The sequence below is a fragment of the Eublepharis macularius genome, chromosome 18, assembly GCF_028583425.1.
Source record: "Eublepharis macularius isolate TG4126 chromosome 18, MPM_Emac_v1.0, whole genome shotgun sequence".
NCBI lineage: Eukaryota > Metazoa > Chordata > Lepidosauria > Squamata > Eublepharidae > Eublepharis > Eublepharis macularius.
The window spans coordinates 4,378,387-4,522,565 of record NC_072807.1 but is presented as its reverse complement, the minus strand read 5'-3'; the positions used below and the strand labels follow the sequence as shown (position 1 = coordinate 4,522,565).

The window sequence follows — 144,179 nt, the reverse complement described above, 5'->3', positions numbered from 1 at the left end:
CTAGCACTAACCTTGGAGCGTCCAGATGCCAGCTCTTGCTACTTCGATGTATTGTCGAAGGCTTTCACGGCCGGAGAACGATGGTTGTTGGGGGTTTTCCGGGCTGTATTGCCGTGGTCTTGGCATTGTAGTTCCTGACGTTTCGCCAGCAGCTGTGGCTGGCATCTTCAGAGGTGTAGCACCAAAAGACAGAGATCTCTCAGTGTCACAGTGTGGAAAAGATGTAGGTCATTTGTATCTACTCAGGAGGGGTGGGGTTGAGCTGAGTCATTCTGTAAGAGTTTCCCAGGGTGTGGAATGCTAATGGCGGGAGGCTTCACTGTATCCTGAGGAGGTTCTTTTGCATATAGATTGGTGTTTGATGTGCTAATCTTCTCTGCAGGGCTATTGCCGGGTGTGGAGTGTTTTGTTGGCCTGGTGTTTTTCAGAACTGGAGCCCATGCTCTGTTCATTCTTAAGGTTTCTTCTTTCCTGTTGAAGTTTTGCTTATGCTTGTGAATTTCAATGGCTTCCCTGTGCAGTCTGACAAAGTAGTTGGAAGTGTTGTCCAGTATTTTGGTGTCCTGGAATAAGATAATTCCAGGACAAATTGAAATTCACAAGCATAAGCAAAACTTCAACAGGAAAGAAGAAACCTTAAGAATGAACAGAGCATGGGCTCCAGTTCTGAAAAACACCAGGCCAACAAAACACTCCACACCCGACAATAGCCCTGCAGAGAAGATTAGCACATCAAACACCAATCCATATGCAAAAGAACCTCCTCAGGATACAGTGAAGCCTCCCGCCATTAGCATTCCACACCCTGGGAAACTCTTACAGAATGACTCAGCTCAACCCCACCCCTCCTGAGTAGATACAAATGACCTACATCTTTTCCACACTGTGACACTGAGAGATCTCTGTCTTTTGGTGCTACACCTCTGAAGATGCCAGCCACAGCTGCTGGCGAAACGTCAGGAACTACAATGCCAAGACCACGGCAATACAGCCCGGAAAACCCCCAACAACCATCTTGCTACTTCGCCCAGATACTGGGAATGTATGATTGCATACTGAATGTATGATTGTATACTGTATACTGGGAATGTATGATTGTATACTGATTGTATATAGCCGTAACTAAAAAGGATTCTCACAGGACCTGTGTATACTGCGCGCCAAAACCTTAACAGTTATTTGGGCGTGGGAAAATCAAGTATAATATAGAACTGCTTGCCTTGCCTTATCACTTCTACCGAGCTCTGTGATGGAGTGCAGACCTGAACTGTCAAATCCTAAATAAAGCTTTTCTATTGGAACCGATGTGTGTTCACTGGAGAGGGGCTGAGGGATCTACCTGCCAGGAACTGACATAGATATTTCTTTATCTTATGGTGCTAGGGTATTATTTGCTTTAGTTGTATTGATATTTCGTAGTCCTTGGAGTTTATGGAGTTGATACCAACTGCATATTTTATTTGTTAATTGTAAATTTGCTATGGCCAATGGCTAATTGCAATGGAGAATGTAGAGAACTGGAATGAGTATTATAGGCCATCTTGTCCACCCTTCTAAGTACAGGAAATCAAGAGCAGGCACATCTGCAACAGATCCAGGAACCTCACACTAACAGTAGTAAGAAGAATATCAAAAAGCTTTAATCACAGTAACAGACTCATTCTATAAATATAAATTCCATAAAGATCATAATATTCTATTCTATTATGATCTTTATGGAATTTATATTTATAGAATGAGTCTGTTACTGTGATTAAAGCTTTTTGATATTCTTCTTACTACAGTTAGTGTGAGGTTCCTGGGTTTTCCCTTGGAGAGTAGTTCGATTTGGAACCTGTCCCGTTATTTGTGTGACATCTGCAACAGATGGCTGCCCAAACTCTCCCTGAAGACTGCCACCGAGGGAAATTGCATCACCCACTCTGGATACTTGGTTCCATTGTCAAACTGCTCTTACTGTTTGGAGGTGCCTCCACGTTCAAGTGAAACTTCCTGTCCTTCAGCTTGAGCCCGTTCCATCTGGTCCAGCCCTCTGGAGCTGCAGGAAACAAATCTTCGCCCTCACCCAAGGAACAGCACCGAGGGCCAGGCTAGAAGTGACGAATTACACTTGAATGGCAAGTGAACAGACTCACAGGTATTCCTCCCTGTTCACTTGCGCTCCACTTGATGACCGGCCCTAGCTTGGCCCTCAGATAGCGGAAAAGTGTGATCACAGCTCCCCTCAGTCTTCCATTCTCAAAGTTAAACACTCCCAGCACATCCCTGAACCCATTCCAGTCTGTCAACATCTTTCACCAAATTGGGCACAAGACTCCAAATGAGCTCTGACTGAAACGGGGTAGAGTAGAACTATTGATTTAGATCCAGGTAAAATTTCCCCATCTCCTCTCTTCTGCTACAACCCACTGACCTGCACAAAATGCTGCTCTAAGATGGAGAGCGAGATCCTGAAGAACTACACGAGCGAATCTTCAATGGGAAGGGAGAAATCAAGGGAAATTTCCAGTTTAATCTGGATCCAACCCATTACTTCTTGTATCTTGGATATTATGCCTCTGTTAATATAGCCGAAAATTTCATTCATCTTTTTGGAAGATGTGTCACATTGCTGACAACTTCATTTATACCCCAATAGGGATCCAAAGAGGCTTACATTGTTCTCCTCTCCTCCATTTTATCCTCACAACAACCCTGAGAGGTAGGTTAGACTGAGTGTGTGTAACTGGCCCAAGGTCACCCAGCCAGTTTCCATGGCAGAATGGGGATTTGAACCTGGGGCTGCCAGATCCTAGTCTGACACCCTAACCACTACACTACACTGGCTCTGCACTTAACTGAACTGATGTTCAGCTTGCGATCATCTGCAACCCCATAGGCCAAGTAGCCTCATCCAGTAATTATGTATTTAATTCTTTTTTGCCTAAGGGCAGGATTTAACAAGAAAAAGAGAGTTGCAGAATATTGGATAGAGAAACGCCCAGCAACTATCTAACTAGAAACGTAAACAGCAATAATTCAATAAACCAAATCCTTAAGAAAGACAAATTGAAATTTTAATTTCACAAGTTTTAAGTCAAAGTGTTCAAGTGCAGAAATTATAAAAATTCTTCTTTATTTGCAGGAAATAAAAAGCCAATAAGCGATGCTGCAGATGTTCTCGTAGCTAACGAGGAGCCGGTTTGCTCACTGCCTCATTTCAAAGTTCTTTCTCGAGAGGCTCCTGCATGAAGTAAAATTCTTCAAACATTTCAGAATTCTTCATTCCAGAATTCTAGGTTCCAGAATCCTAGTAAATACTGCAAATTGTTCTTCACAAGGACTTCTCTATATGACTTTTGAAATTAGGAACTAGAATGTTTGTTTATTATATGTATCCTGATTGTTGCACGTGTCACTTTATGAAATATCAATAGGATCATGCGGTTTGGACTTGACAGATTACATACTTCAGATGATACAACATTTCCTATCTATTCTGTATTATATTTTCATTAATGTGCATGTCACTTTATTAAATATTGGTAGGATGATGCTGTATAACACTTATATGAGACCTGAACTTGTGAAATTAAAATTTCAAATTGTCTTTCTTAAAGATTTGGTTTATTGAATTATTGCTGTTTATGTTTCTAGTTAGAATAGTTGCTGGGGGTTTCTCAATCCAATATTAAGTGCAGAACTTGACATTTGACTCGAATTTCATTTGGTTGGTTTCAGGCAGCTTTCCAACCTATCAATATCATTCTGGATTTTATTTCTCTCTTCTGGGGTTATCCCTTGTAGCTGCTCAACTGGGTGGTTGCCAGCTCTCTTGTTTGAGCCTGACCCCTGTACCAATGCAAATAGCTCAACATATAGTTCTTTGACCCTCAGAGCTGTACCTCTCATAGGCATGCAGTGAATGATGGCTCTGCCAGGGACTCCACTGTGTGTCAGTGCAGCTTTCCAAGGTACACGAGACTTGCTAGACTGAAAAAGCGGCCAATCCCATTAATTTCCCTGGCTTTCAGAACTCCAGTCATCATGCTGTTCAATAAATGCGTGGACCTTTTCAGAGCTGTAACTTTGTTTTAATGGGGTTTAGTAGACAGACGGGGATCGGATCCTACCCTCTGCTTATGACTACTCTCAGCCATATTCACTGGGGGGCTCACATAGGCTAGGATCTGACAGGGTCCCCCACTGCCTGCCCAATTATACTCTAGCAAGGGGGGAGGTCAGACTCCTTCTCCTCTGGATTCAACCCCCCCTCTCATATCACTGTTGGGATGTGATTAACAATGCAGGCTACCTGAACAGGGGAGATGTAGAGCAACATTGCTGGGATGCCTGCTTTCATTAACTTAGAATCATAGAATCATAGGGTTGGAAGGGACCTCCAGCGTCATCTACTTAACCCCCCTGCACAATGCAGGAAATTCACAACTACCCCCCCCCCGACTGCCCCAGTGACCCCGGCTCCATTCCCAGAAGGTGGCAAAACACCTCCAGGATCCCTAGCCAAACTGGCCTGGGGGAAATTGCTACATGACCCCAAGGTGGCGATCGGAATTACCCTGGGCATGTAAGAAGGGCCAGGAGAAATAAGCACTGATGTATCCCATTCTGCTCTCCCCCTCATGATCTGCCCATGTTCTCAGAATCAGCATTGCTGTCCGGGGGGCATCTAGCCTCTGCTTTAAAACCTCCAAAGGAGGAGTGCCCACCACCTCCTGTGGAAGCCTGTTCCACTGAGAGATTTCTCTGTCAGGAAGTTCTTCCTAATGTTTAGCTGAAAACTCTTTTGATTTAATTTCAAGCCATTGATTCTGGTCTGATCTTCTAGGGCAGCGGAAAAAAACTCTGTGCCATCCTCTATATGAGTACTTTCAAGTACTTGAAGATGGTTATCATATCACCTCTCAGTCATCTCCTCTCCAGGCTAAACATTCCAAGCTCCTTCAACCTTTCCTCATAGGACTTGGTCTCCAGATCCCCTCACCATCTTCATTGCCCTCCTCTGGACACGTTCCAGCTTGTCTATATCCTTCTTAAATTGTGGTGTCCAAAACTGAACACAATACTCTAGCTGAGGTCTAACTAGAGCAGAGTAGAGCGATACCATCACTTCTCGTGATCTGGACACTATGCTTCTGTTGATACAGCCCCAAAACCACATTTGCCTTTTTAGCTACCATATCATATTGTTGACTCATGTTCAGTGTATGGTCTACTAAGACTCCTAGATCCTTTTTGCACATATTACTGCCAAGACAAGTTTCCTTTCTAAACGCAGAACTTTTCTCTGTTGAAATTAGTTTTGTTTGCTTTAGCCCAGTTTTCCAGCCTGTCAAGATCATCCTGTATCCTTACTTTGTCTTTTACCATATTTGCCACCCATCCCATCATCTGCAAATTTAATAAGCATTCCCTGTACTCCTTCATCCAAATCATTTATAAAAATGTTGAACAGAACGGGTCCCAGGACTGATCCCTGAGGAACTCCACTTGTCACTCTTCTCCAAGAGGATGAGGAACCATTAACTAGCACTCTCTGGGTGCGATCTGTCAACCAGTTACAGATCCACCTAATAGTAATAAGGATCCAAACCTCATTTTACCAACTTTATGACAAGAGTATTATGTGGAACCTTATCAAAAGCTTTACTGAAATCAAGATAAACTATGTCTACAGCATTCCCTCAATCCAGCAATGTAGTAACTTTCTCCAAAAAAGAGATAAGGTTAGGCTGACATGACTCGTTCTTGAGAAACCCATGCTGGCTCTTAGTAATCACAGCCTTCCTTTCTAAATGCTCAAGGACATGCTCAAGGACAACTTTATGAATGCCGCAGAGGGGTGGCTACGTAAAAAGACACAAAGCAAAATGGTGCAGCCAGTTAGCATGAGCAGCGTATCTTCAGTGATTGCCGCTGTGCCTAAGATTTCTCCTAGGGACATCTGATAGTTAGCTTCATATGGGGCTTGAACCAGAGACATCATGCATGCTAATTCTGTGTCATTCCTCAAATATATGCAGAGCTGTTGCAGCATAGGGGTCAAGTGGTTGCGTTGCAAATCAGCACTCTGCTGGTCCGAATCCCTCTGCTGCTATGAGCTCAGTAGGGGGCCTTGGAGAAGCCACTCCTCTCAGCTCGAATGCACTGTAAGTGGGACACTAATTTGTCTAGAAGAGTAGAAATCTAAGCATTGTTGTTGCTGTTGCTGTTATTATTTCTCTGAAGTTTCCAGCCTTGGTAAAAGTTTCTGAGTATGATACCAGGGCCGATAAAGGATTCCAAATACCCCATGAGAAGTCTTTGCCTTGAAAGTTTGCGGAGATTGAAGAAAGCTAACCTCACACTAGCTAGTTACTTAATTAAGTGCATCAATCTTGACCAGTTTGCTTCCCATGCCACAGAAGATGTGGGGAAATCAGGGAGGTTGAAGAGTTGCCCATGCCTATAGTATTCAGGATTTGCAGTCACCAAATACTGTTGGTTGTCCTTTTAGGGTTGCCAAGTCCCCTTACACTCCCAGTGAGCGGGGGGGGGGGACACCCCGGGACTCACTGGTTAGATGATTTCCATGCATGCATGCCCTCCATATTGACGCGATGATGTCACTCCTGGAAGTAATATCATCACAGTCTGCCAGGAAAAAGCATGTTGCAGGTTTGCCCGGGAGGTATTTGCCTCCTGGGCCCATTCCCTGGGCCTTTCCCCCTCTCCGCTGGCTAGGCGATTGGTGGCAGGGGGTGGAGGCTGGGAGCAGGGGATCCCCACACCCGCCAGGGGGCTGGCAGCCATACGTCCTATGCAGCAAGCAATTGGAGGGAGTAAATGCAGCTAAAGCAATATTTTAAAACATTGCCTTAAAAAGAACTCTGTTCATTATTCTACCTCTTCCCCGATTTCCAATTTTTTTACTGAAAAAACGGGAGCGGGAACCACAGAGGAGGGAATATCCCCCACCAGTTTGTTTTATTTGGGCCTTCACATCTCTGATGTAGTAACTCTGTGAAAGTGCAAAACACGATACAGGATACAGAACCCAATCCTACCCACCCACCCCGACTTTTATTTGCAACTTGTTATGATTGTTGTTTAACACAGAATACATACCGTCTTGTTATAACTTGGCAGAGACTTTGATTTTCAAATGAAAAAAAAAACTCTGCAGGCTAAAGTAACCAAAGTGTTCTCCTCAGTGACACTGGGAGATCTCTGTCTTTTGGTGCTACACCTCTGAAGATGCCAGCCACAGCTGCTGGCGAAACGTCAGGAACTACAATGCCAAGACCACGGCAATACAGCCCGGAAAACCCACAACAACCATCGTTCTCCTCATTATTTGCTGCAACTCTAAAGATACCCAAAGTACCATGGCAGGAAGAAGTTCTTGCTAGCATCCCCAGGAACTAGAGCACATGATAGTTTGGTCTTTGAAATTATATTTTTACTAGTCTCTAGACATGGATCTGCCTCCTACGCATGAAGCTGTACTTTTAAAAATGCAATATGAAAGGCAACCCTTGCATTCAACAACATTTAAAAGCTCCCAACTATTGACAACCTTTCTGAACTACTAGGGTTGCCAGCTGAAGGCTGGGAAATTCCTGGAGCTATGAGAGTGGAGCCTGAGGAGAGAAGGAGCTCAGGAGAGTAAAGCCATAGTGTCTACCCCCCACCCCAGGAGAACTGATCTCTGTTGTCTGGAGGTCAATTGTAATTTTGGGAAGTTGCCAGGCCCCACCCAGAGGTTGACAACCACATGCACTACTGGCATTATTTTTTAATCAGTCTTGGAATAGAGAGTACATTGGGAAGCCAGTGAGACGAGGGGAAGAAGGATGACCCGGGAAACTACAGGCCGGTCAGTCTGACTTCTGTTGCTCGGAAGATATTAGAGCAGATTTTAACAGGATCGATCTATAAGCATCTGAAGGACCACTCAGTGATCCGGGGAAGTCAACATGGTTTGGCCCTAACAGATCTTGCCAGACCAACCTGGTTTCCTTCTTTGATCGAATGACCAGCTTACTGGATGGGGGGAACTCTGTTGACGTGATTTATCTGGATTTCAGTAAAGCTTTTGATAAGGTCTCCCGTGACATTCTGATGGGCAAACTGGAAGACTGTGGACTGGACTATAGGACAGTTCGGTGGATAGGGAACTGGTTAGAGGACCACACCCAAAGAGTGGTGGTCAACGGTGTTTCATCAGATTGGAGGGAGGTGTCCAGTGGGGTGCCGCAGGGCTTGGTTTTGGGCCTGGTACTTTTCAATATTTTTATCACACACACAACCTTTATTGGCATATTTTTATCAATGATCTGGATGAAGAGGTAAACGGAATACTCATTAAATTTGCTGATGATATCAAATTGGGAGGTGTGGGAAACACCCAAGAAGGTAAGAGTTGAAATTCAACAAGACCTGAATACTCTGGAGAAGAGGGCGGTTGTGAACAGGATGCAATTCAACATAGATAAGTGCACAGAATTACATCTGGGCCACAAAAATGTGAAGCACAAATACAGGATGGGGGATACACTTCTGGGTAGTAGTGTATGCAAAAGAGAACCTGGAGTGGACTGTAAACTAAATATGAGCGGTCAGTGTGATACAGTGGCAAAAAAAGGCAAACTCAGTCTTGGGTTGTATCAAAAGGGCCACGGCATCGAAATCGCAGGAGGTCATAGTCCCTCTCTATACTGCCTTGGTCAGGCTGCACCTGGAGTACTGTGTGCAGTTCTGGAGGCCTCACTTCAAAAAGGATGTGGACAAAATTGAGAGTGTGCAGAAGAGAGCAAAGAGGGTGATCAGGGGTCTGGAGACTGAGCCCTACGAGGAAAGGCTGAGGGCCTTGAGAATGTTTAGTTTGGAGAAGAGTAGATTGAGGGGGGACATGATTGCTCTTTAAATATTGGAAAAGCTGTCATTTGGAGGAGAGCAAGGAGCTGTTCCAGTTGGCAGTAGAGGATAGGACTCGAAGCAATGGGCTTAAATTACATGGAGAAAGGTACCAGCCGGATATTAGGAAAAACTTTTTCACAGTCAGAGTAGTTCAAAGGTGGAATCAGCTGCCTAGGGGGGTGGTGAGCTCCCCTTCACTGGCAGTTTTCAAGAAGAGGCTGGATTAATATTTGTCAGGGATGCTTTAGGCTCATCCTGCCTTGGGCGGGGGGTTGGACTAGAAGGTCTGTATGGCCCCTTCCAACTCTGTGATTCTCTGATTCTGAGAATCTTTCAGATTATTCCAGAATATTATGTCACAGATAAGTTAGAAGCACCTTGTTATTTTCAACCTGAAATATTGAAGTCTAATAATTAGGCATAATATAAACAGTGTTTCACTTACCTATTACTGTTGTTCATCTAGGTCTTTCGTGCAGGCACACATGGGACTGCGCATGCGCAGGCCTACCGATTTCGGAGATTTCCATAGCTCAGAACTACCAGGGGCGCCCTGTGCAGCAGTCTCCTGCCAAAAACGGCTTCTAAGAGGCAGGGCGCCCCCGACATACCCTCAGGTCCTCTTTCACCACCATACTGCAAGGTAAGTTCCAAGAGCGTTAGCGGGGAAGAAGGGAGGGCATGTGTGCCTGCACAGAAGACCTAGATGAACAACTTTTACAGGTAAGTGAAACACTGATTTTCATCGACGATCTTCCTGTGCAGTCCCACACGGGAGATTACAAAGCTTAAATACCTGGGTAGAGGTCATGACAAGTTGTCATATGAAGATCAACTGCAAGACTGCTGTGCCCACTGCCGTCTCCTTTCTGTCTAGGATGTCCAATGCATGGTGCTTGACAAACATGTCTGCAGAAGCCGACATTGCCACCTTACAGATGTCCTGGAGAGGGACGCCCTTCAGAAGAGCCGCTGATGATGCCTGGGATCTAGTGGAATGGGCACGAACTTCCAGAGGATAAGGTAAGTTAGCAGTCTTATAACACAATAGTATAGTACGTACCACCCAACGAGCCAAAGTCTGAGAGGTTGCCTTCCTACCCTTATTCTGGCCCAAAAAATACAAAAACAGGTGAGAGTCTATCCTAAAGGATTTTACTCTATCTAAATAGAAAAGAAGCGCCCAGTGCACATCAAGGAGCCAGTTTGGTGTAGTGGTTAAGACCGTGGGACTCTAATCTGGAGAGCCGGGTTTGATTCCCCACTCCTCCACCTGAAGCCAGCTGGGCGACCTTGGGGCAGTCACAGCTCTCTCAGAGCTCTCTCAGCCCCACCCACCTCACGGAGTGTTTTGTTGTGGGGATAATAATGGCATACTTTGTAAACTGCTCTGAGTGGGCATTAAGTTTTCCTGAAGGGAGGTATATAAATTGAATGTTGTTATCATCATCATCATCATCATCATCATCATCATCATCATCATCATCATCATCATCATCATCATCATCATCATACGAGTGAAGGGCTTTTTCTGCCTCCAAATTCTGGGTGAGGAAAAAAACTGGTAGGGATATCTCCTGGGACAGGTGAAATCTAGAGACTACTTTCAGTAGAAAATCAATTTTTGTCCTAAGGACTACTTTCTCCGCATGAATCTTCAGATAAGGAGGGTCACAAGACAAGGCAGCTAACTCCCAACCCTCCTGGCTGAGGTGACAGCCACTAAAAAGGCCACCTTGATAGACAGAAAACGTAATGGGCACGTGGCCAAGGGTTCAAAAGGCTTAGACATAAGTCGGGTCAAAACCAAAAGTAAGGACCATTGGGGAACAATCGCCCTGGCTGGAGGAAACAAATTATTTAACCCCCTTAAAAATAATTTAGACATGCAGTGAGAAAAAAAAGTTTTACGGTCTATCGGAGGGTGAAAAGTGGAAATGGCTGCTAAGTATACTTTTATCAAAGAGTTCGACAATCCATTTTGCTTAAGTTCCCAAAGGAAGTCCAGAATTTAGGGTAGGGGGGAAAGGAAAGGACCTGAACCTTTCCTTTGACACCAAACAGTAAACCTTTCCCATTTGAGCACATAAGACTGGAGAGTGGACAGTCGTTTAGCATTTTGCAACACATGAGTCACTCCTGTGGAGAAAATGTATCCTGATGGATTAACCAGGCTGTCCGTTTGAGTTTTTATATCTTGTGGTGGAACACCCCCCTCCAGGACAGGAGGTCCGGTTCCATCGGGAGACTGAGCATTTGAGTCTGCAACCTCAGGAGAGCACGGAACCAAGGTTGACGTGGCCAGAATGGTGCTATCGGGATGATTGACATTCCGTCCGCCTGAATCTTACTGAGAACCCTGGCTAGAAGTGGAAATGGGGAAAATGCGTAAAAAAGGCGACCCAACCACGTGAGTTGAAACGCATCCCCAGGAGACCCATGGCCTAAACCACCTCTGGAGCAAAAGTTTAGAGCCTTGTGATTCTCCTCCAAGGCAAAGAGGTCTACATCGGGAAAACCCCATTGGAGAAGACTGGATGTAAATAAGCGTCTTAGAGGGACCACTCATGATTGTCCCCTTGTAATCTGCTTAGGTGATCCATTACTGTGTTGTCTACACCAGGGACATGTACTGCCTGCAGCCATACCGAGTGCTCTATGGCCCATGTCCAGATTCTCACTGCTTCGTTGCACAGTCACAGATGCCTTGCCCCTTTGCTTGTTTATATAAAACATAGTAGTTGTATTGTCGGTGAGAATCTGGACAGTCTTGGTCCTTACGGTATCTGAAAAGGAGATTAATGCATAAAACACAGCCCTCAGTTCTAAAAATTAATGTGTCCCTGATTCTCAGAGATGTCTCACACACCATGGGCATAAGACCCTTTACAATGGGCTCCTCAACCTAGATGAGATGCATCTGTAGTAACAGACACCTGTGGTTGTATGCAGCCAAAGTGGACCCCCTTAAAGAGGTTCGAGTTAATCAACCACCAATCCAAGGAGCTAAGAATTTTCCTAGGGACGTTGAATCTCCTAAATTGGGAGTCTCTTTCTGGGGAGAAGACAGAACCAAACCAGAGTTGTAACGGGCACATGTGTAGTCTAGCCAAAAGTACTACCGCAGTGGTAGCTGCCATGCAACCCAACAAGGTGTGCAGGAATTGGGCAGACTGAAAACGATGCTTGAAAAGTTTCCTAATAAGAGACTTAATCCTTAAGGCCCTCTCTGGGGGTAAGAAACCTGCGTTCCTGGAGCCATCCAGAACAGTACCTATGAACTGAATAGTTCTGGAGGGAGTAAGTTTAGATTACTTTTGGTTAATAAACAAGCCCAAATGTAGACAAACTGCTAAAGTGACAGAGACCTGCCTGGTGACATCCTCAGCTGAATGCCCAACAATCAGCCAGTCATCCAGATAGGGAAAAATACGACATCCCTGGATTCTCAGGTGGGCCACTACTACTGCTGTGCACTTAGTGAAAATCCTCGGGGCAGTAGACAACCCAAACGGCAAAACTCTGAAAAATACGGGTGCCGTAAGAAAAACGGAGGAATTTTTTATGCTCCAGAAAAATAGAAATATGAAAGTAGGCATCTTTCAGGTCCATGACTGCGAACCAGGAATTGGAAGGTAACAGGGTCAGGACTGCCTGCAAGGTAATCATCTTAAACTTACGAATTCTAATGAATTTATTCAGGTTCCGAAGGTCCAGAATGGGCCAAAGGCCTCCATCCTTCTTTTCTATCACAAACAATTTTGAGATTGGTCAGTAACCTCCTCAATGGCTCCCTTTTCCAAGAGAGCTGAAAGCTCAGCTAACACTCCTGGTTGAGATGTCTCAGAAGAAGAAACAGGGAGTCGTAAATAAGGTAACTGTAAAAATCAACTTTTTAACCAACTTTAACTATTTGTTGAACCCAAAAATCAGATGTTATGTTACACCATTCAGAAAAGTAGGCCTGACCCCAAAAAGCGGGTCAGGGGCCTGTAATTGTCAGAATTGTTTATACACTTGTGGCTGCTTTGGCATGCTGCTGGTGCATGCCTTGCTTGCCCATTTGATTTTGCCTCTGTCTGGAAAACGAGGACTGCGGGCTCCGGTAAGACCTTTGGGCCTAGTAAGCATACCCCTCGTATGGTTGATAACGTTGTTGGCGGCCCCTCTGGAAGGATCGGTAATGAGATCTAGATGGGGCCTGCTGCTGGTGATGTGGAAGGACATCATACGAGTGAGCAGTGAGTCGGTCTGTTCGCTTCTTCAACGGATAGTCATCTGTTTTTTCAGAAAAGAGGGTGTGCCCTTCAAAAGGGAGATCCTCCACCTTGCTCCTGGTGTCTGTAGGTAACGCTGTTGTTCATAGCCATGCATAGCGGCGAGTACCACAGCTGACAGCAGTGACCTAGCAGAAGTATCCACCATATTTCTGCTAGCATTGATCTGGTGGTGGGATAAACAGACCGCTTCCTCCTGTATGACTCTCATGAAAATCTTCTGATCTTTAGGTAATTTCGGAATGAAGCTAGCCACCTTATTCCATAACAGGAGCTGATATGCGGCCATCATTGCTGCATAATTTGCAATCTTCACCCCAAAGGTGGCTGAGGTGTAAAACTTGCACCCCATCACATCCAACCTTCTGCTCTCTTTATCAGAAGGGACTGACAGTGAACCTTGTTTAGGCTTCGATTGCATTTTCTTGGTCACCAACGACAATGGAGGAGGGTGAACAGAAAGGAAAGGACAAAGATCATCCTTCGTTCTATATAGGTTCTCAACCTTCCTGTTAGTAGCCGGGGTGGACACTGGTTTCTGGTTCAGACCCTTGAATAACTCTACAAAGCCTTCTATCACGGGGAAGTAGGGGTGGACCCAGAGTAAATGTGCTGCAAGATTTTATCCGTGAATTTCGGCTCAGTAGACGTTACGTCAATGTCCAGGGCTTTGGCCATGCATTGGAGCAGTTCATTATAAGCCCTGTAGTCGTCCGTAGGAGATGCTTCGTCAGCAGGACCAATCTCCCTTTCAGGTGAATCAGACAGTGGTGAGATGCTAGCTCTAAGGTGTTCTGCGCTTCTCACAAGTTCCACTTCAGAGGGTTGTGGGGTCCGTCTCGAGCCTGCATAGGAGTAAGCCCACAAGGAAGGGGACCTGGAATCCCTCCTATAATGGGGTTCAAAATAACAAGAAGCTTCCCTATGGTGGCTATAAGGGATCGGTTCCTCCATCAGCCGATCATTCCTCAAATAACTTGTGCAAGAGCAAGGGCTCTATCTGTGTCTGGAATAACCACTCCATTCCTGGGATCATCTAGAGGACCAGGAGCTACGAGAGGTAGATCTAGGTCTCCCTGAAGGGGTGGGGGTTTATCAATCAAGATCACCTCTTCATCTTGTGTAGCCTTGGAGCGGGGAGTACTACAAGACAATGAATGGTCTCCTGAGCCCCTGTGTTTCTTTCCCAAGGGTTCTGAACCATCTTCTCTTGAATGCTCTGGTAATGGTTCCGAAAGCACACTCTCTAGGATCGCTTTATCTTGTTTAGAAGAATGCTTATGCTTCTTCTTTTTCTCCAGGATAGATCCTGTTGATTCCGGACCCGGTGTCGGATCCAAAGTCTTCGGATCCGAAAAAGGAGAGGTAATTGTCGGCGCTGAAGACGCTCGACTCCGAGGAGCCTTCGGATTCGGAGTCCTCCGCGTAGACACCGCCATCGACGTCGAAGGTGTCTGACTCCAAGGAGTCTTTGAAGCAGAAGGTTTCGGATCCGCAGGGGGAGGAACCAGTTCTGAGAAGCTTTGGACCGAGGCAGTGGTCGACTCTAGTGGTGGCCTAGGTTCCAAATGGCTCGGTGATGGGTGAAAGTAGGGTGTTTTCGAGCTGGATGATCCAGGGCTGGTGGATCTGTCGCTTCCATCACCCGTTTCCACAGGGAAGCTTGCAGCCTGCCCGCCCGCTCTGCCCTGGCCTTCGAGGTGAAGGCACGGTAATGTTTACATGTGTGCGTGTTGTGGGTTTCCCCCAAGCAATACAGACAACACGAATGGCCATCCAACTTTGTCATCTTTCTGTCGCAGGACACACAGTGCTAGAAAAGCGAAGTATCCAACATCGTTAATAGAACTCGGATGAAGAGAAGAGCTGGAAACCTTTACCATCGGCGGCAAAAGAGGAACTGAGGGTATGTTGAGGGTGCCGTGCCTCTTAGAAACCATTTTTGGCGGGAGACAGCCGCACATGCGCGTAGAGAGGCGAGGGCACCCCCTGGTGGTTCTGAGCTATGGAAATCTCCGAAATCAGCAGGCCTGTGCGTGCGCAGTCCCATGTGGGACTGCACAGGAAGACCGTCAATGAACCTCTCTTTCTTCCATCATGGACATTAAGGTGGTAGATAGAAAGCCTCTGACCCTAACCCAGACAAGATCAACTTTGTTGAGCCTGTAACAACAACAACAACAACAACAACAACAACAACAACAACAACAACAACAACAACAACGAGTCCAACTGAACTTAAATCATTGCTTAATACAGTGAAAATGTATAGTGATGATATTCAAATGACATTTGGCTTAGACAAATGTGTAGTACTCGCCATGCAGTGGGGAAAAGTAAAAAATATTGAAAGAATAGAACTTGAAAATGGTGACATTATGAAATCCTTATCAAACAATGAAAATTATAAATATCTTGGAATATTAGAATTAGATAACATCTTGCATGTGAAAGGAAAAGAACTGACTCAGAAAGAATATATCAAGAGAGTACGAAAAATTCTAAAGTCAAAATTAAATGGTGGAAATACAATCAAGGCTGTAAATACATGGGCAATTCCAGTGATCAGATATGCAGCTGGAATAACAGACTGGACACAAAGCATTTTAGAAAAATTGGATCAAAAACCGTGAAGACTAACGAACATGCATCACTCTTTACACCCAAAAAGTGATGGTGACAGGCTGGATTTACCAAGAAAAATTGGTGGAAGAGGATTGTTACAAGTACATCAGGTAGTGGAAGAAGGAAAGAGAGGCCTGAATGATTACATCAGTAGAAGTACAGAAAAAATACTTCAGGCTGTGAAAACAGAGAACATATTAAAAACAACCGAAACAAAGGCTGAATACAAGAAGGAACAGTTCGAGAATAGATTAAATGGCTGGAAGAACAAACCCTTACACAGGCAACATCTAAAAAATATTGTAGGAAAAAGTGACAACAGCCTAACTTGGGCATGGCTGAAGATGGGTACAATCAAGCAAGAAACTGAAGGTTTGATCTTCGCAGCACAAGAACAAGCTTTGCAAATGAATGTTATGAAAGCCAAAATTCAGAAAATCAGTGAAAGTCCAAAATGTCGACTTTGCTAGGAAAAAGATGAAACTGTGTCCTACCTTATCTCTGAATGCAGCAAAATTGCACAGATGGACTACAAAGCTAGACATGACAGGGTCGCAAAGCTGATTCATTGGTCATTGTGTAAAAAGTATAAAAAGAATTCATGGGATAAAAGTATAAAAAGAATTCATGGGAACATCAGGTGGAAAAGGTACTAGAAAATGAACAAGTCAAGATCTTGTGGGATTTCAGAATTCAAACTGATCGGCACCTTGAACATAATACACCAGACATAACAGTTGTGGAAAATCAAATTGAAAAGTCTGGATAATCAGCATTGCAATTCCTGGGGATGCCAGAGTCAAAGAAAAAGAACAAGAAAAAACAATTAAATATATAGATCTGACAACAGAAACCACCCGACTATGGAAGAAGAAAGCAACAGTACTCGCCATTGTCACTGGGGCACTTGGAACCATCTCGAAAAACTTTGCAATTCATATGGAAAAACTGCATCTTTCTGACATAACACCTACAGAACTGCAAAAGACGGCGCTACTTGGAACAGCGTACATATTACACCGATATCTGGTTGATACTTAGGTCTCTGGTGGAAACTTGTATCAGCTTAGCAAGGCCAATCAATAATAACATGTGACCTCTGCTTATTGTTGATTGTGTTTCGGATAATTCAAACAACAACAACAACAACAACAACTGTGCTTATAAAATGCTCTTCTAGACAGATTAGGGCTTCACCCAGAGCAGTGAACAAGTTATTGTTATTATTATCCCCACAATGCAGCTGGGGAGCTGGGGCTGAGAGGAGTGGCTTTCCCAAGGCCGCCTACTGAGCTCATGGCAGTAGTGGGATTCAAACCAGGAGAGTGCTGATTCACAGGCGAACCACTTAACCACTGTACTACAGCAGCTCTCGCTTCTTGGATTTTCAGAACAGAATGCCACAACAAAATGGCTGCCATGGAGTAGAGGCATGGCCAACCATCAAATGGCTGCTATGGAAACTGAGGCCAATCACAAAATGTTGGGAAGTTTCAAGCCAAATATCCTCCTATGATGCCAGCAACTGCTTCCAAATGAGTGCTTGCAGCATATACAAAGGCAGGGCCTTAGGAAGCACCTCCTTTCCTGATAAGATATAGGAAAGCCAGGATTGGCCCTTCCTTTTAGAAAAAGGGAGAAAGGGTCAGGAAACGTACTGATGGCGCCACACTGAAGATCACTGAGCTTTAGAGCATGCTCTGAACGTATGCTTTTGGAAACAATAGATCTTGCTGTATACTTGCCATAATTCCAGACTGTGATTTCCAGCTCACAGCATGAGGAGGAGAATGAAGAGGGGAAAGTATTTATTATTTCAAACATTTATTCTAATTGGGTTCCACCAATCAATATAACTGCAACACAATAAAGCACACATTAGAGAACAACACAAGTGTTTTGGCCAAGAAATCAGCATCAACAGCCATCTGGAAAATTCACTGCACTCCTATCGCAATTTAGAGGGGATCAATGAGCTGTAATTTCCATTTTGCTGTAATTTTCTCAGTGCACTCTTTAGTGAAAGTGCACGAGCATAACGTAAAACCAGTAACACAAAGACACTGTGAGAACACATACCCAGCTAGGGAGGTGAGGGATCTAGGCGCACAACATCAAAAAGTTATTTACCAAATTGGGATGCCCTTCCCTTGCTGGGGGCAGGGGATCCCATGCTCCCACCCCCTGTCCCCCACCTCTACTCACCTGGCCAGCAGGGAAGGAAAGGTGGGAGAACACCGCCTTGGCAGGCTCCTGGGGCGGAGCAACCACATCACCTCCGGGAGTGACATCATCACGCCCCCCTCCCGACAGTACTCCTCCGCTTCTCAGTGGGCTGATTTTTGCCCTGGTTTTGGCTGCTGTGTAACGTGGGAGTGCACACACACTATGTGCACATGCAAGGGGTACCCGGAAGCGCTGAAATAGCAAGCGCTGGGTCCCCCCACTCCCTCCAGGAGGTTTTGGGGACCTGGGATTTCTATTACCAAAAGCTCTAACAAAGACAGCAAACAGTCTTTGCCTGGTGTCTAAAAGATGGCAGAGACAGCACCAGATAAACATCACTCAAGAGGGAGTTCCACAAACAGGGTGCAACCACAGAAAAGGCCTTCTTTCTGATACAACCATTGCAGAATACAGCCATTGCATTTCATTCTCATTAGATGTATCTATTTTCAGTGTCTGTGTATTCTTTGATAAAGATGTGATTTGAAACGGGATTAATAATGCTCTAGACAACCCGTCAGAATCGGAATTAAGAAAATGATTCTTCATATAGGACTTTTCACAGCCACTTGAAATTACCTTCACCTGAGAGAGCTTTGCGGACTCTCCCTCACTGCCTGGATGCTGAGTGCTTTTGACCCTCGTATACTGTGTTCAATGTATACTGTTGTATATTTGCCTTGATAGTGCTAATTGATGCACTTGCACTTTAATATGAATGTTTATGTAATATGGTTGTTTCTTAAATTATTGCATTGATACATTTCACTTTTGATAAATTGGTTTATTAGTAAGTTTACGCAGGATTTTCTTTGCCGCTCCTGCTCCTGGCTGGGTGAAGGGGGGAGTGGGCATTGCCTCCTGCTCCGTGGCTGATCCTGGCCATTTGAAGGCGGGGGCTGGGCATTGCCACCTGCTCCGTTCCTGATCTCAGCTGGGTGAAGGGGAGGCATTGCCACCTGCTCCCCTCCTGATCCCAGCTGGGTGAAGTGGGGATGGGCACTGCCAGCTGCTCTACGCCTGATCCCAGCTGGGTGAAGGCGGTGGGCAGGCATTGCCACCTGCTCCCCTGCTGATTCCAGCAAGGTGAAGGCGGGTGTGGGTGGGCATTGCCACTTGCTCTGCTCCTGATCTAGCTGGGTGAAGGCAGGGGCAGGCATTGTCACCTGCTCTGCTTCTGAACCAGCTGGGTGAAGGCGGGGGTGGGCATTGCCACCTGCTCTGCTTCTGAACCAGCTGGGTGAAGGCGGAGGTGGGCATTGTCACCTGCTCTGCTCCTGATCCAGCTGAGTTAAGGCAGGGGTGGGCATTGTCACCTGCTCTGCTCCTGATCCAGCTGGGTGAAGGCGGGGGTGGGCATTGTCACCTGCTCTGCTTCTGAACCAGCTGGGTGAAGGCGGGGGTGGGCATTGCCACCTGCTCTGCTCCTGATCCAGCTGGGTGAAGGCGGGGGTGGGCATTGTCACCTGCTCTGCTTCTGAACCAGCTGGGTGAAGGCGGGGGTGGGCATTGCCACCTGCTCTGCTCCTGATCCAGCTGAGTTAAGGCGGGGGTGGGCATTGTCACCTTCTCTGCTTCTGAACCAGCTGGGTGAAGGCGGGGGTGGGCATTGTCACCTGCTCTGCTCCTGATCCAGCTGAGTTAAGGCGGGGGTGGGCATTGTCACCTGCTCTGCTCCTGATCCAGCTGGGTGAAGGCGGGGGTGGGCATTGTCACCTGCTCTGCTCCTGATCCAGCTGGGTGAAGGCGGGGGTGGGCATTGTCACCTGCTCTGCTCCTGATCCAGCTGGGTGAAGGCGGGGGTGGGCATTGTCACCTGCTCTGCTCCTGATCCAGCTGGGTGAAGGCGGGGGGCAGGCATTGCTGCCTGCTTTGCACCTGATCCCAGCCTGGGCTTCCCACCACAGCACGCTTTCTGGAGGGACAGGCTGCCTCACCTGGGCTTCCCTCCATGGCAGCACCCTCTGGAAGCGCACCAGGGGAGGAGGTGAGATGTCAGGAATACAGTTTGCCTTTTACATAGTAGGATTTTTATTTCATTATTTTAATTTAATTTTATTACTTATTTTATTTTAATTTATAACGCACTTTCCTCCCCAATGGGGATGCAAAGGGGCTTTAACATAACATCCTTCTCTATTTTTATCCTTAAAAGCCAACCAGGAGGTAGGTTAGGCTGAAAGTGAGAATGAGCGGCCCAAGATCGCCTAGCAAGTTTCCACAGCAGCGTGGGGATCTGAACCTGTGTCTCCAAGATCCCAGAGAGCATCCACACTCTAACAACTATACCACACAGGCTCATCTAGTATTCGTTCTCTCCCTTTTCACGCTACCTGGGGCAGGGGAAGGAGACTGCGATACTACCTCTTGCTACATGCATTTATACTCTCAAAATGGGCCTCGGGGAAGCAGGGATGATGTCAGTGTTGGGCAAAGTGCTATTTTCACCCCTTGCATTCACAGCAGTAACTTTCAACCAGGTGAACAACCCCTCCCTTTTATTTTGCTTCTTCTATAAGTTCTAGTGATCTCTGAATGTTTTTAAAAGGCTGCCAAATCTCTCTTCTCACTCGTGCCCATATTGGGTTCCTGTGTTTTCTTGATACAACTTCACTAAAGCCAGTTTTTCCCCTTCTGTCAGCATGAGGAGGGCTGCACCTGTGTTTGTATCAAAAGGCCCCGATGAGTTCAAATGCTCATTTTGTCATACCGTGGGAGAGACTGTAGCGAAGCAGAACAAATCCAGATAAGAAAGTTTGATGTTGCCGTGTCAGCAAAGAGGAAATCTTGTTTTGACTCAAACACAGGGGCCCACTTTCGGAATTGCTGTTCGAATAACAACTATATTGCAAATACTGAACACACAGGTTCAGTTCAGCCATCTCACAAAACCACAGCTTAATTAAATGAAGGCTAAAATTATTGTGGGCACCACAATTTCAGAAGGATATAGACAAGCTGGAACGTGTCCAAAGGAGGGCAATGAAGATTTTGAGGGGTCTGGAGACCAAGTCCTTTGAGGAAAGGTTGAAGGAGCTCAGATTGTTTAGCCTGGAGAGGAGACGACTGAGAGGTGATATGATAACCATGTTCAAGTACTTGAAGGATGGCGTGGAGTTGTTTTCCGCTGCCTCAGAAGTTTGGACCAGAACCAATCGGTTGAAATTAAATCAAAAGAATATTTGGCTAAACATTAGAAAGAACTTCCCGACAGTTAGGGCAGTCCCTCAGTGGAACATGCTTCCTCAGGAGGTGGTAAGCTCTCCTTCTTTGGAGTTTTTTAAGCAGAGGCTAGATGCCCATGTGACAGCAATGTTGATTCTGAGAACATGGGCAGATCACGAGAGGAAGGGCAGGAAGAGTCACATCCAGGGTTCCCGCTAACGTGAGCTCGTGTGCAATTGTGCATGAATTTTAACCCCCCAGCGCACAGCTGAGAAGCCCAGCGCACAGAGAGGTGCCCTGGGCCTCGCCTTCCCTGTTTTCTGCCCCGAGGGCCTGCCTGGTGACACCCTGGCCCTGGCCTCGCCTTGGTGTGGCCCTGGCCTGGTATGCCTGGTGCAGCCCCGGCCCCAGCCTCAGCCACGGCTTCTCTGTTTCCTGACGGAAGGGCCTGGTGCAGCCCCAGCCATGGCGCAGAGCAAGGGGGAGCTGGAGGCGGCAGTGGCATATTATTCTACCAACACTGATGTGAATTGAGTGTATATGATGGATATGTCTTGTGGGTAGGGTTCCTAGGTGCCTGCCCCCTCGTCTGCCAATTGCTGGGCAATTGGCAGGAAGGGGGAAGCTCCCAGAGCTTGCCCGCCACCACCAGCAGGTACCTCAGGAGTGCACACTGCGGGCACTCCCACCTGGCACAGTGATGTCACTTCCGTAAGTGATGTTGTTACACTGGCCATGGGAGCGTTCCAGCACTTTGTTTGGGGCCAATTTGGGCTCCAAAAGGGCTGGATCCTCCCTGTGCAAAGCATGGGAGCACTCTTGCCTCCAGCACAACTATGTCACTTATTAAAGTGACGTTGCCATGCACCCGGCATGGTGACATCATTTCCGTGAGTGATGTCATCATACCGGCTCTGCAGTGTGTACATGTGCGCGCAAAGCACGCATGCGGGGAGAAACTGAGAGTCAACAGACAATAAGCACCAGGTCCCAACTCTCTCGCTGGGAAGATTTTATTTATTTTATTTATTTATTCAATTTATATACCGCCCATCCCAGGGGCTCTGGGCGGTGAACAGTTAAAATGGATAAAAACAAAAACTAAAATCAATATACAAATAATAAAACAAATTAACAAGGTGCAGTGGTGGGGAGAACCTTCCCCACCCCAAAGGTGGGAGGCCGACATGGCACCGCCCCCTTCAATCACAAAACGCCTGGCGGAACAGCTCTGTCTTACAGGCCCGGCGGAACGATAATATGTCCCGCTGGGCCCGGGTTTCCATTGACAGAGCGTTCCACCAGGCTGGGGCCAGGACTGAAAAAGCCCTGGCCCTGGTTGAAGCGAGGCGGGCTTCCTTAGGGCCGGGGACCACAAGTAAATATTTATTCGCTGATCGGAGCGATCTCCGGGGAACGTACAGGGAGAGGCGGTCCTGAAGATATGCCGGTCCCAACCCACTCAGGGCTTTAAAGGTAAGAACCAACACTTTGAACCTGATTCGGAATTCAACTGGAAGCCAGTGCAGCTGGCGCAGGACAGGTGTGATGTGTGACTGGTAAGGTATACCAGTCAGGACCCGTGCCGCCGCATTCTGGACCAGTTGTAGTTTCCGGATCAGGCCCAGGGGTAGCCCAGCGTAGAGTGAGTTACAGTAATCTAGCCTGGAGGTGACCGTTGCATGGATCACTGTAGCCAGGTCCTGGGGCGTCAGGTAGGGGGCAAGTTGCCTGATCTGACGAAGATGGAAAAATGCAGACTTGGCAACCGCCGTGACCTGGGCCTCCATCGATAGGGAGGCATCCAGGAACACACCCAGACTCTTTACCACTGGCAAAGTTGCCAGTGGTGTCCCATCCAGGGCAGGGAGCTGGATCCCAACATCTGGCAGCCCCCGTCCCAGCTGCAGGACCTCCGTCTTCACTGGGTTCAATTTCAGCCTGCTCTGTTTCAACCATGCCGTCACAGCCTCCAAAGCTCTGGCCAGATTGTCTGGGGCCGTGTCTGGCCGGCCGTCCATCAACAGAAAAAGTTGGGTGGGATAGAGGGACCTGGCCACTCTAATTAGGGCCCCAAACTGGCTGGATCGCCCCCACACAGAGCACGGGAGCACTCTTGCCTCTGGTGCAATGATGTCACTCACAGAAGTGACGTTGCCACGCACTCGGCGTGGTGACATCACTTCCATGACATCATCGTGCCAGCTCCAGAGCATGCACACATGCGCAAAGTGTGCATGTGAGGAGAAACTGAGATTCAGCAAAAAGTAAGCACCAGGTCCCAACCCTCCCACCGGGAGGATAGAAGGACTTGGCAACCTTAACTGTGGGTGCCCATGTGGTAATTCCAAAACAGGGACGGAAGACCATATTACACCAGGATCACTCTGGAATCACAAAGATGAAAGATTTAGCTAGAGGTTTCCTGTGGGGGCTGGGAATGGACCAAGAAATTGAGCATATAGTACAGGCGTATGAATTGTGCCAAAAGCCATAAAATGCCTGCTGTGGCTTTCCTCTATCCCTGGGAGTGGTCAGATCTACCTTAGAGGAGATTACATCTGGGCTATGCTGGTCCCATTTATGGTAAGCTGTTTGTTGTATTGGTGGGTGCGTCTTCGAAATGGTGGCGATTTATCCTACATATACTTCAACTAGTGAAGCTATCACTGGGCAGTTAAGGATGTGTTTCAGTATACACGGACTGCCTGAAATGCTTGTGATGGATAATGAATGTTCCTTTACTAGTCAACAATTCAAAATATTTATGGAACAAAATGGCATTCAGCATGTTACATCTGCACCATATCACCCAGCATCAAACAGACTAGCAGAATGTGCTGTGCAGTCCTTTAAGGAAGGCATTTCCAGAATATTGGGTGAATACAAAGCTTGCTTCTTATTTGTTCAGTTATAGAATTACACTGCATTCTACTATGAATCTCCAGCTGAAATGCTGACGGACAGAAATTGGGGTCCAGATATTATTTGTTACACCCAGGGCTTTTTTTCAGCTGGAACGCAGTGAAACGGAGTTCCGGAACCTCTTGAAAATGGTCACATGGCTGGTGGCCCCGCCCCCAATCTCCAGACAGAGTGGGAATCTCAACTCCCCTCTGTCTGGAGATCAGGGGGCGGGGCCACCAGCCATGTGACCATTTTCTCCGAGGGCAACCCACTGAGTTCCACCACCTCTTTTCCCAGAAAAAAAGCCCTGGTTACACCCATACCTAACAGAACGTAATGCATCACAAAAAAACAGCAACAGAAACAACAACATGACAGGCGAGCGAAGGGCCTTTTTTCTGATAAGAGATGCAGTTTATATTAAGAACTTGGGCTCAGGCCCATTGTGGAGACCAGCTACAGTATGAACAGCAACAAGCCATCTAGCGTTCCTACTGGCTTGCAAGACTGTTGTCAGGTCAGAACTTCTGCATCAGTGTCACAAGCAGGAAGAGGGAGGGGGGATGCCAGCAACAAGTGGCACGGAGACAGGGTGCCATCACCACACATTTCAGCCCCACTGGCTGCCGTAACGTTTCTAACCCTGAGCTGAGAAATTCCTGGGAGGCTGTGGTTGGGGAAGGGAGAGAGATCACCAGGGATGTGATGCCGTAGATTCTACCCCCCAAAGTGGCCATTTCCTCTAGGGGAGCTGCTCTCAGATCAGCTGTAATTCTGAGACATCTCCAGGGAGCACCATAGGCTGCTGCTTACACAAGAGGAGGCATCTTTCCCCATCTCTGTGTGAAAGCAGTCCTGGTTTAACCCTTGCAACACATCCCAGGCTACAGAGAGAAGACAACAAAAGCAGCATTTGTTGAGGCAAACTAGGATATAAGTGATCCATTGAGAGCAGAATCCTGCCTAGTTAAAATACATCCTGGTTTCACGTGACGCCTGAGCTGAGCCAGAGTCTGCAGCTACGTCTGGGCTTCTGATTTAAGCCACCACTGAAATGTGCTTTTCAGCTGCTATTGTGTATTAATGACTTGAGAGGTTGCACCCATGTAAAAATCCAGGCATGCCGTGGAACAAAGATCAGTACATTGGAAAGCAAAAACCATGTCCCACAATCTACCCCTCCAAGCCAAACCCTTTGATACCAAGCAGCTAAACAAGAAAAAAAAATATGGTCCATGTCTTAACGATGCTGTAAAAAGGACTAAAAGGCATCTGCCATTAGAAATTCAGGATCTGCCTACACCGAAGGATTCTATGGTAACTGCACAGCTAATCAAGTGATGACATCACCAGAGTGGAGAAAGTAAAACATTAACGGCTGTGAAGGAAATGGAATTTTCAGTCAGGCCATTTTGGGGTTGTTGTTTTAAGAGCTACTTAGCTGGCACTATCCCCCGAATGTCTGTGCCCAGCATCTGTGCCACCTTTTCAATCTCTCCTCAAGAACCGATCCCTGGTTCTGCTTTAGCGTTATCGACTTCCCCATCTCAGCATCTCTGAATCTCAGCTGTTCACTGAGGGCGAAACTATATGTTTGGGTTTTAATGCTGGAGGAGAGGGTCTCTGTTTTTGCTGCTCCATGTGCACACAATACACGACATGGAGCAACAGAAATGAGGAAATAACTCCCCCCAGCACTGTTTTAATGTGAGGAAACAACTTGGGGGGGGGAGGAGAGAGGAGCCCTTCCTCCCACCAGTGGTATTCCGAGCCCGTTGGAGCTCTCCTTTCTTAAAAAAAAAGGCGTTTTGGCCGTCCGGAACCGAAGCTGAGGTTAAGAAACCCAGATACAACACTTTAAAAACCCAGATGTTCACTGTGGCCTGATTCCCTCTTTCTATATCGTTGAGTCAACCTTTACTTACTGAGGTGAAAGAAAATCTATAATCACCTCAGGGTTTCTTAAGAAGCAACAGGGAATTGGCTTCTGCCGGAAGCTGGACTTTGGGGTGAAGGCCACAGTGCCATGGACACTCTCATTGAGTTTTATGAGCATCCCACCCTGGTCACTGAGGGAGTTCTACCTTCAGGTCAAGTTGAAAAGGGGATGTGGTTCACCTCAAACAGAAGGGGAAGGAGGGATGAACCTGTCTGAGATGGTTGGTTAACCCCTTTCCTAATCTTTTGTGGCAGCTGAGTGGAAAGATCTTTGGGTGTGTGTGAAGCTCAAGATAAAAGGATGTGCAAGGGAGGGATGTGAAGATTTGGAATACAGTATTTGCTCAAATGCAAGTTTTTTTCCACAGGCGTGCCATCAAGAAAAGGATGTGGTTGTTGTATATTCACACACAAGTTACATTTATGTCTAATAACATTGTTATGTGTATAACATTTTTAAGAGTCATCTTATATTCAGAGTGGTCTTCCTTTTAAGTAAATATGGTAAGAAATGATCTAACGTGAGCACTAATGGGGATGGGCATCACCAGGGGATTTGGATAATGAAATATAGAGCTGGGTATTATCTGCCTATTGATGGCGTCCAGTTCCATAGCTATGAATGAATTCTCCTAAAGGCTTTGAATAACAAGGGGGATAAGATCGCACCTTGTAGAACCCCACAAGATAATTCCCACTCTGAGGATAGCTGGTCTCCAATAGCAACCCTTTGAGTCCATCCCATGAGGAACAATTTAAACCAGTCCAAGGCATACCCCCTGATGCCTATCTCTGCCTCCAAATGCCTCAACAGGATGGCGTGGTCTACTGTGTCAAAGGCTGCAGATAGATCCAGGCGGAGCAACCATGAAACATGGCCTTTGTCTACATACAGGTGGAGGTTGTCAACTAGAGCCCTCAGAGCTGTCTCCTTCCCATAGCCTGGTCTAAAACTAGATTGAAAAGAGTCCAAAGCACCAGAGTTGTCCAAGAAGACCTGGAGCTGGTCAGCTACTGATCTCTCAACCACTTTGCCCAGAAAGTGTAGATTAGAGACTGGGTGATAATTGGATACAGGATTTTTGTCTAAGGATTTTTTTTAAAGTAATGGGTGGATGACTGCCTCTTTGAGAGGCTGAGGGTGTCAGGGGACTGGTGATCACTCAGGTACTTTACTGCATCAGACCAAGCTGGATGAGTTAAAACTCTTTGTTGCTGGATCACAGTTCATGCCTCTAACAAGGCACTGACCGGAATGCTGGTGCACAGTAAAGCATCAATGGTTATATTCTCCTTTCTCCTCCCCCTTTCCCCCAAGCTGAGTCGTTAGTTTGGGTGCAAAGCTTCTAGGTGGAAACTGTTAGTCCGTCCGGTGAGAAGAGTTGCTCAAAGCTAACCCTTCCCAGATAGAATAGAAATGCAGGCATAAACAATCCAGCTGAAAGCTGGTAAGACGACAGTGGCTAATGGAGATTTATACAGTCTTCTCCAGATAACACACAGTCCAGTTATGGCAGACATCCAGCAGGCATGTCTGACAGAGGGAAGGTGCCTAGAGTTAGTGACTGATTTATGACAGACGTCAAGGGCTCCTTTATGTGCAAGATTTTAGTAGCCAGGATGGGCAAGGATCCAGAGTACAAGTTGTGGCCTTCACAGATGCTAAAATCCTGTAAGTATCCATCACTGAGACGGTGTCACAATGATTCAGAAATGGACCGAATGGTGCGTTAATAATTTCTTCTGGCTCTTCTATATTACAAGTGGGATCCATATCAGAGCGAGTCCGAGCTCTTTTATCTTAAAATTTGCAAAGCAGTCACAGCTATTTGTTCTTGAACCAGTGAAGGTTCAGATTTGAGAGGTAAATTCTGGGGCGGGGGGGACAGAATTTGAGAGGGGAGAATTTGCCATAGAGTCCACCCTCCAAAGCAGCCATTTCCTCTAGGGAATCTGATCTCTTTTATCTGGAGGTAAGTTGTAATTCTCATTGATCTCCAGGCCCTACCTGGAGGTTTAGCAATCATAACTGAGATGCATATGGCTTCTCTCTCTTCTCCTCAGATAACTTTTTCCTCAACCCCCCCCAAATACCCCCCCCAAACTCCAACAGAAGGCCAAACCCATAGGGCTAAATATATCTTACATTTCCATGCTAACCTTCTAACTTCACTCTACTGCACACAGCTGAAGCAAATTCTGGAATTGCCATCATTTTGGGATAACTAGCTGTGTAACCCAGACCACTGAAGGTTATTTTGGCCTTACTAACTAGCGCCATAATTATTCTGGCACTGGTAAACTAGGTAGTTTAGGAATGTTCTGGTATAACCTCATCATATTTTTTTTAAATTACATGCAGTTTCTCAGATTACCATTTTCCAAGGATGAAATCTAATTAGAGAGACATCTGGTCATCGTGTGCCTTCTTGCTATATAAAAAAAAATGGGGAGGGGCAGGTAACATCTCAACAAAGATGAACAACCAAGGTCTGACACCTACTCCATCCACAGATCTGAATGCTTAATCTTCTAAAATATTTAATTATGAGGAAATGAAGCATTATTTCAAACAGGAAGCTATCAAAGCCATATCACTTTTATAGAGAATAATCATTTTTTCCTTCCCTACTACTGTACACAAATTATTTCTGATTCTTTTGATTTTTCTCCTAATATCTTAAATGGCAGAGTAACACATTGTAGGACTGGTTGACAAACATTAACCACCTCAATCCCTATCATTACATCAGCTCTGTAGTGTAGAACTGTTGTTTTCAAACTGAGAAATGGGCCCTCGCTGCTGAGGTGTGCGTGTGTGACATTTCAGCACAGCTCAGAATCCAATTGCTGCTTCCTCTTTTTTGGAACTAGCAACCCTGGATATGGTTGGAACTGGTTAATTTCCCAGTGGTGAGGGAATGCCTTTGACCTCTACGCAAGTCCTCCTAAGCTTTGTGTTACACATGACTTGGGAAAATGAGTCCTTGAGTTAGCGTTCTGGTGAGTTCTGGTTCTCATAAAAATTACTCTTCTGCGTTGTGGATTTTTGGAAGGGAGGCCAAGGGACAGGATTTCTTTCCTGCATTGGGTATGCCTACTATGGTTGTGAACCATAGCAAAAGGAGAGGTTGTATTATGTTGGCACCTGCATATGGATCGGTGCCCACCTCTAGAATGTCTATATACAGATGTCTTCTTGGGCCATGTTACAATGGAGGCTGATGTGAACAAAATCAGAATTTACATGCTCCAGCAACTGTTGGTTCTGGCTCTGCCTGGCATTCACCACTCTGCTGCCTGCCCCATAGGCCCCAGTGAGTAAGGGAGATAAGGTGCTGTAAGTCTGAAGGGGGGCAGGTTCAAAAACTTTGAAAGTGACTGGCTTATAATAAACACCTTTAAAACCTAACAGCATGCTTCCGAAATCCACCAATATTATATATCACTAGCAACAAAGCCCATTGTGGGGAAAAATACAACGGACTCTAGAAAGGGGAGAGTGGGCAGGCAAGCATTGCCGCCTGCTCTGCGCCTGATTCTGGCCAGGTGAAGGGGGAGCGGGCATTGCTGCCTGCTCTGCAGCTGATCCTGGGTGGGTGAAGGGGGATGGGCATTGCCACCTGCTCTGCGCCTGATCCCAGCCGGGTGAAGATAGGGTGGGCATTACCTCCTGCTCCTGCTCCTGGGTGGGTGAAGGGGGTAGGTATTGCCGCCTGCTCCATGCCTGATCCCGGCTGAGTGAAGGGGGAGCTGACATTGCCTCCTCCTCTGCACCTGATTCCATCTGGGTGAAGGGGGGTGGGCATTGCCGCCTGCTCCGTGCCTGATCTCAGCCAGGTTAAAGGCACCTGGTGAAGGGATGGATCCTTGCTGCTTGGGATAAAAATTGCATTTTCCTTTTCCTTTTATAGGCCATAAATTTCAAAGTGTCCCAAAAAACTGTTTTTTTTCAAGATATTTCTGTTTTTAAGAAACTTGCTAAAGTGTTAGAGATATCACTCCTGATCCCAGCTGGTTGAAGGCAGGGGCGGGCATTGCCACCTGAGCCGCTCTTCATCCCAGCTAGGTCAAGTTGGGGGGAGGGGGAGGCATTGCTACCTGCTCCGTGCCTGATTCCAGCTGGGTGAAGTCGGGGGTGGGCATTGCTGCCTGCTCCCCTCTTGATCCCAGTTGGGTGAAGGTGAGGGCGGGCATGGCCACCTGCTCTGCTCCTGATCCTAGCTGGGTAAAGTTGGGGGGGAGGCGGGCATTGCCACTTGCTCTGCTCCTGATCCCAGCTGAGTGAAGGCAGGGGGTGGACATTGCCACCTGCTCCCCTCCTGATCCCAGCTGGGTGAAGGCGGGGGCAGGCATTGCAACCACGCCTGATCCTGGGTGGGTGAAGGACGCAGGTATTGCCGCCTGGTCCGCGCTTGATCCTGGCCGGGTGAAGGGGGGGTAGGCATTGCTTCTGCGCCTGATACTGTCTGGGTGAAGGGGGGACAGGCATTGCCACCTACTCCGCTCCTGATCCTGGGCTGGTGAAGGGGGTGGGTGGGCATTGCCGCCTTCTCTGCTCCTGATCCCAGCTGAGTGAAGGCAGGGGGTGGGCACTGCCACCTGCTCTGCTGCTGATTTGAGCATGTTGAAGGGAAAGCGCACGTTGCGGCCTGGTCTACTCCTGATCCCAGCTGGGTGAAGCGGGGAGAGGGCATTGCCACCTGCTCTGAGCCTGGACTTCCCTCCCAGCCTGGACTTCCCTCCATGGCAGCGCCCTCTGGAGGCACACTAGGGTATGAGGTGAGTTGTCAGAAATATGGTTTGCCTTTTATATAGTAGGATAGCCCATTGAAACTCAAAATTTGATCAGTGTCAGCCTTGCTAGTCATTGAACCACCAGGTGTTCTAAGCCCAAAATGCTTGCAAAATGAAGCCAACCTCATGGAATAAACCAGGGCTTTTTTTGAGGGGGAACGCTCCGGAACGCTGTTCTGGAAGCTCTAGAATCTGCCCACGCGATTCCTTCCTCCTTTGGCCCTGCAGAGGACGCTTAGCTGCTTTGAATTCATTCTGCTTTTCCCCCATTCCTCTGTGTGTGTGTGTGTGCATGTGTGTGTGTGAGTGAGTGAGTGAGAGAGAGGGGGGGGGACGACGACGAATGTAAGCAGAGCTGCTGGGGCTTTAGCTGCTTTGGGTTCATTCTGCTTTCCATTTCATTCAGGGGTTTCTGTGTATGTGTGTGCTGCTTTGAGTTCATTCTGTTTTATTTTCATTGGGGGAGTGGGTGGGTGGGGCTGTGTGTGTATGTGTGCTGCTTTAAGTTCATTCTGCATTCTTTTCATGGGGGTGGGGGTGTTGCTTTCATTCTTTTGTTGACTGAAGTTGACATTGTTATGGTTCCCACAGCTTTTGAAAGCAGATTGGTTCTGTGTTAGTTAAATATATCAGTTATGGTTATTTTTATTAGTTAAAATATCAGTTATCGTTATATCAGTTATCGTTATTCCAGTTTTATGCTAGGAATGGGACAGCTTTGTCCAAGTCACAGAAGGCTTTCATCAATATCATCAGCATATAGGCGTTCTTATGTCTTAATATGTGTGACTCAAATGGTTCTGCCCACCCTGAGCTGATTAACATCACTGAAATTGCAGTGGACATATGGGTGTTAAGGAAGTTTGTATGGATATTGTTTGTGTGGGACATTGGAATATTTATGAGCATTTCACAATGTCACAACAGCTTAGCCATTGGTAAGGGAGAGTTAGCAGGCAACAAAAAAAGCCACTTTAAACCAAGTATAACTGTAATGCAGCTAAAGTTGAGTATCTAATTTTGAATTGCTCCAGTAAAGCAAAATCCTCCCCGAAAATTCAATATTCGAGTAGGAATTTCAGACTGTGGAATTTTGAGAAAGAGTTTTCGATTTTTTTTTCTACGCTGGCACAGGTAATCTGTTAGAATTTAGATATGGGAGATGGGTTTTGGATTTTTAGAGGCCCTTTCTTTCTTGCATATTTTAAAATATGAATCCAAAGAAATGAAATGTTTGGGAAAGGGAATGGAAGATTTCACTTTTTGTTGAGGATACAGAAAGGAAAAGACCCTTTCTCATAATAGTGTAATTTCCCAAGCTTACTGACATTTATCTTGTTGTAATGCATTGTGCTAGATTCCAGGAAGTGATGGCACTTCCGGGAGTGACGTCATCATGCATTTCTAGGAGCGTGCATGCACTTTGCGTGCACACATGTGATAATAGAGAGTTCTACCATCTCTTTTCCCAGAAAAAAAGCCCTGGAATAAACTATGAAAAGAGCATAGTGACTTTTATGCCCTCCCACCTCATTAAGTCTACATGGGTAACAGTCTGCTATCATTAGAGAGCCAGGAAACAGAACAGCAAGATTCGTACAAAGTCGCTAAATATCTTCCTGACTTCCACTGGAGGCTTCCAAGTACAAATAAGATGAATAGAAGCGGCATATTTTTATTTCTTGTCTTTTTTTAAAAAAATTGCTTTTATTCTGCACGTTGTGAAGAATTATGTTCTACAGATGCAAAGAAGTTAGAAATGTTAGCTCAATATTTTAAAAAAACAATCATTTCTTATCTTTTTTTTCAAAGCTCAAATAAGCTTTGCACATGTGATATGCCTGGTAAAGATGCTAAGAAGCAAGAAATTTCCTCTTTAAGCTAGGGGAAAAAAAATTAATCGTTTTCAAACACTTTCCAGCTAGGTAAATGCACTTAGATCTCCGGTTATCTCATGCCTAAGGAGGTAGAATATTCCTCATCACTTACAGAGTGTACACCTTTCCAAGAAATATGCTTTATCGTGAGAAGATTTGGGTTCATTGAACAAATGGATAGGGTATGAGCCAAGCTACAAGTGACGCCTGACACAGGTTGGACACTTGTCAGCTTCCCTCAAGTTTTGATGGGAAATGTAGGCATCCTAGTCTTGCAGCTTGGCTCTCCGTTTAATTAAAATTTACCGAAACCCCCACCCCACACACCCAGCGGAGGAGAAGGGGGGCGCCCAGCAAGAGCCCAACGCCTGCACTCCCCTCCCGACCGCATGTTCTCCCTCCCATAGACTGCCGCTCTGTAAACTTCTGTAAGCTGCAAAACCAGGATGCCTACATTTCTCATCAAAACTTGAGGGAAGCTGACAAGTGTTCAACCTGTGTCAGGCGTCACTTGTAGCTTGGCTCTACCATGCTAGGGGCATAGGGATGCCAGGACATGGGCTGGGGTCTGCCGTCGCTCAGTGGAGCTGTGGAAGCAAAAATGAAGGATGATGACTGATGTTGCACAATGCTCTGGTTATTTTTCAAAGATCTATGGTAAAAACCATAGAGATCTTACAGCGTCACTCATAACGTGACATCACATTCAGTATATAACTGGAAGTGGTATCACTGAGTCTCCTTCTTCCCCATGGGAGTGTGAATGTCCATAGTCTCAATGTAACAATACCCTACTATAAATACCCTCTTCCTAGCCCATTCCCTGGAGATACCAGCATAGGTATACTAGGGCTGCAATATTTCAACACATTTATTTATTTAATTTATACCCTGCCCTCCCCACGAATGGGCTCAGTGCGGCTCACAGCATACATACAGTACAATAAGTTAATTATAAAAAATGTGTATTATAAAAAATATGTAATTTAAAAACAATCATTAAAACGATTCAGGTGCTTTCTATGTATAGGCCACTTAAATAGACAATTGACAGCTGCATATGAACCACAGCATGTGGGCATACACATGGCCGAGGGCAGTCATGGAAAAGGTAGTGGTCTTAGGTAGGAGGGTGAAAGGACACCCGCTGGTCCTCAGCCAAAGGCCCGGCAGAACATCTCCGTTTTACAGGCCCTGTGGAACTGTAACAGGTCCTGCACGGCCCGAGTCTCCAGCAGGAGAGCATTCCACCAGGCTGGGGCCAGGGCAGAAAAAGCCCTGGCCCTGGTTGAGGCCAGACAGATTTCCTTCAGGCCAGGGAGTACCAGGAGCTGTTTGTCTGCAGAGCGCAACGTCCTACAGGGGACATAATGGGAGAGGCGGTCCCACATGGGAAAGATGTTACATCCCAAAAGCATTATACCCCTTGGAATGTTTTGCATCTAATTAAGTTTTTGTATTTTAGAAAGGAGAAGGAGTAGAAGCTCATCTGAGGGTTGGGGGGCACCACGTGGGTGCCATGTGCCTGGTGGAGACTTGGACTGCCACTGGTGAACCCCAGACATCCAAGAGGGCAAGAAGGGTCAGTGCTCACAGGTCAGTGAGGCTGTTCCGCCACAGGGTCCAAATCCTCCGGGGTGACACCTAAAGATTTCACTTCCTATGTGGAAGGGGAAGATCCCCAGACTTTGACTACTTTTGAAAAAGCTGCCCCAAACTGGAACATAACTACCACACAGTTTATGAAATATCTATTCAACTGCCAGAGATATATGAAAGTTTCCCCTCAGACAAGGTAGTAAAATATGAAGACTTTAAACAGGCAGTATTCAACAGGTTCGAGGTAGGGTCTGATCATTTCAGAAAAAAGATTCACAACTTTACAACCCCGGCCTTTGGGGCAAAGCTGTGAGACCTTTTCAATAAATGGATTACCTCAGCAAAAGCTGATACGGCAGAGAAAGGGAGAAGAGCTGATGATAACAACTGCACTTATATAGAGCTCTTCTAGACAGATTAGTGCCCCACTCAGAGTGGTGAACAAAGTCAGCGTTATTATTACCCCCACAATAGAACTGGGGAGCTGGGCTGAGAGGAGGGGCTCGCCCAAGGCCGCCTGCTGAGCTCATGGCAGGAGTGCCAACCTCTTAACCACCATGCTACAACTTCCCTTCATTTATTAAAATTCTTATCAAGGACAGGTTACCTCCGTATGTCACACAAGCAGCTGAGTAGGCAGACAGACTGATGGCTAACAGGGAAGGGTTTGACATGGGGTAAGAAAACCATATTCGTTTTTCAAACCAGAGTACAGGAGAGAGAAAGAGAGAGGGAATATATGATCAAGCAAGCAAGCAAGTTTTTATTGGCATATATAAAATATAAAACTTTAAATACAGAGACTCCATACAAAATGAGATTAAAATACAGATAGGAGCAGGGCAGCAGAGCAGCAAAACCAGTACAGAATATGACTTGTCAGGGCGTATAGCCATGGCACTGCAGAGAAACTTTGCTACTATTTCAGTTATTTCCCCATCTGGGTTGTCAAGCAGGAACTGAACCTTAAAATCATCAGAAAACTCTGAAAGTTGGGCTAAGATGTAGAAGATCCTGGCATGGCGCCAGATAAAAAAGAGCATTGGAGAAGAACATGGGAAACAGTTTCAACACAGCCCATCAAACAAGGACAACACCTGCTATAATAAGAAATCCCATGAAATCTGCCAGATAAAATGGCTGAAGGAAGAACATTAAATCTGGCCAGAGAAAAGGGAGCCAGGAGTTATATGAACAACGATTATACCAGAGGAGTGACTCACTGCTAGGGTTGCCAGTCCCCCGCTGGAGGTGGGGATCCCCTGCTCCCACCCTCCATCCCCTGCTTCCGCTTACCTGGCCAGTGAGGGGAAAGGCAGGGGAATACACCTCCTGGGGTGTGCTCCTGGGTGGCATGGCGTGCTCCTGTGTGCCACAGTAGGCTGATTTCAGCCCAAATCCAGCCGCTGTGGAGCCAGGAGCACTCCAAAGCCCATTGTGTGGCCTTGGCAGCACTCATGCGCTTCACAGCGGCCCGATTCAGCCTGAATTGAGCTGAATGGGGCCCAATCTGGGCCACTGCAGAGCGTGGGAGCGCTCCCAGGGGTGGCATGTGGCCTGCGCGGTGGGACATCACTTCTGGGAAGTGACGTCATTGCGCAGGCCGGGAACACATGCGTGCCAGATCTCCCATCTCCAGCCTGGAGGGTAAGAGGACCCGGCAAGCCCACTCACTGTGTTGCTGTGAGTGGGTGACACTCCCCTAATCTCTACAGTAGAGCCCAGAGACACACAAGGGAAAAACCAGCGTCACTAGGGAGGCCATTTTCCAACCATTTTTTCTCCCACTCTTCCATTCCTTGAGAGTAGAAGATTGAGGCCAAAGGTAGAGGTTTGCCCTCTGCTTTGGGGCAAACGGAAGGCCTGGCTCCAGCACATCTTCATCTAGTCCGGGAGATTTACTAGTGCTCATGTTCATTATCACAGCCTTAATTTCATCCATATGCAAAGGTTCAGGAAGCAGCTATTGTTGAGCCGTATCTAAACATGGAAGATCAAGGTGAGAGAAAAACGTTTCCAAGCCTCCTCCTGATGGTTCTTTCCCCTCACTATACAATTTAGATTAAAACTTTTGAAACTGCAAATTTATTTCAGCTGAGGTAGTATGCATTACATTCTCCTCAACCTCAATCATAGGAATATAATTCTTGTTCTTTCTCTGCATTGTCCAAGAGGAGCACATTACATGGGTGCAATGATGACATCACTTCCTCAAGTGATGATATCCCAGAAGTGACATCACATCAGCACTGGGAGTGTGCACAAGCAACCTCGAGGTAAGTGCCAGGACCTCCCCCTTCCGGTGGGAGGGTATAAAGACCTGGAAACACTAGCGGCTCTATAGAGCAAACACGGCGAATGAGGAGTCCATTGGGAATTTGCCGCTATCAGCAGGCAGCTTTCAATCCTGACTGGATACTATTACACCAAATCCACTGGCTCAGATATTGAGTGATACTCTTATAATTACTTTCACCTTGCAGACAGTGACTCATACTCTGATTTGCCTCAATAAATGTTGCCCTTGTGGCCTTTATAGGACTGATACATCCTTTCATACCCTGCTTGAATGTAGGTTCTTCAAAAACATAAAGGATTACTATATTAAGCCCTTAATTAACCTACCCTTATACTCCAGAAACCCTAGCTCTTTTGCTTGGCAATAAGGATCCTAAATTTACCTTAGCAATCACAAAATACGTCTCAGTCCTTACATCAAAAAAAAAAGTATTTTCTGCTGCTCATGATTTATGAATCAATGAGCTTCTAAGGGAATAAAAGGAAAGGAATGCTTTCACTCTTTATTTTGTAATATTTTAGTTGGTTCTAAAAAGGTATCACTCTACTGTTTTGATGGGCAGGGTACTTCCTTTCTGAAATTGCTCTGCAGAGATCCCATCCAGGAAACAGATGGTGATATGAATGCACATATGTCTGTGCATATATGAGAAAAAAACATTATGTGATGCCTCTGTGTGTGTCATAGTGAGGTTTGGAGAGAGCGAAAGACATGAAGCATTGCATAGGAGAGGAAATGAGCATGGAGCCATGAGTCAATGGCAGAACGTCAGGCAGAAGTTCCCAGGTGCAATTTCGAGCATCTCCAGTTAAAAGAACCAGGTAAGAGGTGATGGGAAAGACCTCTGCCTGAGACCACAGACAGCCACCGCCAATCTGAGTAGACAATGCTGACTTTGATGGACTGGTGGTCTGATTCAGTACAAAGCAGCTTCATGTGTGTGTTCATGTGTGTGACAGAGGTGTAGAAAGAGACAGGAGGTATAAGAAGAGAGAGCAGCCCATATCTGACTACTTTGCTCCTCCAACCTTGATGCCCTCCAGGGGAAAGAGCCTCACCCATTAGAGGAAGGCTCTTTAGGTCAGAGGGAGGCTTCAAGCTTGGCTGAATGGCACGAGATGATACCGCCCAGTACCTTGCTGTATGGAGAGAGGCAGGCTTCTGTTGAATGCACTTCATGGGGCAACTTGGCACAGTTTCACTAGAGCAAATATTTGGGAGGGGATACTTCCATTGCCATCCTTTAATCAGTCATTTCAACCATTTTTATAACTGGACAAACAACAGACAGTGTTTTTACTCTAGCCCTGCCACTAATCACAGGTAAGTTAACAGCCCACAAGAATTTTTATTCCACCACCCTCAAGCAGGGGGGGGAGACTTCAGTTTCTCTGTCTGTCCATCAAGAAACTGAATTTTACTCCACATAGATGACCAGCTGAGTGGCTATTTGGTGTAGTGGTTAAGAGTGCGAGACTCTAATCTGGAGAACCGGGTTTGATTCCCCACTCCTCCACTTGAAGCCAGCTGGGTGACCTTGGGCTAGTCACAGCTCTCTGGAGCTCTCTCAGCCTCACCTACCTCACAGAGTGTTTTGTTGTGGGGATAATAGTAACATACTTTGTAAACTGCTCTGAGTGGGTGTTAAGTCATCCTGAAGGGCGGTATATAAATCGAATGTTATGTTATTATTATATTTACAAAAATAAGAACCCTGAACATTTGCATTGTTCTTTCAAGTGTTTAGAGCATTTCACATACACCATCTTGTGATTCTTACAACTCTGTAAAATAGGCTGCTATTATTACAGGCTATTATTACAGGCTATTAAGGTATTTTGTCATCTTCTGGGCATGGAGAAAGGGTCACTGGGAGTGTGTGTGGGGTTGTGATTTCCTGCATTGTGTAGGGGGTTGGACTAGATGACCCTAGGGATCCCTTCCAACCCTATGATTACCCACATCATGTGGGGGTGGAGAGCTGGGGCTGAAAGAAAAAGTTGCTTGCTTAAAGTCATTCTCTACTGGGCTACTATTGCTAACTTGAATCAATATTAAAACAGGGCTCGAGAAATCCCATTCGCCAGGTTGTCACGGTACCTAGAAATTGCCTTGTGGCACCTGGTATTCATGACAAACACGCAACCTTGTCTCTTAGCCTGGATACTACTACTTCTAACAGCTCTTGTCCACTCCCATTCCTCTCTGCAAACAGAGTTGGAGGGGGAAGCTCAACCCCCTCTTGGAAATTGGGCATGGCATAAAAACAAAACAAAAATGCAATAGCATTAATGCATCGTAATGAATCTGGAGCTATATATCTCAAGTAGGGACCAGAGGTCAGATTAAATATATATTATATATATATTAAATATATATTTACAGTTCTTCAAAAATGAGTGTTTTATATCCGAGTTAAGGAATTGCTTTTTGGCCAGATGACGACAACCGCATTATGTATTGTTATATATCATGTCTGAGCCCCATCCATGCTGACCTGTTGCTCTGAATCAATGTTTCATGCTATAACTTGATGTCATATTGCCAATGCCATAACTGTTTCTTTCACAGGCTTATTGCAGGTGCCTTATCTAACGAACTGTAGAAACTTTCAGTGCTTCTGACCTTGTAGACTGCTCACTCCCATGCACTGCTATGTCTCGACTTTGATCTCTTGCTTTCTCGGTGACTAAACTTGATAGTACAAATATGTGAGGCGTTCTCACACCAAGTTCGCGCCAAAAGTCCTGTTTACTGTTGGGAGGGGGGAAGGAGCAAATGTGTATGTTAAGAGGAAGGATTTTTCCACATATCACTATTCCTGTCAATCTTACTCTTACTGCTTAGATGCTTACCTTGCTTCTGAGTAATCCTATGGACAGATATATGGAAATGATTTGATTTCTGAATAAAGCCATTTAACCAAGAGCCTGGATTTCTTGTTGCAATGGTACACAGATCTGTTTGCCGATAATATACGGCAACAATACCGTAACTGTGTTAATAAGATTATGAGAAACTGTAGCTCTGTTCCCATAGTAGTGAATGCACATACATCTGTTTGTAAGAAAGAGCCAACGTAACATTCACTATATGAATTAAACCAGGGACCAGTACCTGGGTAAATGTCGCAGATTCAGCTATATATCCATTGACTGTCACATAAAAATTACACAACATACATACAAAGAACCCCATGGTACAGAGTGGTAAGCGGCAGTACTGCTGCTCAAGATCTGCTCACAACCTGAGTTCGATCCTGGCGGAAGCCGGGTTCGGTTAGCCGGCTCAAGGTTGACTCAGCCTTCCATCCTTCCGAGGTCGGTAAAATGAGTACCCAGTTTCCTGGGGGTAAAGTGTAGATGACCGGGGAAGGCAATGGCAAACCACCCCGTAACAAAAGTCTGCCAAGAAAATGTTGTGATGCAACGTCCCCCCATGGGTCAGTAATGACTCGGTGCTTGCACAGGGGACCGCCTTTAACTTTACCTACATACAAAGAACAATCAAGTGTACATTGTATATGGATTGTACCTATGTTCACTGTAATGTGAACAGGGCTACTAAACAGGAGGTTGAGGATTTAATTTTGTGGTAGCAACAGTTAGAAAATGTGGTTTTAAAATATACAAAACTTCAAAGCTGTAAAAATGAGCCTGGCTACTAAATTCAAATAAATCTTTTCAAGTTCTGCACTAAAAGAGGAAACACGTTACATGCTGGTGTTGAATATTACTGAAACCAGGACTGAAACAACAAGCGGCTTCTAACAAAGATTTCATCTCAGCTCCAGACCTTTCACACTGTCAGTCTATGCAGAAAGTGCCACAACCTTCAGATCTCATGTGTGATAATGTCCAGTACTGATCTCCATATTCCGAAAAAGCCAAATTTAACATGACCCTAAAATATAAGGGGTGGGAGAGCATAATGTGGACCCTTCAGTCTAAAATGCCAGAGGTTTAAAGTGCCACTAGACATGACAGATGCAACTGCTGCTCTCCCACCTCCTTTAATGAGTCTTTCCCTTCCCTGTTCATTATGAGATCCACCCTGGATCACATTGCTTGAGCCCAGCAGTTGGCGTTTCAGCAAGGGATGCAAAAACTGAGTCTGCTACCCGATGGCTATAACACCTCTGGCGTCTGATTGACACACTGACAGTGCAATCCTAAGGAAAGTTACTCCAGTCCAAGCCTATTGATTTCATTGTGCTTAGACTGGAGTATCTCTGTCTAGGATTGCACTGAAAGCTTCTGACTTCAGTTATGGGCCGGAAGAGTCTAGCCTGCGGGGCGTGCGTGCACTGGAAAACACAACTTCCATGAATTTTTAACACTGCTGAATATTGTTGAAAGTTGAAAACGTCCCTAACACTTTTTAAAAGATACTAGTTAGTGATGTTTGTTAAGCTCCCAAAGATATCCAGGCATACTATTTTATAAATGTTCCTTTTTTCTCCTCTGGGTGAAATCTCCTAGGCAAGCTAGCCTTGGCCGGTAACTCACAGACAGACAGACAGACAGACAGACACTAGAATAATATTAGCAAGGCTTACTTCTACCGAAGTGTGTCTAGGATTGCATCCAAGACCCGCTTCCATGGGGGTAAGACAGTGAAGGGCATGAGACTTTCTCCCGCATAAATGCATCGGATCGTTTGCTTGAAAATAAATCTTACTGTTTCATCCGGAGGACGCAAAGCCCTAGCCTTAGGAAGCTCTCTTGCCCACTGAAATGAATGGAGCGCTGCACTTTTCAGCGGCTTCCGCGTAAGTAACGGAGCGCCTGCAAATTGGCTTCCAGACGGACGCCGCCGGCCGCGCCCTCGAAGCAGAGCCGACACGCGGGTCATTCAGGAGCTCCGCGGCTGCTCCTGCCGGAGACGCGCCATTCGCGCCGTTACACACGCCGGCCGGCCGGCCGGAACCCGCTTCCATCCAGCCCACGCTCGCCCCGATCGGCCTCTGAAACGACGGCTCGTGGGCTTTTCCTGGTCTTGCGCGGCCGGCAGCCCTACCAGGGAGTAAGCAGGACTCGCTGCCGAGCAAGCCTCTTCCTAACCTGTCCCCCTGGAAGCCACTCCCAAGGCCCTGACCCTGGATCCCGAGTCAGGAGCGCGGGAGCGCAAAGCCCGGCCCAAGCGCCCCCAGCCCCTTTGGACCCAGCCGGACGCAGCCCCGACGGTCGCGCCACCCGCGCCTGCTCCCGCCAGACCCCGCAGAGCCGTCGGAGAAGCGGCGCCAACGAATCGACCCCGTTCAAGGAAACACGTCGGGGGTTCCCGCCCGAGCCGAGCGCAGCGCAGCGCCCGCCGGAAAGTCCCGCTTGCGCCGCGCACCCACCTGCCCGGGCAGGGCTCCTCGCTTGCCTGGCCTCCTCCATGGCTTTGACCTTGCCGGGCGGCGGGGCTTTCCCAGCGACGGCGATCCCGCACCCTCGGGACTCGGCTCGGACTGCGGGGAGAGAGCCCGCCCGCCCGCCAGCCAGCCAGCCAGGGAGGGCCGGGGAGGGGGGCCTGGCCGGCAGCCAAGGGAGGAGGAGGAGGAGGAGGCCGAGCCGCGAGAAGCAGAGCCGGCCGCGGGAGCGCGTTCCCACGTGCAACAGGCGGAGAGGGCGGGTTGACTGGGGCCCTGGCTTGAAACCTTTCCCCAACTGTTTAAAAAAACGCCTTTAAATTTTGCCCACCATCTCCTTGATGTGCCCGCTTTCTTTCTTTTTAGTTTTTAAAAGAGTTTTTAAAAAGAAAAAGAATCAAAGGTGCATTAACAAGTATACAAAGTAGTAGATTTAGGCTACAACAACAACAAAAAGAAGCATGTAGGAGATACACAAATTACAAAATAGTACTTCTCTCTTTCTCCTTAATTACTTATACCAAAAATGTTATACTTAATAGCCTGTATTCAACCCTATACTGTATTCTGTATTTTGAAATCTTAATTTTATAATGAATTTATGTCCATATTAACGATTATTGATTTTCTTCATTTCCAACTACATAATCAAAAACATCCATTTTTCTTGAAACTCCAGCGTTAGCCTGCCTATAAGAAGTTAGTTTAGCCATAGATGCACATTCAGACGTGCCAGCTTTCTACATGCATGGAGCCCTTTAAAGATAGTGGATTTTGTTCCCAGGGTTTCTAATGGGGGGAGGGGTTGAGCTGCTAGCATTTGGGGGGTAGAGACAGTGTTGCCAGCTCCAAGTACGTGTGTGTGTGGGGGGGGATTCCTGGAGATTTGTGTGTGGAGCTCGGGGTGCGGTGTTGTAGTATTTTGAACATCAGGACATGCCAGCTTTATATAAAATAAACCAGCCTTTGTTTAGCTCTCACTCTGGCTCAGCCTGCTTTTCAGTGAGGGTTGACTGGTACCCTTACCCTCATGGTGGGAGGGGGGAACCCAGCACTTACCTCCCGTTTTTTCTCTCTTGTGCGCAAAGTGCACGGGTGCTCCCAGCGTAGCATGATGACGTCTCTTCTGGCAGTGATGTCATTGCACAGGCCCTGGAAATGCGCCTAAGCTTCAAATGGGCCAAATGGGCCTGGCACAAAGCCTGGGAGCACTCCCAAGAGCTGAACTCCCAGGAGTGACGTCGTCGCGCTGTGCCAAGAGCATGCCTGGGGAGGCCCATGCCCACACCTTTCCCCTCACCAGCCAGGTGAGTGGTGGCGAGGGGAGGAGGCTGGGAATGGGGGATCCTCGCCCCCTCCAGGGGATTGGCAACCCTAATTTCAGTCACCCTCTTAGTTCCCTGTCAGAAGCCACCAATTTGCTACTGCAGGCCGGAGAACATGCAAAGCAGACAGCTGCCCCCTAGAGGCTGCTTGTATACATTACAACAGGTTTGGGGAGCAGAGGGACCTCCGCAGGGCATAACAGCACGCTCCAAAGCAACCGTTTCCCCCAGAATAGTAGAGTCCAGTAGCACCTTTAAGACTAACCAACTTTACTGTAGCATAAGCTTTCGAGAATCACAGTTCTCTTCGTCAGATGCATGGAGGGTATGAAGAAACTGGCCAGAGATATATTGGTAGTGAGGAGAGGGGGGAGTAGATGCAATCAGTAGCTTCTGATAATGTAATCAGATACTTCTGATAATGAGATAACCATTCATAGTCTCTATTCAATCCAAGTCTGAGTCAAATTTACATATGAATTCCGATTCAGCAGCTTCCCGTTGGATTTTGTTTTTGAAAGGTTTCTGTTGACCTATGGTGACCTTTAAGTCCTTGATGGAATGTCCTGGTAGATTGAAGTGTTCTCCCACTGGTTTCTGGATGTTGCCATTTTTAATGTCAGAATTGTGTCCATTTATTCTTTTACGTAGAGGTTGGCTGGTTTGTCCAATGTACAGAGCAGATGGACATTGTTGGCACATGAGGGCATATATCACGTTGGAGGATGAGCAGCTGTAAGCCAGATATAGTGTAGTTGACAACCATTGGGTCCTGTAACCGTATTTCCTGGGTAGATATAAAGGCAGAGCTGGCATCTGGATCTGTTGCAGGGTCTGGTACCTGTGCTGGTGACTGTCATATATATCTGTTTACATATCTGTCATGGGTATTTTCTGTGTTCTGTGCTGGGTAATGATCCTCTGAGAGTACATGATAGCCTGTTCGGCAGGGAGTTGCTTATCTTGCAGGTGCCTATAATGGCATCTACTTTCGTTTTCACAGCTGCCTGAAAGTGTCCTTGAAGGCCGGCTGAGCCTGGGAACTGAAAATGACTTCATTTTTGCTTCTCTCCTCCAGTCCCTCTCCCCTCCTGTCTTGAAAGCCCTTCCTCCCCCTCCTGACCCCTTTGCGCCAGAATCCCAACCGTCCTTATCCCAAAAGCGGGAACTTTCCCTGTAACTGACCCCTCCAAACTTCCATACATCACTTCTGCCCAGGGCTTTTTTTCTGGGAAAAGTGGTGGAACTCAGTGGGTTGCCCGAGGAGAAAATGGTCACATGGCTGGTGGCCCCGCACCCTGATCTCCAGACAGAGGGGAGTTGAGATTGCCCTCCGCGCCACCGATCTAAACTCCCCTCTGTCTGGAGATCAGGGGGCGGGGCCACCAGCCATGTGACCATTTTCAAGTGGTTCCGGAACTCCATTCCCCCGTGTTCCAGCTGAAAAAAAGCCCTGCTTCTGCCAATGACCTTGTCTGAGTATGCTGATACTGATAGATCTCTAATAAAGCTACTTTAACTCATACCATGGAGTGTGTGCAGTGGAGTACGATGGGGATCTAACTGCCAGAATCTGACAGGTGACTCTGCTAGCCAATTCATGGTTGTTAGTGAGAAGTCATTTCAAGTTGGGGGGCTGTCTGTAGGCAAGGAGAGGTCTTCCACCCAGTGTTTGTGAGAGAGAGGCATCGTTTTCCAGGATGGGCTGTGGATCACTGATGATATGTTGGATGGGTTTGAGCTGGGAACTATAGGTGACAACCAGTGGTGTTCTGTTGTTAGTTTATGTTTGTCCTGAAGCCACTAACAACCATGACTCAGTTAGCAGAGTTACCAACACAGGTACCAGACCCTGCAACAGGAACACCCAAAATGAGATGTCTGGACTCAATAAAAGAAGCCACATCCTCCAGTTTGCAGGATCTGAGCAAGTCTGTTAATGATCAGACGTTTTGGAGTTCTTTCCTTCATAGGGTCACCATAAGTCAGAGGTGACTTGATGGCATATAATACACACCATATGCTAACAACGTGCAGATGCCCATATGATAAAATTGAAACCATTGAACATATGCTTATATATTTAAGGAGTTGATGGCTAGCTAAATCACCCCTCTACTTAAAAATATGAAACTACCTAATATGAGAGTGCAGGTGACATGGTTATTATCGGATATAAATGATTCCGTTACTCTCTGTGGCAAAATATATATGGACAATAATTAAACATCAGAGACATGATATTAAGTAAGGGTCTTCCCATTTTAATTTCTGCTTATGGCAATAGCTGTATGAGCAGTACTAGACAGACAGACAGACAGACAGACACAGACATAGCTGTGTGGAGCAATAGGATACAAGCCATTGGGCTTACACATCCTTGATTCTGGGTTGGATTGTGGCCTGCTGCAATAAGAACTTGCTTTGTGAAAAGTTGAGGAGAGATAAAGAAGCAAAAATAAAATAAAATTGACTCAAATGCAGTCGCTGCATACATTGTAATTTTTATGCCCTGCTGCTGTTATACAGACAGCTAAACTCCGATTAATCAATCTGATGTTTGAATTTCTTTGAAATATAATAATGGCTCTGAATATTTTGGGTTGGTAATATGTATTACAGTGTTTAATATAATATTGTTTTATATATAATATTGGCTCTGAATATTCTGGGTTGGTAATATGTATTACAGTTTTAAACATATTTTCATTGAAAGCCACAGGTACAGTGCTTTCATTCTATCAATTATTTGAAAACAGTATGCAAGAAATCAGTGCCATAAACTTCATGCATTCTTGTCAGGTTTCTACAGCCACAAACGAGCCCCTTCTGCCCACTAGTGGTTTCTTGCAGTCAGCACTGGCAAAGTGGTGGCAAGCGGAGCTAAGTCCCAGCAACTAGATCTGAGCGCTGGGGGGTGCTTTCCCAGACCTCTCATGAGCAATGGCAGTTGGTGTCAACTCACCAGTTGTCTTTTCTCACACTGCTGCTAGTTTTCAGGAGGAAGCAATGGGTGATCTAATACCCAGTGTGTGTATTGCTAAGTGGAGTGACCCCTGAAACAGTGGTTTGTAGCACCACCACAGATGCCATTCAGCTTCCCTTGCTCTAGGGTCATTCTTCTCAACATGCTCCTGGCAGGCTGACAACATGCAATAGCAGGGACAGAAGAGAACTCTGGAGTCATTTTGTGGTCATTAGTACCTGTAGTCATTCCGCTTAGCCATGGCTTGAGCCAAACAAAAGAGCAAGGAGGCCACAGAGAAGAACAGCATGTAAATATTGTGACGGTCTAAGGTCAAAGAAAGGCAGTTATGAAGGAACTAGAAAAGATCCTTAAGGATAAATATGTCACTGAGGACTAGGGTTGCCAGCCTCCAGGTAGTGGCTGGAGATCTCCCTGAATTACAACTGGTCTCCAGGCCACAGACATCAGTTCACCTGGAGAAAATGGCTACTTTGGGGTGGGGGGGTAGATTCTATGGAATTATGCCATGCCAAGGTCTTTCCCCCCCCCAAACCCCACTTTCTTCAGGTTTCACACCCCAGATCTCCAGGAATTTCCCAACTTGGAGCTGACAACCCTACTGAGGACCAAGATAATCCACACTATAGTACTCTCCATTACTATGTATGGATGTGAAAGTGGGACAGTGAAAACAGTTGACAAGAGGAAAATTGATTTATTTGAAACATGGCGCTGGAGGAGAGTTTCATGGATGCCATGGATGGCCCAAAAGACAAATAAGCGGCTTCTAGTTCAAATCTAGATCAAAGCAGAAACTTCATAAAAGAAAAAGAAGGAAAAAAGTAAAGGGAAGTGGTGAGATGTCTGTTGAATGGGACTCATCTCTGGATTCTGAATATTTGCTGTTTATGACACCATTCAGATGAGATTGTCTGGATTAGTGGCACAGCACCTGCCTTGCATACATTTATGGCAAGATGGTCTGGTTTTGGATGGAAGAAATCTAATCACAACACACACCCCATCCCGAGGAAGAGTCACATAATGGTAATTGGTGAATCTACACTGAGAGGTACAGAGAAAACTGTATGCAGACCAAAGTACTCCAAATGTCTTGTCTCCCTGAAGCATGCATCTGAAATGAGAGAACGAGACTCGTCAAACCCACTCACCGATATCCACTTTTGCAGACCTATGAGGGAATGAATGACGACAAAGGGAAAAAACCCTTCAATGAATTTCCAAGTTCTATGAGACTCTGCATGAATGATCTGAAAGAACAAATAATGTTGTCATGACTGTTGAAGGCTGTTGTTGAGTTTATTGGATATCCCATCCATGTTTCCAAGGCTACATTGACAGCAAAAAAAAAAAAAAACCATCAACAAGGAAGACGTAGGGCTGCTCCGTAGGGAAGATGGGGGAAATCTTAACAGGGCAAGATTTTATTTATTTTATTTGATTTATACTCTGATAATGTTAGGCTGGAGTGACTTACTGTTGACAAACCCATGCTGGTTCCTAGTTATCACCACCTTCTTTTCTAGATGTTCACAGACCTTCTGCATAACAGTCTGCTGCAGAATTTAACCAGGGGTCAATTGACCTCAAGCTGGTTAGTCTGCAGTTTCCTGGGTCCATTTCATCCTCATTTTTGAAGATCAGGTCAGGACAACATTTGTGCTTCTCTGACCTCGCCCAATCCTTGAGCTACTTTCACACATTAAAAGCAGACGTTCTCCCTCCTTTCAGTATCCTGAGATGTAATTCTGTCACTGCTTACGGACTTGAAAATAGCTAGCTGTTCTCTGAACTACCTCCTTGACTATAACCCGGTCTACAAAAAGATGCTCCCATATAGTTTTGGTTGGCTAAGAATCATAGAACTGGATGGGAACTCCAGGGCCATCTAGTCCAACCCCCTGCATAATGCAGGAAATTCACAACTACCTACCCCACACACCCCCAGTGACCCCTGCTCCATGCCCAGAAGATGGCAAAACACCTTCAGCCAATCTAGCGTGGGGAAAATTGCTTCCCGACTTCCTGCTTTTCCAGGTTGTGTGTGTTATGTACTGTCAAGTCACCTCTGACCTATGGCAACCCTATGAAGGAAAGACCTCCAAAACATCCTATCATTAACAGACTGGCCCAGATCCTGCCAACTGGAGGACCTGGCTTCTTTTATTGAGTCCAATCTCGTGTTGGGTCTTCCTCTTTTCCTACTGCCTTCCACTTTTCCCAGCATTATTGTCTTTTCTAGAGAATCTTGTCTTCTCATGATGGAACCAAAGCCTCAGTTTTGTCATTTTAGCTTCCAGAGAGAATTTAGCCTTGATTTGATGTAGTACCCACTTATTTGTCTTTTTGGCTGTCCATGGTATCTGCAAAACTCTCCTCCAGCATCACATTTCAAATGAATCCATTTTCTTCCTGTCAGCTTTCTTCACTGTCCAACTTTCACATCCTTACATAGTCATGGAGAATACCAGAGTCTGAATTATCTTGCTCTCGATTCCCAGAGAGACACCTTTAAGGACCTTCTCCAGCTCCCTCACAGCTGCTTTTCTGCGTCTCGAGCTTCTTCTGATTTCTTCATTGCAATCTCTCTTTTGATCCATGATTGAGACAAGGAATAGAAAATATTGAACCATTTCAATTTCCTCATTGTCAACTTTAAAATTATGTAATTCCTCAGTAGATACCAAAAAATGTAAGTAAATTGAAACGATCCTTTATGTATGTGTTTTTAAAAAAAGGGGGGGGGGACCGGGTCTCCCTTTCGAAACAAAAATCCCACCAGCCAACTCAGCGCAGAACCACCGCCCGACCCCGTCCTTCAGGCCAATTATAACCATAGAGTTGAGCCTAGAGGGGGCCGTTCCATCCGTTTAGCTCTATGGTTGTTTTCGTCGCGAGACAGGGGAAGACGTCGGGAAGCGGTTTCCGCTCGCGGAGAGTGCGCAGGCGCACTGGGGGGCGGCGCTCGCCTTCCTGCTTGCCTGAGGAGACCGCAGAGTCGCTTCGCCGCCCGGCCCGGTTATTGATCGGCGCGGGTTGGGGAGGGAAGCGCCGCCGCCGCCGGGGAAGGGGCGGCCGAGGGAGGACCCGCTGCCCGGCCCGGGGAACGGAGGGCCTCGTTGGCCGCAGGCCTCGCGCCGGTGCCTTCGCCGCTGGCCTAGCCGCCCGCCGGCCCGCCCGGCGGAGGGGCCCGACCGTTGAGGCGACCCCGGGCCAGGCATGTGGCGGCGGCTCGGCCCGCGCCCCGCCTCGGCCCCTCCGCCCCCTCCCGGGCCCCGCGGCCGCCGCCTCCCCGGCCCATGAGCGCGGCCGGGCGGGCTGGGGTCTTTCTCTGCTGGGGGGGCGCTGCTCCGAAGCCGGCCCGCTGAGCTGCGGCCCCGCCGGGGGGCCTGGCGTGGCGGCTGCGCCGGGGCTGGTTCCGGGCTGAGCTTCCGGGCTGCCGCCGCTGCCGCCTGCCCCTCCCGCCATGACCACCCCTGCTCTGCTGCCGCTGTCCGGGCGCCGCATCCCGCCCCGCAACCTGGGCCCCTCCTCGGCCTCCTTCCCGCACCATCGGGCCACCCTGAGGCTCTCCGAGAAGTTCATCCTCCTGCTGATTCTCAGTGCCTTCATCACGCTGTGCTTCGGGGCCTTCTTCTTCCTGCCGGACTCCTCCAAACACAAACGCTTCGACCTGGGCCTGGAGGACGTCTTGATCCCCCACGTGGACACCAAAGGGGGCAAGAACGCCGGTGGCTATCTCATCCACGGGCAGGGCCACGACCAGCACAGGCACAGGTGAGCCCTGCTGGGGGGCTGTAAGTAGAGGGTTTTCATGGGGGGGGAAGTGTGTGGTGTGGGTTCTTGGACATGCACACACGCGATACCGCCTCTACTGGGTGGGTCTGTACATGAGACATCTGACTCCTGTGAGGAGATGCAAGGGTAGCCGGAAGGATAGTTTCAAAAGACAGAGCCAGCTGGTGGTAGGGCAAAGGCTTGACTATACACTGGAGCTGTGTGAAGGGCCCTGAAATGCCAGAAGGGAAACTTCTGCCCATTGGAACCTCTCCAGATCCAAGCCCAGCTCTGGAAGGCAGCTCCAACCCATTTCCTTTTCTCACTGCCCTCTGGTTACCATCCCACAGTTTAGACTGGAGAGGTGAAATTGACAGAGCCATTGGAAAGGAGATGATAAACCCTCTGAGGAGTGATCTCTGCCAGCTCTGTCTTTTTAAACTACACTTTCTGGCCAACATTGCATCTCCCTATACTTGACAAACACATGCTGAGAAGGCTTGTGTAGAGAGATTCTGATTCAGGTTTATCAGGCTTGTTGCTCTCTATTTTCATTGGCAGTCGCTCTCCAGGTTCTCAGGCAGAGATCTTTCACATCACTGACTTCCTGGTCTTGAACCTGGGGCCTTCTGCATGTCAAGCAGCAGCCCTATTTCTGAGCTGCAGCCCCTCCCTAGATGCATCTGCCTTACACTGAGTCAGAGCATTGGTCTGTCACAGACAGCATTGACTGTACTTTGGTAGTGGCTCCTGGCAAAGAGAGTTCACACATCACTAATCATCTGCTTCTACAAGGACATGCTGGGGCTTGAACTTGGGACTTCCTATATGCCAAGCAGGTGCTCTCCTTCTAAGCCATGGTGGCTTTTCCCGGGTATAATTCATGAAGCTGCCATGTTCTGAGGTAGAATGCTGGTCAGTATTATGTACTCTGAATGGCAGCAGCTCTCCTGAGTCTCAGGCAGAACTCTTACACAGCATCTTCTGTTCAGTCCTTTCAACTGGAGGTGGCTGGGATTGAACCTGGCACCTTCTGCTCTACCACATCGAATGTGTCTGTGGTTAGTATTTGAGAATGGAAGCGGAGACATCTGTATAGCTGGTGTTGGCCCTCGGCCTGTTCTTATGTGGACACAGTATGAACTGGCACGGACCACCCCTTTCTGAGAATCTGGAGCAGAATATCTAATTTCATTCCTTGAATGACAACACTGAACTAAATAACTATGGACTAAGCAACTTGGAAGAAAAAGTTTGCAAGGGCCGCAAGTCAGTTAGCATTTAAGTTTTTACTTAGAAAATGCCACATATATTGAATGGCCCTTTATAAAAGTGTGTATGAGAGGTAGGTCTGTAAAACATTCCTAGCAAATGGATGTGCCAAGTTACATTGATTTAAAAGTGGGTGGCGTGTTTTTTTTTTATTGGCCAAGGTACACAGAATACTAAAAGCAAATTTTAAAAAGATAATAAAATGGTTTATTTCATTTAGATCCTGATTTATTTTTCCATATTTTACTCAACTTTTCCTTTGCTCAAAATAGTTTATGACAACCTAGGTTGTGAACAATCAGCAATGTAAAATAATAATAAACCTACCTAACTAAAATTGGGGGGAAACATCCCTATAGGTCAGGAAAATTTTCAGTCTGTTCTTCCTCTTCTCTTTAGAAGGGAGGCCTGAACAAAAGGATACACCTTGTTGTGGCATAGTGAATTTTTGGTGATGTTTGAGGTGTTTGAAAGTGGTGTTTGCCCTCCCTTCTCAAAAAAACTCCCAAACAATTTCAGTGGTGTCCAGATACTTGCCTGGACGGCATTTAGAGATCATTGTTCATTTGCACACATGAAAGTAGACCATATTATGAACTTCTGGAAGTGCATACTTTTGCCCATCTTGGAATGCACTTATGAATGGGCAAAGAGTAGCATACATTCCTGTAGCGTATACTTTCATTTGTAGAAGAGAAGTTGAGAATTCCTTCCTATTAATAACATCAGATTGGAATAATGTTTGAGATCTTATGGTTCAGATCTTTTTCAACTGAAAATAAGCAGATGATTTAATTTTATTTATTTCATTTATGCTCCACATCCCCCCCAAGTAGGAATCCAATGCAGCTTTCATAATTCTCCTTCATTTTATCATCACAACAGCTGTGTAATGTAACTTAGACTGAGAGTGTGTGACTGTCCAAAGATCACCCAGCAAGTTTCCATGGTGTAGGGGGAATTTGAACATGGGTCTCCCAGATCCTAGTCCAACACTCTAACTCATCTACAACAATGGCTGTCCCATAGATGACTGTCCGATACAAAATAGAGCTGCGAATCAAAACTGTAGAATGGCTTCAATTAAATCAATACAGGAAGGGAGAACATGCACTTGCATATTTTTCCTCCTTTCTTAGCTGGTATATCTTGGTAACAATTTGTAACAGTTTACAAGTTATGCTCAACAATTTGTTCTAGATAACAAAGAACTGCCTTCACTCACTCTCAGGAACAGACTGGCCTTGCTACATCTTTCTTATCCTTGACAAGTGAAGTCTGGCAACGATCTAAACCTGTCTCTACGTCTTCCCGCCAGTGGCTGTCCATGATTGTGCTGCTTAGTATTGAAGGGAAACAGCTTAGATTCATTGGGTGTTCCACCAATGCTAGCTGCTAAACCGCCAACTTATTTGTAAACTTAAAATTATTTTGGCTTTAGTTTATACATAAAATTGCCAGTAGTAGAAGTTTAGTACTTCAAGTAACAAGCTTATTTTTATTCTCACAATGCACGTTATATGACCTTTTCAATAAAACTGCATCGTTGTTAAAAGCTTGTGGGATAAGCAGGAAGCCGAGATTCATCATGCCAAGTTTCTGATGAATTTTAAATCTCTTTTAAATCAGGTTTATCAGGAATCCTAGTTCTTTGAACTATTGGTGTACATTTCTCACTTGTGGTTGTTAGTGTGTGATGGCTATTGCAGCACCCTGCTTTTATCAAAAAGACAGAATCTGTAAATTAATATTTGTTAAATTATTGTTTTTGTTGCTTCTTAGGTTAAATTTAAAGTTTTATTAGTCTACTCTTACTGACATATTTCAGGAAAAGGCCTACAAGTCCTACTTGCTCGTAACCTAATTATTGTAGCACTGAAATCTGTGCTTTCTGCATTACCTCATTGGCTTGCCTTTTGAGCCTCCTTGTGCCAGCCAGCAAATTATTGTCTCTACCCCATTTTGTACTTCTGTTTATAGGGGTGCACTCTTTCAATTTCAGTTTTGGATCTGGGGCTTCCTAACAAACTCTGATCCATTATTGGAAGGGTCTCCACTTTTGTGGGCATGTGGGCAAACCTGGACTCCTGATAGAGGGTGATGAGTACAAGCACAAAATGGCTGCCAAAAGAGGTGGAGCCAATCACAAAATGACTTCTGGAAGAGCCAGAGACAGGACTAGAAGTTATAAATAATTGTCATGGTGGTAACCATAGCCATGACTCTCAATTCAAAAGTATGGAGGCAAGAAAGTTCTCTTCTACTAAGATAACATGTTCAGTTATAAGTATGTATATAAGCAACTACTGCTTGTGGTCTGTGCCATGGATTTACTCTGATGGTTTTCCTTTACATGACTGAAATTATGGAATGAGTATGTTGTGAAAACCCTTTGTGAGCAAAAGGAAACAGCTGAGTACTGTTTGTAAAAAGAGTACTGGACTCTTTTTGATTTTGCTACTACAGACTAACATGGCTAACTCCTCTGGATCTATATACACTCAGAGTATGCTTAACAAGACTGGTATGGGTTATTAGTTTTTCTAAAACCAGTTTCCTGTCTCAAATTTATAGTAATTAATAGCTTCCACTACCCCTGTCCTGAGTTATACTTTGGAGCACTGCTACTTAGGAGGAAAGGGCTCTGACTAGCTTGGTGGGGAGAGAGGGCTTCACTCCTCCACCCCCAGGGAACAAGGCTTTGGAGCAGTTGTTTTTTGCATTTAATGGCACCAAGATTGCTCAGAAGACAGTCTTCTCTCCAAATCATTGATTGAGAGCTCCACTCTGGAACCAAAAAGCCTTGTGGCATTCCTTTGCCTCCCTAGCATAGCCTAGGCTTTGAGAGGGCCAACAGGTTTGTCATCACTCCCCTGACTCTCTGAGCCTGGAAACCCCTTTCTTCCCTTATTAACTGTGGTAAAGCTGCCAGACAACCTGTGCTAGGTTCCAAGGTGGTTTTGCTCAAAGTAACAGATTTCTATATAGAAAATATAGATTGATTGATTGATTGATTGATTGATATATGCTTTATTAAGTATTCAATTAAACAAATTAACTGAAAACCAGTACAAGTCTTACCACAGTGGAAGCAATAAATAAGAAAGCTGCCTGGTGTCACTGATACAGATGGTGCCTGGAGCTGAGCTGGAAATCCACTCCAAACATAAAGCAATTAGTTGAGTAGCAGCAAAGCGTTCAGGCCAGCAGCCTGTAGCCCTTGTTAGAGATACAGAAGGTGCCCTCTTTGAGTGTATCTTTGCATGTCCATGTATCCCCAAGTGTGTTGTAGCATGGGACTCCAGGCAAATTACAGATTTCTGGTTGCTCTACCTTCTTTCTGGTGTTACCCAATGGAGTGCCTAGCTTCTGGAGACTTACCACCTAAATTGCTCTCCCCCCCCCCACTCTGAAATTAATTAGTGCTGGATGGTGTTGATGAGATAACCGGGAACAAGAACACCTCAGCGCAGGTATGCCTTGCTAGTAGGACTGAGCTGTTAGTTGTTAAGTTAACCTTCGATGGAATAGAGACCTATTGCATTACAAGCCTGGAAAGAGCACTGAATGTATAGCTCTTCTCCAGTGGCAAAATTAAGAGCAAAGTGCCCCTGATAAAGATCTTCATCTCAGCATCAGATTTCTTGTCCCAGTGGAGAGACCTGCTAGACTGGCACTTTGTTTAGTATAATAATAATAACATTCGATTTATATACCGCCCTTCAGGACAACTTAATGCCCACTCAGAGCGGTTTACAAAGTGTTATTATTACCCCACAACAGTCACCCTGTGAGGTGGGTGGGGCTGGAGAGCTCCAGGTCACCCAGCTGGCTTCGTGGAGGAGTGGGGAATCAAACCCGGCTCTCCAGATTAGAGTCCCGTGCTCTTAACCACTACACCAAACTGGCCCTCTGCCTCTGAGCACATGTTCTTTGAAAATTTCTGTGGTTTTGACCAAAGTAGACCATGCAGACCACATTACCATGATCCTTTGCAGATCCGCAATGTACTTTGACATGACAGGGCCATAATGTTCTTTCACGCCGTTCCCCAAAATGTGAGAGCCAGTTTGGCGTAGTGGTTAAGAGTGCTGGGACTCTAATCTGGAGAACCGGGTTTGATTCCCCACTCCTCCACTTGAAGCCAGTTGGGTGACCTTGGGTTAGTCACAGCTTCTCAGAGCTCTCTCAGCCCCACCCACTTCACAGGGTGATTGTTGTGGGGATAATAATGACATACTTTGTAAACTGCTCAGAGTGGGTGTTTTGTCCTGAACAGTGGTATATATATTGAATGATGTTGTTGTTGTTCTTACAGAATACTGAAGGGTGCTGCTGCCATGCCATGCCATCAATGTTTCATTGATAGCCTCCTTTCTTTCATAAAACAGTCAAGAGCAGTGAGATTGGGAGCGGGTGGTGGTGGTATGGTTTTGTTAATGGGATGGGAAGATGACCCTTTTTATTTTCTCGAATTTTTATGAATAAAGGTGGGAGACCCAGGTAGATTGCCCAGTCTCTGTTTTCCAACTAAAACCATTAGCCCAAAATTGAAGGATGAAGGACAAAAGTTAAACTGAAGCCAGGCAGCTTGGTCTTAGCAGACTGGTGCTTCCATGGAGAAAACTGATCTGGAAATCAGTTCAGTGGAACGATGCTCAGTGTACAGTGCCTGTGCTACATCCGCATCATTTAATGCTGGGTTAACAGTTGTAATCAACTGAATCAGGTACAGTTATAGTACCTCACAGCATTGCCCTGTAATGGTAGTTATGTCTTTTATATGGGGGAAAGATGTGTGTGTGTGTCATTCTTAATTTGTGCCACATCTCATGTACAAGAGACCCTAAGGCAGTTTCTTTGCAACATTTAGAAAAAGGGCACTTTCCTGGCAGTAAACCCCTTAGAATAACATGAGAACTGCATCTGAGTAGACCTTCTTAGGGTCACTCCTTTACAGTGTAGGTCTAAGCAGAGTTACATCCTTTCTTTTCCATTGAAGCCGGTGGGTTTAGAGAAGCGTAACTCTGGTTAGGATTGCACCGTTAATGCTCTTTTTCTTCTTACCCTTGGCACACAAAGTACGTGCTGTACTGGATTATACATGGATATACATGGATATACATGGATTAGGGCATGTTGAGAATTCTCAAAAAGACCGTAAATGTTATTTAAGGATAAACTGAATAATGAACTCTTTAAAGATAGAGAAAGTTAGAGCAGTTTAAAACTGTTTTGAATGACTATATAAACCACAGTGATGAGTGGCAGATGCCTTTTCAAAGTGGCACAGGACACCCCCTCTCAAGTCAAAACAGACGGGGCAGGCAGCACCTGAACCCAGCGGGTTCTTCATAGTGCATAAAAATATTGTCCACTTCTGTGATGACATGTGAGTCGCTAAGCACTGAGTGAAGAAAGTCTTGCCATATAACTATAGCAGAGAATTGACAATAGGAAAGCTGTGTTTGAGAGGCCTCGATTCAAGTATTGTGTTATATTTTTCACATTTCTTTCCCCTGTGCTTGAAGTTGTGAATAAGGATTGAATTCAAAATTCAAATAGAGAATGATGTCAAACATGAGCACTAATTTTCATTCAGATATCTCTACGGTCAAAGAAGATACTGCATTACTTTTCATCTTTTTTTCAGAATGCATGTGGGGTTAAATCTGGGATTTGAACTTGAAATGTAGAATGGACCCTGACTGTGCCCACCAGTTTTCATTCTGATGCCTCAGTCTTCAAATATAATCTCTTTACAGTGCATTTTTCATTTTCCTCCACTGCGTAAAGATCAGGTGCAGGGACTGAACTGGTATTTGATCCTAAATTATAGTTGCGCCAATGTGTATATCTTGGTACCTTCAGTCTTGTCTCTGTCAGCCTTGCTAGCACTCTTGGTGAAGAATATTTAGCCTTTCAGTGTCATCAGCCTTGCTGCTGCTGGTGAACTCCTTACCCTGATCACTTAGTCAGCTACTTCCTCCTGGCCTCTGTCCTAGCAGGCTTTAAGCGAGGCAGCAGGGGCTTGATGGGTCCTGCTGTCTTGCCTGGTGCACTGGCAAGAGGTCTGGGTCTTGTGAGTCTGTTCACAGCATTACAAGGGCTCTGGCAACTGGACCACCTTGGTATTGGTGCTAAACAGCACTGTCTTTTCTCTGTCAAGTGGCTGCAGCTTTGGGCATAGCTGCTGGTTGCAGCAGAGCCTTGATGGCTGCACTATCCTTCTGACCATCTGTGTGTGCTTCACCACGTGACCCTGTCAGTGTACTGAATTTAATTGTGACATCATGAAAGTTGCCATGTTTGAAATAAGAGAATGCTGAGTTATGGCGCTAAATTGGAGGCCTTGCTTTGCTTGGCCAACAAGCTGTCATCTTGAGTTTTTAAACATTTGGAGTTAAACAGAGAGGAAAAACTACTTTGGGGATGGGGAAAGGCAAACTGAAGAATATTTCTTGCTGACTGTCTTTAAAAATGCATGTGACTATTTAGGTGGAGAAGTAATTGGCTCAAGTAAAAGCTGAGATGGAAGGTTTTCTGTTATTAACTTACTGAATGCATGTAAAGAACATTGACCAGAATGTTCACAAAGTGCTTTATGCTAATGATGTAGCCAGTTCTCTTCCTTGTGTATGTTAAACTAACTCAGTCTGTGATTTGTTTATCCCCACCTGAAATATATTAGTATGACAGTAGCAACAAAGTGTTCTAGATTTTAGCATGGGCCTAATAATAGAGTTGGAGATCCAGAAGAGTTTATCATCATGATGTAAATTAAAACAACTCTTGTAACCCTACATAAATTTTCTGATATTTTCAGTTGTTACTTCATTGTTACTACTCAACCCCAACTCCAGGTTGGGAAATTCTTGGAGATTTCGGGGGTGGAGCCTGGAGGGGGAGGAATGTGCATCCATGGAGTTTGCACTCTGAAGCTGCCGTCCCCTCCAGGGGAATCGATCTCTGTAGGTGAGGATTAGTTTTAATTCTAGGAGATCTCCAGCCCCAACCTTGAGGTTGGCCACCCTAACCCCACTATCTGCATACTAGATTTAGATTAAAATAGTTGTGACCTTCTTGTCCATATGTATTTGTATAAACTTTTCTGTATGCTTCAGTGAACATAGTGATGGAAACTAAGCTGTATATATCAAGAGAAGTTTTGCTGTGTGACAATTGTGTACATTAAGTAACTTTCCCTGAGGCCATGTTGGGAATGGGACCACAGCTGAGTTGTGTGTATAAATTATATGTGGATTTTGTGATGATTAATGTTTATGTGACACATTTCAAGTCTTTAGTGTCTTTCAAATACATCTTGGTAGTCCTTAGAAAAGTACGAAAAGGTAGTTGAGTCTATCCTTCGGTTGCCACTGGAGGATTTGAGTTTAGCTTGCCTAAGGCAACATTTACAGTTGAGATAAAATTTATGGTTGAGATAAAATTTGAGCTGAGGATTCCTTCCTCTCACATAGCTTCTGTACTTCACCAGGTCTGGTGGCATCCATAATCAGAATATTGAGTGACAAATGCTATCAAGAATTCATTTAACTTGTCTTCAGATTTATTATTCTGTTAATAACAGCAAAAATTCTGAATGCAAAAAACTGGCTGGTTAGTTGAAATATGTGTTTGAAATCCATCCATAACCTCACATTGTGTTTTGTTACCCCTTGAGGTTGCGGGGGGCGGGGGGGTCACAGCTGGCAGAATTATTCTAACAATGTACAGGCTGCACACTCAGGAATCCTGTACTCTTCTGGATCTCTGACCCATGGTCTCCAGTCATCCTGTTATCCTTGCTTTCCCTCTCTCCTGCCGCTGGTGCCCAGCCTCTTTGGCCTCTGGGCTTTCTTCTTTCCTCAGTTCCATCTCTCCACTCCCCATTATTTTCTGGGGTTGCTGTTTCCAGGACACTGTCGAGTTTGTCCCATTAGCCCCTCGGCTTCAACAGCCTCTTTAATGCTTCTCTCCTTCTTCCCTCCTCCTGATCTTGTGTTTTGATATTTCTGATAAGAGAGTGCTTTCTTGCCTCAATAACCTGCCTCCTCTGCTGTTTCCGTAATCTTTGCCCACCTTCCTTCAGATTCCTCTTCCTTAGTCCTTTGCCTTCCTTGTCTCAAGATGAGTATCCTTTAGCTTCCCTATGTCCTAGAACTTCTTCCAATTCCTCTGCTCTGCTCCTATAGGAAGTTCTAAGCCAGTCAAATTGACGACTAACCCTTCCCTCACATCAGTTGGGTTGTAAACTGGTTATTTCTTTGTACAACTTAGTACTCTAAGCCCTCAGACTGTCAGAGGCATCACCACCAAAAACACAATGCCATTTAGGTTCCTAAACAGGGATCAGTTGGTTGCCAGACCTGCTGGACTGATGATAACCTAAAAAGCATTACCAAAAAAGTGTAGTTGCTGTGTGGCTGACCTTTTTCTTCCAGCCAGCCAGTTTGAGGATTGTGGCAGAGTACTGATTATTCTGTTTAGTTATAGGTGCACAGGCAATGTTCTTTCTCCTGTTGAATCTTGACATGCGTTACAGTACAAGCTGAATGTTTGTATGTGTAACATATGCCTTTCTGCAGCTCTTGAGTGGGCATATGGGAGGGGCAGTGGGCGTGGCTCAGTGGTAGAGTACTTGCTTTGCATATAGAAGGTCCCAGGTTCAACCTCCAGCATCTCCAGTTAAAAGGATCGGGTAGCAGTGTTGTGGTGGAAGCCCTCTGCCTGAGACCTTGGAGAGCTGCTGCCAGTCCAAGTACATAGCACTAGCCTTGATGGACTGAAGGTCTGGTTTAGTGAAAGGCAGCTTCATGTGCCCGGATTCACACATGGGAGTGCTATCGGCTCTGCTTATTTATAATACTTAAAACACTGTTAACATAGATGCAACTGTTAACATACTCGCCATATGAGTCTGCACATGGTTTACAGTTTTTCATCATATCCATCTAGGTCTTAGAGCCCATAAGCTGTTCGGCCAGAAAAAGACAGCATTATGACTAAAAAGTTATTGCTGTTCCATATTCATTAAAAACAAATGGCATTTAGTTGCAGCAACTATATATTTACACACATCTAATGTTATATTAAAATCCAGGTCATTAAGTGATAGTTAGAAGAGTGAACATGCTTCTTATTCAGATGAGAATTAAAAAAAAATTCTTTTCAGATCCAAATAAATTATCCAAAAAAAGTAGAAAAGCTCAATAGTTTCTACTGAAGACTTGTCACAGATACAAACTCTAGATCCCCTGCAGGTTTTTCTCCCGCCAAAATCAAATTCTGTGGTTGGTGCTTATCAAGAGTTTTACTTGTTTTAACACAAGATCGTTGCAAACTGAGTTTCACAAGAATGACTTTTATTATGGGATTTTACACAGATTTGGATACCTAAGGAAAAAAAAGATTTTTTAAAAATGACCTTTTCTGCAAATACTAGAGACACGGAGTGATTGAGAGAACTAAGTTTGTTTGGGTTGTGGGGTGAGCAGAAATAAGAATTAAGCAAAAGGCATTTGGAGGAAAAGTAGGGGAGGGATGGAGAGTTGGGACTCACAGTAGCAATATCCCTGATGAATTATTTTGTCCCCCTCCCTCTTGAGAAGGAATAGTGCTTGTAAATGGTTTGCAGAGAGTTTGGTACTTAATGCCATATTGCAGGGGATAGACATGACAACTTGTTTCAGCCGAACAAGAAAGTCTTGTGCAGCCTTAAAACACTAACAGATTTTTGCCAGTATATTTCTGTGAGCCATTCCTTGATACTTGAAGTGTTATGGTTAGTGGGCAGAAGTGGATCTATGCATATGGGCTTAGGGTCCAAAATAATGTGAGCAGAGCTCAGCAAGAACAAAGAGAGTTTCGCGTTTCTCCAGTCACACCATGCCTGCTTAGAAGCCCAGGAGTAGTGCTGAGGCCAGGTCTTCAGTTGGAGAGTGGTAAAAACAAAGTTCTCCTTCTGAGGCGGAGGACATCTTGATGGGTGATTCCCACCCTCTAGTCAGGGAGGCAGGAACAAGTTTTCTACTTCCTGTCTTCCTACTTGGAGTCACCCTTTCTTTCAGTTTCATTTCTGCCTCAACAGGGAGAGCAGCTTCATCCGAGCGCTGCCTTGCCTTTCTACTGTTTTTCTTCCTTCGTTTCTACTTTTCAGAACCTGATTCTTGCCTTGTTTACTCCTTTCTGCTCTGCCTCCTTGCTATTCTCTTTCTCCCCGCGTGCCTGCTAGAAGGCTTGCAGGGGAAGCTTTCTCTTTCCTTCCTTTGGCTGTGGTGGCCATTTCATGGCAAGACAGAATCATGGACCAGCAGAACATGCTTCTCCATCACAACAGGATTCCTCACTGAAGGAGACTTGGAAGCCCCCCTCACCGCTGCTTCCCAGAGACAGTGGGGCAAACCACAAGGAAGCCGCAGCTGCGGCCACTCATACCACGAAGAGACCGGAAGCGCAAAAGGCACTATTCCTCCCTGGGCAAAGGAAACACGGCAGCCATTTCTTGCCTTGCAAATGAGTGCAACATTGCCAACCAGCTGGGAGGCGGCTATGGAGTGGATTTCTCCACATCCTTAAGCCAGTCTAATGGCGTAAGACCCAGTGCGGGGCAGCCAAGCCAGTCTGAGATTCAGCAATCAATTGCGCCTCTAAAGCCCATGGCGAATGAAGGAGGGCTACTTGTGAGTAATGCGGTGGGATTAGGACCCGTGGTAGTACCTCAGGAATTCCTAAATGTCATTAGACAGGTGTTGTTGTTTTTTTTAAAAAAAAAGCTATCTTATCTTACCTCAGAAAGCCACGGCAGCCATTTCTGGCCTTGCCAATGCTGGCCACCTTGCCAGCAGACCAGGAGGTGGCTGCGGTGTGGTCTCCCACATCCAAAGCAATCAATAGGCGCAGGACCCAGCGAGAGCACCCAAGAGCAATGGCTCCAGGGTCCAGTGCTGCTGATGGTCTAAGTATGAGTAAAAAAACAATTAGGTCAGGCACTGCAGTACTATTCCCACGTTTCCTAAACTTAATTACATAAACTGAGACTGCCAATTTTTGTCAGAGTGCTGAGGGAAGAGACAGGCCTCCCTCTGGTCCTTCCTCCAGGCCTTCCACCCCCCCCCCCAAACAGGGAACTGTGGAAGAGGCCATTTCTTACAAAGGGAATCCTAGCTGGCCCTCTGAGGCAGCTAGAAAGGAAATCTGTACCAGAAAAAGAAGGGGAAACTGAAACTTATGCAGATAGTGAAGTTTTTTCTCCCTTTTGGTTCCATATATGCCTACATGCTGTTTTTCCTCCAGGGAATGGGCCCTGCTCTCCCCAGAGTTCTCCATCTCTTTTAATCAGCACAAATTAACTTTATTCTGTAGAAACAAAGAAAAGAGCACAAAGCCTAGCAGGCCTTCAGAGGCCTAGCAAGCCTTCAGCCAGCTCATGTAGGCATGAGTAAACCCTGAACTGGAGTAGATCTGCTCCAGTTTTTAGTATCCTGGGACCAACATAAAACATGAAACAGTGTCAGGATGTCAGTTTAGCTAGCCAGGGTAACGCCATCTTGGAGTTGTTATTTCCCAGTGTCTAACCTTTCTGAAGATTTCCAGTGTTTCTCTCCTGCAGATTCAGCTGCTTTCCCAGACTGTTGTTATCTACCCAGACGAGATAGCAACCTTGGGACTCTCGCTCCTTCCCAGGCCTCCACAGACGAGCCGCAAAGGGGGAGGCAGGGAAGGGATGTTTGGTGTATTGCTACTTCTAACTAACACGTCATTCTCAACAAAGCCTTTGTTCAGCCAGAAGCTACCCTGCTTCTGGAATACTTATGGACACCTGTACTCTGAATATATTCTTGCAATAAAACCTTTGAGCCAAGAAACCTTGACGTTCTTGTAATCAAGGGGTGGGAGATGAAATCAAAGTAACTGGGTTTCCATAATCTGACAGACTCCACAGCATTACAGTTGCCTGTGTTGAGAGAGTTCTTGCTGCAATTGTGTCCATCCTATCTGGAATCTTTCCTGTATGACACCATTTTTAACAAAAGACAGTTTGGTGTTATGGCTGGAGTGTTGGGCTGGGATCTAGGAGATCCAGATTCTTATGCCATTCTCCTTGGGAGATCTGCCTGTGGCCTTGGGCCGTTTGCATTCTCTAGGCCTGGCTTACCTTTGGGTTTGTTGTGTGACTAGAATGGAAAAATTTGAAATGTTGTATTCACCTTGGAGCCCCCACTGGGGCTGAAAGCTGGGGTTTAGATAAACACAACCATCTTTATACTCAGAAAGGTGCCCTGGGGCAAGAAGTCATTGATGAACAAACTTTCATTGAATTGGCTACTGGCAGGGCCTCTGCTGTAACCCTTAGCAAATATATTCTTAGTTCCAGTGGTCATTATTGTTGTTGAGGATCTACAGATTAAATCATACTTCATCTCTATTTCACTCTCTGTAGACAGCAAATGCTGTAAACTGTTAGTCTATGTGAGAACCAGAATTCTCTGTTGCAATTTTTCCTTTAAGCTACTGATGAACAGGTCATTATGATCTCTCTGCCATCCCATTGAAGGGCTTATAAACCGTATCTAAATACAATTAATGAGATACTCGCAAGGCTAGTATCAATCCAAAAGTGTTAATTCAATGTAAGAAAAGTTCAACTCATAACATATCAATCATAGATTTTCGGTAAAACTACTATATACATATATACAGAAAATGGACCGGGAAGGGAGATCCAGGTAGAGGGCAGGGTATCCAGTATTCGGCTTTCCCATTTTTCTACGTGCCAAACTAGAGCAGTTGTATATCTCATTAGTTGCAACTGTAATAAATTATATATTGGAAGCTTAATAAGACCTGTGTGCACAAGAGTGTTGGAGCATTTGTCCAGGATTAAAAATAGAGTTACGGAGGCACCATTGGTGGAGCATTTTTTCCAGTTCCACACTAGGGAGACTGAACTCAAATTTACGACATTATATGTGTCTGCGGGTGGCACACAGCACTCGATATGAAGAGACCTCCTCAAACGGGAGGCACAGTGGATACATAATTTACAAACCCTACAACCTAGGGGTTTGAATTCAGAATTGAATTTCTCATGTTTCCTGTAACAGTCCTTAGATAGTTTAGATGTAGTCTCTTGATCAGTATGTGATAAGAAGTATAGCTTTCATCTGATGTTCAGTACATATAATACCTATATATCTTCTGGAGAACTGTAACTTTAAATTACATCAATGCCGCTTGTATATTTAACAACTGTGGGTGTGGCAAAGGTTCCTAATCATTTGGACCGTGTTTGAGTGCATAGAGTGAGGAGCACTTGAGATTCTTTGGTTTAATATATGGGTGAGTTTCATTTATTGTGAGAGAACAATTACTCTATTAATTACGTAAATGATTTGTTGACACTTTTCAATGTATGTTCTCGTTTGTAGAAATTGAGGGTTTATTATAGTGGAGGATTACATAGTTGCCCCTGAAGAAGTGGACATCTGTGAAACAAGCTGATTGATTATTGCCGGCCGCTTGTAGGGCGGACAGGAGGAGGGCCCTCGTGGGTCCTGCTTCGTTTGTTTCTCTCCACCTGAAAAACATACGTGTTTATGAGAACGATATTGTTCTGTGGGCTTCCATTACCTGTTCCCTTCCGAGCCAGCATTGGAACGGTGTGCCCCGACAGAGCTCTCTCACTTTGGCGGATCTTCAACTACGCTGATTACAGTGCACCACGAAACAATTTGAAAGGAGGACTAATTACGAGTTCACGTTTAAAGGACTTTATATGGGTACACGGTTTCATAAGTGTGTTACACTAATTGTCAAGATAGATAATACACCGTCTATTTTCTGTATATATGTATATAGTAGATTTGCTGAGAATCTATGATTGAGATGTTACGAGTTGAACTTTTCTTACATCAATCCACTTTTGGATTGAAGCTACCCTTGCAAGTATCTCATTAATTGTATTTAGATATGGTTTATAAGCTCAGCAGATTGTGCTCCTGGGGATTGTTGTTGTGACATTCTGGATTATATCCCTGGGGTTGCCTCTCCTTTTGATACAATCCCCTTGAAGGGAGCATGAAACGTGTTTAACCCATCCTAGGGCATAAAGGGTATCGGCCAAAGTGCTTTGAATTGAGGCCATTGATCATCTCTAATAGCAGATTGCATCCTTGTAGGAAAAGATAAAAGCCCAGTGGCTCCCTAAAAACTAACGTTTATTTGCTATGTGTTTTTGTGAGTTCAGTTTACTTTTTCAGGTATCTGTGTGTTTCATAGTGACTGTTGCTGTGACTTTGCAGAGCCTCTGAATTCTTCTATCCAGATAGCACTCTTGTTACAGGTAAGTGCATCCCTCCTTTCTCATGCCTTCACTCCTCCAGGAGAAGAGGAAAAGGAGTGTACACCATATTCTTCACAGTGCCAAAAGAACGGAGATTGGAGGGTGATACTAGACAAAATATTCAACACGTTCATACAACTTAGGCATCTCAGTTTGGAGACAATGAGATCCATCACAGAATTCCTAGTAATGGAGGGCCCATAGCACAGTGGCAGATCACCTGCCTTGCATACAGAAGGACCCTGGCGTCAGTTGTTCATGGATCTCAGGGCCGACCTACACCAAAAGAGTACCTTACTGTACTAGATCTAATGGAAGCATATCTCCACATTCCGATCTTGTCCAGGCACCAAAGACTCCTCCATTTCTGTGCAACAGGGCTCCATCTACAGTTCAAAGTACTTCCATTTGGCCTCTCTAGGGCACCGAGGGCCTTCACAAAGAATTTGATCAACCCGGTGTAAAGCTAAGGGAGGAAAAGCATTAATCTACACACTTACCTGGATGACTTGCTGATCAGGTTAAGCTCTGCATGCCTACAAGCTTACAGTTCCTGATCAACTTACAGAGAAGTTCTTGATAATCCAAACAGTGACTAGAACATCTGGAAGCCCTGTTAGAACAACACACAATTGTTTGTTCCTAATTGAAGTAGAGGCAAAGAAGAGAAAGGAGATGTCACAAGGGATCATCAAGGCCAGGTGTTTATTGATGACATTGGCGAAACTGATGGGTCTACTGATTCCGAGTATCTATGCCGTCTGGTGAGGTCGACTACATACAAGTCCCTTACAGACTTCTGAGACCGTTCCAACTATAAATTATGAACAAGAAAGGTCTTTCCATTCAGTTCCCCCTCACAGTAAAAATAAATAAATAAAATAAATTTTAAAAAAAGCCTTGTATGGTGGACAACTATGACCAGCCTTCTGCAAGGAAAGCAGTGCTGCATTTCAGTAATGGAACAGGTTCCATGGACACCGGTCTGTCCGGAGGGGGAGCTGCACTAGAAGATACACCAGCGCAAGGTCGATAGTCCAGCAGTGAGATGAGAACCTCTGTCAACCTACTGGAACTTTGGGCAATTTATCTAGCCCTACTACACTTCAGACCACAAATACTAGACGAATACATTCTAATCAGAACAGACAACATGTCAACCAATTTCACCAGGTGCTTCCATCCCGAGGACAAAGTAACCGATGCGTTGACATCACAGTGGCCAAGCATTCTGGTGTTTGCCTTCCAACCACTCCGATTCTCCTGAAGCCAATCAGGAAGATAAGAGAACAAAAACAAACAAACAAAAAAGTAGAAATCATATTGGTAGCACCCTACTGCCCTCAGCTCCCACAGCTCTCTGCTCTTCAACAGCTGTCAACACTTCCACCACTGACTTCTCCAATATCTCTGGATATGCTCCGGCAATGCCAAGTTCCACATCCACACCTGGAATAGCTACATTTAACTGCGAGCGAGACACTCTCGGCTAGGTTATTCTCAAGAAGTAATCAACATGCGACTGGCCTCTAGGAGACATTCCACTAACAGAATATATAATGCATCATAAAAATCCTTCACAGAAGATGCAAAAGAAAAAGGGGTTAATGTCATGAAACCCCAAACCAGATCCATTCTATACTTCCTATAGGTCAGTCATGCAAGCAGTCTCAGAACCTCAATCTTAAGATGTCAGGTCAACAGTACTGCCACGGTACTAGGGTCTGAGTCTGTCCAGACACCTCACGTATGTAGCTCCCTCTAGTGTGATACTCTGAAGGATCCACTACAGGTTCACCAGTTTCTGACTTGGAAAATGCATACAGTTGTGTATGCTGTTACCAGACACCCCTTCGAGAGCCTGTCAAGGAAATTCCTCTTATGTGCTTGAAGACTTTGTTCCTCTCTGCAGTTACATCTGCAAGAAGAGTATCGGAACCGGGTACCCTGTTAATTAGCTTGAGCTACGTATCTTACACAAGGACAAAGCAGTCCTGAGAGCAGATTCTACCTTCATACCGAAAGTGATCTCTCCCACAGATCACTGGAATTATGTCTACTATCAGTTGACCAAATACTTTCATCCCAAAGAAGGAATGTGGTATGTTCTAGACATAAGACTTATTCTAAAAGTATTTCTTTATAGAACAGAGCAAATCTGGAAAACAGCTTCCTTATTTATCCTCACCGAATAAAGGAATGAGGATGTCTAAATCTGCCATTAGCAATAACTTCAATGCCTGCATTATTGAAGCACACAACATTCAAAAACTAGACGTACCAGCTAGGATTACTACTCACTCAGTATGAAGTGCTGCACCAGCATAGCATTTGCCAGACATGCTACAGTTAAGAGATTTGCAAGGCAGCTACTTGGTCGGTTGTTGGGGGTTTTCCGGGCTGTATTGCCGTGGTCTTGGCATTGTAGTTCCTGACGTTTCGCCAGCAGCTGTGGCTGGCATCTTCAGAGGTGTAGCACCAAAAGACAGAGATCTCTCAGTGTCACTGACACAGAGAGATCTCTGTCTTTTGGTGCTACACCTCTGAAGATGCCAGCCACAGCTGCTGGCGAAACGTCAGGAACTACAATGCCAAGACCACGGCAATACAGCCCGGAAAACCCCCAACAACCATCGTTCTCCGGCCGTGAAAGCCTTCGACAATACAGCTACTTGGTCGTCTGTATCTACCTTTGTTAAACACTATAATCAGAACACTTACGACTCTGCTGGTGCAGCGTTTGGCAGAAGAGTATTACAACATATCTTATGACCAGATGACAATGACCCACCCAGAAAATAGGGACACTACTCTGGGAGGTCCCATCAAGATGTCCTCTGCCTCAGAGGGAGAATGGACCATTGGATCTTCACCGTGAAGGGTCCTTCTCCTCTGAAGAAAGGATATCTTGCCCCTCCTGAAGTCATAGTCTTTTCACTCTCTTCTGCCTGACAAATTTACTTCCTATCCTGATGTTTTCCCTTAACATGTTTGTTCTCAACTTTCTCCTTATTATTCAATTCTAGAATGTCGTATTCATAATTATGACGCTATAACTGCTTTCGGAGTTGCCAAAACTGAAAGAAAGGGTATCTTCAACTAGGAAGACAGGAAGTAGGAAGCTTGTTCCTGCCTCCCTGACTAGAGGGTGGGAATCACCCATCAAGATGTCCTCCTTTCCTCAGAAGAGAAGTATCCAATGGTCTGCATTTGCACCCTAGTTATCTGTTTAAACAGAAGGGCAAGCTTGTTGTTTCAAACTGAAAGGCCCTGCAGTCCCAAGTCAGAGGTGTACTGTGTTGCTTCACTTTGCAGAGCGCAGATAGAAATGAGGGCCTGTCAAAAAGAGTAAACTATCCATTCTGTATGTGGACCACTCTAGACTGGTGATGAATTTGCAAAGTAAGATGGGTGAAATACGACAATGCTTATACCACACTCTATTTGTCATGAAAGTGCCACAAGACTCCTGTTAGTTTCTACTGCCTGCCTAAACTGAGTACTTCTGGTAAGCTTATGCAGATTAGTGCAGTCCGTGCAGCACTGGCCAATTTATATATTACCTGAGTGGCATAGGGTGAATTCCTTATTTATTCATTCATTAATTTTTTTACAGTGGTTTTTAATTAAAATTAACTCTCTGAACGGTTTATGTGAGTCTGGCAGTTTGCTATGCTGCTCTGATTCCCTTTGTTGAAGCAGCTGCAGCTTGGTTAAGCTGACGGTGGTTTGCCCATCCCAGTCTGCTGTTTTGCCCTGAGAATGCAAGTATTGTCACTACTCCATTTCTTCCAGCCCATGGCTGTTGCTGCTGTACGGAAACCTGATCCTCTGCTCAGTCAATCTGTCCTCTCCGGCTTTTATGTTGTACTTAACTGTTGGTGTGAAGAGCTCCACTGAATCATACTTTGGTTGGTGCTGATGTCCTAGTGCATACACCCGTTACTATTCTATCCCTCCTCCTTATACAAAAGAAAAGTTGCTTACAAGGAATACTATGGAAATATGTAACTGGGTTTATCTTCTGAACTCCTTATGCCAAACACTACCAAGAAATAAGATGGAGGTGGTTTCTTCAAGGGTTGTCTTCAGTAAGGCATAGATGCAGAGGAGTTAGCCGTGTTAGTCTGTAGTAGCAAAATCAACAAGAATCCAGTAGCACCTTGTGTCCGGGGTCAGCAGCCCAGCCCCCGGACTTGCTGGCAGACAGCGGCAGGGGGCAGCCGGGAGACAGCAGTTCAGCTGCTCTGTCTGGCAAACAGAGCCAGACCCTGCCTACTCCAGGGGGAAGGGGCAAAAGGCCAAAGCCTCAGAAGGCTGGAGGGAGCAGGGAGAAGCCAGCTAGTCCCACCCACCATGGGGGAGAAAGGGGGCTAAGCAGGCTAGAGGAAAAGGGCCAAGGCAAGGGGAACAGGGACACAGCAACAGCCCAGACAGAGCCCTTACCTTCCAAGGAGGAGAAGCAGCCACCACAGCCCAGAGCCACACCCTGGCTAGAGGACAGCAGCCTGGCTCAGGAGGTGCTAGGAGCCAAGCCCCTCCAGGTGGAGCTGCCACAGGCATTCTGGGGGAGGAGATGGGTAGCCCCTCCCAGCATCAATGAACAGGCAGCACAGAAGCTGGTCAGGGCAGCTCCTCGCGAGCAAGGCCAGACAGGCTCAGCAGCACAAAAGCTGGCCAGGGCAGCTCCTCGCGAGCAAGGCCAGGCAGGCTCAGCAGCACAGAAGCCGGCTGGGGCAGCTCCTCATGAGCAAGGCCAAGGAGACCTCAGCTGGGGACGGCTCGCATTCAACCCCACCCTGCCAGCAAGGCAAGGAAGCCAAGAAGGGATTAGTGGTAGGAGGGAAACACCTGAGGGAAGGCCCAGCTGGGCCAAGTCAGGAGAGGGAACAAGCCTAGAAGGAGGGCAGGGCGGGGAAAGGAAGCCCTATATAAGGTGGCTAGGAAGAGCTCTGAGGTGGTGGGTGTGAGTGAGGAGTGATGATGTGGAGTGAGAGCAGTAGGATGCAAGGGTGGTGGCTTGGAGGAGAGTTCTGGAAGGAGGAGATGAAGGAGGATGCAGAGGGTAAGCAGGCCAGGTTGAGCAGGCCAGCGAGTGGACTGAGAGGGAGTCTGGGTGAGGTATACCGCCCCTCCTTCCACAGAGCAGGGTCCTGCAGAGTCCCTGGCCCCCCTGTGACGTCAGGAGCAGACTGCCCAGTGCCACGCCCAGCGGCAGCTGCGGCAAGCCCTGACAAGTTGGTGGCCCGTACGGGGAAGGTCGTTCCAACGCAGGCGCCAGGCGAGGGGATGCATCCCAATGCCACTGCAGAGCTCAGACCATGGCTAGAGGCACACCTGGATGAGGTGTGGAGGAAGCTGGAGGCAACCTTCCAAGCAGCTCAGGTGAAGCTAGCACAGGCGGTGGAACACCAGATACAAGCCTGCGCCCCCACAGCCACTCCACCAGTGGTATGCGCATTCGCGTGGGAAATTAACCCACCAGCCGGCAAGGCGGTGCAGGGGCTGTGCGCCACCGTGAGAATAGGACGGCAGACCCTACAAGCCCTATTGGACTCAGGGAGCGCAGTATCAGCAATTCGTTCCCAACTTATCCCAGCTGACACCCCAGTGCATCGCTGGGTCCCGGTGACAGACGTGATGGGCCGCACCCAGCCGTACCCTATGGTCTGGATCACAGTGGAATACCTGGGAGCGCTCCGCCGCCTGGAAGTGGCCAAGGTAGCCCACTTACCGCTCCCTATGCTGCTGGGGAGAGATGCCCCGGGGTTCTCCAGGCTACTTAGGGAGGCAGCCGAGGGACTGGCAAACCCACAGGTTGCCCCAGCGCTGCAAGTAGAGGAGGCCCCCGACCCGGATGAGGGTCCCTCTACCAGACCAGGAGCAGGCCCGCAGGCCAAGGAACCAGCGGGACCCCTGGCCGACCGCCCCTTCTGCGAGGCCCAAGGGGCAGATGAGTCCTTACAGCGCTTGCGGGAGACAGCAGCTCGTGAAGAGGACCGAGTGCAGGATGAGCGGAGGTCCCAACGGCTTCCCCGCATTGAGAAGCAAGGAGGGGTGTGGGTCCGCCTAGCCCGTGCCCCAAACGGCCAGGGAGAGATCCGCCAGCTACTGGTGCCGGCAGCTTACCGGGCAGAAGTCCTCCGCACGGCCCATGAACACGCTTGGGCCGGGCATCTGGAGCACCACAAGACCCTGAAGAAGATCCTCGAGCAGTTCTTCTGGCCCTCTGTGAACGCGGACGTGAAGGCCCACTGCCGCTCGTGCCCCACCTGTCAGCGGGTGGCAGCCCGGCGCCCACCAAAGGCCCCCCTCTCCCCGCTGCCCGTCATGGAGACGCCCTTCCAGCGCATCGCGATGGACTTTATCGGCCCACTGCCACGCACGCCCCGGGGCCACCGCTTTGCCCTGGTGATTGTGGACTATGCTACATGATTCCCTGAGGTCATCCCGCTTAAGACGATGCAGACCCCGGGGATGATACGAGCCCTGTCCAAGCTTTTTGCCATGGTGGGACTGCCTGATGAAATCTTGACAGACCGGGGGGGGCCGTTCCGGGCCAAAGCCATGCGTCAACTCTGCCAGAATTTGGGGATCCGGCAGGTGTTCACCTCGGCATATCACCCTCAGACTGACGGTTTGGCAGAGCGTCTGAACCAGACCGTCAAGGAAGCCTTGAGGAAGATGACACGGGACAAGCCTCGACAGTGGGACCTATACATCGACCCCCTCATGTTCGCCCTTAGGGAGACCCCGCAGGCGTCCACTGGCTTTAGCCCCTTTGAACTGCTGTACGGGCGCAAGCCGCGGGGGATGCTCTCTCGGCTGGCGGAACAGTGGGGTCCCCGCACCAGCAGCCCTGCTCCCCCCATACCGGAGTACATGAGCCAGCTCCGTGGGCGGGTGCAGCAGTCCCAGGCTGAGGCCAACCGCCAGCTCACCCACGCCCAGACAAAGCAGAAGGCGGCCTATGACCGGGGCGCAAGGATGAGGACCTTCCAAGTCGGAGAGAAGGTCCTGGTACACCACTCGGTGTTCCCACGGGAGGAGGGGGACCCATGGAGGGGCCCTTACCAAATTCGGAGGGTGCTGGGCCCCACCACCTATGAGCTGCAGTGCGGGCCAGGCCGACGCCGACGGAGAACCCTGCACGTGAACCTGCTCAAGCGGTGGCATGAGCGGCCAGAGGATGGGTGCGCCTTGGCCGAAGACCCCTTAGACCTCCCAGACAGCGAGCTGCCATGGACCGCTGACGCCCCGGAGTTCGAGGAGCCGAAGGTGGATCCACAGCTCAACCCTGCACAGAAGGCCCAGCTACAGGCCCTGTGGAAGCAAGCGCCCGGGGTCTTTTCAAGACGCCTCGGGGTCACGAATCTGGTGCACCATGCCATCCCCACCCAGCCGGGGCAATCTGCACGGGCAACCTGGCGACCCATCCCCCGGAAGCAGTGGGAGGCGGTGGATCGGGAGACGGAGGAAATGCTGCGCCTGGGGGTGATTGAACCGTCCCGAAGTGAATGGCGCAGCCCCATCGTGTTGGTGCCAAAGCCAGACGGGTCGACTCGCTTCTGCATTGACTACCGGGAACTGAACAAAGTGGCCAAGTTCGACGCATACCCCATGCCGCGGGCGGACGTCCTAGTGGGGCAACTGGGGCCGGCCCGGTACTTGTCCGCCCTCGACCTGACGAAAGGGTACTGGCAGGTACCAGTGCGCCTGGAGGACCGGGAGAAGACGGCCTTTGCCACCCCCCGGGGCCTCTTCCAGTTCCGCCGCATGCCCTTTGGCCTCCACGGGGCAGCGGCTACCTTCCAGCGGCTGGTGGATCAAGTCCTGGGGGACTGTCGGGACTTTGCAATGGCTTACATTGATGACATCGTCATCTTCAGTCCCGACTGGCCCTCCCACCTACAGCACCTGGAGAAAGTCCTCACCGCACTCCAGAAGGCAGGGCTGAAGGCCAACCCCAAGAAGAGCCACTTGGGATTCCAGGAGCTCAAGTACCTGGGATTTGTCATCGGAGGTGGACAGATCCGACCCCCGCCTGAAAAGGTGGCCTCCATAGGGGATGTGCCCCAACCACAGACCAAGCGTCAGCTCAGGAGGTTTCTGGGGCTTCTTGGCTACTACGGGCGCTTCATCCCCCATTTTGCGACCCGCTCAGCCCCCCTGACGGACTGTCTGAAGAAGGGCAGCCCTAGTCGCCTCGGCTGGACGCCGGAGCGGGAGGCTGCCTTCCAGGACTTACGCACTGCACTATCGGACACCACCAAGCTCTGGAATCCGGACTTTGAGAAACCCTTCGTACTGGCAACTGACGCATCGGCCTCAGGCCTGGGGGCGGTCCTGATGCAGGAGCAAGATGGAGGGAGGGTGCCCGTCTTGTTCCTGAGCCGCAAGCTCCAGCCAGCAGAGCAGAAGTATGCCACCATTGAGAGGGAGGCCCTTGCCATCAAATGGGCCGTGGGGGCTTTGCGGTATTATCTGGCGAATAACCCCTTTACATTGGTGACAGACCATGCACCCCTCCAATGGATGCACCGGATGAAAGAGCACAACCCTCGCATCCTGAGGTGGTACCTGTCTCTACTGCCATACCGGTTCACCATTACCTACCGCCGGGGGACCAGCCATAGGGATGCGGACTTCATGTCACGGCTCTTCGAGCCAGACCCCCCCGAGCCAACGTCCAGGCTAAGAGGGGGTGTGTGTCCGGGGTCAGCAGCCCAGCCCCCGGACTTGCTGGCAGACAGCGGCAGGGGGCAGCCGGGAGACAGCAGTTCAGCTGCTCTGTCTGGCAAACAGAGCCAGACCCTGCCTACTCCAGGGGGAAGGGGCAAAAGGCCAAAGCCTCAGAAGGCTGGAGGGAGCAGGGAGAAGCCAGCTAGTCCCACCCACCATGGGGGAGAAAGGGGGCTAAGCAGGCTAGAGGAAAAGGGCCAAGGCAAGGGGAACAGGGACACAGCAACAGCCCAGACAGAGCCCTTACCTTCCAAGGAGGAGAAGCAGCCACCACAGCCCAGAGCCACACCCTGGCTAGAGGACAGCAGCCTGGCTCAGGAGGTGCTAGGAGCCAAGCCCCTCCAGGTGGAGCTGCCACAGGCATTCTGGGGGAGGAGATGGGTAGCCCCTCCCAGCATCAATGAACAGGCAGCACAGAAGCTGGTCAGGGCAGCTCCTCGCGAGCAAGGCCAGACAGGCTCAGCAGCACAAAAGCTGGCCAGGGCAGCTCCTCGCGAGCAAGGCCAGGCAGGCTCAGCAGCACAGAAGCCGGCTGGGGCAGCTCCTCGTGAGCAAGGCCAAGGAGACCTCAGCTGGGGACGGCTCGCATTCAACCCCACCCTGCCAGCAAGGCAAGGAAGCCAAGAAGGGATTAGTGGTAGGAGGGAAACACCTGAGGGAAGGCACAGCTGGGCCAAGTCAGGAGAGGGAACAAGCCTAGAAGGAGGGCAGGGCGGGGAAAGGAAGCCCTATATAAGGTGGCTAGGAAGAGCTCTGAGGTGGTGGGTGTGAGTGAGGAGTGATGATGTGGAGTGAGAGCAGTAGGATGCAAGGGTGGTGGCTTGGAGGAGAGTTCTGGAAGGAGGAGATGAAGGAGGATGCAGAGGGTAAGCAGGCCAGGTTGAGCAGGCCAGCGAGTGGACTGAGAGGGAGTCTGGGTGAGGTATACCGCCCCTCCTTCCACAGAGCAGGGTCCTGCAGAGTCCCTGGCCCCCCTGTGACGTCAGGAGCAGACTGCCCAGTGCCACGCCCAGCGGCAGCTGCGGCAAGCCCTGACAAGTTGGTGGCCCGTACGGGGAAGGTCGTTCCAACGCAGGCGCCAGGCGAGGGGATGCATCCCAATGCCACTGCAGAGCTCAGACCATGGCTAGAGGCACACCTGGATGAGGTGTGGAGGAAGCTGGAGGCAACCTTCCAAGCAGCTCAGGTGAAGCTAGCACAGGCGGTGGAACACCAGATACAAGCCTGCGCCCCCACAGCCACTCCACCAGTGGTATGCGCATTCGCGTGGGAAATTAACCCACCAGCCGGCAAGGCGGTGCAGGGGCTGTGCGCCACCGTGAGAATAGGACGGCAGACCCTACAAGCCCTATTGGACTCAGGGAGCGCAGTATCAGCAATTCGTTCCCAACTTATCCCAGCTGACACCCCAGTGCATCGCTGGGTCCCGGTGACAGACGTGATGGGCCGCACCCAGCCGTACCCTATGGTCTGGATCACAGTGGAATACCTGGGAGCGCTCCGCCGCCTGGAAGTGGCCAAGGTAGCCCACTTACCGCTCCCTATGCTGCTGGGGAGAGATGCCCCGGGGTTCTCCAGGCTACTTAGGGAGGCAGCCGAGGGACTGGCAAACCCACAGGTTGCCCCAGCGCTGCAAGTAGAGGAGGCCCCCGACCCGGATGAGGGTCCCTCTACCAGACCAGGAGCAGGCCCGCAGGCCAAGGAACCAGCGGGACCCCTGGCCGACCGCCCCTTCTGCGAGGCCCAAGGGGCAGATGAGTCCTTACAGCGCTTGCGGGAGACAGCAGCTCGTGAAGAGGACCGAGTGCAGGATGAGCGGAGGTCCCAACGGCTTCCCCGCATTGAGAAGCAAGGAGGGGTGTGGGTCCGCCTAGCCCGTGCCCCAAACGGCCAGGGAGAGATCCGCCAGCTACTGGTGCCGGCAGCTTACCGGGCAGAAGTCCTCCGCACGGCCCATGAACACGCTTGGGCCGGGCATCTGGAGCACCACAAGACCCTGAAGAAGATCCTCGAGCAGTTCTTCTGGCCCTCTGTGAACGCGGACGTGAAGGCCCACTGCCGCTCGTGCCCCACCTGTCAGCGGGTGGCAGCCCGGCGCCCACCAAAGGCCCCCCTCTCCCCGCTGCCCGTCATGGAGACGCCCTTCCAGCGCATCGCGATGGACTTTATCGGCCCACTGCCACGCACGCCCCGGGGCCACCGCTTTGCCCTGGTGATTGTGGACTATGCTACATGATTCCCTGAGGTCATCCCGCTTAAGACGATGCAGACCCCGGGGATGATACGAGCCCTGTCCAAGCTTTTTGCCATGGTGGGACTGCCTGATGAAATCTTGACAGACCGGGGGGGGCCGTTCCGGGCCAAAGCCATGCGTCAACTCTGCCAGAATTTGGGGATCCGGCAGGTGTTCACCTCGGCATATCACCCTCAGACTGACGGTTTGGCAGAGCGTCTGAACCAGACCGTCAAGGAAGCCTTGAGGAAGATGACACGGGACAAGCCTCGACAGTGGGACCTATACATCGACCCCCTCATGTTCGCCCTTAGGGAGACCCCGCAGGCGTCCACTGGCTTTAGCCCCTTTGAACTGCTGTACGGGCGCAAGCCGCGGGGGATGCTCTCTCGGCTGGCGGAACAGTGGGGTCCCCGCACCAGCAGCCCTGCTCCCCCCATACCGGAGTACATGAGCCAGCTCCGTGGGCGGGTGCAGCAGTCCCAGGCTGAGGCCAACCGCCAGCTCACCCACGCCCAGACAAAGCAGAAGGCGGCCTATGACCGGGGCGCAAGGATGAGGACCTTCCAAGTCGGAGAGAAGGTCCTGGTACACCACTCGGTGTTCCCACGGGAGGAGGGGGACCCATGGAGGGGCCCTTACCAAATTCGGAGGGTGCTGGGCCCCACCACCTATGAGCTGCAGTGCGGGCCAGGCCGACGCCGACGGAGAACCCTGCACGTGAACCTGCTCAAGCGGTGGCATGAGCGGCCAGAGGATGGGTGCGCCTTGGCCGAAGACCCCTTAGACCTCCCAGACAGCGAGCTGCCATGGACCGCTGACGCCCCGGAGTTCGAGGAGCCGAAGGTGGATCCACAGCTCAACCCTGCACAGAAGGCCCAGCTACAGGCCCTGTGGAAGCAAGCGCCCGGGGTCTTTTCAAGACGCCTCGGGGTCACGAATCTGGTGCACCATGCCATCCCCACCCAGCCGGGGCAATCTGCACGGGCAACCTGGCGACCCATCCCCCGGAAGCAGTGGGAGGCGGTGGATCGGGAGACGGAGGAAATGCTGCGCCTGGGGGTGATTGAACCGTCCCGAAGTGAATGGCGCAGCCCCATCGTGTTGGTGCCAAAGCCAGACGGGTCGACTCGCTTCTGCATTGACTACCGGGAACTGAACAAAGTGGCCAAGTTCGACGCATACCCCATGCCGCGGGCGGACGTCCTAGTGGGGCAACTGGGGCCGGCCCGGTACTTGTCCGCCCTCGACCTGACGAAAGGGTACTGGCAGGTACCAGTGCGCCTGGAGGACCGGGAGAAGACGGCCTTTGCCACCCCCCGGGGCCTCTTCCAGTTCCGCCGCATGCCCTTTGGCCTCCACGGGGCAGCGGCTACCTTCCAGCGGCTGGTGGATCAAGTCCTGGGGGACTGTCGGGACTTTGCAATGGCTTACATTGATGACATCGTCATCTTCAGTCCCGACTGGCCCTCCCACCTACAGCACCTGGAGAAAGTCCTCACCGCACTCCAGAAGGCAGGGCTGAAGGCCAACCCCAAGAAGAGCCACTTGGGATTCCAGGAGCTCAAGTACCTGGGATTTGTCATCGGAGGTGGACAGATCCGACCCCCGCCTGAAAAGGTGGCCTCCATAGGGGATGTGCCCCAACCACAGACCAAGCGTCAGCTCAGGAGGTTTCTGGGGCTTCTTGGCTACTACGGGCGCTTCATCCCCCATTTTGCGACCCGCTCAGCCCCCCTGACGGACTGTCTGAAGAAGGGCAGCCCTAGTCGCCTCGGCTGGACGCCGGAGCGGGAGGCTGCCTTCCAGGACTTACGCACTGCACTATCGGACACCACCAAGCTCTGGAATCCGGACTTTGAGAAACCCTTCGTACTGGCAACTGACGCATCGGCCTCAGGCCTGGGGGCGGTCCTGATGCAGGAGCAAGATGGAGGGAGGGTGCCCGTCTTGTTCCTGAGCCGCAAGCTCCAGCCAGCAGAGCAGAAGTATGCCACCATTGAGAGGGAGGCCCTTGCCATCAAATGGGCCGTGGGGGCTTTGCGGTATTATCTGGCGAATAACCCCTTTACATTGGTGACAGACCATGCACCCCTCCAATGGATGCACCGGATGAAAGAGCACAACCCTCGCATCCTGAGGTGGTACCTGTCTCTACTGCCATACCGGTTCACCATTACCTACCGCCGGGGGACCAGCCATAGGGATGCGGACTTCATGTCACGGCTCTTCGAGCCAGACCCCCCCGAGCCAACGTCCAGGCTAAGAGGGGGTGTGTGTCCGGGGTCAGCAGCCCAGCCCCCGGACTTGCTGGCAGACAGCGGCAGGGGGCAGCCGGGAGACAGCAGTTCAGCTGCTCTGTCTGGCAAACAGAGCCAGACCCTGCCTACTCCAGGGGGAAGGGGCAAAAGGCCAAAGCCTCAGAAGGCTGGAGGGAGCAGGGAGAAGCCAGCTAGTCCCACCCACCATGGGGGAGAAAGGGGGCTAAGCAGGCTAGAGGAAAAGGGCCAAGGCAAGGGGAACAGGGACACAGCAACAGCCCAGACAGAGCCCTTACCTTCCAAGGAGGAGAAGCAGCCACCACAGCCCAGAGCCACACCCTGGCTAGAGGACAGCAGCCTGGCTCAGGAGGTGCTAGGAGCCAAGCCCCTCCAGGTGGAGCTGCCACAGGCATTCTGGGGGAGGAGATGGGTAGCCCCTCCCAGCATCAATGAACAGGCAGCACAGAAGCTGGTCAGGGCAGCTCCTCGCGAGCAAGGCCAGACAGGCTCAGCAGCACAAAAGCTGGCCAGGGCAGCTCCTCGCGAGCAAGGCCAGGCAGGCTCAGCAGCACAGAAGCCGGCTGGGGCAGCTCCTCGTGAGCAAGGCCAAGGAGACCTCAGCTGGGGACGGCTCGCATTCAACCCCACCCTGCCAGCAAGGCAAGGAAGCCAAGAAGGGATTAGTGGTAGGAGGGAAACACCTGAGGGAAGGCACAGCTGGGCCAAGTCAGGAGAGGGAACAAGCCTAGAAGGAGGGCAGGGCGGGGAAAGGAAGCCCTATATAAGGTGGCTAGGAAGAGCTCTGAGGTGGTGGGTGTGAGTGAGGAGTGATGATGTGGAGTGAGAGCAGTAGGATGCAAGGGTGGTGGCTTGGAGGAGAGTTCTGGAAGGAGGAGATGAAGGAGGATGCAGAGGGTAAGCAGGCCAGGTTGAGCAGGCCAGCGAGTGGACTGAGAGGGAGTCTGGGTGAGGTATACCGCCCCTCCTTCCACAGAGCAGGGTCCTGCAGAGTCCCTGGCCCCCCTGTGACGTCAGGAGCAGACTGCCCAGTGCCACGCCCAGCGGCAGCTGCGGCAAGCCCTGACACCTTCAAGACTAACCAACTTTATTGTAGCATAAGCTTTCGAGAATCACAGTTCTCTTCGTCAGATGCATGGAGGGCAAGAAGAAACTGGTCAGATATATAGGTGGAGAGGGGAGGGAGGAGTAGATGCAAACAGCTCCTTCTGATATGGAGATCAGTTTGCTTCTGTTAAGGAAGTCAGTTACTTCTGATAATGAGATAACCATTCATAGTCTCTATTCAATCCCAGCTTGACTGAGTCAAATTTACATATGAATTCCAATTCAGCAGCTTCCCGTTGGATTTTGTTTTTGAAAAGTTTCTGTTGAACTACAGTGACCTTTAAGTTGCTGTTCCTACTGTAACTATGGTGGTATTATTTGAGAGTGTCTGTGCGCACACACTTAAAAAAGTATTTTATATCCCCCTTTTTTGGTTCATTAGAGATTGATCTCATTTATGTTGTCAGAAAATACTTTCTAGGAGCAGTATAGATGCTGTTAAGTCCTTTACGTTGTCATAAAGTAACAACATTAGGGCAAATAAGTGGGGAACGTCTGTTTGAAACTCATTACAATGAATGGGAGCTGTGTGGGAAGTCTTTTCTGGTATATTTATTTCTGGGGGAGATAATTTGTTCTGAACTTGGGCCTTCTGGAGCCTGAAATGTAAAAACACATTTTAAAAAAGAGAGACCAAAATCCTCTTTACTTAAGAGAAGAATTATACACCGTGAGACCCGTTTCAATCTCCCACCCCACAGTTATCTGGACCTATTCCATTCTTGCTTTTGCCTGGGGTCTTGGGACTGAAACTGCCTGCTATATGACCTCTGGAAGAAGGACAGCCGAGATGCATATCTGTGTTGATTCTCCCAGATCTCTAGTTTAATGCTGTCAACCCTTGTATTCTTCTGGAACAGCTGGTAAAGATGGGAGTTAGAGGCTCTTTGCTTTGAAGATGCTGCTCATATTTGGCTGATCAGTTCTCCAAGGTGGTGCTGGGGGACTGCTGGTCAGTTCCATATGATTTTTGTTAAAGAATACTGCTGCATTCAGTGGTCATTAGCATTTTACACAAAACTTGTCTCAGCTTGGCTGGCCCCACCCCCAACAGCTCTTGTTTGCTTATTTTCCCCAGGCATAACTGGAGGACTCTGGGCTGGTTCTAGGATCTGCCTTAGAATTAGTCTAAGTTTTGTTGATTTGGTGAACTTGTACATTTTGTGCTAAGTGTAGCATAGTCCTTCACTCTGCTGTGCTTTAAGCATTGGATTCCACCAGCATCAACCCAATAGCCATATCTGTTACATATGTAGTTATAAGGGTTTATACAAGGGCTGAATGTGAACTGCTTCATGCTTAGACCTGATTGGATTGTGCCTTTAACTGTTGGGAGTTGAAGTAATTACTGAGTATTCCATGAGTTTACATTAAGAAAAGGCATAGGTACCATTTTTCATGTACATCATGACAATTTCCTTCGGTACCATACGTTAAATTTGACATAACTTTTTGAAGTTAGATCCAGAGGAAAGCTAATCATATTATGTATGTGTTATAGCAATCTTGCCAGATGTAGCATATTTTTCCTTCCAACATAAGACTGAAGAGCTTGAAATTGGCTTACTGCCTGAGTGTGGGAAATCAGTTATATAAAGAACAGGCCATTGTTATATTAGAACCTGTTTTTCTCCTTATTCTGTTCTCGTTAAATAATGAAACAACGAGAAGACCTCTCTCCCTCCCTCATTGTATGGGCTTGTCTTCAGAAATAGATTTTTATATTAGTTAAGAATGTGGGTGTTACTGGATCCAGCTCTTGCTACAATGGATCAAATTGCTTTGCTTTTTCCAGCTGCACCTGGCCTACCAACTTGTCACACCTCTTGGACTCTACTGATCTCGCCTCATTCGTCCACGATTATCATTGCCCTGAGCCTTGACTATTGTAAGGAACTCTACATGTGGCTGCCTTTGAAGGCGAATGAAACTGCATGAGCTGTAGCATTTTGCATTGATTGTATTGATGAGAGTAGCCAAGAGGGCTCACATTACCCAAGTTTTTACTTGTTACTAGAGGTGGGCATGAATTACAATACGAAGCAAAGAAACCGCACAAACCAGGCTGATTCGTGGTTCATGAAAGCGTGGTTCATGGGACTGCATTTTCCACAAACTCCATGACTTTTTTTACTCGGTTCGTGAGAGTTGTCAGCGGTTTGTAAAGCCAGACAAGCTGGCGCTGCTGATCGTGTGTGAAACTGACAGTCCTGTTCTTCTGCTGCTCAGGTGGCAGGAGAACGGGGCTGTCAGTTTCACAGACCCCGCGCTGGGTTCAGCTGATGGGCTGAAGCCAGTGCAGGGGTGAGTGATGCTGACAGCCCCCACTGAAGCCGGCCCGGGGTCTGTCAAACTGACAGCCCCTGTTCTCCTTCCTCTCTGGGCAGCAAGTGAACGGGGGCTGACAGCTTCACTCACCCCACACTGGCTTCAGCCCATGGGTGGCAGGAGAACGGGGCGGCAGGCAAACAGGGACTGTCAGTTTGACAGACCTCGCGCCGGGTTCAGCCCATGGGAACTTTCTTCCCTTCAAACTCTCCCCCTTTCCAGCTGCCCTGGGCGGCAGGAGAACGGGGGCTGTCAGTTTCACAGACCCCGATGGGCTGAAGCCGGCTTGGGGTGTGTGATAGTGACAGCCCCATTCTCCTGCTGCCACGAGCAGCAGAAGAAGGGGGCTGTCTGTTTCAAATGCCCAGCAGGCGTTTGTAATTCCACAAACCGCGAACCGATTCATGACCTGGGAAAATGTCGTGGAAGTTCATGGTTTCTGGTTCATGGAATGTGCTAAACCACGAATCACGTGGTTCAGGGGTTTTTTGGTTCGTGCCCATGTCTACTTGTCAACTGGATGCAGCTATATTCCCAAGTTCAGATCAAGATGCTGGTGCTTAGTTTTTAAAACCTTTCATAACCAGGACCCCAAATACCTGAGGGAGGTCCTCTATGAACCCCCGGTGCAGAGGTGTAAAAATTCTGGGAATGTTAAAAAAGTTTTTAAAAAGAAATTCAGAAATTGTGGGAGGAGGGATTAAAATATATGCAAAACTTACTTTTCTGTCAAACCTAAACTTGTTTTACTGATTTAACAACATAAAAATTATCATTAGTAACTTAGTATGTCAAGATGGGTAGCTGTGTTAGGCTGTCTGTAGCAGTGGTAAAGAGCAAGAATCCAGTAGTACCCATAAGACTAATAAAATGTGTGGTAGGGTAGGATCTTTTGTGAGCCACAGGTTACTTCTTCAGATACATCAACTTAGTATGTGAAATTGTTCTGTTTGCCTTTTTAATGGAATTTAAAATGTAAATGCCTGTGGCTTCTATAAGAAAAGTTGCAAGTATATGCAATACTTTAGGAAGAGTTGCAAACTGCTACACCCTGTACATGTATCTTACTTTTTGTGTTCTGAGAGGTAGGAAAAAATAAAAGTTGAAGGTAGAAAACAAATTATGTAGTAAAACAAGTGCGGTATTCGGACAAAAATACTCTCACAATGGGTATAATATCCAATTTATTTGGATATTAAGTTCAACTTTATAACATTGAAAATGCTGAACTTTTTAATATTATCATTAAATGCATTATGGCATATTAATTGTTGCCAAAATTGTTTACATTTTTAAAAATATTCTTTAAAATGATGTACATGCCTACAGCATACATAGGAATTATCATTCTTTATCCAGTAGATTTTCATACTGTACATTTTAAGAAAAACCTTGTCTTTCATATCATTCATTTCGAAAGGGGAAAAAAATAGGAGTGTTTTTCATTGTTCTCCCAAATTTCCTAATTTTTCCATTGGAAAAATTGATAAAGACCTTTGTCTTTTTCACGCTCTACATTTGGGATGAATTAATGCTTTTTAAGATGAGTTTTTTTCTCACTCAAGAAGAGAAAATATTTCATAGTGTTTATTTCCATATGCTCCCTAAATTTCCCCAATTTTTCTGCTGAGAAAATTGAAATAAGGTTCTGGGGGGGGGGAGCTCCCCCCAATTTCCAGTTTTTTTTTTGAGGGAGATTGCTTTTCACATCTATACTAAGGTGTGTGGCATAAGTCATCTCAATAGCAACTTCTTATTGCCTCCTCTTCCTTTAGGGTGTGGACTCCTGAGGACCATTTAGGGGCTTTTTTGTTGTAGCTCTCCCACCCTGCACTTCGGGGAACAGCGATGCACATTCCACCTGTTATAGCTGGGGAGAAGAGAGGAAGGTAACAAGTGCTGGCAGCTTAGCCAACAGACAGCAACAACAATAATAACTGAGTGTATATACCACTTTTGTACCTGAGATCTACTGATCCTTTGTATAAATATCCTCAATTGGCTGACAGCCCTATTTTAACTAATTAAAGCTATTGGGGACTTTTTAGAAAAAATGTTATCTGTCTGAATCAAGATCATTTAGGACTGGCTTTAATACTTGCCTCCTTGGCAGACCTCTGTATGCTACAGTCATCTGGCCTGAAAGCAGAGACACTCATCTCTGCCCATAAGTTCATATGCAGCTCAGGGCATATGTGTATGTATGACAGACAGTTCTGGCTCCAGCTCCGCCTCTCCTGAGACAGTATCTGTTCTGATACTTGGAAACAATCTCTGTTTGTTTATTAGTTTAAGATCTCTTCACTGGGTAAGGGGAGGTACATACAGGGAACTGGCTGCCTGTCTGGTGGAGTCTCTGGAAGAGGAAAGAGGGGACCCTGTAAGGATTTGGATGAGGGCTCTCTGCCTCTGTAGTGGAGGCTAGACAGGTGGTGGAGGACTCCCGGCCCTTACCTGCTTGGGTGGCAAGGAGTGTGAAAGGCTGTGTGAGAGGTCTCATCATTATAGTATGTAAATCCATTTGCATGTAAACCAAATCAACCTCCCAAAATCCTCTCCATTCGTTAGGAGGGGAAGAAAGTGAGACATCCCAGCAGTCAAACGCGCACATTATATCACCTAAGGTACACGTGAAGATGCACATCTGGGGGATTGAATGCAAGAATCTGCTGCCTTTCTGCTTGCAAATACTTGAATGTATGAAGGCCCTGGGAAAATAAGGTAGCTAACACTTTGTGGTGAATAGTACTGAGTAAATCGTGAATGAATAATGTTGGACAGTTTGCATATAGATGAAAGAGACCCAGAGAGCTGCTAAATACCTGCTTTCAAGGTACAGAGTACCTTCAGGCGTGGAGAGCCACTTCCATAATTACCATCAATCCAAACAGCTGCATTTACGTGCGACCCTGGCATGAAGCCTGCATCTTTGGGAGTCTCGCAGCTTACCCATTCCTTCTGCAATGGCTGTTTCAATGTGGGGACCACCTGTCAACCACAAACGCATTGAGTAAGGCCCTTGCCTACTTACGTGAAACATGGGCAGGTGCCACTTTGAGAGACAATGCTCAGAAAAGCTGCATGTGGCTTCTGAGCCACTGAGTGAGCATCCCTGGTATAAAAAGCGCCGGCCGTTCCTAAAGAGATGACTGATGATTTTTAGTTGAGTGGTATCTTTCCATGATGTGCCAATAATTACTTGGTAGTCTAGGTACTATGGTTAGGAATGGGGGAGATGTGACTTTCCTTGCTGGGAACCTCTCTTAGACTGAGGGTTCCCTGGAAAGCACGCTGATAATTGGGTGCCGCCACTCAAGGCCTCCTGAGAACATCTAGACTGACCCACTGAGAAGGTGCCCAGCCAGTTCAGTCCTAGCAAAATAAAAAAGTAACAAGGTGGAAAACCTGAAAGATACTTAGAGCAAACTATAGTGCCCAGGTGGTTTGGCCCATGGAGAAGAGATTCAGAGAAATACTCCAGAGAGATGTATTGTACTAAAGAAGCCAAAAAGTCTTTATAGAAAGATGGTTTCTTATAGGGAAAAAAGGGGGAAATGGTGGGTGGATTCAAAAAGGGTAGGAAAGAGGACAAAATAAAAAAAAACAGGGTAGAGCACACTCACACAGAACACCGTCTTTCAAATAGAAACAATAACGTTAAGCTAATTCAGCTAAGTACACTTTACCTAGGTTGTAGTAGGTTCCTTAGAACATGTACAGAGGTACTTGCAGCATCAGGATAGTGGAGGAGTCCTTAAACCCTGGCCCACTGGTCTTGGGGTCTCCAGATATTAGGCTGTTCCAAAGCGGGGGGGGGAAGGAAAGTCCAGAGCCCTCAGATATTTATGGTAGTGGAGTCTGACCTGAGCTGGCTTCCTCACTGAGATTGATCAGTGGATCTCTGATGTCGGAAATGATTGCTATGAATCGCAGAATGGTTTCAGGATGGTCCTGCCATTTTAATGGCTCTGCATTTCCATGACAAAAAGGAAATCTGATCAGTTGGTTGTTCTTTGTCAAAAGAGGATTAAGTTGGCCTGGTAGCCTCATCATGGAATGGAGTATAAGGCATTATTATGTGTGTATCTGAACAAGAGCCCGGTGGTGCAGAGTGATAAGCTACAGTACTGCAGCTCAAGCTCTGCTCACGACCTGAGTTCGATCCCGGCGGAAGCTGGGTTCAGGTAGCCAGCTCAAGGTGAACTCAGCCTTCCATCCTTCTAAGGTCAGTTAAATGAGTGCCCAGTGTCCTGGGGGGAAAAGTGTAGATGACTGGGGAAGGCACTGGCAAACCACCCTGTAAAAAGTCTGCCAAGAAAACGTGGTACAATGTCCCCCCATGGGTCAGTAATGACTCGGTGCTTGCACAGGGGACACAGGAGACTCAAGGCCAGTTACACAGTGTGAGATTAGTACAGTCAATATCAAGAACATTTCCATAAACAATGCCACAGAACAAATAAATACAAGTTCACAAAGACATAGCATTAGCAGGAATCCAATACAACATAGTGGTGAAGTCTGTAGTGGTGAGGTCTATGGTTGCTAACTCATTAGCAGAGCAGCTGAGATCCCCTCCCTACAATACAGCCCTCCTATCTGAGTTTTGCCCTCAGGGAGTTACTTAGATTACTTTTCAATTGCTGTTTGTTCATCCTACACCAAACTTTTGCATGCATGATTCTCATTAGGAGGGGTTTGTGTACTCTTTCTTTCTTTTTCACAATAATGTGAGATATTTCTCTCTCTCTCTCTCTCTCTCAGTGCCACATGGGAAAGTGGCTAGGAAAAGAGAAATTGGGGCAGGAACGTATACAGCTCATGGCATGCACTGCATGGTGCTAATTTCACACCGTCATTTCAAGATACTATAAGCTGCTAGGACTCTGCTCTTTGCACTTTAAAGATTCCTTAAGAGGGTTCATTGAATTAGGATTAGAGGAAGCGCTTTCCCCCCTATCCTAACTTTTATCTGCTAGGACTTTTAGGTTCAAAGTGGTCAAAACTTATAGTGTCTTGGAGGGAGGGTGGGATTCGTTCCACAAGGTGTGCATTTTCTCTTCTCTTTTTTCTTTTCCCCCTGCCGAATGCTGTATTTTTTTTAGGTGTTTGAGCATGGACTTTCCCACTCTGTCCCCTCTCCCCAAACTGCTATCAGCACCTACTGGGAGGAAGTGAGCATGCTCCATCCTCATTGGATCCTTGTGTGTTTTTTCTCCCTCTTGTAAAAAATTTTTGCAAAGTAATATTTGTCGACATACTTGGAGGTACTTCAAATATACAGAATCCCCTCTCTTGACTGTAGATGGCTTCATTTCACTGCTCTGTTGATAGGCCTGGAACTATCATGTTGCAGCTAGAAGGGGTGATGATGTGATTGTCTGTTTTTTAAGGTATAAAATTTATATTTGAGTAGCTGGTTAAAGAAACTAGCATGGATGTATGGTATTTTTCAGTGGAGTCACTATGAATTCTACTGTGAGTACTAAGTAATGAAATGAACTTCTTGCATTAGTGAAATGGCTCTCTATCTCACAGGCATTTCCTGAGTATTCTGGTGTCAGTCATGTTGTTTTAGAAGCATGGGGCGCATGGGCTTCAAATGCCAGCTGATGTGTTGTTGGTAGATATTTAGCAGAACCTTAAAATTGCAGTTGGAATGAAATATATACTGTTGCATTATAACAGGAAGTGATTTTCATTGCCTGCTAATTTGATACCTTCCACAGTGTTTTGCAAAGCAAGGCTTTAATTTTCTTTAAAAAAATTAGTCTTCTGACTCCTTTTATTTGTTTTTTTTTTAGGGAAGAAGAAGAACGTTTGAGAAATAAAATCCGTGCAGATCATGAGAAAGCTCTTGAGGAAGCGAAAGAGAAACTTCAGAAGTCCCGTGATGAGATTCAAGCAGAAATTCAGACTGAGAAGAACAAGATAGTTCAGGGCTTAAAGAACAAAGGCAGTAAGCCTTTACCTCCAGTCCCTGTGCCAAATCTTGTCGGGATCAAGAGTGGTGATCCCACGGACCCAGACATCCGAGAAAAAAGGGACAAAATTAAAGAGGTAACAGATTGTGCCATCGTACTTAACTGTGTTTTCTGTTATAGACCTCTAATACTGTTTGGCAGCTGTGTGCCCTGTCCCTCATACTGGGATTATGTTCTAAGTTGTGAGTTGCTTTATGGTGTGTATTTGAGTAGCTCGTATGCAATAAAAGAAAGAGCAAAAGATAAGGAACGTGCCAGCCTGCTAGTGCTGGTGATGATCTTTGGGGTGCTGAATTCCAGCAGCTGCAGAGGCATCATGCAGACAATGAGAGAGGTAGGTTCAGAGTTGCCTCTTCTCTTACTGAAAGTATTATCATCTTCATTGTCTTAGATCAGTCCCACAGTTAGCTAGCATCTGCACAGGCAGGCCAAGGCATTCTTGGAAGCACAAGAGTGGTCTGCGTTCACTTACAAAGCGCCTCCTCTTTAGCACTTGCTTTATCTAGCTAGAAAAACAGCCTTGTTCTTCGTGCTTTGCCAACCACAGCACATGTCCTCTAAAAGCTTTCTTCTCTCTATTAATCCAGAGGAGTTAGCCGTGTTAGTCTGTAGTAGCAAAATCAAAAAGAGTCCAGTAGCACCTTTAAGACTAACCAATTTTATTATAGCATAAGCTTTCGAGAATCAAGTTCTCTTCGTCAGATGCCTGATCAAAACTGGGCAGATACAGAAGAGGAGGGGGAAAGAGAGGGAAGGAGGGGAGCATAAATCACAAGAAGGCAGAATGCAATTAGCATAGAGGCAATCAAAACATTCCTTTGCTTGAAAATGTAAACATTTCCTTTTGGTGTGCAGTCAGTTTGTAGCAGTGAAGGTATCCAATTCCTATGTAGTATAAGCCTTCGGTAACCACAGCTCTCCCTGCCAGTTGCATCTGACAAAGAGAACTGTGGTCCCCGAAAGCTCATACCAGGCGTCACTGGGCTCCCCCAGATCACGCCTCTGTAAAGAGAATCTGTTACCTGTGGTAATGTGATAACTCACTTTCACACACACGCATGAAAAAAAGCAGAATGAAAGCAACTAATCCTCCTCTGCAGAGCTCCTGCCAGGCCGCAGTGCTCTCTCTCACAAATGAAAAAAAACCCAGAATGAACTCAAAGCAGCTAAGCCTCCTCGGCAGAGCCCACAGGACCGAAGGAGGAAGGCATCATGTGGGCAGATTCTACAGCTGCCGGAACAGTGTTCCGGAGAATTCTCCCTCAAAAAAGCCCTGCTCCTGCTTATATCCCATAGACTGCCATATATATCCATAGATCCAGAGGAATTAGCCATGTTAGTCTGTAGTAGCAAAATAGTAAAGAGTCCAGTACCACCTATAAGACTAACCAACTTTATTACTTCCTGTTTGGGATTGATGGCGACCTGAAGTTGCCTGGGAAGTTGGGCAAACAAGAGCATCTGTTTTGGCAGGCCAGGTGCTTTGATCACCTGCTGCCAACCCACCCCAGGTAGGGGGGGGTCTAGAACGCTACGTGATCGGGAGAGTGTGTGATCTCAGCGGAGGGGGGGAGGTTCTGAATAAAGGATTTTCCCCACCGCCTTGAGGTCCCCTCTGAGAAGGACGAGCTAAGATCTCTACAGAGCTCTTTGGAGTCGAATGCCAACATAAGATCGCCTGAACCCAAGCATCTGTACTGAAATTGAACATCTTTAAATGGAAGAAACAGCACGATCAGCCCAAATTTAACAAGAAAAGGTAAAGATTGCTATCTCACTTTCCGGAATTAAAAGTGAAAGAAAAAGGATAAGAGCAACAAAATAAAAATACAAGACTGCTAGATGAGTAAAGGACTAAGGCAATTTTGAGAAATTTGGCGAATTTAAAAGAAGAAAATAGTGTTAAAAGAGAGAAAATAAGTTTTGTTTATACATACCTGTGGTTTTGCAAGAGATAATGACGCTGGGAAAGGGAGGAAGGAGCACGAATCAGTTGGAGCATCGCAAGAATGGTGTGAGAACAAAAGGGACATTGAGAATAGACGACCTTCCTGCCTAGAGAGGGAACAAGTGGAAGAGGAAGTGGAGGAGGAGAGTGGAAAAGGACTCCGGAAGCAAAACAAAGGCACCATTGAGAGGAGTTGAGACTAGAAGGTCAGCAGGAAATGGAAGTCAGCCATTTTAAGAAGGTAAAGAGGAACAAATTGGACAAAACACCATAGAGAAATTCCTCCTGACAGCTTGGTGAGGTCAAAATATTAAGTTGAGGGAAAAAAAGTTAATTTTTAAAGTAAAGACCTGGAAATTAAAGGAAGCAGACGTGAATATTAAAAACGGAGTTCAGAAAGAGAGCAGACACTTGGGGTGGTGTGAAAACTAGCCCAGGCATGACAAAGAAAGGTGAGAAAGAAATGCAAGCAGCGATGGAGGCGCTGGAGAAAAAAGTGATTGTTGGCAACAAGGAGTTGTCTCTAACAATACAACGAATGGAGGAGAGACAGTCTCAATCAGTACAACGAATGGAGGAGAGCTTGCTAAAAAATTTAAAAGACCTAATAAAAGCAGAGGTCTCTGAATTGGCAAAGAGTATAGAAGATGTTAAAACGGAGCTTCAAACAACGAATCAAACAGTAAAGGAGGTGGAGCAGACGACCTCTGGTTTAAAAACAGAAAACCAAGTGTTAAAGGAGCGAATGGCGGTGATGGAATGCAGAATTATGGAAAATCAATTACATTTTCGAGGAGTCCCGGAGTCCTTGACTCAAAATACACAGGAACAAATGACTGAAATATTGTCAGATTATTTGGAAAAACAGCCAGAAGAAATTCAAGGCAATATGGATTTGGCCTACAGAATAAATTCCAGCTTTGCACAGCAGAAAAATTTACCTAGGGATATAATTTTACAACTCACGACCAAAAGAATGAAGGAAGAGATTTTAAGTAGGCACTTTCAAAACCCTCTGATACTAGATGGAAGCAGAGTCAGAATTATGAAGGAGTTGCCAAAGAAAATTTTACAAGAGCGCAAAAAATACTGAGAATTAACTGGGAAATTGAGAGAGAAAAATATCAGGTATAGGTGGGAAATACCTGAAGGCTTGAGCTTTACGTTTAACTCAGCAAGAGTGACCATTAAGTCAAAGCATGAGATGATTGTGTTTTTGGTGGATAACGAAAAAGACTTTCCAGGAGTAAAAAAAGAGTAGAAATATGGAGTACATATTGGAATGTTAATGGTTTGAATTCACCCCAAAAACGTAAAATGATTTTTCATTGGGTCAAGAGGCAAAATTGTAATATAATATGTTTACAAGAAACCCACATTAAAGAGCAAGATTGTAAGTATTTTAAAAATGGACAATTAGGACAAGAGTTTTGGGCATCAGCTAAACAGAAGAAAAGAGGGATTGTGATTTATATAAAACAAGAATTGGACCCTAAATTAATTTTTAAAGACAAAGAGGCAGTAGAGATTATTGTGAATTTTAAGAAGACCCTGGTTTTAGGTATATATGCACCAAATGGAGTTCCTTGATTTCTACAAGGAACTAATTCAGAAAATGGATAAGTATGCATATGAGCAAATTATAATGACTGGGGATTTTAATGGGGTGACTAATTTGCAATTAGATAGGAAATCAAAATACAGAACAAAAAGGCTGGGAAGTTACCAAAATCCTTTTTTGAATTGGTTGGACAGGAAAATTTGGAAGATATTTGGAGGAGCTGGAATCCTAAAATAAAAGATTTTACTTTTTATTCGACAAGACACCAGTCATTCTCAAGAATTGACATGATCTGGGCAACAAAGGATCTAAATTTGATTACAAAGAAAATAGAAATTATGCCAAGGGTGAGTTCGGATCATAATCCAATGATGTGGACAATTACGACAGGAGTCAGGAAGTTTAGATAGAGATTAAATGAAGATCTTCTACAGACCCAAGAGAATGTTGTAATAATTCAAAAAGAGACAAAGGACTTTTTTCAGCTGAATGCTGATCAAGAAGTCCCAACACATACGGTGTGGGGCGCCTATAAAGCTGTGATCAGAGGGATCTTGATCACACTGAACAGTAGGGAAAAGAAAAGAAAAGCAACTTCAGGAGATACAAGAGAAAATTTCCAAAAAAGAGAAAGACTTACAGAAAAGACCGGGGAAGAAATCAATAATCCAGGAAATTAAGATATTACAAGAACAACTAAGAGCTTCTGCAAATAAAGAGTTAGAATGGCATTTAAAATCTCTGCAGCAAAAATCCTTTGAGGGGGCCAACAAGCCAGGGAAATATTTAGCCTGGCAATTGATAAAGAAAAGGGAAAAGAAAGTTATAGGGAAGATAATAGAAGAAGGAACAGAAATAATGGACCATCAAGGGATAAAAAGAGCTTTTTATAAATATTATGCAAAATTATTCCAAAAGAAAATGATAGATTTAGACAAAATAGAAGCATATTTGGAAAGAGCAAAAATACCAAAGATTTCAGTGACAATGAAAGAGATTTTGAATGTTCCAGTAACAGAAGGAGAAATTTTAGATGCTATAGAATCAACTAAAATAGGGAAAGCACCGGGTCCAGATGGAATTACAGCAAAATTTTATAAAGTAATGAAAAAAGACTTGGTGGAGCCTCTACAAAAGTTGATGAATGAAATTATTAAGAAGAAAAATCTCCCGAAGACTTGGAATGAAGCAAATATTTCACTGATCCCAAAAGAGTCACAAGATTTACTAAATGTTAAAAGTTATAGGCCGATTTCTTTATTAAACAATGATTACAATTTTTTTGCAAGACTTATAGCAGAAAGGCTTAAGAAATTTTTGATAGAATTTGTAGGGGAAGAGCAGGCCGGATTTTTACCGAATAGACAAATTAGGGATAATCTGAGAGTGGTGTTGGACACCATTGAATATTATGATAAGCATCCAGAAAAGGAGGTAGGCCTGTTTTTTGCTGATGCTGAGAAAACCTTTGACAATTTGAATTGGGATTTTATGTTTTTGACGATGGAAAAGATGGATATGGGGCAAGATTTCATTAATGCAGTGAAAGCTATATATTTTGAACAAAATGCGTCATTAGTGGAAAATGGTGATGTGACAGAAAAATTTGAGGTAAGAAAAGGTACAAGACAAGCATGTCCACTTTCACCGTTACTATTTGTTATGGTGCTGGAAATACTTTTGAGGCAAATAAGAGATGATGACAATATCAAAGGTATAAAACTCAAAATGGTTTTCTTATAAGTTTCTTATAAGAGCATTTGCAGACGATGTAATGTTTATAGTAGAAGATCTAATCCAGACATTACCAATATTGTTAGATAAAATTAAAGAGTTCGGAGATCTGGCAGGATTTTTTCTTAATAGATCAAAGTCGAAATTGCTCTGTAAAAATATGACAAAAAAGAAACAAGAACAATATATGAATGTTTCAAAGTGTGAAGTGGTTCAGAAAACAAAATACCTGGGGATAGAAGTATCAGCTAAGAATATAGATCTATTTAAAAATAATTATGAAAAATTGTGGTCACAGATAGAGAGAGATCTGTTGAAATGGAACAAATTGAATCTGTCATTGTTAGGATGTATCTCAGTTGTTAAAATGAATGTATTACCGAGATTGAAGTTTCTGCTCCAAACGATTCCAATTGTTAAAGAAATGAAGCATTTTGATAAATGGCAAAGAAGAATCTTAGATTTTATTTGGGTTGGGAGAAAACCGAGAATTAAGATGAAGGTACTGTGTGACGCAAAAGAAAGGGGAGGCTTGCAATTACCAAATTTGAGATTGTATTATGAAGCAATTTGCTTGGTCTGGCTGAAAGAATGGGTGAAATTATCTAATCTAAAATTATTAGCTTTGGAAGGGTTCAATAACTTGTTTGGTTGGCATGCATATTTATGGTATGAGAAATATAAAATGGATGGTATGTTTCAGCATCATTTTGTGAGAAGGAATATCTTCATGATTTGGCAAAAATATAAGAAATTTCTGGGTGAAAAAAGACCTATGTGGATTGTACCAGTGGAAGTGGTGAACCCAAATATGTATTATAGAGGGGAAGATTGGTTAACCTATAAGGAATTATTGAGTGGAGAGAAAGACACCCTCAAGATAAAAGGTAAAGATGAGTTACCATTTGAGTATGGTTGGTTACAATATAGGCAAATTAAGGATATATTTGAAACTGACAAAAGAAATGTAGGTTTTAGAATAAAAAATACAGAACTAGAAGAGATTTTGTTTGGTGAAGAAGTGAAAATGATTTCTAAAATATATAAAATTTTGGTGACATGGTATACACAGGATGAGGCTGTTAAAATACAGATGGTGAAATGGGCAATAAATTTTAACAAACAAGTGACAATGAAAAGCTGGGAATTTCTATGGAAGAATACTTTGAAGATATCCACATGTAACAATTTGAAAGAGAATGGATATAAGAGGATTTATAGATGGTATTTAACACCGAAAAAATTAGCAAATGCAAATAGTGCAATGTCAAATAAATGTTGGAAATGTAAAAAACATGAGGGCTCCTTTTACCATATGTGGTGGACCTGTGAAAAGGCCAAAATGTTTTGGTCTAAGATTTATGGAGAAATGCTGTTAATTATGAAATATAATTTGTTGAAGAGCCCGGAAATGCTGTTGCTAGGATTGAATGTGCAAGAAGTTAACATGAGGGATAGAACTTTGTTATATTATATGACTGTGGCAGCAAGAATCTTGTACGCACAATGATGGAAACACGAAGACATACCAGAAGTTGAGGAATGGATCCAAAAGCTGTTGCACATGGCAGAAATGGACAAATTGACAAGGAAATTGAGAGAGCAGACTCCAAATGAATTTTTAACTGATTGGAAGAAGTTTAAGGACTGTGTGGAAAATAAATGGGATGTGAGAGGACAACTGTGGACTTTAGATAGTTATTAAGTAATATGAGCCATGAGAATGAACATGAACTTTACCTTAGATAATAGGGACTACATAGTAATTAGAGATAACGATAAGAAATTAAGGGGTTTTAGTGCTGTTGGAAGTCAAAAAGGGAAAAGGGGGAGGGGGAAGGGATGGGGGGCTTATACTGTAATTATAAGGGTAAATGAGTATGTATTGTGTATTATGTAATATGTTAACCCCTTCAATAAAATTTCTATTAAAAAAAAAAGACTAACCAACTTTATTATAACATAAGCTTTCGAGAGCCACAGCTCTCTTTGTCAGGTGCATGAAAAAGCGAGATGTGGCTCTTGAAAGCTTATGCTACAATAAAGTTGGTTAGTCTTAAAGGTGCTACTGGACCCTTTACTATATATATCCGTGTGTATCTAACACTTTATACTTATTTTTGTTGTAGATACTAATTGTAAATTGTATCAGTACCTTCTTTGGACTAAAAAGCAGGATGTAAATTGAATTCTCTTTATGGAGTCTTATAAACCTAATTTATCTTTGTAGAATAGATGATCTTCTCTTTGTATTGATTAGAGAGGAATGATGTTGTTGAGTTTTCTTTATGTTGCCATGAAGTGGTCTGGTTATCATGTGGATCTCAGTGAGACACAGAGCTAGTAGTTGATGAGAACGTCTACTTGGGCTTAGAAATTCAATCGACTAATTAATTTACCTTGATATTTCTGTTATTAAAATTTTGGAACTATAGACAACAGAAAATGTGTACAGCAGGATTTGAGTCTCATGACACCTTAGAGACCAACAAGATTTTCAGGGTATAAGCTTTTGAGAGTCAAAGTTCTCTTCTTCAGGTATACCCTGGAAAATCTTGTTGGTCTCTGAGGTATTACCAGACTCAAATCCTGCTATTCTTCTGCAGACCAACACATCTGCCTATCAGAAAAAGTGTAGTAATTGTTAATGGGTTTCAGTGTGGAACTATGCTAAGAGCCTCTGACCCGTACGGTCATTAGGATAAAGATCAGATTTGGTGGAATCCATGATGGTCCAAGAGCCATTTGCTAATGTTTCAGGATGAGGAGCTAGCCAAAGCAGTACCAGATTTCCTTTTATGCACACAGGAGAGCATAGACAACACATAGACATTTGACATCAAATAAAGCTTGGTCATCTTTACTTCATTTTCTCTAGATGAAATCCTTTGATTAAAGATTAGCCATTTTTTATACTGCAGTGTTTCAAAATCACACAAACCATTTTTCAGATTACATGGTGGTTTGTTTTCATTTATTTATTTAATATTCTTATATCTCTTTTCTGTGATACTCAAAGCTGTTTCCAAATACAAACTAATATATCAAACCAACTTTAAAGCTTGAATCAATCATTAGCCATTACATTAAAACTAGTACAAAAATATAACAATTCAGACCAATTCACGTGAACCCCCCCCCCCCCCGCAGAAACATTGTTGCTTACTCTGCCATCTGAATTGTAAGAAAAGATAGGGAGTACTGGATCATAAAGTGTGTATCAGCTGTCGTACAAGATATATGACTACAATTCTGAGGCATCTTTCCAATATGTGCAAACCAGTTGGTTCTAACACTCTCAATTCTGGATTCATAGCTAGCAGCTATATGTCTAACTTATGTTCATGCTGCCTGTAGGTCAAAATGATGTATATGTAAGTCTGATATTAACAGAAATCTCTATGTAACGTGGTAGTGTGTGTGTGTGTCAGAATTATGCTGTTGTTGTGTGTCTTTGATAGATGATTTCATTCCTCCATTGCTATCTGTATTCATTCTGTTGCCTGGTTAAATCACGTCTATGTGTTCAATAGCTTGAATTCCTGTGCTCTGCTCAGCCAAGATTGTAGGGCCTACTCCACTGAAGAATTTATTTTATATTGGGATAATGTTTCTACTACTCTTGTTAAAAGAGAGAGAAAATTGAGAATATACATATATGCCTCCTCTCAAGAGCTTGTGATCTGCACCAAATTATTTAGTGCTATATGCAGTGGTGATGGAGCGCCAATCTGACTGCAGAATCCAGTTCTAAATAAAATATAGCAGCCAGTTGTACTAAAAAAAAAGAGAATATAGAATCTGCAAGAGAACAGAGAAATTTCTTATTCATTGCTGCTGTATCTAAGTGGAATCTCCCAGCATGTCTTTTTGTTGTTGCTTCTATTCAAAATATGTCACACGGAAATAAAGAAAGATATATGATGAACTCCTAACTTCTGAAACAGCTTAACATTGCAGGTCATCTCAGAATATAGCTATGAAAGCTCAAGTGTAACCCAGTTCTAATTTCACAATGGAGTATTTAATCTGCAGATAAGAGGACAGTGTGTAGATGGATAAGCCAATCAATTAAATCTGTGTCTTTACAGTAATATGACCTTTTTCTTCAGTCTGATGTGATCTTATACAATATGAAATGGAACTTGGGGGCTTGTTGGATCAAACAAAGATTTTTTAAACATTTAGTTAAAATATTTTTGAAATACAGCATTAAAATATGTTCAGTTAGACTGCTTGTGTTGCTGATGCTGGTTCTGTTTTAGACCTCCGTTTGATTGGAAGGTCTGTTTGTTGGGGTCAGAGTCAGTCCAGCTGCCTGAAACTTCTCTATTATACTTTAAGTCATTCACTGTGTACATCTGTTATTATACCGGTCTTCTTGTAGCATGCGGTTTTAATTTATGAGTGCATCTTCTTATTACAATTTAAACTAAAATCAAACAGAAAAATACAAAATTTCTCAAAGTAAATGAGCCATAGTAGGCATATATTTTTAAAAACTGATATAAAAAGGAAACTGTATCCAATTTTAAAAATGATCCACACAAAATGATCCACATCTCTAACTTGATGTGCTTCTGTTACTGTTTTAGCTGCCATTTAGATTAATTATCACTGGTCCTCTGCCCCCTAATTAAAAGGAGCATAGTTATTTACCTTGATAACATAGTACATTTTGCAAGATGCTATTCATGTTTACTGGAAACATTTCAGGACTTTCAAGATTCATTTGATTTGCAAGAAAGCTTCTACTATGTTGCTTCTTTGCATTAATAGGGACGGAACTCCATAAGTCCGTTAGAAGGTGAATCAAAGGGTTTAACTGAAAATATTGATGAGGATATGCAGCATTGGTAATCTGTTGAACAATCCCAACTTTTGCTTGTTTTTTTATTCCCTAGATGATGAAACATGCCTGGGACAATTACCGGCAGTATGGATGGGGACATAATGAATTGAAACCTATTGCTAGGAAAGGACATTCCACAAACATATTTGGTAGGTTGTTTATTCCAAAAGCTATTCTTGAAAGTCTAACATCCTTTGATCATTCCATTAGTATCAAGGATATCTTTGAAAGAAAGTGAATTAGAGCATACCATTGAGCCGTTTAGGGGAACTGTTATTCAACATTTTAATGGGAGTTATATTTAAGAAATTAACTTCTGGGTATGGCACACCGGGTCTAAATTATTGTATCTCTTTGTGAGTCTGGTACAGTTCTACATACAGAAATGTAACTACATAGGTGAGGATTTTTTAGAAGGTTAGGCAGCACTCTTGAGAGTAGGGTTATTCTTTAAATTAGTGGTGCACCAGAAAGCTTATTTGCCGTATTGTGACAAAAAAACAAATCAATTGGGATGTGTAGTTTCTTGGGCCACTGTCCCTAACTTGGGTACTAGAGAGAGATGACTGTGAAGTTGACTAGGCTGAGATGCAGAGAGAGGAATTGAACTAGAATAAGACAAACCTGGTGGTTTCCGATTTGATTTGGAAAATCCTTTGATATTTGCCTCTGGGTGAGGCAGGCTCTCCTCTGAGGAACAACATGAAAACAGTGGCACATTTTGGTGGATAGGGCCGACCAAGATTGGTAGTACATGTTGTTAAGTTTGGTAATGCAAGTACACTACACTATTGATGCAACACCTTTGGGTGCAAGGTCAACTTGGTCAAAATTAGCAGTTTCCCTAACTGACTCACTTGTTGTGGACACTCAGATAACATTTTAATCTTTGCTTAATATTCTTTTTCTTTAAATTCAGTTGTATATGACTTAAAATACTTTTCAGTTATCTTTGTTCGCATGCCAGTCCCAGAAACTCATTTTTATTCTAATTTCGATGCTGTTCATTCATTCTAGTCAAACACATTCTTAATTTTGGGCAGCAAGACTCCCTAAGTTCACGTTCACTATTCACTTCACTAAATAAGAGGTGAATGATGTGTGTGGTTGTTCCATTTTGCTCCTTTCTGACAAGCTGCTGGAATCCACTGTACTTTTAATTGCTGGTTGCAACTTTAAATACTTAGTAGTATTAAAGTTGAGTAAAAGAAAAACAAGGCACAAGTCCAGTTCAAAATTTAATAAAACCTTTTGACAAGTCTGCAAGAAATACTCGATAACTAGTATGCAACTACTTCATAGTTTTTAAAGCCACCCATAGACCACTTTGTATTGCTGTTTCTAGAGAAGTAGCAATAGAGGAAGCATGAAGGAGTTGCATTTCCTCTCTTTCCTGCTGCTTCATGAGGAGGATGCATACGTCCAAGGAGGGCTCTTGTAGCATGCCACTCCACTCGGCTATGTTTCTGGTTGTTAGGAGGCATGGAAAGTCATAAGAAATACTCTGACTGTTGAACTGTTTATTTCAAAATTTCACATCACTATTTCCAGCAGCAGGTCTGCTGTGAATCTCATCCCTGCTTATGAAAACCCTTTGCATGCCCTTCAACCTGAAATGGCACATTTGCTTTTTGGGTGTATAGCAGCTAACAATAGTAGTAATATGCAATTTCTGTGCATCTTTGGAGACTCTACTTCAGATGCCCCTGGCCTTCTGAGATTAGGCAAATACAACCTGGGAGAGGACCTTCTCTCATTTGCACCAAAATTCTCAAACTCTTCCCCAGGGAAACTTGCTATCCCATCTGTTGCCATCTTCCACCAGCAGGTGAAGTCTTTTTTGTTTCGTCTGGCATCCCCTCAGCGATCTCTCTTTCCTGCCCTGTGTTTTAATTGCTGTTTTTATGATTCAAGGTGATTGTATCAACCCAGAGTCTGGTTTGCTGGGTGCACCGGCAATAATTTGTATCCTTGGCTGTTTAATTTCAGGCTTTGATTAAAGCTGGGGACAGCTAACCTTTGTATGGCCCACCTTCCCACACTGGTAGCAGGTTATCTCGGGCTGGGTGGTCATGCGCCCCTCTGTGCTTTGCGGGTCTTTGGCTTGAGTTTCCAGTGAAGTTGGAAAAGGCCTCCGTGGGGCTGGAGTAGGCTTTCTTTGTTGGTCTCCATCTCTCTGTTGTCTCAGGTGCTGGCCTCTGGAAGCCTTGCCTTCTTACTGGAGCTGGATGGATTGCCGCTGCAATCTCATCCAGGACTTGAGCAAGCTCCACTACTGTACCTGGCCATTGTGCTTTAGCCAGAGCAGCATGGTCCGTGGGCACAGCATTGCACATTTGCTCCTTCACAAGGAGTTCACATAAATCTTGGAAAGTCACTGCCTGAGCTCAGTCTAGCCATTTCGTGGCCATCCTTTACAGCCTACTGGCAAATGAAGCATAAGACTCCTTGGGCTTGGGCACAGCAGCCCTGAAACTTCTATGCAGTTGCTCTGCTGACTGCTCAAATTGCTGGAGGACAAGGTTTTTAAAGTAATTATAGTCTCTAGCTTGCCTTGGAGTTAGAGTCGCAAGCAATCCATGCAAAGAATGCCCAAGAATGCCCATCCGTTCTTGGTCTGGGACTTGGAAATCTCTAGCCGTAGCTTCAGACAAATGCAAAAGGAGGCAATATCAGTACCTTCGTGATACTCAGGAAATTTCAGGGTCGCCCATCTGTCCCCCTGGTTTTGGGTAAGATGGTTCTGCAGCAAAGCCATTTGATGTGTGTTTTGCCCCAACACTTGGACCATCAAGTTGCAGAGCTGGTCACAGGGTCTTGGCCAGGCACTGTCACTCCTGGCTGGGCTCTGGCTGACACTCGTGGCTGAGCTCCCGCTGATGCTCCTGCCCCTCTGGCAGACGCCCCAACTTGGGAAGCCATGTCTGTGCTTGAGAACAGTGAAGTCGCAGTAGAAACACCGTGTGCTGTATCAGGTTGCTGATGAGGATATAGATTCTGCTCCTCCTCCTCCTCCTCCTCTTGTGGCTGAGCCTGCCATAATGGGTCACGTCCTGACTGTAGAGCTCCTTTGCTCCTTCTAGAAACTGTATCACTGTAATCCAGTAAGCCCACCGTGGGCATTCAGTGAACATCTTCAGCAAATGAAAAAGAGCTGTATCTCCTCACAGGTTGCAGTGGGGTGCCTCCAGCAGCCCCAAGATTTTCCATCTTGCCCTCAAGCGGGAAGACATCAAAGGGAACTAACAACTGATCCTCACTCATCTTGCCGATACAAAATAACAAACTGCCTATCCAGACCTTATCACAGTTCACTGCTAAGAGGACATCAGTCACTATCTCCTACACCACCACCATGTATCGACCCAGAGACTCTCATCTCCTGTCCCTGATGGCTCTCCTGGCGACTCAGGTCCCCTAGGAGCCTCTAAGAGCTCTGGTCATTTGTTTTGAAGCACTCTGGCTTCCTGGGTACTTTTGAATGTGTGTACTTCCTTAGCAAGCTACACCAGACACAGGCTGATAAAATATATATTAGAGTTTATTACAGAAAGAACATAGGAGCATATGCAAGGCAGAAACCGCTCCTAGAAAGCAGTTAGGCAAGGCAGAAAACAAATAACAGCTTGCTGATCTAAATATGTTCTAACTGGCTAAAATACGACTCGCTGGCTGGCTGACTAAACATTCTCTGAGTTGGTTCCGTAGCTGGTTGATCTGACCAAAGCCCATCCCTTCCAGCTCACTCTGGGCATCCTGGAGATGGCATGGAGCTGAGGAGCTCTTCTTTACATTGCAGATAATTGTCAAGGCTGCAAGGTAGCAAGGCTGGTCAAGAGTGGCTTGGTATGGCAAACTGCCTAGTAACAGAGAGGCTTTTTGAAATCTGGAGGGGGCATCAGCCTGCTCAAGGAACCAATCAGGGCTTGTTTGCTGAGATCAGCACCAAGCACTGGCCTTCCCAAGGCCACTCTCAGGAGAAGAAAGCAGCCCAGGTGCAGCTAATTAACAGAGCCTTGCCGAGTAAATAGACCTAGTAAGATTTCTTGCAGGACGTGAAACCTGAGCCGAAGTTTTACTCTGTATTAGGTGGTAGAAGGCCTGCTCCTTACAGTGATCTTGACACTTTCAAGATCACCAGGCTGGAAAACTGGCCTAAAACTAACAAAATGAATTTCAACAGAGACATCAAAGGCACACTTCTAGGATGGGGGAGAGCTGTCTTGGCAGGAGTACATGTGAAAAGATCTAGGGGTCTTACTAGATCATACGCTGAACATGAGTCAGCAATCTGATGTAGCTAAAAAAGGTAAGTGCGATTTTAGGATGTATCAACAGAAGCATAATGTCCAGAGACCATGTGAGGTGATGGTATCGTTTTACTCTGCACTGGTTAGACCTCATTTGGAGTACTGTGTACGGTTTTGGGCACTACTGTTTAAGAAGGATGTTCACAAGCTGTAACGTATCCGAAGGAGGGCAACGAAGATGGTGAGGGATCTGGAGACCACGCCCTGTGAGGAAAGGGAGGGGGGAGGAGAGCTGTGAATTTCCTGTTTTGTGCAGGGGGGCGGACTACATGACCTTTTGGGTCCGTTCTAGCTCTATCTTTCTGTTTGTGTATATGTATTTTAGCTTTTCTTTAATTGTTTTAATAATACGTTTTTATTTGATTTTAACGGTTTTTAAGAAATATTTTATTATGTATGTTTTAAATCTGTAACACATGTTGGCGGCCTGATGAGGGTAGAAAGGTGAGGTATACATTTTATTCATTAATAAAAAAATAAACTAATACCCAGCACTTCTGGGCAGACCAGGACAGTTTACAAAGCAATTAAAACAACTAAAGGGTTTGCACATCCAGCTCCACACCATAACAAGCATATTTAAAAATGTACCTTAAAGACACAGTCTTATATGGGCCTCAGCAAAGGCCCTCTCTGATAAGGCAACCTTATATGCCTTCTGAAAGGCTAGGAAGGACAGGGCCCTCCAGACTTATTCCAAGACCCAGTTTGACAAGATGGGAGTGGCAATTGAAAAGCTCTGGCTGCATGAGCCACAGCTGAACATTTTGCCTGTCATGATTGTCCAGGGAGTAGGAATTCCTGGTCTGATCCAGGAAGAGATGTTCTTTCTGATACGTGAGTCTTAAGATGAGAAGGGCTTTAAAGGTAAGCACCAGTATCTTGAATTGAAACCAAAAGCTTGAAACTCAATGAAGCGTCGTCATTCTTCTGTGAAGTCCCAATGTGTGCTTGCGCAGAAGACATTTGATGAACAACAGTTACAGGTAAGTACAATGTTTTTCTTCTTATTGGCATAATATGTGCATAGTGGCTGAACATTACTAATTGAAACTCCCAAGTTGTCTTCAAGGACAACTCTGTGTAGAGCATGCTAGAGTATCTAGTCAGTTACCAAAGCATTAATCAGTGTAGCCAGGTCAGCTGAATTTAGAAGGGAGAATACTCCCAGGAGGTTGGGTAAACTAGAGCCTGGAAGCAGTTTGGGAAGGGGGGAGGGGGAATGAAGGCTGACAAGCTGAACCTTAATGCCAACTAGCTGAAAGTGCTACTAGCAAAGGGAAGTTTTCACTCAGAAACTGGGAGGTCTCCTGTTCTGGACGGAGTTGTATTTCCCTTAAAGGAGCAAGTTCATATCCTGGGGGTGCTGTTAGACCTGAGCCTGTTGGATAATCAGGTGGCAGTGGTGGCCAGATCTTTGGCTGATGAGCTAGCTGTTGCGGGAAAGATCTTGCCACCATAGTGCATGCCCTGGTAATACCTAAATTGGATTTCTGCATTGTGCAGCATATCACTTGAATCTTGTTCTGTCTACACTGGCTCCCAATTTGCTTCTGGGCCCAAGTTAAGGTGCTGTTGTTAACCCTTAAAGCTCCGTGTGGCTTGAGGTCAGCATACTTTAAAGACTACCTGTTTCCAGATGAACCTATCTGATCACTCTGGCCATCATCAGAGGCCCTGCTTTGGGTGCCCCTGCCATCTGAGGTTGGACAGGTGGCCATTCAAGAAAGTGCTTTCTCAGTCATGGCACCAAAATTGTAGGACTCCCTCCCCAGTGAGATTTGTCTATCCATTTCTATCATTGTCTTCCCCCAGCGAGTAAAGACTTTTCTGTTTTTGGTGTTCCCTCACTAACTTTCAGTGGCCCTCCTTCCTGTTTTATTTGTATGTGTCTATATGTTTACATTAGCAAAATACAAGTCCAGTAGCACCTTAAAGACCAACAAAATTTTCTAGGGTTTAAGCTGTCCTGAGTCAGAGCTCACTTTATCTGATAAAGTGAGCTTTAACTCATAAAAGCTTCTACCCTGGGAAATATCAGTCTTTAAAGTACTACTGTACTCACAATTTGCTCTACTACTACATACTAACATAGCTACTCACCTGAAATTACATGTTTACATGTTTTGTCGATTGTTTTAAAATATTTTGTGTATATTCATTTGTGTTTTAAAGCTTGTTTTCATATTGTAGTTGTTAGCCACCTTCAGGCCCCTAAGTTGGGTGTACAGATGTTTAAAGTAAATAAAAATAAATATTCTGTGGATAAGATGGAAGAAAACACTCCTGGCAGCTCCCCAAGTTCCTTTTCCATGAGCCCTCCCATATTCCGCACTGCAATACTTGCATCCGGGCTGCATTCAATTTCGGCTTGTTTGCCTTCAGTATTCATACAGTGGCCCAAGAGCAAGACAAGCTGCTTTCGGAGGCCAGAAAATGACCAGCATGGTTGGAAATCATCAGCATATTAGCAGTGTCCAGTTTGGAAGCTACAAATGGGCTCGTTCATGGTATGAGAAAACTTTAAAGCATTGATGAGAAGACTGAGGTGTCAAATTTTAAGTCCTACGCTGAGTAATCAGTGTTTACTTTTTCTTAAAGTGACACCATTCGCACACGGGAGCAGATACTTCCTGCTTTTGCTGAACTCAGCCTTTCTATCAAGTCTGTGTTTAGTTGCTTGTCTGTTCTCATCTGAATGAGTAAGAGTGTGATGGAATTTTAGAAGAAGGCTTGGATGGATAATAAACACTATTTTAAATGACTGTGTTTCACAATAAGTTAGACAAAGCAGCTTAATTTCCAAATGAGGTTTAATGATCTTGTAGCTGATCAACATTATTCGATTAGTCACCTCTTTGGCACGTGTTCAGGTTAGGTAACTTTTCTCTGCACATGCCAGAGCTGTTAAGGTCTTCTTCATCCAGTGTAACATCGATTATTTGTTCTTCCTGTCCTTGTTGCCAGAGTTGTGTCTCTGAATCTTTCAGCATGTCTGTGTAGCTGATGACTCTTAGTGAGGAAGGTTGAGGGGTGCCATCTGCAGAACCCACACCTGTCCAAAAAATAATCACCTCCTTGCGACAAGCAGCAACAGCCAGACTGGTGATGAGTATACAGGGCATTAAGTATGGAAGCGTTGACGGACTTGACTGCATTAATGTTGCCACTATAAACCTTACCAACAGGCCATAGCTGTAGGCCAGAGAAGAAGATAGAAAATAGATCCCCGGGGACTGGACTTGAACATCAAATCTGTGGCAGTAGGCTACAAGCAAACCAGGAAGCACAACGTCTCCAAGACTTAAAGCAGTAAAAGAGCTGCCATCCATATCTAATGCTGGGAATAATGTTGGTACCTTCAGCAGAAAGGGAATTTCTGCCAACTCAGAGGACGCAACAGCTGTCACGGCTGTGCCACTGCTTCCAGTTTTAGTTAGGAAAGAACAGAGAAACTGACACAGCACATTAGATAACAAGTGTGCAAATAAAAACAAGACACAGGTCTGTAGGGTGGGAATGTGAACTGTTCTCAGAATATAAATGCCAATAGAGATTCCTAATACATCTTGCAAAACCCAGCCCCACTTATCATCCGTTCTGAAGATAACCCAGGTTGCGTTGACAGACAGACACAGTCCTGCCAGAAGCAATCTTCTGATTTCTAGACCTTTGTGAAAATACGGCACATGGATTGCATGTTTTCCAAATGGGATTTGGCTCACTAATGGAGTCAAACAATGATATAGACTGAAAGATGCATATAGACAGAAAATTCCATTCAGTACATGTGTCAAGTAATCATGGAAGTAGTAAAGAGTGAGAAGCATGAAAGTGACCATTGACGTGCAGGTACATGTGAAGTGGGCGTTGGTGTTAATTGTTATCTCACCGAAGTCGTCTTCCTTTTGGTGCAGGCTTTCAAAGCGCTGTTTTTTTTCTTTCTCTGCACTTCCTGCCCAGTAGCTTCCTATAATCACTATGGTCATTGATATTAGATAGATTGCTCCAGTTTTGTACAGTAAGTCCCTGGTTAGGCTCTTGAACAATAAATAGAGAGTTTCTCCATCATTGAGCAGAATTCCCGGGAGAGTGATTTCCTCACAATGACCCCAGTTGTATCCAGATCTCCAGTTTGTTGTGAGAGATGGAGCATCTCCTCCGAGAGTCAACAGCCCTTGGGTCCTGTTGATTTGTTGGAGTCTGGCATTTTCAAAGAAATTGCAGTTGCCCTCCCGCACAGATGCAATTCTCGTGCTGAATCCAGTGCCCTTAGAATCAGCCTCTCCCAAAAGCGATGGAAGGCAGCACAGGGCTGAATAAGGGAGGTTCTGAGTGGATGGCTGAGGATCAAGCCGAAGGGGGGTGTTATCCTTATTATGCATCATCATCCATTGCGAAGGGAAGAAGAAGCAGTAATCGCCTCCTTTTTCGGAGTCGACATGGATGATTCCAGGCTCCAGGGCAACCACATGCAGGGTAAAGAAGAGGAGCAAGCTGGCCCACTTCAGCACCGCCTTCAGCCTTCCACAGTCTCCCTCCATCTTCATTAGGGTCTGTTGTCCTGTTCTGCTTCCTTCGCTCTTCCCATGTGTGCAGGAGGCGTAGGCCCTCAAGGCCCAAACTCTGCTTGCTACATGGCAAGCTCTTCCTGCTGGCCTTGCTTTACCCCTCCCTCCTATGGATGTCAACCCCCCCTCCTTTGTTACCTAATAAGCCCTGCTACCTCACCACGGTGACAAGCCCCACCCCTTACTGCCCTTATACAAGCTTCATGTTCTCTCCTAGATAGACAATGCTTGCCTTTTATACAACACATTTTTTCTTGTTTTCATGTCAAAGCTGTTTATCCCATAACAAGCCTTTCCTTCTCCTCCTCCTGGATTTGAAGAGCCAGCTGCCAATATACAGTGAGATTTTATCTCTTCTGTTGTGGCTTCAGATGTCATTTAATCTACTTATGCTGTCAGAGGCAGCTGTTATGTGAGCAGTGTCCTCTCATAAAAGTTGTTCTGCCCACCAATTTTATAATGGCATGTCATATCCCCTCCCACTTTCGTAGTGTACACACGTGTGATTCAGCCCAACAGTGAGGGCTGGGGAGAGGTGGAAGAGTTCATGGGGGACATACCTTTTGCAGGCCCCACTAGGTACTGAGGGCAATGAACTGGCAAGCCTTCTATTGAATGTCCTCAAAGATTTCCAGTTAGCTACTCAGTTCCATAGAGTGTAGGGCCCAAGAATTACTTTTTCTGGCTCAGTAAAACTTGTAAAACAACTCTCCACATTCACACCAACACCACAGTCCCTCGTCCCATATATACCATCTCATGAACCATGAAAAAAGTTTTAGTTATGAATTACTGTTCCATATTCTACAAATTTTGTTTGGTAATAAGACCCAGCCTGAGAGTCCTACAAGTTTGCTAACTATTTTGTAACTTTCTGGCCACTAAAAAAGATTATCCTGTCAATATCTAAAAAAATGCTAGTGGACCAGTTTGGCTGCAAAGACTAGGCCAGTTAACCTAAAGCTTATTTTTCTGGCCTTTCTCATTGCAAAATCGTAACTATCTCCTGTCAGTTTTTCTTGCAAATTCACATTCAGGAGACATGCGGGGAGGGCGGAATAGAAATTTGAAATAAATAAATAGGTGGCTTAACTGTTCTTGCTCCATCATAGAACACCTACTGTTTTTGATGTGTGCTAGCTTGCTGAAACTGCTTTCAGCTTCTTTGGCAGTCATTGACAGCGTGCAGATAATCCATAGGGCCGTGCACACTTCACCAAAAATTAGTTGCCACCAAAAATGAGTCTCTCTCTATTGAAAAAATTTCCATCTTGTTTTTCTTCCTCTCCCCCCCCCTAATTACTGTATTGTTGCCTGACTACAAAAAGGCGTTGTTTGATTTGAAAAACGAGCCTAGATTGATTTCCTTTAGCTTCTTTTTGTTCCCTTTCATTTACCTCCTTACATTTCTGGCCACCCTATTTACATTTATAGCCACCAGCAGACATGGCAGCAGGAAGTGTGTGTGTTTGTGACTTTGTGTGAATTAGACAGTTCCATATATTTTGGGCCTGCAAATGCTATGAGAGGAGGCATCACTTGCTCTGTCTTATGCTGCTTTGCTTTGTCCTTCCCAAAGAAGAAGTCTCTGAATCCTCTTCAGTCAGTGTTCCCTTGGAATCCAACCATCTGTTTCTTTTCCTGTTTTTAGGAATTTGGAGTCGGTTTCGAATCAGTTCCTTTTTGATCAAAAGAGAAATTCGAAGAGAGCAGGGGCAGGAAGGGTGAGGGTCTGCTGAATTTCAGACTTCCACTCTGCAGCTGCTTGGGGCAGGCAATGTCTTACCCAACCTTCCTGTCCTCCTGCTACAGCAGCCTTTGGTGTGTAACATCAAAACACTTCTGTAAGGGCTGAAGTTTCAAAAGGGTGCATAGAAGTGTAACAGAAAACTGCAAAATGAAATCAAACCTTTTGAAACCGAATAAGAGGAATCAATGGGTATATCTTTAAAAAAGCATTTTGGAAAAAAATTCCACTCCTCATACTAAAACTAACATTGCACAGATTGTGTTTAGTGTGCAGTAGTGAGCAGAAGTTTGTTTTATTGTAAATTACACTGTCATCATCGTTGTAATCTATAGCCTGCCTTTCTCATTGAAACTCAAGATGGATTACAAGTGAAAAGCAAATCAATCATATAGCAAGAGTCTACAGTAAGCAATGCTCTAGAGCAAGGACTACAGAACTGGAAAACAGTGCAAACAAACTATCTGAGGCATAAAATACGTAATGAAGATGGAAGGTTACAAAGGTAGAGGGCACTATAGTAAAAAGGGGAATCAATTCTTAAGATAAACACTGCAGTAGACTACAACACTGTAGCAACAGAGCCACACTAGAACCATTGTATCAGCATCCATTAACAAATCACTGCCAATTTAGAGAAATGTTGAGTGAAAGTTCATGAAAGTTCAATAAACTTACCATTCCAAGAAGGCACACCAAAAAATCCCTCTCTTATCTTCCACTCTTTTACCTCACCTTTTTCATGTCTGTTCGTAGCCATCATTACTTGGTGGCAGGAGGAAACTTCCCCGTTGCCCATGGCTTCCTTGCGCAGGGGTGCATCCTGTTGAAAGTGGTGCAGGGCAAAGGGATGACTCAGCATTGGGATGTATATCTGTATGCAGATTGTATTCTTCTGTCCTACTTAACTTTCAACAGGATGCCTGTTTGGATGAGCATCCCAATGTGAAGGAGAGGTGGCTTTGCAGACAGTTATGTCCCTTTTTTGCAGGGGGGAGCAAATGTTATGAAAACAAAAGGATTGTTTCATGAAGGGCAAAATTGTTTGTAGGATGAATCCCCCTTCCGGTTTTGGCTCCAGATTAATATAGGGATTAAGTGTTGGCGGTCACCCTGATGGACGATCTCCGTAAACAGCTGGATCAAGGCAGGTCGGCGCTGCTGATAGTTAGCTCTGTCAGCAGCATTCGACACGGCCGATCATGACCTGTTGATCCCCACCGCCTTGCCGATGTGGGGATTCGAGGGACGGCCTTGCAGTGGTTTGTCTCATTTCTCCATGGTTGGGGACAGAGGGTGGCACTAGGGGAGAAGTTGTCATCCCGCCACCTGTTGGTGTGTGGTGTCCCTCCCTTGCTATTTAACGTATATATGCGCCCCCTCGCCCAGCTGGTACAGAGTTTCGGACTTGGGTGCCATCAATATGCAGATGACACCCAATTGTACCTGATGATGGCCAGCCTGCCCAACTCTGCCCCAGATGACCTGGAATGTGCCTTCGAAGCTGTGACTGGATGGTTGAAACAGAGTTGGCTGAGACTGAATCCCTTGAAGACAGAGGGTCCTGCATGTGGGTCTAGGGTCCATGGGTGCGGGACTCTGGCTCCCCCTCTCGATGGAGCGCCACTGACGCTGGTGTCGAGAGTGAGGAGCCTGTGGGTGGTCCTGGATGCTTCCCTGTCTATGGAGGCACAGGTCGTAGTGGTTGTTCGATCCTCATTTTTCTACCTAAGTCAGGCTTGACAACTTGTCCCTTACTTATGACAGTGAACCAGGCAATGGTCACCTCCAGATTAGACTACTGTAACTCGCTCTATGCAGGGTTTCCCTTGGGCTTGATCCGGAAACTGCAGCTGGTTCAGAATGCAGCTGCATGAGTGGTTGCCAGAGCTCCAGTCATGGCACATATAACACCAATCCTCTGTCAGCTGCACTGGTTACCAGTTGAGTACCAGGTCTGGTTCAAGGTTCTGGTGTTGACCACAAAGCCCTATGCGGATTGGGCCCAGCATACCTTCGGGACCGCCTCTCCCCATATGTGTTCCCCAGAGGTCGCTTCGATCAGCTAATAAGCAGTTGCTGATTGTCCCTGGCCCCAGGGAAGTCCGTCTGGCCTCTACCAGAGCCAGGGCCTTTTCGGTCCTGGCTCCGATCTGGTGGAACTCTGTCTGAGGAAACTAGGGCCCAGCGGGATTTGTTATATTTCCGCCGGGCCTGCAAGACGGAGATGTTCCGCCAGGCATTTGGTGGGGGCTAGGCTGTCCTCTCACTGGCCATACCACTGAAGACCGCCCACCACCCATGCAGGAGCTCATAAGTGTGGCACAGGGCATGATGCAAGAGCCAAGACCTGTGCCTAAAATGCTGTATATTAATATTTATTCCGCCAATCAAGAAATTTTATTGTATATGGAATAGTGTTTTAATGTTTATTTATAATATTTTTATTGTTTTTAGACTGTATGTTGCAAATTGTATGCTGTTACACTGCCCTGAGCCTGTCTGACGGGGAGGTCGGTCTAGAAATGCAATAAATAAATAAAGTATATAGTCCTGTTTGGAATGGTTTGGTTGGGCCTTCTACATTCTGACCTGTTTCAGCAGCTCACTGTGACAGGATTATTAAGACACTTTGCAGATATTGCTCGTATTTTTTTCTTATCTGGACTCCAATATTAAATGCACTTATAGATACCTCTGAGTCTCCCATTGGTAGTATTTCTGCAGGTTCCTTGTAGCTTGTTATGCATGGTCCTGGGAGAAGTGTGGGCTACTGCCGATAGCTCTGACCTGTGGCCACTCTGGGTGCTCCCTTCTGCTGGGGTCCTGTCTAATTTACCCTTCTTAGGCAAGCGGCTTGAAGGAGTGTTTGCTGTGCGACTTCAGGGTTTGCAGCATGAAGCTGATTATCTCCTCTTCAGTTTGGTTTCCTGCAGGGCTGTGCAACTGAAACTGCCTTGGTATCTCCTGGATTGTCTTTGCTAGGCATCAGCGCATCTCCATTTGTGCTTTTGGGCCTCTTGGTGGCTTCTGATACTGTTGACCATTGTCTCTTTCTGGGATGGTTAGCCAGGATGGGCCTGATGAGGAGGGGATGAGGGGCAGGTGGTGGCTGCTGTCCTACCTGGCTGACAGCTCTCAGAAGCTGGTGCTGGGAGGCGACTGTAATAGTTCTGGGAGCAACAGGGTTCTGTCCTCTCCCATGCTTTTCAACATCTATATGGAATGGCTGAGAGAGGTCATTTGGAGATTTAAAATACAATGTCATCAGTTCTTTGCCTCAATCACTGAGAGGCAGTGAAGACTTTTATATCCATTGCTGAGGGTGATGAATGACTGGGTGCAAGCAGATAAGAGGAAATTTAAATCAGGCGAGATGCTGGTTGAGTATAAAACTTAACTGGGAGAAGGACTGAAGCTGGCACTGGGTAGTGCAACCTTTGAAGGAGCTTGGGGGTGCTCTTGGTTCTTGTCCTGCTGCTTGAGAAACAGATAGTGAAGGTAGTCCAGAGTGCATTTTTAGTGAGTGCATAATATTAATCACAAAATTTAGCAGCTGTTCTGCTAAGAAAAGCAAAACTGTCAATACTTAGGATTACAAGCCATATGTTTCCTTCTGCTTCAGTAATAAACTCTCTAATAGTGTACTTTATTTTACATTCCAGCATTTTAGAATAATGTTCTGCTCCTTTGCAATTGAGTGATGGATAATGAGGTTGTATAATTTTGTCATTTTTTAGGATGGCATTTTTCTTGTTGCTCAGTCACTTATGGGTAGTGTGCATGGAGACTGAACCGCAACCTTTGTATAGCCAGGGACTCCTTAGAATCATGTCTCAAGATTCTGAAAAATGTTATCAGGCTTCTCTGGTTAGAGGAAAGTGTCAGGGACTGCCAACTTAGATCTCCAAAGATCTAAGTCCAAAGATGTGTGAGTTAAAGCTTTAATGATAACCTAATAGTACAGCACTGGAGGCATTTCTCGACAGGAATGACTGTCCCCTCCCCCTGCTAAGCATTAAACTCTTTAGCACAACCCACTCTACTCTCCTGCCTTAGCTAAGCTCTAAGTTTCTATCTACGCAGCAAAGGAAAGTAAAGAAAAAAAACAGTTGTTGTGACTAGGACGCCACTTTCTCTGGTCAATTGGCCACGTCTCCCTAGCAACGCTGATAACTGCATTCCATCGTATCTTCTCACAGCAAAGAGTAAGCCAACGTAACGTTTCTCAGGCAGGGTTAATACACAGGACTCTAATGACACTCTCACAGCATAGCACAAAAGATCGGGTCTACAGCCCGACAGTGAACCCCTAATTCCTCCGAAATATGGCAGGGGCCACCCTGACAGCAAGTGTGACTGTGGCATTTGCCTAGGGGCTTCAATATCAGCAAACAGCTTTCTTCATTTCGTGCTTTTATATACTGTGATCTTGATTAGGGCAGCATATGGAACATTTGGAATTTTCCACTGCTGAAAGATTGGTCACATGAGGTGGCAGGGCCACTTGTTGAAAGTGGAGTTGTCATCAGCGGAATTGTTTGAGAAGAACGCATGATGTGTAGTGAACAATCAGCGGTTGATGTAGCAAAATGACTGTCGTGGGTTGGATAGAGGTTTCTCTCACCCACTGTTACGGGCCTGACATTTTGTACCGTGCTTGCTCTGGGCTGTAGAATATATTGCCAGAGGGGTAGAATCATATTCTGTGCCACTCGAGTAATGCTTAAATGAGGAGGATACCGGGGTGGGGAAGGAATTGAGAGAACTGTGGTGGCTGGTAATCGTGTCCTGGGTCAAGAGCCCCGTCGTGGAATCTCCTTGTTTAAATGTTCCTGCAGTAGCAACTGTGCCTACACGTTCTCATTTTTTTGTAGCTGGAATAAATGAAATCTTGAATTTGGTCTGCTCAATCATGAAACTCGTTTGGTGGCTGAGGGTCTTTCTTTGTGTGTCAGGTCAGGTTAACCAACATGGAAATACCCCATGAATATGTTTTTCCCCTCCTCTGAGCTTCTTGGAGGAAGGGCTGGATACAAATGTGATAAAATAAAAAAAATATAAGCTTCCTTAATAAGGAGTAAGCAAGCAAAATTTTGTTAAAGCTGTGATTTCCAATGTGTATCCTATTCTTTAGACCCTGACCTGGATAGCCCAGGTGAGCCTGATCTCATCAGATCTCAGAAACTAAGCAGGGTCGGCCTTGGTTAGTAATTGGGTGGGAGACTTCCAAGGAAGACCGGGGTTGCAGAGGCAGGCAACAGCAAACCATCTCTGTTAGTCTCTCATTGTGAAAACCCCACCGTGACTTGAGGGCACTCTCCACTCCACTCCTATTTTTTGCTCGATCTTGGTTTTGATTTACACTGGGAGGAACTGACTGCTTAAAATTCACAGTTCCAGCTAAATTGGTAATAACAATGACATCAAAGGGAGACTGTTTCCAGTCAGTGAAAGAGTTGCTTATGATGGGAGGTCTGTTTTTTTGGCCTCTAGGAAATTCACAGCTGGGTGCTACTATAGTAGATGCATTGGATACGCTCTACATTATGGGCCTTCATGACGAATTCAAAGAAGGGCAGGACTGGATCGACAATCACCTTGACTTTGGTGTGGTGAGTAGAACTTCTAATATGTTACCTAGTTGGTGCTTCTCCTGGAGAACTTCTAAGAAATCTGATACTACTTCTTTTTGTCTTCATGGTTGAAGTTGAATTCTCATGCAGAAAGCCCTTTCCATCATTTGGTCAAGCCTTAATCTAAAACATTATTTGATTACTTGATTTTTAGATTTTTTCCCCCAGTGCATATACTGAAAAACAGAGGGCTCTGTACTGATACATGAGAGTAAGTTTGCTGTCAAAAAGGAGACCCTGCCATAAATAGACCTAAATAATTAAGCAGTGCCATACTAAACAGTTATGCCCACTTAAGTCCCTTGGCTTCCATTAACTTGGAAGGGTTTGATTCTGTTTAGGGTGTCGTCATAATCATCTTGCTTTAATGTTTTCCCACTTGGAGTAAATCACTTGGAATGGTCAGAAATGCAGCCATGGTGAGAGGGGGAAAAAGCCCCTGAGTCTTTGTTCACACTCTCTCCTAACCCAATTAAGCTGCAACTTTTTATCTTTATATAACTTGAACTTTTTAATGGAACTTTTTACTCCCCACCCGCCCGTCACTATGCTTGGTTGGCATAGCTAGGGAATAGCCTCTCTATTTCTTCCGAGGTAAATTTGAATGTACATAATCTCATGTTACTGTGGCCCTGCATTTTGTGATGCCTTGACTCTGCTGGATTTTTTTTTTTTGTGTGGTGGGGGACAACTTCCTAAATGAAATGAACGCAACTGAATGCCTCTGAAGAAGTGGGCTCTAGTCCATGAAAGATAAGTGTGTAAATCTTTATGGTGCCGTGAGACTACTGTTTATTTTTACAGCAACAGACTACCCCTGTAGTCCAGCGCATCATTAATGATGTGCAATCTATGCTGGACATCAGTCCTGCTCTCTCACAGGCATTGGGAAGCAAACCTTTTCTTGCTTACAGACAGCCCACTAACCTTAAACAATTCCTCACTCTCAAGAATACACTTTCCAACATGGATATGTACTCCATAGGCCTTCAATAAACTGAGATGCCAGCTCTTTCTCTCTGTATTAACTCCAAGAACACCATCAGTGGACCTGACACCAGCTACGCCATCTCAGGCTCATTCATGAGAGATGACCTGTGAGTTAATAATTGGGGGTTCACAGCAGCTGGAACTATAAGGAGGCATTTACCATCTGCACAGGGCTCCTCTCCAGCCACCTTAGCCCACCCATTAATATGCCAAGGGCAGGGACTGAGAGTACAAGTTGTAGCCATACTGCCCCTTCCAGCCCCTTCCAGCATCCTCAGGCTGCATTAACTGAATTCATCTCCCAAAACTTGATAAGACACTCTTGGCGGAGCCTCCTGCCTTTGCATTGTGGAGTCTGGATCAGAATGGATGTGAATGATTTTTATTCACAAGGGCTTTGCGAACAAGTGTCAGTTAGCTTATTGGTTTATAAAATATTCATTCTAGGGGACTGTGCATGAAAGAGCTCTTTCAGCACTCAGAAAACCTCTACTGGGCATTGTTGAATAGATGGGAGAGTAGCAGAGAAGGTGTTTCCTTTTGCCCCCATCGCACACAGGAGTGCAGTTGGGCAGGCCCAAAGGGGTGAGGTGCGTGTTCGCTGATAAGGGAGGCGTTTTTGGAATACTGGCTGGAGTTCAGGAAGAGTGGGCTTTTTATCCCTTTCTCCCTAAGATTGTTTTACTCCTAAAATCTCAAACAAAAAAAACCCAGTTGCTTTTTAGCCCCATTGGACAAGTTTTCTCCAGTGGGACTCAAAAAACAGCTTGGCAATGGTAGGTTTTGTCAGGGAAAAGGTGTCGAGAAAGCAGGTTAAAAGCCCTGGTTGTCAGTGGCAGCTCCAAAGACTGCTTTCTGCAAAACCAAAATATTTTTAAAATGGTCAAGGAAATGTGAAGTTCCACCGTAAACATATGTATTAAATATAAATACGTGTAAACATCGAGCCTTGTATCTGAAGAGTCTTTTTTTCTGTTCCAAGAATTCAGAAGTATCTGTCTTTGAAGTCAACATCCGCTTCATTGGGGGCCTGCTCGCAGCGTATTACCTTTCAGGACAGGAGGCAAGCTTATTCATTTATCCATGGAAATGTGTGCATTGTGACAGAAAATGCTGTTTTCTTGCCACTTTATAGGTTGTTGACAGAAGGAATCATCACCAGAAGGATATAACAGAATTCTTTGATTCTGTACAAGTACAGAAATGCCACAGGACTTTGGCACTGGCCAAAGAATTTAGCATCTCTGCTTTCATGGGAGGGGGCAGCTTTAATGTAAGATCTGTGAAGGCAGAGGGGAACTGTGTAGGATTTGGGGCAGGGACATTGCTGTCTTGGAGACTCATTTTCCTCCCCATGCAAACTAAGAAAATCTATGTCAACTTGTTTAATTTATACAATTTGTCCAGTTTACAAGAAACAGTTTTTCTTGGTGCAGCATCTGGGGTAAGGACGGGTTATTGGGCGGGGACCGGGGGGAGGGGCTTGGTGTTCAGCCTTTGGGATTTAGCATAATGGTTTTGCTGATTGTGCATAGACAAATATGAATTCTCATGGCTTTGAGGAGGATCCTTTCAGCGTTTCAATTTCACCAAATTTCCTCTTTCACGACAGCCCTCATCCTGCCTGGCTAATTATAATTACTCCAATTTTGCAACAAGTGGCTATAAAGTTGAGATCCAAATGTCTTTCTCTAGACAGTTAGCATCATTTGAGTGATTTAGGATTCTGAAGTACACGGGCAGTATTGTCTGCCAGAAGACACCTAAAAGTCTTCTAATGGGAGGGAGTTTTAGGGGTGATCCTTTAAAGCTTTTCATTTTAACAAGTGCCTAAATCTTTCACAGTAACCTTAAATCAAAGGCAAACATTATGGTGGTTCTGATGATTCTTTTTATATATCTACTTTAGTTTGTTCCATGTGATTGTGTTCTATATGGGCTTATTCTGTAGAGCAGGTCTTTCTGTCACATAGATTGTATGAAGTATGCATTATGTAATGGATAATGGTTAGTCCTCTTTTTGCAGGTGTTCAAGATAAAAGCAGTGCAGTTAGCAGGAAAACTTCTTCCTGCCTTCAATACACCCACAGGAATTCCTTGGGCAATGGTGAATTTGAAAAGGTGGGTGACTGGGGGTGAGCATCATGCTGGGAATCAGTAGCACAGATGCATTTTGACCTTTCTGAATAGATCGGGGCAGCTCAGGGGCTCTTTTTAATTTTTGCACGATGAATTGCAAGAGCCTGCATGTGGATTCTTCCTTTTCCACTGTGCTGTAAGCAGGATTTTTTTTCTGGGAAAAGAGGTGGTGGAACTCAAGACCGCACAAGGACATCACTTTGGGACAGCTGGAACAAGGGGGGAGTTTTTTAAAGTTTAAATTGCCCTCGGTGAAAATGGTCACATGGCCTGTGGCCCCACCCCCTGATCTGACAGAGGGGAGTTGAGATTGCCCTTCTCGCCCCCAAGTGGCACGGAGGGCAATCTAAACTCCCCTCTGTCTGGAAATCGGGGCGGGGTCACCGACCATGTGACCATTTTCAAGAGGTGCCGGAACTCCATTCCACCGCGTTCCTGCTGAAAAAAAGCCCTGGCTGTAAGCTGTGCTGATGTCTTATGCACAGCTCAAGTTCAGGGTGTTACCCATTGATATTTCCTCATAGATGCTCTCCACTGATTTCCAGATGATGAACTTTGTTCCACGTTACTTAAGCTGTTCTGCAGCATTCATCATCTTTGGCGCTTGCCTTTTTAACCCAAGTAGTTAGGCTGCTTTCTCCTTTAGCCACATGACAGTGAATGATGCCGCTAAGTGCAAAAAAAAAAAAAAGTCTGCATGCTTACCTTTTGGCCTCTTATTCTGGACACTTTCTGATTGCTCTTTCATCCCTTCCCAGTGGCGTGGGTCGCAACTGGGGCTGGGCTTCTGCTGGCAGCAGCATCCTGTCTGAGTTTGGAACGCTTCATATGGAATTTGTACACCTGAGCTATCTGACAGGCAACCCAGTCTACTATGACAAGGTTTGGCTCCCTTTCTAATACGTCAGTTCTTCAAGAGTTTTCTTGACACTGCCTGACTGAATGTAACAAGGAAATTACATGCTCACATTAAGACACGTTTCTAAGAAATTTTGTTTAAGCAGAATTTTGTAGTGATGAGTTTATTACCTGGCATATAAGTTTAATATTAAAAGAAGTATTGAGCTTTTCAGAATATGTTTCAGGCACCTATTTGTACTTTTTATTGAGACAAAACTGTGGCCATGCTTTTCTTCTCTTTTAGGTCATGCACATTCGTAAACTGCTTCAAAAGATGGACCGCCCTAATGGGCTTTATCCAAACTACTTGAACCCAAGGACTGGGCGTTGGGGACAGCGTGAGTATTTTCTTCATATTTATGGAAAATTGAATTAGGTATGTGAGATACCCCTTGGGTTTAGGCTCAGAAATTCTGGTGAAATTTGGTACAAGTTTAGTTAGTCTGGGGCACTCTGATTGTTACTAAAGTCTGATTGTGAGTAATTTCTATGCTACTAATTCAAAATGGGAGATTTCTCCAAATTGTGATGGTGCTTCTGTATTCTTATTTATTTCTTTATGCCAGTTTGGTGTAGTGGTTAAGAGCGCAGGACTCTAATCTGGAGAACCAGGTTTGATTCCCCACTCCTCTGCTTGAAGCCAGCTGTGTGACCCTGGGTCAGTCATAGCTTCTAGGAGCTTTTTCAGCCCCACCCACCTCACAGGGTGATGTTTGTTGTGGGGATAATAATAATACACTTTGTAAACTGCTCTGAGTGGGTGTTCAGTTGTCCTGACGGGTAGTATATAAATCAAATATTATTATTATTTATTTTCAAAACTTATATTCTGCATTATTTAGCTAATGCAACTATCTATACCCTTAAAAATACTTTCTAATGCAGATTTTATGTATCTTGTTTCAGTGGAGAATAACTAAAACCGAGTAAGAATGCAACACAGTTGGCAAAGGGTAGCGGTTACCGTGTCACACTAGGATATGGGAGATCCCGGTTGGAATCCCTGCTGTACCATGGAAGCTTGTGGGGTGACCGTGGGCAAACCACACACTCTCGGCCTACTTTACAGGGCAGGGCTTGTGAGGATAAAATGGGTGAGGGGGAAGATGTTGTTGTAAGCTACTTTGTTTCCCCGTTGGAGAATAAATAATAAAAATCAACAGCTGCATCAACATCTTATAAAACCTTTAAAAACTGGTAGGCAAATTAAAACAGAAACCCAGTGTCCTAAAGTTTATTCTGATGAGACCGGTTCACCTGCTGTGTCTTTCTCCCACGATCCCTCTCCTCCTGTTCTTCCTTCCTCATTAGGAACGAGGGGGACTCTGTACTTCTTTGCTGACGTTGATATCGCAAGGACAATCATGTTCAGAACACTGTAGTACAGAAAAACAGTATAGAAGTATCTTAAATAGATTGTTTCATAAAAGATATTTGTTGGCTCATGTAGACACATGATTCAGGATTTCTGATCTTGGTGTTGCAGCTCTGATGGGTTGGCGGGGGGGGGGTTCATGAGCTCAAAGGTTATATATTATATGGAACAAAGAAAGAGGTTGTCCTTTGTTTTCATAGTGAAAGGATCTAATCTTATAAGTTGATGTCTTTGGAAAAGTACAATTTTGTTGTGAGAAACCATAGAAAGAATAGATTAATTCCATGTACATGTTGAAACTTATTGAACTGCTGCAGCATGAATCTGAGGTTCATCTTTGTGGCTTTTGAGCAGTTCCACGTGGGACTGCGCAGGTGCAGGCCAGATGTGGAAGTTAAAAGTTTAAGACTTCTAGAGCTTTCCAAAGCTGTGGAACGCTCTCTCCCTGTCGTGCGCCACTATATTCCTGCCCAAATGGCACATGACCTAGGAGGCGGGGAGGTCTCCTCCCTCGTTTCTCTCTTCACCACTGTGGAGTTAGGACATCTTTCTTGCTTTCTGGAGTTTTCTCCTTACCAACCGTGTTCCTTCAGGCTTCATGACAGAAACCTTTTCGGCCTCGTGGCCTTCTTAAAAAATGTACTGAATGTGGTACAAAGATGGCATAATCAGACGAGCATGTTTCATGCCTTCAGGCCACAATGTAGCATCTTCTAAAGTGTCCCGGCAATTCACACCTAAAGCATGTAATGAGTGGACGGCAAGACTCGAAGCAGCCCTCTTATGAAAAGACTCTTGGGGCTCTAGAGAGACAGCCTCAAAAGTGTTCGGCTGAAGGGCTCATGCTCCATCTGCCCTGGTGCCCTTGGTTCAGCCATTGGATCTGCCCCCTGCCTTCAGAGCCGAGATATTTTTCGGTTCTACTGATCAGATTGGAACCATCACCAAAAAAGGCAATGAAAAAGGCCACACGCTCTTGCTAAGGCTCACCCAGTCATAGATCACCTCCATGGAGTTGAAGATATGACAAGCGTTTAGACTGTGAATGTATATCTTCACATTGTACACCATCTCTGTCTACAAAGATTCTAGAGTCAGCTTCGTCCTCAGATGAAGATCTGATCGAGGTTCTCCAGGACTCGTCGCCCTAGCATCGGGTGCTCAAGAGGAATACAGACCAGATGAGGGGGACAGCACCCAAAGTCATGATTCCAGGCAATCAGTTCCTATACTATGGGGTACCCAGTAACCTCAATGGTTTCCATACTCTCAAGCCACATCCCCGATATTCTGTCCGCAATGGGGACAGTGGATTCAACGCCCTTTTGTGCAACCTATGCCACATCAGGCTACGGAAGCTCTTAGCCTCAGTTCTAAAACCGCAACACATCAGCACGTAGCACAAAGCAAGTTGTTGGAACTAGATTGGATTCAGACAGAGAACCGGACAGGACTCCCAGACCTGATGTCAGATCCGATGTAGCCTCCAGTCCCAGTAGGAGATCGCTTACCCTTGGAGGACATGAAGACTGTATGGAGAACAACTAATAAGAATGACAAAGTCCCTAGAAGTAGATATTGCAATGCCAGAACCAGAACCTTTGGATTTGATACTGAAGGTGTTGTTCTATGCTGAAACAGGCCCAGAACTGCTACATATTGTGCCCAACATCTGGTTGAAGCCAGCATCTGCAGCCCCGTGGACTCATAAGCTCAAGAACATGGTATATGGTCAGGGAGGGTAGATGTGAATTCTTATTCACACACCCCACCCGTAGCAAATGCACTAGTCACAGAGATTTTATCTTCTAAACAACAAATGGGCAACCACTCTGCACTGCACAACAGTGCATTTTATATTTATATAAATGTAATTTTAATGATAAGATGTAGTATTTTTATAATTTTAATGATAGTTAAATATATTTTAAATTGTGTTGTTATCCGCCCTGAGCCCGCTGATGTGGGGAGGGCGGAGTATAAATACAATAATTAAATCGCAGTGACCGTTGACGCCAGGGCTTTTTTTCTGGGAAAAGAGGTGGTGGAACTCAGTGGGTTGCCCTCAGACAAAATGGTCACATGGCTGGTGGCTCCACCCCCGTGGCGCGGAGGGCAATCTCAACTCCCCTCTGTCTGGAGATCAGGGGGCGGGGCCACCAGCCACGTGATCATTTTCAAGAGGTTCCGGAACTCCGTTCCCCCGCGTTCCCTCTGAAAAAAGCCCTGGTTGACGCACTCCTGCTTTTTGTTTCAGATCACACCTCCATGGGCGGCTTGGGAGACAGCTTCTATGAGTATCTGCTGAAGGCCTGGCTGATGTCAGATAAGATGGACACGGAAGCAAGGAAAATGTATGAGGAGGCTATCGAGGTGATTACCTTGCCCTGATACTCCGCCCACACACACCATCAAAGTGCTTTTGTTTTTGCTGTGGATATTTTCTTGTGGTGCTTCATCTGTGCTCACTCCTTTTCAGGGTAGCAGAGTATACATCATCTGCCTCTGTCTTCATACAGTTTTGAAGCTGGTCCTGTGAACAGCACTACACTAGGCCTGCAGAATTTGTGACACACAAGGTTGGCAGTCACGCAGTTCCTCTTGAGACAGGAGAGGTCTTTCAGGCCTTTCCTTCTTGAACGGCATGCTCAGGACCTGTTGTTTGCTCTGCCTGCCAGTTCTGTGTGTTAGTCTGGGATGCGTAGGGGGAAGCCTGCACCCCATCCTCTCCTTAGCCGGAGAGGGACACCTGAGAATGCGGCGAGGGGGCAGTCCTTTCCTGTTTCCAGTAAATCAGCAAAGTTATTTCAAGCCAGGCTGAACCTCAGAAGGGGCTGGACTCCTAATGGGGTGTGGCGGTGTGGAGTTTTTTCCAGCCTCTCTTGTTTCCAGAATTCACTTCCTTGGAAACTAGTCACAGGTTGAGGAGACCAGCATTAAAAGATGTGATCAGCTTATTAGATGTGGCAAACAACTGAATTTTCTGCATTTGGCCAGCCTGTGCCAGGGCAGCTGAGACCCTCTAAAGGCCCCCCGAACAAAGATTTTTCTCTGCCCCTCCTCCACCAGTCAAACCTCAGACATGATGTGAAAACAAAGCTCATGGTTTGTCTGGCTCCATGGACCTCCAGCACAATCAGGCCTAGAATCCTCCCCCCCCCCTTGGTGTTTCTGACCCACTCCTTTAGAAGGCACGATTTGCCTCTTATCACGTTGGGATGGATCTTTGAAAAGACTTTGTGTAGCATTTTCATCATGATTCTAAATGGACATTCTGGAAGACCTACACTTTTAAAGCTAAGAACACCATCCATTAGTTGGTGTTGCTTTTCTGTGGTTTGAGGTTTCTGAAATGTTCACACAGCAGTAAGTAAGTAGCCAGTCTGACTTCAGCTCCTGAGCTTGTGCAGACACTTTTTTGAAGTGCAAATGGCTTGTAAGGCTATTGCTTCTGGATTTACACTGCAATCCTAAACAGAGTTACTCCAGTCTAAGCCCATAGAAATTGATGGTCTTAGACTGGAGTAACTTTGCTTAGGATTGCACTGTTAGTTACTATGCCACCCCCTTTAATTTGTATATACCATAAATCTGCCTAGTAGATCTAAGCAGAAGAGGGTGGGACAGTCGCATGCCTTTATTCAGTTATCTACTCCATTTACTTATAAAGTGGGCAGCAGCTGTGACTGGCATCTTCAGAGGTCTCCGTCTTTTGGGTGCTACACCTCTGAAGATGCCAGTCACAGCTGCTGGCGAAACATCAGGAACTACAATGCCAAGACCACGGCTATACAGCCTGGAAAATCCACAACTACTACCATACGTAAGTCCCCAAAAAAGGATGATGCATGATACTACTCAACAGATACTGCTCCCAGATTTTCTGATACTGTTTTTTTTAGCAATGATCCCATGAGAGATTCCCAGTTCCTAGCAATGACCAAGCGAGCAGAGGCAACCAACATCAAAACAAGAGATTTAATATTTTTATCCAACAGAGAATCAGCCCAGAAATCCGATAACAGAAATCCGAGGAATATGGCAATGAAAGACCCGCTGTATTGGATATCTCTTTATGAACCGCCCTCCAAAATTCCTGAACAAGATGGCATTGTCACCACATATGTAGGATCGTGCCATCCAGCTTACAAGATCTCCAACATAGTGGGCTTGAGGACCTAGATTCTCTTTTGTTTTAAACAAGCTTCTGTACCCAACTTATATACTGTTGTAAGGAGCTGAGTTTGTTGGGACAAAGGGCCTCTGGCTAGAAGATGTATGTGAACAGGGTTCAGACATACCAAGAAGGAACATTATCACAGTAGTGCTAGGCAAAAAGTATGTGTGGGACAGGCAGAATGCTCTAGATTGAAGAACGATCACTGTGTCTCTGGAGAAGAGAGGTGCATCCAGACTAGCCCCTGCCCTTTTGAACTTCCTTCCTCCTCCTTCCTCTATGTATCTCCCTGTTCTCTGCTCTAGGATGGTTGGGGAGGACTGTTTGCTTCCTCAAAACCGAGAGGAGTGACACCTCTTTCCCTCCCCGCGCATACACCCCACTGTGAGGGAAAGAAGGGAAGCAGCCCCATCTCATGTAGAGGACTCCATTCTTTGAATTTCTCCCCCCCCTCCGCCCCCCATGGTTTTCCATCTTTCTTGATATGCAAACATGCAGGATTTTTTGGTGTTTTACAGGACAGGAAAATGGCTTGGGAAAACCTTTTATTTTTTAAATGAATGCAAGCTATATGAAGTGTACCTGCAGTATGGAAAGTTTAGATCCTTGCAAGTAACGGAAGCTTGTCCTTTTTTCCTTGTAGGCCATAGAGAAGCATCTAATCCGAAAGTCCAATGGAGGCCTCACTTTCATTGGGGAATGGAAGAACGGGCACCTTGAGAGAAAGATGGGCCACCTCACATGCTTTGCTGGGGGGCTGTTTGCCCTTGGAGCAGATGGTTCTCGAGACGAGAAGGCAGGACACTACCTACAGCTGGGAGCGGAGATTGCACATACCTGTCACGAGTCGTATGACAGGACAAGTAAGAATCTCGGCCCACCTTAATGTTTTCATCGTAAGAATCCTTACCCCTTCCTACGGGCCCAGCTGGCAGAAACCAGGGAAGTGGAGCCGTGTTCTGAGTTGGATATTTGGGTGTGAAGGGAGAATGTGGTACGCGGCATTCCAAACTGAGACCTGACAAGACCGCGTGCTGCATGTGAGGTGCCAGAGCCTTCTCTGAGCCGGCAGTTGTTGAGAGGGCGGTGGAAACAAGGCGGATAAATCCCACTGCCGACTCTGGTACATAGCCTGGGATTCTTGTGATCAGCTTTAAAGCATTGCTGCTAGATAATAAATGGAAAATTATAGGTTAAACATCTGTAGATCATTTTTCAACTTTAAGGTGAGATGGAGAGAAATTATTTATACCAAATGCTGTTGGACACTTTGTCGCCAGTTGTTGGCATATTTATGCTGAAGAAACAAACCTCTGTTTGCTGGCAAGAGAGAGAACAAGATGCTGCCATATCTCTGCCTACCTTCATGGTTAAGGTGGCTGCTTCAAAAGCTAGTTTTGGTTGAGAGTTTTGAAGTATTCATACCCCAAATAGATGAAATTGGTTTCCCACATTAGGACTGCATCACACAGCAGGGATTTTGTAAGCAGCTGTCATTTTTGTACAAGAGCCTGTGTGTTGTCATGAGGAAGGAATGCAAGTTGTGAGCCAGGAAGTGTCTGGCACAGGTCTTGCCTTGGCTTTGAATATGTTTAGCAGCCCAAGGGAAATCACCATTGTCCCAGTCATCTGTGATGTGAGGAGAGCGTCATACAAATAATAGATGTGCCATCCAGGAATGTTCTACAGAGTATTGTGATAATCTATCTGAAGGTTTTATAATATTCCTAGGAATTCGATCCCATGCACAGTTCCTGAGGTCTGAGCCCAGTGGACTCAGCCAGGAGTAAGTCCGCATAGGATTGCTATATAAAGCTGTGCATATTTATATTTTCTTGGCTGTTGTGGTACTTTCGGCAGCAGTTACTTGTGGTGTCGAATACATGGTGATGCTTGAGTGTGTATTCAAGGGTGGGGGGATGCACTGGCACTTTTGAGCATGGCAGTTCTATCCACTTAGTGCCCCTCAATGAAATGATGGCCTTGGTATTGTTTGAACTGACATTCTCCCCCCCCCCCAAGCCACCCTTCACAGTTGATTCTTCAACAGGGCAAAAGTTTCTCAAATCCTGGGGTTTAAATGAAGAGACTCAGTGGACCTATGAACTAGCATGGGCAACAGGACCATTCTCTATGTCATATATTCTTGGGGTGTTTTCATTATTAAGATGTTAAATATCTCAGTGCAGAGCAGTTTAGTATTGTGCTCTTCGTGGTGATTATTTTGGATTGTAGGCTAGAAACAAACTGGCCAGATTTGACAGAGCTGTTACAGATGCTAGCAGCCGAAAGTATTTGTGACTGTTTGAAAGAAATCTAGATTGAGGTTTCTCGTCCACAAGCATGGACCATAATACAGTATTACCAAATAATTTTGAGAAATTAAAAGGTTTTCTTTTTCTTCCCTCTGCAGCATTAAAATTGGGTCCTGAAGCTTTCAAATTTGATGGTGGCGTGGAGGCAGTAGCAGTGCGGCAGAATGAAAAATACTACATTTTAAGGCCAGAGGTTATAGAAACCTACTGGTATATGTGGCGATTCACGCACGATCCCAAATATAGGCAGTGGGGCTGGGAAGCAGCACAGGTAACTGTTTTATCTACGAAAGGTCCAAGTGCTTATGAGCAAGCTATGCGCCAGGTATGCTGAACATTGTGTTGTTGGAGAATAACCTTGGAGAAATTGCCTGTTTCACACAGGAAGAAACAGAAGGACACACAGGGGAAGTAGCTTTACTATAACATCCAACAGTTGGCAGAACTAGGAAAGAAGATTTGGTTCCTAAGTAACTCTTCTGGTGCAACAGGGCAGATTTCACGTTGTAGTTTTTAAAATTATTCTACAGGCAACAGACTTATAAAACGTGTTGGCTTGAAAGTGTAGCGTACATTTTTACAGCTTAAGACTCGGCTGTTTTGCATGGAGCCACTTTCAGTGAAGGTGAGCTGGAACACCCACCCAGTGCCTTTTAAACTACCTGCTTATCTCCGAGTGTTACTTCACTTGCTGTCACCTGGCAAGATGCCTACAGCTGAGGTGAGACTGCCTTGGCCAAGGCGACTCTGTTTCATGCCAGGGAGAGAGCGAGATGGCCGTGAGGGGGCGCAGAGGGCGCTCAGGTTTCCCACTACAGAGGCCTGCTCTGAGCCATCCAGCCGCACTGGGAATCTTCACCTTGCGAGAAGGCTGTGTGCCCTCTACTCTCCACGCTGCCTTCTTGCTTTCCTCCCAGCATGAGGCACAGCAGCTCAGGCAAGAGAGTGAGTTTGTCAAGGCACCTGGAGTTGAGCAAGCTGATCATAGCGGAAAGGGAGTAAAATCTTCCCTACAGTATCCGGCATGCTGTTTTCCTAGGCTGCTGCTGCTGCTGCTGTGGTAGTGGTTTTACTCTCTTCCTAAACTGCTGCCTTGTTCCCCTCCTGGCAGCTGCTTGGGTGTTGGGATGAGAGAGCGGAAGTTACACGGGGGGGGGGGGCTTTCCCTCCAGCAGCATGAGGCCAACAACTCAGGGATGCTTGCAGTTTACCTGTCTTCTGGTCCTTCTGTGATGGCTGCTTCATGGCAGGACAGCCTTGCCCACTTTTCTGAGAAATACAGCAGGTGTCCCATAGGGAGGAGGTGTTCAGAAGAGCCACAAGGTAACATGTCTAAGAGACGCATGTGGCCCCTGAGCCACTGAGTGAGCATCTCTGCCTTAAGAGCTGGAACACAGTCAGGAAACTCTGGTCCTCCCAGGTTGCGTTTTTAGACTAGCTGTTTGAATGATGCCCCATATAAGACAATTCCCATACATAGGCTATTGTAAAGCAATTTTTAAGAAGTATATGGGGAAGTATTCCAAAATCTCCTGACAATCTCTAATGGTGTTGCTCAAAGCTCCACTATATAATTCTCCTGACTGTACGCTCCAATTCTGTGCATTGCCTTTTGTGTGGTGTGTAGGTCCCATGTAGTGATCTTCCTTGATGACATCAAACCTGTCGCACAAACAAGCATGTTTCTGCTGGGAGTGTGCTATTACATTATCAGGACCATGCTGAGAGACTGTGTGGCTTAGCATGGCTCAGGCTAGGTTGGGCTAGGATTGGAAAGGCCCTGTTCAAAGCTCAGCTTGTGGAACTTGTAGGGTGTCCTTGGGGCAGTTGCCATCTGCCAGCCTACTTCACAGGCTTGTTATAAGGGTAGAATGTAGATGGGTTAGATAAAAACCAACATGGTCTGACACATTCATCTGCTCTGCTGCTGTCCTAGCCAAGACAGCCAGGATCATCACAGGCCTTAATCAGGGGAGAAGGGTCATTCTATCACGTCCTCTCCTGAGAGGATTCTATTTGCCTTGTATGAGGTGGCCAGAGCAGCACTGATTCTCTCCCCCTGCCGCTGTATGTTGCCATTTGCTCTGCTTCCAGACTGGTCCAAGGACTGGATTTCTGGAGAGCACTTTCTCTTTGCTCCATGACCACCACCGAGGATGCATCAGTAGCACCTGCCTTCTGGCGTGTGTGCCCGCCGCTCCTGGAGTGAGGGAGTCTGTCCCAGCTCAGGAGGTCTCTGCGTGGAAGCCCGCTCCTGCTGTGACTGCAAAAAATGTTCACGTTTATTTGCAAGCCCCCTTGAAGACCAAAACGGTAGAAAAGCAGGATATACATCTTCTAAATAGATAATTGTATTATAAATTATTGGTAAATTGCTTTCCTACAAGAAGCTCAGGAATTTGGGAACTAAACTTCATATTTAGTTTAGAAGAATGAATTGATCAGATATATTGGGCTTTATTACAAGAGTAACTATAATATGCTTATATAACCTCATAAATTTCTGTGCTGTTGTCCTCTACTTAGCTGCCACAATTTCTAACCTGCATCCTCACACAAATATTCAGTGCTGGCTCTTATATTTGACATCTGTCTTTGTTGTTACACTGTATTCCACATTATGATTAAATTGAATTCATATCCACAAAATCCTGGCTAGAAACTAGTATTCATGGTGGACTCCCTTTCTCCTGCAGGCCATAGACAAATACTGCCGAGTGAGTGGTGGATTTTCTGGGGTCAAGGATGTTTATTCCTCAGCTCCTACATATGATGACGTACAGCAAAGCTTCTTTCTTGCCGAAACACTAAAGTAAGCGAATATTTCTTCTTGGCATTTGACTGAGAGAACAGTGGTGGGCAGAGAAGAGTAATGTATCCTTGTAGGAATTGTTGGTTTGTCTTGGGCAATAACGAAATTAATGAAGGGGTAGGATAAATTGTACTAATACAGATCATTCCCAGCAGAGGACTCTACAAACATAGGATGTAAATACAAATACACCAACAGAAGGGCAGCCCCTTAAACATACCACCAAAATGCACAGCATAACATCATAGTAATGACAGTACTGAAGTATCACATGCAAGTATTAATTGGTGACAAGGGAAACGTCATCTGCAGGCATAGAGCTGAAGAGATCCATGGGAAGAACTTTTGAGTGAACAAAAAATAGGACTTGTGTGACTTGTGTGGCTGTTAGGTTGCAAGAAGGCCAGCTGAGGGAGTATTGTAGTTGCCCTTCCTTGGTCTTTCATGCTTCCACCATAGCATAACTTGAATTCTTGCGGGAGGAGGTAATGTTGCCAGGGAGAAGGGGACGTTAAAATGAAGTGATTTTGCAGAATTTGTCCCACAACTCGATTTTCTACAATACTGCAGAAGTACAACATTGGTTAATTAATAATTCCTGGTATTTCATATGGGATGAGGAAGCATCATGGGCTGAAAACCAACTCTCTGGTGTGGAGAATAGGAGGTTTCTTGGAGATTCCTATTGTAATTGCTTATGTTGCTTTTAGTTAAAACATTTAAAATGTGAAGGGGAGGGTTACATCTTCAGCATGGGGTAGAAGCATCAGAGGACCATCTGCGTTTCTACCAAGGTCTTGGGCACCTTCTCAAAAGCTGTCATGGACCACAGGTGGTACCAAGAAACAAGTTAAGATCTGCTGTGACAAAGTTGCTGTCGCACTTAAAAGGGAATGTAGAAGCTTAAGAGCACATTTTTCTACATCTGTTCAATTTATGGCAAACCCCCAACTGTTTAACTCTTCAGATGTACACATGTAGGATATGGTAGCTGTCTCATTAGAAATTATGGATGTCCAATGAAGCCTTTGTGGGAGGTGGAATCCGTTTTTGCAATCCAGGCCATTGAGCAGGCAAAGGCAGTGGTACCATGGGCTGGATTCTGTGCCGTGCTAAGGGCAGATTTTCCCATCTCTTTTCCCCGGCAACTGCCTGTGAACCTCAAAAATATGATCCCAGTTCGCCCCATGAGGGTGAAGCACCATTCGATGCAGGCAGTTGAGCTGAGATAGGACAGTGAGTGCCCTTCCTCACCTCTTGCTCCCAAAAAAGTGCTGCCGGTGGAGGGCGGTGGTGGTGCTCATGGTGGTGCCATTTTGCCTGCTATGTTAGTGCAGCTGCCTTTGTTGCATAGTGTTTTTACCTTTGTGGGGCTCTCAACTCTTTCTCGCTCACAGGGAGCTGCTGGTGGAAGAGGGAAGTTGAAAAAGCCCCCCATCACCGTCACCTTGTTCTGGCATCACATGGAATCCAACCCCTTCTCTTAATCCTTGCAATATCGCAGCTGTAGTTGAATTGATGAGGTTTTTAATTGACTAACCAGTCAGCAGATTTATTTTTTATTAAAGGAAGTGTTCATTGAAACAGAGGTTGGTGGACACCAGCTTGGACGAGGCATCCCCTCCTGGGCTGTGGCATATGCCTATGTCCTCTTAGAAGTCCCTTTTTACCTCAGAACAATTGTTCACATGCAAACCATATGCCAGTTTAATTGTTGAACTAGGAGAGTTTGTTAATCAAATTGTAGCCCTTTAAATCCTGGGGCATGTGAAATTAGTCAGAGGGCATGCTGCTAGATGGCAGAGGAGGGGGGCGAACCTTTTGCTGCTTGCCCACCTGCAGAAAATCACTCCAACCTGTTTTTCTTTCTCTGACATCCCAGGTATCTCTATCTGCTGTTTTCCAATGATGATCTCCTACCTTTGGATCACTGGGTTTTTAACACAGAAGCTCACCCCCTGCCTGTTCTACATCTCGCCAACACAACACTTTCAGGCAATCATGTGTCTCGATAGAATCTATTCCAGGACAAGGGGGAAAAACCCTTCATTTTAGCTGTGTTTTGTTTACATGGACCACTTCGGACTTGAGGCTTGAGAGGAGACTTGGCATTTCGTTTGATGAATCTAGTCCTCTGAATGAAGAGAGGATCAAAACTGTACTCTTAACCATGTAGATAAAGGAACTCTGGGAGGGGGGGGGAATTATTCCATTTTATACATGACCAAAACAATCGACTGCAGTGTGTGCTGCAAAGGGACCTTGCATATTTGCAACTGAGAAGGTGGAGCATGGTGTTGAGGAGTTCAGAAGCCCAGGGATGTGTTTCCTGTACCCACGGGCAGGAGGGAACTGCAGCTGCTGTGGGAGGGGTCTTTGCAGGCAGCAGTCTCCTGCTCTGAGGATAGGGATTCCTGATTTTTGTCATTTTGCTTTTTCTTTTGGTGATGGCATGAGCAAAAACTGTGGCAGGCAGCAGAAGTGCACGATTTGCACCCAGCTGTGAAGTTCCGCCAGTTCAGTCTTGAATTTTCTATCAGTCTGTCCAGACTGGCAGCCATTCCCAGTGCCTCTCAGACTCTTGCCTCTTTTTAAGAACAATGATGGTACCAATCAAACATTTGCCCTTGTACTGTTGTTCATCCATCAGCGGAATATGGAAAGGATCAGCAGTGTCCTTTCTTGACCTCGTTTTAGGATTTGCAAAGATCCATTCACTGCAGAGTTGCTTCTTGCACCACGTTGGACAAAACTGCCTCCAGTGCAGTCTACTGCTTAATCAAGATTTCATTCCAACTAGAAGATTGCAGTAACATGCATATGTCTCTGGAGCCTGGAGTTTCATACAGTTCTCACTCTTTATTTTGTACAGCATTCAAAATGTGATGTTCATTATGAACCCTGTGGATCACACTGTTACCTGGATGTAACAGTACTTGATTTTGGATCTTGTGTAGAAGAAGTTTTCGACTTTTGCAGTCACACACTGTCTCATACACACTCACGTACTAGAAATCCTACAATTTGACCTCCAGGTGAAAGGCAAGCCACTAGCCTGTGATAGTCAAGATCTGATAAACAGGAATTTGAGAGGGAATGTTGCGTGTTCTCATATATTTCAGCTGATCACTGGCTACAATTTGGGTTATAACTGCTCTGTTGACTATTTAAAAATTGACCTGTGACCTCCCCTCCCTACCCCTTCAATTAATAGGAGGCATCCACTTTCCTGAGCTGGATATTTAAAGATCTTTTGTGAATATTGTACACATATGCTAGGGTTGGACTTCCTGGTGAACACAAATAAACATTTATTGGTTTTTTGTCAGTGCTCATTCCTTTTAATGGAGCGCTGACATCCATCAGACTAGGGGAAAGTGCCCTTTCAGTCCTTACTAGGCTTCAAAGACACACAAGATCTGCTGCTTAGCAAACCATGTAATCAAGCAACTGTTTACATAAGATCCAGTTGTGATGAGTTGGAAAGAATTCTGGGAAATGGACTGCAATAAACCCCAGTTTGCATTGGGATGCTCTCTACAGGCAGGGCCTATGGAAAGCAACCTGGCCGGGGCATGCTGCATTCAAATGTGTCATCTAGTATCTTGTGTTAGCTTCTGTCGTAGGTAGTTTAAGCACAGAGAAACCTTGAAACAAATGGGCAGTTTTAAAAGCAAACATTTACAGTAGAGTGTCTGGAAGGGATTGCACAGATCAGGAGGCTGGGGTTTCCCTGTTTAGCCTCTCAGTCACTCTCTGGGGCATCCTGTCCTTGTTTTTACTGCAATCTGTTTTTTAGAAATTGCCATCTTTTCCCAATCCCTCAGGAAACACAATTCCAAACTGTACACAAAATTTCAAGCAAGGTATGCAGATGACAAATATGTGCAATTAGAGGTGTATCATCCCAGCTGTAGAATGTGGGATATTTTAAATTCAGAATCTGAGTTGCTGTGTCTAGATTAGAGCTGTCCGTGAAGCAATGTGATGGCTCTTACTGGATTCACTGGCTGTTCTTCATGTGTTCTCATTGAAATCAGTGGCAAACTCTTTATGATGAGTGATGTAGATCCAAAGTGTCTGCTTTGCCAAAGAGTAATGTATGTGGGGTAGCAAAAAAGGTCATTGGCTAAATGGAAAGGGAACTGGCTTGGAACGGCTTTCGGCTGCCTGTTCTGTGTATGGAAGCAGGACGTAGAACACACGGGATCCTTGTGCTTAGAAGTACCACCTTAGTGCTAAATTGTCTTCTTAAATTGCCCTTTCCTTGTCTGTTTTGCAGTATAACTATATTTTGTGATCAATGCTGTTATGATTAGGGATGCTTATGGAACTCTCCCCTTTGACTTTTGGAGCTTCCAAATTACCTGATCTTTACAGAAGAGCTCCGAAGTGTTGGTGATTCATCAATCCCACAATTTATTTTCATATTTTGTTCAGACCACAGTGCAGGGACATTTTACCCCAGTTTTCAGTTTGTTTGCCCCCTGCCCCGCAATACCGATTACGAAAAGTACACAAGTGTTGTGTGCATTGATTAAAATGTGCAAAGAGAAATTTTGACATGATAGCATGATGCTCATGGTGCATTGATCAGCACAAAAAAGAATCCTGAAGTGATGGATGTAACCGCACCATAAGATTCCGCTTTGCTCTGCATTCAGTGTACAAAGGTTAAGGGCAGGGGAGGGAAGTTGAAAATGGGCAAGCTGCAATCAAGCCAGTTGTGAAATTAGTTTTAGAATGTCTTCAAGTTAAACTGAAGAGCTGGCAGAGCAGAATGTGAAGGCACAGCTGACCCACAGAACGATGGAATGGAATGGATTAGGACTAGGGCAGAATATGTACGCACAGGGAGTGTTTCTCCAACCCCTTTCAGCAGCAGACAGAGATGTGGAAGGGGAATGGCATTCCAGCACAACTTGGAGGAGGAGTGTCTGTACACCTTGCGAGAGGAGGGGAGAAGCCGGGCACGGGAGTGCCTTGTACTGCAACATCCCTACCTAAAGGTGGCCGCAGTCAGAGCAAATGGAAGGGAGATGTTGGCCTCCCGAGGAGTAGCTTGACTAGGCGTGGGCGGGGGGGGGATCGGAGAAGCTCCCGGGACAGCTTTCCTTACAGCACAGGCTGTTGTTTACGTAACCACAGAAATAAAACTTGAAGTTCAAAAATTTTGAATTAGTACCACACTCTAATAAATGGTGACTTGATTGTTAATTTACTGAAAACTAGAAGCTTATATATATTGTAAATTTTTATATTTTTAATTCATACAGAAGTGCAAATGCTCAAACGTGATAAATATTCTACAATAAATAAATACCTAATACGAACATTTATTAGTTGTAGATGTTAGATATTTATTTTAGAATATTTATCACATTTGAGCACTTGCACTTTTGTATGAATTAAAAATTTACAAAATATATTAAATATATAAATGTAACCTTTGAGGTTTGTAATTTGTTTGGGAGTGTTCTACACTCGGAGCACCCCTCTTATTTGGCTATTGAGAAAACGAGAAGCTGGCTGTAATGCTTTCCTAGCATCATTAAAACTAGTTATCTAATTAGTTTTTAATGACCTATGGCAACGTGTGTTCCCTTTTAAAGGAGTGGTTTAAAATTAGGTTTTTCCGCTCTTATAATTGCTAGTAATTTGAAACTTGCCTGTGGCTGCTTCGCTCCTGTAAGCTTATCTGTATTGGGGGTGGGGGGTGGGCAGGGACTGAGGCAAAGCATGAGGGGGGAGGGTGTCTACTGGCATTCCTCTGAGCATCCCCCTCCAAACCCCAGTGCCTGCTTTTCTCCTAAAGAGAAACAAGGAAAGGCAGAATTGAGAGAGAATTTAAGGCAGCATCGTGCAGAGCCAGAAATAGAAAATCCAAACTTTGCTTGTGTTCTCCTTATTATATTGTGAAACTGTTGCTTGCAGTCATTTCTTCTCTAAGGCTCATGGGTTAAAGCTCAGCCACAAAATGTCTGATTTTAGATCCTGAGCCACTTCTCAGCAAACAGATTGAAATTTCCACTAATTTGATGTAATGTTATTTGTTTTGTATAGTTATATAATTGCAAATAAACATTTGCTTAATTATCTAGCTTGTTCACAGTACTTGCCAGTTTTCCTGGCTAGAATACCATCCATGTTCCTTCTTTCCAAGTTATATGTCTACTGCCTATATAGAATAACTCTGTAAAGGTGTTTGTGCCCTTCTTAATTTGGCTGAAGTGAACAGTGGCAAGTACCGAGCAGTTCTTCCAAAACAAAATTGTCAGCAAAGATTGGCTCTTCTGTTCTGGCTTCAGTAGATTCTTCAGTTCTTATTGCATTTCAGAACTGCAGATAGGTGGGGATGAATTCACACACTGTTACTGGTATGTTGACTGCAGTTCTCACTTGATAACATAAAGACTTGAAAATACTAGCATTGGCATGGCCACCACAGATTCATAGAAGGTACATATATAACAACTGTTTTAATAACATGAATTCATCCAGAAACTAGGCTGTATCAAGGGATAAATTACTAAAATGAATTTTTGGGTAGAGAACTAAAAACAAGGTATAGGTTTAAAGATTCAAGGATAGATTTAGAAACACCAAGGTTTTTTAATCTTTAAATTCTGCTGCTGCTATTGTAGTATTTACCAGGGATAAATGTTTCAAAATGGATCCTTTTGCATTTGGTTATTTCCAAATCTTGCTTTCTGACTGAGCACACTGTTCTGTCTTAGCCCATCATTTTACAGCAAGACTGCTTTCCCTCCAAATAAACCCAGAAAGTCTTATTATTTCCTTGGCATAACCTTACTGTGAGATATCTGCAGAAAGCATAGCTTATGGGAGCCAGTTTACCTGTGCGTGGACATCTGTTTCCTGCGCTTAATTGCCATGGACTTGTTGACTGGCCCCTGATGGTTTGAGCTGGTGCTATAGAAATGTTGGAGGCGAGATGCTAGTTCTTTCTGTGGTGGCCCACTTTGACCTGCAAGTCATCATTCGATGGTGTAATCCTTTTTAAGGATGTGGAATACTAGAACTCCACTGTAGTACTGTCAACCAAAAGCACTTCTCCTTAGACTCTGAAAATATGTAGCTTATTGAAATGATTCATGCACAGTCACCCTCCTCTCCACGCAACCCAATTTTCTTAAATGTTTAAAAGCCATAAATATCTTGGGCATAATTCTTCTAAGAGAAGCTGGCGTCCCAATGAGCATGGACTGTGTTTGCATAATTCTGCTTGGGCTAATTTATACACATACCCTTTTGGACTGCTGTTGATAACTTTATTAATGCCGAACTGCTTCTGCCTTTTCAGGGCTAGCTAAACGAACCCTTAACATGGCGATCACTGACATCCATTTAACATTGCAGAAGCATTTGGGCTGTGAGCTCAGGCAAATATTGGCATTAATCCTGTTGCTGGGTCAGAACTTTTAATGCTACAAAAAACTTCGTAGATGATGGTTTTAGTGGGGAGATAACTGAGAAGAGTTCAAAGGCTAGTTCCTCACGCATTGTGCTGGTGAGTAATGTTTTTAAGCTGTGTGTTGCCATAAGAGAATGAATCGAGAATGAATCCTGGCCTCAAAATTACAGCTAAAACGTCAGGCTGCTAAGCAGGTGCAGTTGCTAGTAACCACCGGCCTAGGGGTAACTCTGCTGATGTAGTCAATCTGCCTTTTAAACATTGTTATTCATAGGGGATGTTGATCTGTCATCCTGCCTCTATGTCACTTTCTTAAAATTTATACATTATTTTTCTTCTGAAATATTAAAAGGGCAAGAAGTTGGCCTTCTGAACTGGGAAGCTCCCAGTTCTCTCTGAGCTGGTATCCTGCATATGTAATTTTTAAAGGTTTAAAAAGAATATTGTATATAAAAAATAAAGAATGTCTTTAAAAGAAAACCATTTGCATGCTCTCTCTCTCTCTCTCTCTCTGTGCATAGGAGTGGGCACAGATATGCCAGGAACTGGTAGATTGGGCTTCGTTTGTTTACAGTACAGTCCTGTCCAGAGTTACTCCAGTCTCAGCTCATTCGAATCAATAGGCTTAGATAAGAGTACTCTGTGTTATTAGCCAAGTAACAGTCTGCTCCATGCCTGGTGGCTTCCTGATATGTAGAACTCTTACAGTGCAATCCTATGGTGAGTTACTGCAGTCCATTGACATCAATGGGCTTAAACTGGAGTAACACACCATAGGATTGCACTGTTAGTTACTCTTGCAAAAAGGTTCTGAAAGCTCTCTTGGATCAGATCTCTTCCCCCACCCCCCACAAATGCTTGACTTATTGGAGCCTGGAGTCTATGACTAGGATTGGAGAGCTGGTCAAGTCCCAACTCACCTTGAAACTCACTGAGCAATTGGACCAGTTATTCTTTCTCAGCCTAACCTATCACGGTTGCTGTGGAGGTCAAATAGAGGAGGGACAAATATACTAGTAAAACAATAGCTACATCAGTTTATCTGCCAGTATTTTACTGGCCTATTGACTAGATAATTTTGACCAGTTGCATGTGCCACTCTTCCTTTCAATAGGATAGACTTCCATAAAAATATGTTTAGGATTGTAACCTTTTGTTCGTTGTCGGTCGTCAGTGCAATCCCACATTGGGACTGCGCAGGGCCATCCACTGGAAAGATTTTAAAGCTCTAAAATGCTAGGGGGCACTCTATCCCAGCAACATGCATGAGGGGAGCATTCCCACCGAAAGCGGTGTTGCTGGGCAGAGCACCTCCTCTCAGTTCCTTTCTTGCCACCGCTGAGAAAGATTCTGTCTTTTCTTAGTCTTCCTTCCTATTCATTATCGGTTTGTACTTAGCGCTTTCAGGATGTCCACAACTTCCCAAAGAGCACTGTTAAAAAATGTGCCTGATGGGACACCAAAATGCCACATTTGGATGAACACGACCTTTGCTTGCTCTGGTTTGGTGAGGGCCACAATGTTGGGGCCTGCCAACACTAAGCGCTTCACCCCCAAGGCCATAGAATCACAGAGTTGGAAGGGGCCATAGAGTTGGAAGGGGCCATACAGACCGTCTAGTCCAACCCCCTGCCCAGTGCAGGATCAGCCTAAAGCATCCCTGACAAGTATTCATCCAGCCTCTTCTTGAAAACTGCCAGTGAGGGGGAGCTCACCATCTCCCTAGGCAGCTGATTCCACTTTTGAACTACTCTGACCGTGAAAAAGTTTTTCCTACTGTCCAGCCGGTACCTTTGTGCATGTAAATTAAGCCCATTGCTTCGGGTCCTACCCTCTGCTGCCAACTGGAGCAGCCCCCTGCCCTCCTCCAAATGACAGCCTTTCAAATACTTGAAGAGAGCCATACGTGACGGTGCTGCACGCTTGAAGGCAGCATTATGGGAAATGTCCCTAATGGGCTTCACTAGGCCAGCCTTATCTTCTGCCGAGCAGGATTCAAATCAGCAATCCCCTTCGTCCTCGAAGGCATGCACACTGGATCCAAAAGGGAACCGACCCTCAATTCCAACACCCATTCCAACAGCCAACACTTCAGTGCAACTGATTCCACCAAAGTGCACAAAGTCTAAGAAACAAAGAAGTGCCACTCCCCAGACCGGCGGGAACGCGCAGCCTCCAAACCACCAGCCAAGAAAGCCCTGGCTAAGATGAAGCACCTTTGGAAGTTGGCTTCAACACCTTCGCATCAGTTTCATTGACCCTCTGCTCTGAGGCGACCCAGCTATGGCACTGGGCAATCCAAAACAATATCCTTCCCCAGGCTGTACACATAGCAGGGGCCGCAAACAGCAGAGCAGATCTCCTAAGCAGAGTGTTCAAACTGCACCACGAGTGGTCCATCAACCCCACATTCTTATATTCTATCTCCAGAAGTTGGGAAAACCCGCTGTGGATCTGTTTGCAACTTTGGAGAATTCCAAGGCCAAAGCCTTTTGCTCCATAGCAGACTCAGACTCAAGATCCCTCGGAGACTCCTTCTAGATCCCCTGGGACCGGGGCCTCTTCTGTGCCTTCCCACCTATACCCTTAATTCCCAGGGTGCAGTGCAGAATCCAACATTTCAAAATCCGTTGCATTTTGATCATCCCCTTCTGGCCATGCAGAGACTGGTTCCCATCCCTGTGGGATATGGCACGGAACTCATACATTCACCTGCCAGGGGTACCGGACCTCATCCACCAAGGCCAAGTACTCCATCACAGTGTGGCCACATTCAGATTCACTGCCTGGCTGCTGTTCCCGGCGTAACCCCTTTCTCCAAGGAGGTGATTCAGATTATATTGAACGCTTGTAAACCAACAAGGTCCTCTATAACTGCAAGTGGTCCTGCATGGGCAGCACACTCCTCCTTTCCCCCCTTTTCCTGCCCACTCGCAGTTATTTTTGAATACTGAAAAAAGGTTTAGCCGCTTCCTTCTGTGCCTCTAATGCACATATCCGTTTGGAAACCGGCATGGTCACTGTAAAAGCTTTTGACTGTGTAGATCATGAAAAGCTATGGAGAGTCTTAAAAGAAATGGGGGTGCCACAACATCTGATTGTTTTGATGTGCAACTTATACTCTGGACAAGAGGCTACTGTCAGGGCAGAATATGGGGAAATGGAATGCTTTCCAATTGGTAAGGGTGTCAGACAAGGATGCATGTAATCTCCCTACCTGTTCAACCTCTATGCTGAGTATATGATAAGGAAAGATGGATTAGATCTAGAAGAAGGTGGAGTGAAAATTGGTGGGAGGAACATTAACAATTTGAGATACGCATATGACACCACATTACTAGCAGAAAATACTGAAGACTTGAAATGAATCCTGATGAAGGTTAAAGGAGAAAGCAGGATTACAACTGAACATCAAGAAGACAAAAGTAATGACTACTGAGGAATTACACAATTTTAAAGTTGACAATGAGGAAATTGAAGTTGTTCAAGATTTTCTATTCCTTGGCTCAGTCATCAACCAACAGGGAGACTGCAATGAAGAAATCAGAAGAAGATTGAGACTTGGAAGAGCAGCTGTGAGGGAGCTAGAGAAGATCCTTAAAGATCTCTCTGGGAACAAAGATCAAGATAATCCAAACTATGGTATCCCTCATTGCCGTGTATGGATGTGAAAGTTGGACAGTAAAGAAAGCTGACAGGAAGAAAATTGATTCATTTGAACTGTGGTGGAGAAGAGTTTTGCGGATACCACAGACAGCCAAAAAGACAAATTAAGTGGGTACAAGATCAAATCAAGCCTGAATTCTCCCTAAAAGCTAAAATGACAAAACTGAGGCTATTGTACTTTGGTTACATCATGAGAAGACAAGATTCTCTGGAAAAGTCAATATTGCTAGGAAAAGTGGAAGGCAGCAGGAAAAGAGGAAGAGGAAAATGAGGTGGCTTGACTCAGTAAAGGAAGCCACGTCCTCCAGTTTGCAGGATCTGTGCAAGTCTGTTAAAGATAGGATGTTTTGGAGGTCTTTCATTCATAGGGTCAACTCGCCATAAGTCGGAGACGACTTGATGGCACATAAACACACCCAAGTTTTGGTAAATTTATTTAGTCTGGCTTTCTCACAGAGACTAAAGACAAATTACAATATTTAAATACAATGTAATAGAAAAAGGACAAGGCACACAATAAACAACGCAATAAGACTGGATCACCAAATTAGGAAACAATACAATAAAAACAGTAAAATACAATACAATAAAAATCATAAAACAATGCAAAAACTGGATTATGGAAGAGAGAAAATAATGTGGCAAGAACAAGATAATACATTCTGTAAACAGTGCAACCTATGTTTTATTATATCTTTTTTACAGGGATTCTGCCAAAAAGAGTCACCAGGCCTAGTTTTGGTCTCTCCGGTGTTTTTCCTGGTATCACACTGCCCTGCAAAAACACAGCATAGAGCCTTATGATTTTTACATGGACAAATTCACCACCCAATAATCACAGCTCACGTTCATGTGGAGGATAATCTGATGGAAGGAAATCCAGGAACGTAGTTTTGCCCAAGGTATGGAGTGTGTGATTATCACTTTTAGGGGGCTTCAAGGCCAAAAAAGGGTCCTGGGCATTTCCCGGCCCCCCACTTTCTCCCTTGTCCTTTCTGCACCATTTTTATTTATTTACTTAATTTATTGACCCTTTCTCCCTAGCAAAATCAAAAAGAGTCCAGTAGCACCTTTAAGACTAACCAATTTTAAAGGTGCTACTGGACTCTCTTTGATTTTGCTACCACAGACTAACACGGCTAACTTCTCTGCATCTTCTCCCTAGCAGGGACCCAAATCAATTTACATCATTCTGCTCCCCTCCATTTTAGCCTCACAACAATCCTGTGAGGTAGGTGAGGAGTGTGTAACTGGCCCATGGTCATCCAGCAAGCTTCCATAGCAGAGTGGGGATTCTAACCTGGGTCTCCCAAACCCTCACCTGTCGCTCTGACCACTACACTGTTACAGAGGCCCCGCCCTGTACCTATGGGAGTGTAAGAAGATGTGGCAAAACTAGAGAAGTCAGCAGCACCTTAAAGCCTAATGCTGCAACCCTCAAGACACTTGGGAGAGCGTCTCTCCCGCTGAAGAGAAAAGCCACAGCGAGAAAGGCAAACTAAGGGAGCAATCTTGGGTGGGTCACCTCAGAGGCAAGTCTCAGTTTGCCTTTTGGACTACTCAATGTAAATTAACACAATCATTGCCTTTAAGTCTTAGATCCAGATGGGTAGCCGTGTTAGTCTGTCCACAGCAGTAGCACCTATAAGACTAACAAAATTTGCGGTAGGGGATGAGCTTTTGTGAGAGAGACAGCTCACTTCTTCAGATACTTGAAGAATCTTTCTTGCGAGTGTCTCTCTCCCCCTGAAGAGAATGGGATTTACATCTGAATAGACCCGCTTAGTCTGTATGTAGCAGTAGAAAAAGGCAAGAGTCCAGTAGCACGTATTACCCTCCACAAAAGCGCCCCTTTTTGTTATATCTTTCAGCACTCACTGAGAAGGTAACATGCCCTTCTACAAAGATTTCTTCTGGGGTCCATGTTTCCTGAATCAGCAGGATGTGGCATTCCTTGATCCGGGTGTAAATGTCTGGAAGCTGTAATTTCGAGGACCATCCTGAAGCGTTCCATGAAAAAAAAATTTAATGTTAGGCTTTTCTCTAGTCAATTGATATTTGTAATCTCCTGTACTTTATTAAAATGAGGCCTTACTGTTACTTCTGGCCAAAGATTTACACACTTTGCACGGGCCTCTTCCTCTATAGCACCAGTATTTGGGGGAGTAGATATGGCATCTTGGTTAGATCGTTAGACAGATTCCATATTTCTCTCCTCTGGGGCTAACATTCTTTTATCTTCCCTTTCTAGTTGTGGCACACCACCATTATGCTTTTAAACATTAGAAAAGGGGATATAAATTATCCTGGCACATAAACAAACTGTTTGCTGCCCACCCAGCCAAGTCCACTGGCACCACTCTGAAGACCAAAGACATAAAGAAAACAGATTCTGACCTGATCTGCTCCAGTGCTCTCGACCGAGACTCACACTTAAGAGATTTACAACAAGCATTTTTGAGACTACAGTACCCACCAAATGAAGTGAAGAAACAAATCAACAGGGCCAGACTAGTACCCAGAAACAGTCTGCTCCAGGACAAACCTAAAGGAGCTAACAACAGAACACCACTGGTTGTCACCTATAGCTCCCAGCTCAAACCCATCCAACGTATCATCAGTGAGCTGCAACCCATCCTGGAAAATGATACCTCTCTCTCAGAAGCCCTGGGTGAAAGACCTTTCCTTGCCTACAGACAGCCCCCCAACCTTAAACGACTTCTCACACACAATCATGAATCGGCCAGCAGAGTCACCAGCACAGGTACCAGGCCCTGCAACAGACCCAGATGCCAGCTCTGCCCCTATATCTACCCAGGGAATACAATTACAGGACCCAATGGCATCAACTACACTGTCTCTGGCTCTTACAGCTGCTCATCCTCCAATCTGATATATGCCCTCATGTGCCAACAATGTCCTTCTGCTCTGTACATTGGACAAACCAGCCAACCTCTACGCAAAAGAATAAATGGACACAAATCTGACATTAGAAATGGAAACGTCCAAAAACCAGTGGGAGAACACTTCAATCTACCAGGACATTCCACCAAAGACTTAAAGGTCGCTGTGGTCCAACAGAAACCTTTCAAAAACAAAATCCAACGGGAGGCTGCTGAATTGGAATTCATATGCAAATTTGACTCTGTCAAGCTGGGACTGAATAGAGACTATGAATGGTTATCACATTATCACAGGTAACAGATTTCCTTTACAGCGGCGTGGTCTGGGGGAGCCCAGTGGCGCCTGGTGTGGACTTTCGGGGACCACAGTTCTCTTTGTCAGATGCATCTGGCAGGGAGAGCTGTGGTTATTGAAGGCTTATACTACATAGGAATTGGATGCTTTTACTGCTGCAAACTAACACGGCAAACTGACTCCACACCAAAAGGAGATGTTTACGTTTACTAGCAAAGGAATGTTTTGGTTGCCTCCCCGCTAATTGCATCCTGTCCCCTTCTGATTTATGTCCCCCTTCTCTCCCCTCTCCACCCTCCTCTTCTGTATTTGACCAGTTTGTATCATGCATCTGACGAAGAGAACTTGATTCTTGAAAGCTTATGCTACAATAAAATTGGTTAGTCTTAAAGGTGCTACTGGACTCTTTCTGATTTTGAGAGAGAATAACTTCTTTTTATTCACGCTTTGCACAGCATTTATGATT

At 45.6% G+C, this 144,179-nt stretch overlaps 1 protein-coding gene across 1 annotated transcript; it reads left to right on the top strand.

Moving 5' to 3' along the window:
* Positions 1–49,617: 49,617 nt before the first annotated feature.
* On the top strand, positions 49,618–131,585 carry MAN1A2 (mannosidase alpha class 1A member 2). Its single transcript, XM_055002236.1, has 13 exons — positions 49,618–50,058; positions 88,168–88,423; positions 98,495–98,591; positions 114,567–114,685; positions 116,679–116,759; positions 117,723–117,817; positions 118,594–118,717; positions 118,980–119,073; positions 122,368–122,483; positions 124,931–125,150; positions 126,701–126,873; positions 129,299–129,414; positions 131,297–131,585. The coding sequence occupies exons 1-13, from the start codon at positions 49,748–49,750 to the stop codon at positions 131,427–131,429; spliced, it is 1,935 nt and encodes a 644-aa protein (XP_054858211.1). The 5' UTR covers positions 49,618–49,747; the 3' UTR covers positions 131,430–131,585.
* The last annotated feature ends 12,594 nt before the right edge of the window (positions 131,586–144,179 follow it).

Excerpts from the sequence above, each read along its gene's own strand:
- MAN1A2 (XM_055002236.1), top strand. The coding sequence starts at position 49,748 with ATGACCACCCCTGCTCTGCTGCCGCTGTCCGGGCGCCGCATCCCGCCC. Across the intron at positions 116,760-117,722 it reads ATTACCTTTCAGGACAGGAG|GTGTTCAAGATAAAAGCAGT; the intron begins GCAAGCTTATTC and ends CTCTTTTTGCAG. Across the intron at positions 122,484-124,930 it reads TGTATGAGGAGGCTATCGAG|GCCATAGAGAAGCATCTAAT; the intron begins GTGATTACCTTG and ends TTTTCCTTGTAG.